We start from the raw sequence: 120,487 nt of genomic DNA on the forward strand, positions 1-120,487 counted from the left end.
CTGTTGGTTTCAAATTTGCCAATTCCTGAAAGGAATCATGGTTATATTTTTTCATCAATAGAATGAAACGGTTCGATGGTGGCTAATGTTAGTTTTTGGACTTAGTTGAAGTTAAAGGCGCAGGGGGCTTGGTTTTTTTTCTTCTTTCTTTCCCTGCCCCGCTTTGTAAAAGAACATGAGAAAATCTGTTTGGGCAATAAAGGAAATCAAGTATTTAATTCATACGAGCCGAGAGGCGAAAAGCCATCCGTCAAACGATGACACAGGAATTCTGTCGGCCATTCTTCGACGAAAATTTGTACTTTCACAGGATCAGTTTTTGTGTGTCGTCACCTAGGCGAAAAATCGGACGGGAAAGGTCGTACAAACGTATCGCCGGAGGCAGTCCTCCAGGTGTCCTTTGTGAGCGGAAGGGATGGGCGGAATGGAAGAAGGAGGTGGTGATGGCTGGGACACTCATGAGGAGAGGGGACGCCCAGGACAATAGTGTCCTCCGAGGGGTGATCCATCATAGTGGACATCTAAATAGAAGATAGTGACTGGAGGAAACGATTGGTCCTTCCCCTTCTACCGGCTGGATTTGGTGGGGGTCTTGGCTCCTCCCAGGTTTCAACCAGTAGCGCCCGTGATGTGAAAACATGATGACCATGAACGTTGGTATGTACCAATACGAGCCCTATCCGTACGATGAACAGCAGTGTCAATACGAGGAACAGGAATACCCGGGACGGCACATCTACTACCCGGACAGCTATCAGGATTACCAGGACCAAAAGCCGGATTATTACCAGACGCAGGACGTTAACATCATCAACGGCCTATCCTACACAAACCTAGACTACAACTATCAAAAGCCAGACGTTTACTCGGACCACAGGGTATTGCCGTCGCAAAGCGAATATTTGGACTATCACGGGCAGCAAGGGCACGAAATCGAATACCAGCAACACGAGATCCACTACGGACACCAGGTCAAAGAAGAGGAACAAGTCGTCCATCAACATCACTACGAACATCACCAGCAACAGGCCAGGTTGCATCCTCAGCAACCAACTGTGCCCACCTACAAATGGATGCAAGTCAAGAGGAATGTTCCAAAACCGGCAGGTAAGTACATACAATCACACTTAATTATAATTAATTTGTTTTTAATCATAAAACAGTTTATGAATGGGAATTATATTTTTAATATCTATGATGTAAAGAAAACTCAGCGTGTTAACTTATAACCTCACGATTTCTGCATTATTTGATAATGCTTTTAAACGACTTGATAAATTATCTATTAGAGTAATATTCGGCTTACCTGATATATAGAATATCATTTATTTTACACATCATAACACTTCTAATTAAGTTACTTTATAAAGAGGATCGTCAGAAGGATTTTAATGGAATGGCAAAACGGCCAGTTTAATTATAGTTTTTTTTTTTTTCGGTCAATCTAACAGTTCTAAAATGTTGCCGGAATGTAGCCGAGGATTTTTTAAACAATTGGTCAACTTCCTCATTGCCCGTTTACGAGTTATTCCCGATTTTTGGGCAAAAAAGTGGTGTTTAGTGCTCATGGAAAAAAACCTATCAACTCTCCCGATTTTCAAGAATGCATAAATTTTGAACCGTCATATTTTCGCAAATTTTACGCTCTTCGACTTTTGTTCCGAGGACTTTCAAAAAGTGAACAGGAAAGCGACAATTCTTAGTTTTTCTTACTTCGACTTTTTGGGATGCGGAATGCTTCAGCTGTCGATAACCGCTTGTTTACCTCATCCTGCATATTCAATTTTTCCTTCCCATTTCACAGGTGTGTATTGAAACGATAGGTTTATGTATGGTAAAATCGGGAGAGATAGTGATCGGTTTTTTTTCCATGAGCACGTAAAAAACCACATTTTTTGCCAAAAAATCGCGAATAAATCAAAAATGGTAGAGAAGTCGGGCAACGTGGATGCTGACCAATTGAAAACTTGTTAAAATTTCTTATCAAAATTAGTTTTCGTAAAAGGTGCCAAAATTAAAATCTTCCCAAATTTTTGAATTTACTGACGACTAGGAAAAAACATAAAAAATCCAACTTGTTCAGCGTAAAATTTTCTAAAAAATGAGACCTAGCGCAGGTCTGTGAATTAAAAGGTTGAGAAAGTATGCATTCGATCAATCTAAAAATAACAGTACTAAAAATTTGCCAGAATGCGGCCGAGAATTATTTAAACAATTGATCAAAAAATAAAACTTTATTGTCAAAAATACTTGTTCAAAACGTAGTATTTTTAATGTCTGTAAGTGTAACGAAAACGTTTTTAGATTTTTGCTTTCCAAAAATTGATTCGTGATTTTATAGACAAATTTTTTTAACAAAAGTAGTCACATATAACAGACCTAAAATGTTGCCAGAATGTGGCCGAGAATTATTTAAACAATTGATCAAAAAATAAAACTTTATTGTCAAAAATACTTGTTCCAAACGTAGTATTTTTAATGTTGGTAAGTGTAACGAAAACGTTTTTAGATTTTTGCTTTCCAAAAATTGATCCGTGATTTTATAGACAAATTTTTTAAACAAAAGTAGTCGCATATTACATATTACTCACACAATGAAAGTATATTGCCGTGTTTAACAGTTTTAAAGAAATAATTGTTACTTGTTGTTTGAGCAAGAAGGATTTTATCATATCGGGTTAGTTCCGACATCTTAATATCTTAATTGACGGAAAGATGAATTGTATGCAACGTGGCAAGATTACAGATAATAGAAGACAATTTTCTTACCAACCATAAAAATTTTATCGAAATTGATTGAGGTAATTTTTCACTCTGGGAATAAAAACTTGCGGTAAAGATTTATATCGTAATAAACTATCACTTGAAAACCTCCTGAAATATTTTCGTGACATTGCAATGATGTTAATAAGATGAGAGATATTCAGGTAGGGTTGTTCATAAAAAATTAATGCGGCCCGCTTAGACTCGCGTGTTTAGGCGTAGAACCGCCGGTAAAAGTCGTGAAATGGTTTGATTACCACGTTTGTAGGCTGGGTAGGATAAAGTTACGAGTGGGCTATTATTTTTATCTTCTTTATATTTCTTTTGACTACCTAATTTTAACTCTGTAGGACAATTTTCTTCAAATCTTTATTATGCTAGGTCTCAATAAAAATTATGAGAGGAATCAAATATTTGGTGACACGATCTGCATGTCTGCAAATAGATTTTTGTCACTTACACACAGGTTAACATTTGGTTAACTTTTCTTCACCAACCATCAAAGTAAGAATAGTCATAAAAAAATTACCGGCCCCTATAAATTCACTTTAATGCCTTCTTAGTTTGTACAATATTTTCAAATTTAAATTCTATTTTTGTTTCGTTTTTTTTTGTATGCTTATAAGATACACATGAATTAAAAATCTTAGAAACAACAGGTGAAGTGGCTATAAGCAACTGAGCAAACTTGGGAGCCAAAGGATGACAGAAATTACAAAAAATACCATAATTAAGTACATATTGTATTTGTAAAATGTGGAGAAAAAATTTAAACAAAAAACCTACTATATAACAATGTCTAGAAAAGTTTACATTTCATAAATAAATATTTGAGTAGATACAAATTAACTTTTACAGTTTCTCACTGAAGTTAGTCAAAAGCCGAAACGGGTTTGAGTAACTTCTGCCCCACGAAAAATAGTATTTAGGGTCTTTATAGTAGACCAATCTTTTTCAACCTGTTAATGGGAGTTAACATTAAAATTTAATTGTTTATCATAGTGTACATTCAAGTAAATAATAGTACTACTGTTTTTGCGGTATTGAAACTGAATTTCCAACCGAAACAAAATTTTGTAATCTTGTGGAAATTCGGTTCAAATCGATAGTCTCATCCTCCGTGATGAACAAAACAATGCGATGTCATCAGCATACATCCCAATTTGACAGTCAAGTCTAAGGGGAACTTTTATGAAATTATTCAGAAATCGTGAGATGCGGTCTGGTGTGATGTAGTTTTCAGAAAAACATTTTCTTTATCGTGCCAACGGCTCTTTTCACCTCAAAGAAACCGACGCCTTATACAAAAATGTCTTTTCTATACCGAATTCCTTCCCCACCCCTAAAAATACAACGTATATAAACATAAAACAGCAAAATCTCACTAGCACTCTCAACACGACACGCAAGAATGGCACAATTACAAAAGACAAACACTTTTAGTGGGTAGAAATACTTTGATTGAATATAAAAAAAATATATTTTGCATTGTATAAATTCACTTTTCCACATCCTAAATGTATTTGTTAAATGTAAACAATGTTTGTATATCCCAGGCCCTGAAGATGATCTCAATAAAGATCGAAACGTTGGCACGATAAAGAAAATGTTTTTCTGAAACCTACAACACACCAGACCGCATCTCACGATTTCTGAATAATTATCGATTAACGGTCACTAACCACCACATATTTTTATGAAATTGTTTAGCAAGTTGGGCAGAATGGAATCTTACAAAATGTGAATTGATAAAAATCTGGTTGTTTTCTTTCATTAAGATTTAGATGAGAAGAAGAGATGGGGAAAGGGAGATAGATAGAAAGATAGTTAAATAGAGAGGAAGGGAGAGTAGAGAGAGAGAGAGAGAGAGAGAGAGAGAGAGAGAGAGAGAGAGAGATTTCAATTAAACCTATGCATGTAGAACATCACAACATAAATTTTTTTTACAAACCATTGTTTTATTTAACAAATAAATAATTAATAGATTAAGTAAAAAGTGAGAACTCTGGGAAAGTCAAACAAGTTATCAAACCCAATAAGAATTAAATTAATACACTTATAAACTTATAATGTATTTAAAATCGTCCGGTGTACAGAGACTAGTATGGGGGATGGTCCATCGGGGTGCTGAAGCTGAGCCAAAGAGTCCTATTACATAGACAATAAAGTAAAGATTTGTATCCCACAAGAACTCCAAACATAATTTTCATTTTTCCACCAATCATGCAATTCAAAATAATACACAATTAGCAGGTTCTTATAAAATGTAGGTTTTTCGAAACCTTGCGGCTTCTTCACCGGAGGGCTGGTGGTTCCAGAAATGACTTATGAAGAAGAAAATGGTGGTTTTCGTTTACTACAGGTTTATTTTTTGCTTAACAAATCAAAAAAATAGAAAACTGATTAAATGAGGAGAGAGAACAGCGAGAAAACCAAACTGTAAAGAGAGACAATAATAATTTGCTTTCATCGAGCTATGACAGTAGTAATAATAATAATAAAGTTTATTAAACATTACATAACATTTAATGAAAAAAATATAAATAAACGATACGGAATGGTAATTCCGTCTGCTGGAAGATGGCCTTAGCATATGCATTCATCAATATGTAATATCTATGCATACATTACCCATACAAGCATAGGCACGAGAGAACGAAAAAAAATTAAGAAAAAGCTTTTTAAAAACAAATAAATGAATTATAATATAAAGCAGTGGTACAATGAAAACGTGTAAAACTATAACTCTTAAACATTAAATTCATGAATCAGATCTTTTATGTAAAGTCAAGCTGATCTAGTGTACTCCACAAGTGTACCCCAGTTGGATCCATCTGGCAAATTTATAAAATCCTGTCTTGAAAACTCACTGCGTCAGATGAATAACCTTCTGTATTTAGAAAGGATAGGGCAAATCGCAAAAAAGTGAAAAGTGTTTTTCTTAGCTTTCTGATTTCAGAAACAATCTTCCCGTCTCTTCCAGGGTTTACAGCTCAGGTGTAGTTCTCCCCTTTGTTTTACAAGCAATCCAATCGTACTTGTTTTCACATTTTCCTTATTTTTACCCACAAAGCTTGTCCACTTCACACTTGGGTTAATCTGCTATGACAATAGTTACAGTCTATTTACAATCCGTTGTACGGAAGTTAGAATCGAGAAATGACCCAATGGGCTGTTAAGAATGGCGGGATATGCCCGAAACAAACAAAATAATGAATAGACCTTATACCATAGACTGCTTGGTTTTCTATTTTCCATCAACTGTCAAATAAGAATAACAGGTCCATATAAATTTACGATCTCCAAGAAACCACTATGGAAATATTGGGCAATGACTCATGAGACCCTAAGACTACAGTGTAGGAGTATCGCAAATCATAACAATTGATATATGTATGAGTTACATTATTTAAAAAACTCCGGCTGTTTTAGTTCATGAAAATGTTTCACTCACCATGGCTTCCCAACAACAAACACAAAACTAACACTAAAATTAAAAATTTAATGTAACTTTTGATGACCGTTAAATTATAATTGTGATGTATCGTTGTGTGATGGGAATATCGGTCGATGTTTGTTGGGTAAAGAAAACGACTTAGAATCCTGGTCGAAGTTTCGATTTAAATCTATCTATCTATCGCCTTTCTCTATTACTCTTTTTGTAAATAAATTTTTACGCTTAGGTTTTCGAAGTTGACTCTTTTCCAGAAGCCGAATGCTTTCTCATGAATCGATTATTTAAATGATTTAAATTATGTGCCAACAACCATCGACCGATATTCCCATCACACAACGACACAAACATCACAATTAAAAATTTAAATTCATTACGAAAGGAATTTAAATTTTAGATAAAGGGAGAGAGTGAGAGAGAGAGAGAGAGAGAGAGAGAGAGAGAGAGAGAGAGAGAAAGAAAGAGAAGAGGAAAGAGAAAATGAAGAATGTAGAGAGAGAGAGAGAGAGAGAGAATAGAAAAAAGAAAAGAGAGATAAACTCTCTCCAACTTTTCTTAACGTCGCTTCTCTCTCCCTTTCTTTTCTTGTTTCATTTCCCCTTTATCTTCTCTTTCTGATTCTCTTTCACTCTTTCACTTTCCTTTCTTCATGCGATGTGAAAGCATTCGGCTTCTGGAAAAGAGTCAACCACGAAAACCTAAGCGTGAAAATTTATTTACAAAAAGAGTGATAGAGAAAGGCGATAGATAGATATAGAGGGGGAGGGAGAGAGAGAGATAGAATATGAACATGTAATAGGAGGCATACTAAAAATAAAAAACGTTGAATTACCCAGAAACAAAAAACTCGATTTCTTATTGATCCTTTTTTAATCCTAACTTGAAATTTATTTCTAGTCTTACAATTTCGGTCGTCAATTAAAGATTAACATGTTAATAGCCGTTCTGATTGTACTTTTACGGTACGATATGGGCCGATGTGCGTTTGGGCAAATATAAAAAACAAAATCATCGATCCGACAATCAATCATTACAAACGCGAATCTTTTCAGTACACAGCCGAGTCCATAGAAAGGGCAGGATTAACTCCAGAGATGAATTGTTTTTGTTGTTTTGGCTTCAATCAACCTACGGGCGTTTATCAGCACGTAAGGGACTTATCTAGCGCCTGCATATTGGGAACTTCCAAATTACACCGAACGATATCCGGATGATTTTTCCATCGTGTATAAATGTTTAATTTTCTCCTCGCTATCACAACGGGCCCGGTCCTGTCGAATTTTTTTTCGGCTCGCTGGTGGCTGGCGGAAATTTACATAGATTATCTGTTTCAGCCCTGAACATTCGACAAAGCGATTGATTTCAATATTCATATTTAATTTTTTTAAACAGGAAAACCGGCGAACGAGGTCAAATCATATAGACCAATATCGCTACTACCAACAGTGTCTAAACTCTTCGAAAAGTTATTATTAAAACGAATAAAACACATCGTTCAAAAAAAGAAAATCATTCCTGACCACCAATTTGGATTCCGAACAAGACACTCAACAATATACCAAATTCACCGAGTAACGGACGTAATAGGAAAATCTCTCGAAGAAAAACAAATTTGTTCTTCAACTTCAATTCTTTGTTCAAAATCTTCCTTGATGTCTCACAAACTTTTGACAAGGTCTGGCACGAAGGACTCATCAATAAACTAAAAGGTATGCTACCAAAGCAGTATGTTGATATTATCAGTTCCTACCTAACTGACAGACTGTTTAGAGTCAAACAAGAAGATCAATATTCAAAATTAAAAACAATAAATGCAGGAGTGCCACAAGGTAGCATATTAGGTCTACTGCTTTACTTGTTATACACCAGTGATTTTCCGAAAATAGATGGAGTAAAAATTGCAACGTTTGCAGATGACACAGCGGTGATATCACTAGGACCGACTATCACCCACTCAACCAAAATCCTCCAAAATGCATGTAATAAGATAAACGAATGGACGAAAAAAATGGAAAATCAAGCTAAATCAACATAAATCAGTTCATCTAATCGTTACAAAAAAAAAGGTGGACCATGTTCTGTCGCTCACAATCGATGGAACTACTATACCGTACAGCAATACAGCTAAATATCTGGGAATGACCATAGATGCCAATCTGAGATGGAAAGAACACATGAAGACAAAAAGGACAGAAATAGGTTTAAGGTATAGACAACTATACTGGTTGATAGGACGTGGCTCCAATCTTGCAATACAAAAATAAAATATTATTATATAAACAAGTCATAAAGCCAATGTGGACATATGGTATTCAACTATGGGGTTGTACCGAACACAGCAATATCAAAATCATACAAACACTCCAAAATAAAATCTTACGTAAAATGGTCAATGCACCTTGGTACATAAGGAACAAGGACTTAAATAGGGATCTTAAGATCCCTGAAGTCACGGCGGAAATACAGAGATTTGCCGCCAAAGACCAGGCTCACCTCAGCCAGCACGAGAATGTGGAAGCGACCAAACTCTTACATCACCGAAACATGGTCAGAAGAATAAAAAGAACAAAGCCATATGAACTTGTGTAGTTAAAAGTGAATAGTGAATAGTGAAATGTAAATATTATTTTATTTATTCTATAATATTATTGTAAAATTAATGGTTGGTCTAATAAGACCAGATTTTATAAATAAATTTAATTTAAAAAAAAATAATTTTTTAAAAGAGCAAAATAATAAAGTAAGAAGAATGATAACATAACAATATATTTAAAATTTAGCTAAGGAAATAAGGGGAAAATATTTAACATTTATTAATTACAAAACAAATTAAATGGTATTTTTCTCAAAGACAAAATTTCTGCTTTTCGGTTTATATTTTTTATTATTTTACGTTAATATTATTTTCGAGCTGCGATGGTTAGCACGTCGGATCCAGATTTGCCAAGCTACCGGTTCTGGGTTCGAAGCCCTGCTTAGCTTCAGCTCATGCTTTTTAATCGAAATTCATATTTAAAAAAAATATTGTATAGTGCCTAGACGTCTGTCAGAAAATGACTCACTTTATATAATTTTATGAAAATCAAATAATTAAACTATGTTTTCTTTATCAATACAATATACATTTTATGAGTATTAAATTCATTACAGATCGTGGTCCGATTGACCAATTAATATTTTTCAATTAATTACTATTTATGAAAGGTATTGGCTGAGATAAAAAAGTCAGTGTCACGAGGGGGATTCGAACACACGATCTTCGGCTAAATACGCCGCTGCTGTACCACTTGAGCTATCGTGACTTCGATCACTCGGACACTAACTTCTCATCTCAACCTCACCTCTCGAATCCCGCTCGTGACACTGACTTTTTTATCTCAGCCAATACCTTTCATAAATATTAATTAATGAAAAATGTTAATTGGTCAATCGGACCACGAACTGTAATGGATTTAATAATTAAACTGAAGTATATCTTCATCTTGTCGCCGAGACTCAAATAGATTACACGAAATTTGAAAAATGGCAAAAAGAAGGGAAAATTCGAGAGGTTGAGATGGGAAGTTGTTGTCCGAGCTGATCGAAGTCACGATAGCTCAAGTGGTAGAATAGCGGCGTATTTAGCTGAAGGTCGTGGGTTCGAATCCCGCTCGTTACACTTACTTTTTTATCTCAGTCAATACCTTTCATAAATATTAATTAATTGAAAAATTGTTATTATTATTACGTGTTTTTACCAGAAGGATACCCAATTTTATCTTCCAAATAAATCTAAATAAATTTCTATTTTAAATATGATCGTTTTAAATTTAATAATTTTTCATAATAGAAATGGATGGGAATTTGATGGCGAACATGTTTGTTGACGCTTCCGACCTGAAGTCCAATATATTTTCCACAACACAAAAAAATATTACTTTCCTTTAATTTCTTCATTTTTATTTTATTTTTTTATCCACTAATGCACATTATTGACTAACCCTTTTTTTCTCAATAGATACATTTAGGCCGATGGATTTGTAGCTTTATTCCCATGAATCTTGTCAAATGGAAAATGATCAACCTTCAAAACTTAACAAATACGAGGTGTATGATGGATGTAGTCAGTTATAATTCATAACTATTAGAAGTTTAATAATTTATATAAAAACTGAATAAATAAAATAAATACTCTAGTTTTCGAGGTCCGCTAATATCTTTCAATTAATTAAGGGTTTTAATTGAGAAAAAAAGTCAGTGTCACAAGCGGGATTCGAACCCACGATGTTCGGCTAGATACGCCGCTGCTCTACCACTTGAGATATCGTGACCTCGTAACGTGAAATCGTAAATGGATTAATATTTAAAAAGTAAAAGAAGTATCACTTCACTAAACAGCTCCCCGAGGCCACTTCATAAGTCGCTGAGAATCCAATCCGATTACACATTTGAATGTGGCAAAAAGAGGAAAAATTCGAAAGGTTGTAGGTTGAGATAGGGAGTTGTCCGAGTGGATCGAAGTCACGATAGATAAAGTGGTAGAGCAGCGGCGTATCTAGCCGAAGGTCGTGGGTTCGAATCCCGCTCGTGACACTGACTTTTTTTATCTCAACTTAGACCCTTAATTAATTGAAAAATAAATACATTTTTCTTCGAACTTTCCTCATTCGAAAATCGGTATAGAAAGTATTTTTAGTTTTTGGATCAATTGAATTATCTTAATATAACGATTGTCGTTTTTGGTGGAAGCTTCTTGCCAATTTCTTTATGTCAACATACCCAAAATATTCGCAATAATTGCATATTATTGTAAATATACTAATTGCGCATTGTGCAATGTTTATTGGTGACATGGTACGGACATGGTACAAATTTAATTAAGCCTTTTAAGTCGGTAACAGTTAAAAAATATAAATGCACGGATTTTTTCGTGCACGGATACTCTGGATGGTTTGCAATGTCCACAAAATTACGGCTGCTGGCAAGTTGCATTTCTCTTCGTTGAACATACATCAACAAGCTTAGGATTTAAATCACTATAAGAGGGCAAAATGAAAATAAATTCAACCAAAAATCATCACGGATTTTTATAGCATACCAAAATATACTTTTTTGTCTGGATTCGAATGGTTAATTTTTTTCGCGCTGATTTTCGGTGTTGTGATTCATAAGACCTTAGAATTCAATTCGAATTCAATATTATTACAACTCTAGAAAAGCTTAATTTCTCTTCTTTGAGACAATATTAACAGCCTTTCGTTTTTATGTTATTGTAATTAAGAAAAATAAGACTAAAAGTAACCCAAACTCCCCAATTGTTTTATTTTATACCTCCAATTCTAAATTGCAGAGGCCCCATTTATGGGCAGTTTATTAGGTTCTAAAAGTTTCCTGTAGATTGAATTTCAGGGTTTTAACCTGTTTTGTAGTATTATTTTCAAGCCCTTAAATACGAGTTTTTAGCCCTACAAAAATAGACAATTTTTGGCTGGATCAGCCAGATACTGATTGATTTTTTCTCAAATGCACATTGTTCCATAAAAATTCAGCAACGCTCAGGATCGTATCCAATGCCCACAAGATTGCAACTGTTGGAAAGCTATATTTATCTTCGCTGAACCAATAGCAATAACTTGTTTATATGTCATTATAAGAGAGAAAATTGCGAATAAATTCAATGAAAACGTTTTATTTCAGAAGTCAGTTGTTCGTTTATTACTATTTTTGTGACTATCGAAAACGAGTGGAAAGTGACTTTTTCTTTACAAATTTTAATAAATAGGTGTTTTGGAGTTCAGAAAACGACTACCAACTTTATTTATTGCCAAAAAACATATTTTGGCCTACTCTGATCTAAGTTCGTCAAAATTCTATTTAGAAGCTAGCCGTGCCATAAATATAGTAGATAGTGAAATATATAATTTTTGTCCGAGTAAAGTAGCGAAGTAGATTAAAAGAAATACATATTACAACCTCTAGAAAGTTGAACTTAGTTGGAAAACCCTGAAAACACTGTAATCAAGGGGATGTGAATTGAATGTTCTGATATGTAAAAAATGTTATTCTTTTCGGAGTGAAGAATAAGCTGAAAAGGGATAGGTTTAAACTCTATTGCTCTAAAGTTAGGCTAATGATAGCAACATTACCATGTCATAGTTTGATTTACAGCAAACCTGGCGCAATGTTATGAGAAGCTTTAAGCCAATCAATACAGTTCCATTATATAATTCAGAATGCATAAATTCTAGCCGATGTGCCTATTGTTACCATTTTCCTCAGTGCCAAAGAGGTTTTAGATTGATTCGAACTCCTAGGTTTGCTCTGGAAACTTTAAGACATCTACACATCCTCATCTTTAAGTCTTGTCTGACCAATAGGCATGGATCTTGTGACTGTCGTTTTTATTAATCAGACGCGAACGTTCCTTCAGGGTATATTTTGTCCATTACTGTAGTCAGTATGTACTGCTTATATCCCTACCTATATTCTCATGTGAATGATGGTTCAAAAAATGAGGATTCAAACTCAACAGAACAAATTCTAAAAATATAACCTTCACCCTCCTTCGTTCGTCCTTCCACCTCCAATTTATTGTAACCTCAACCCGTTTATACACGTCATCCACCTGTAGACAAGCGACTGACCTGAAAGATCAGAACTGAAACGAACATACGAATTACTTGAAAGACTATTAGCCGACATATCTAACCTCTCTACAACAACAAAATTCTCATGTTCAACTCAATACTGAAACCATCAATATATGTTTCGCGGCAATAATTGACCTTATTAATTACTTCAATTAATTATTATTTTTATCTAAGGTCTTGGTTGAAATGAAAAAGTTAGTGTCACGTGCTGATTCGAACCCATAAAAAAGATCAATAATCATAGTGAACAACCAAGGAAGAAAAAATTAAGGCTGTTTTTTTTAGATTTTTATTTGGGTTAAGTTAAGCTTAAAACTTAGCATTGTTCATCTTTTTTCTGTAGTTAGTGTAGTTTTTTGTATTTTGGCCAATTTTTCTCCTCAGATGAACTCGATCAACTTTCTGAATTTTAGTTTTATCTAATTAAAGAAAAAAGACAATATCGCTAGAAAGTGTATCAAACGAAGGGGATTTTATGAAATTTGTCCAGCTCTACCGTCAATTTTTTCATGAGGTTGTAAATTATTTATTTATATCTACTAATTTTAAATTCAACAGTTGAAAAAAATTAATTGAAAGTTCGAACGTTTAAAGGAAATTTAACTCTCTTTTCATGGCGTTTTTTGGATTTCACCTAAAAATGAATAGTTCTGGAGTTACGAGTTTAAGAAAAAAAAACATAAAATATTAAATATCTGCGAAAGGGTTGAGAATCAGACCATTGTTCATTTTAACTTTTTTGCACTTAAGGTGTAGAACCATGTGAAGAAATTTGTCGTACGTGTAGTGAATCACCCTATATGCAACAGGTTAACATACATTGTGCATACTGGTCTGACCGAATAATTCAACGAGTTATTAAGAAATATTGAATTAATATCGCATGTAAAACAGTAGATGCTCATTGAGCACACTTCTCAAAGTACAGTGACTCACATATTTGTTCACATCAGTAAACAATTTTCTATTATCTAGTTTGCAAATCCCGTATTTTTTAATCCAGACAACAGCAATAATCTTTATTTATGTTTATACCTTTGAATTGAGCCAGTTTATTACGAGTCTTCATGTGAACAGTTTTGTGACTGGGGTTACTTCATTGCAAATTTCGCAAAATCATTCAATAATTCGTCTCAAATTTGTTATCAGGTATCATCAATTTAGTTATTTTTCTTACATATTGAAAATATTTATTTTGGGGGACCGCGGTAGCCGAGTGGTTAGCATGAGAGACTCTCACGCCGCGGTCGTGGGTTCGATTCCCACCGTCGCCTCTGGCCCTTTTTTCCCGATAACCCCCAATTTGAACACACAAAGAATTCGTACCATGGCTAATATGCTAATATCATGATAATGATCATAAGGCCAATAAATAAAATTTAAAAAAATATTTATTTTCTTTAATGGTTATGATCTATTCCGTTTAATTACAGTATGAAGCCATTTTCAACATTTTTGAAAGATCAAATAATAAAATCTCTACAAGAAGGACTTCCTTATCGTGAAATTTCAAAAAAATATAAATTGTTATTATTGGGTAATAACAAAACCTAAAAGATCTTCCGGAATTTACGATAGTTCTTTTAAAAAGGAGAGGAGTGGTCATAAAACGAAATTTTCTGAGGCCAAAAGGCGTTGTATCTACACTCCGTTCGATCAGGACAGGTTGACAATGCTGTCCGAATTCAGCGTAGGCCGCGTCATAATGAAAATACGGATGTCAGTGCGAATCAAACGGAGATGTTTACGTGAGGCCGGATTAAGAACGACGGGAAAAGTGAAGAAACCATACCTGACCAAACAGTGGCTTGCTGATCGTGGTTTTAATGTCATGGAATGGCCTCCACAGTCACCTAACCTTAATCCAAATGAGCACTTGTGGGGAAAACTAAAAAAATCTTTAGCCGATGCTGCAGGAGACGCTTCAAATTTCGATCAACTTTGGGAAAAAACACAAGCTTAATGTGACCTAATTGATCCAGAACAGTACAGAAATCTCGTGAGAAGTATGCTCAGAAGGACTGATGCAGTTTTGAAAGCCAAAGTAGGACATAAAAAATATTAAAGGACTTTCTATGACACAATCATATTATCGTTCGCACACGGTGATTTCTTTTATATTATTTTAATAATCATGATAAAGGAACAATTTAATTTTTTGGGTGTATTTTGTGTTAAGATAAAGAAAATTATTAAAAAAAACTACGTTTATTTGATGTCCTACAATTGTTTTGTAAAGTAAATAATGATATAACCAAATTTGCATTCAGCTGTGAACGAATCTATGAGTCACTTATTTTAAAAATGTTGAACCCATCGAAGTTAAGATAGCTCAAGTGATTAGAGCAGAGGCGTATTTAGCCGAAGATCACGGGTTCGAATCCCGCTCTTGGTACTAACTTTTTCATCTCATCCAAGACCTTAGGTAAAAAGAATAATTGACTGAAAGTAATATGGACATAGACATTGTGCAATAGAATTATGGGTTCAACCAAACCTTTCAATGCATCCAGACATATGACCATGTTGGTTCTATGTTTCCAACCGCAACATCAATGATATATGAAAGAAGCTGCAAGATTTCATCTACAAAAGGAACCACACTAACTACCAATCCCACTAAATCCTCACGTACAACTTTCCTTCCGATCGCTTCCCAACAAACCTCCTCGGCTTCTCAAAAAATAAAATCGACCTGTGCCGTGGGTCTCGATTATGCAAAATTCACTGATTTAAAAGCGCTATCACTAGATAGATTCTCTATTTGATTTATTGTATTTTTTATCAATGTGATATATGTAAATAATTGCACCTCATTAAATTCTCAAAATAATCATCAATTTTATTCTAACTAAGATACATTTAAGAAACCGTTTGAGATAACTACAGCCTCTGAACCTGTTCCTAAAACGAAACAAATATGACGACAGATTTTAGTTGGACTCCGGAAAGGACAAATGCAGGGCTCGTACAATTTCGCTCTGCGTTTCTCCCCTAGGCTGCCCATGAGGAATGAGCGGCCACGGGTCCTCATTAGTCCACAACGTCAACCGCGTACAAATCAATAGTTGGGCTTTGTGTTTGTTGTGCACAGTACACCTTCGTGTGCTTTCGCCTTTTAATGGGCCCGAATTAAAACGAAATCAGAAATTGGATCGTGTGAATGCGAGAGGGATAATTATAACTCACGGAATATTTTTTCATCTCTTTCAACAATTTTAAGACTTCAACTAAAAAGAAATATATGATTTACCCCCAAATTTCAATGTTCCACAGATAGATTGTTCACTTAAAAAAAAGTAAATAACTTGACATAATCAAACAAAACTTGAAGTAAAAAATCAATAAAAATGGAACATTATTGGCCAAATCTGGCTAAAAGTTTAGCCTGAAAAATTTCTAGAAACACGTATTATCTGACAAAAAAAAGTCAAAGAACGCCAGAGAGATGACAAAATTGTGGTTAGGACAAAGAAAAACAGTTTTGGTTTCAATGGCAAAATTTTTTCAGTTGGCGGAATTTTCCTTCCCGAGCTTGAAATGAATGCTTTTCACACCTGCTTTTATTCTTGTTGGTGTGCTACAGAACAAGGTCAGCATTTGGTTTTTTAAAAAGGATGTGGGATTTTCTATTTCTAATCAAACGTGCCTTATTATAACGTATGATTTATTATACATAGACATTAATAATACATACTAATATACATATGACGGTATAAAATAATCAATATGCCTACGGCATAATAAATGCCAATATGATTTCATTTTAAAAAAGTTAACAGTTAAGTGTAAATTAAAGGGACACAATAATTGGCATATTATTACTATTTGTATTATTAAACAATAGATAGGATAAGCCAACGTACAAATGCTATGAAAGTGGTTATGTACCAATTAATGAACAGATTTTAAAAAATATATATCAATTTACAGGATTTCACTAACATAATGAATGTACAACTTCTCGTTTCAACCTGTATTCCACCATGAAAACATGAATTGGTTTAATTATATATCTATTATAAGTAAATATAAAAGCCATTAAAAGAGAAGGAAAGAGAAGCAGAAAGTAAAAGAGAACGAGAAGGAAACTAGAGAGGGTGAAGGAAAATGAGAGGAAGGAAACAGATGTAAAGAGTGAGAAAGGAAAAAAGAGAGACACCAAAGAAAGTGAAGTAAGGGCGAACAAGAATGATAGGGGAAAAAGAAAGAGAGAGAGAGAGAGAGATAGATAGAGATAGATAGATAGATAGAGAGAGAGAGAGAGAGAGAGAGAGAGAGAGAGAGAGTGAGTGAGTAGACAATCTCCATATCTGCTAAGAAAATACTTCCAATTACTTACAAAACGCATAAGAAATGTATGGTAGAGGTAAAGGACAAAGTTTGAGTTTTTTGAGAGAGATAGTCGACAAAGAAAAAATGAACTGAAAGAAAGAAAGAGAGACAAAGAGAGAGTGAGGGAGAGCATGAAAGAAAGAAATAAAAAGAGAGAGTCGTTGTGTGTGTGTGTGTGTGTGAGAGAGAGAGAGAGTATAATAGTCAATAGCCTGAGAATACACCTACAAAAAAATTATATAAACGAGGAGAAATGGGCTGCTTACAGAGGTGCCAGACAGCAAACTCACGAAAACTGTCAATCACTTTGCTACAGTGAGACGAAATAAAATTCAGAGTAGAAAAGACTATACACTGAACAGAAAACGTTGCCATAACATGGGCATATTTACTTACACTATTTGTAAAAAAATATGTTAAGTGCATATTAGTAAAACAGGGAATAACTCGCACTCGCCAGACACACAGTTACAAACAGAGAGAGAAAGAGAGAGAGAGAGAGAGAGATAGAGAGAGAGAGAGAGAGAGAGAGAGAGAGAGAGAGAGAGAGAGAAAGCGAGGGTGAGAGATAGAATGTAGACTATGTACATTTCTGCGAATAAAATACTTCAAAAAAAGTACAATAAATATATGACAAAACACGAACTTTTGTGATTTTTTTGGGAGAGAGAGAGAGATAGAGAGAGGGATTGTGAAAGAGAGAGAGTGACATAGTGAAAGAGTGCGTGAGAGTGAGGGGGGAAGAGGGAGGAGTGAGAGAGACAAACAGACATACAGACAGACGGGCCGACAAACAGACAGAGAAAGACAGAATAAGAAACAGACGTTCCGCTATTTAAATAAAGAAATAACGAATAGATCTATATATTAGAATTTAAAAATCAGTCCGTCAGACTAAAACAGCTCGCTTAGACGAACCAGGATGACCAAAAGAATACAGTTTCGTTTTCGTTAACTGTTTTTCAACAAGTCCCATACCGTCAAATGAAATCCGGTGTTTATCGTCGGCAATTCTCGTGTCCAATTCAAACGCCACGCCGTTTGGTCACCCGAGACGGTACGGCCTAGGCGGAAAGCTAGGCAAATATTTGAGGGTGGGTTTCGTCCTACCCCAAACACACCTAACGTTTCGACAGATGACGCAATCATCATCTGTCCGGGGGTTGTTACAAGAGACCCTCGAGGGCCAACTCCTACATCTGCTCCCCCACCGCACTAATCTGAAAGGAGACATTCTTAATCCATTCACTTAAAAACCGAACGGATACATGATCGATCACGAGAGACTTGTCAGACTTTATTCTTATTATTTATAAAACGAGTGAGAAACTGCTTCCAATCTAACTGCTGACCACGTCGAAATATAAAACCGTGAAGTCGCAGCTAAAAGAGTGGTTACAATATAGTTAAACATACGTGAAGAAACATAAGAGTGATTAATCTTTGTAAATCGGAATGAGACTAATTGGAAAGTTGAATCTGTCATTAAATGAGTTATCAATAATTCCGCCTAGACTCACCGAACATAAAACAAAACTTTTTTTTTAGTTTTTTAAAAATTTTCATGGTATTCACTTATAATCCATAACTCGGAAAATAGATCAATTACCATATTTCACGAAATAGTTTTCTTTTGAATTTGTAAGAAAATAATAGAAAAAATTGTTTCAGACCTTATAGATCTATGGTTTACTAATAGATTTCCAGCTTTTTAAAATAATTAGATATCATTACTTATTTCATTTGTTCAAATATCATCTCTGGTGAAAAATGACCATATGTGGTCCGCATTTACTCGCAGGTGCTCTCAACTGATTCGTTCCGGGATGAAACATATGTCAGATCACATGGTTCCTCAAATTTAAAAAAAATTATAATTTTCTATTTAGAACATTAATAATGACTAAATTATAAATGAACGAATTGTATTTATCATTAGATATCGACATGGGTGTATAGTAAGGAAAAGACCTGCATTTTATAACTAAATAAAATAGATGGTCCGTGTGTTCACGCTGTTTCTCGGACGTACAAATTTCTGAGGACCAGCGTGAAAACACGGACCGTCAATTTTCTTTAGCTATAAAATGCAGGTCTTTTCCTTACGGACAATTAGGTTGTTATCACATGCTAAATATTGTATATTAAGTAATATGATGAGTACGATCGTCAGTGAAAAAATGCATTCAAATTTAAAATCTCTATCTAAATACTCTCTCTCTCCCTTTCTCTCTCTCTCTCCCTCTCACACACTCTCTCTCTCTCTCACTCTTTCTCTCTCTCTCCACTCTCTCCTCTCTCTCTCTCTCTCTCACTCTCAATAAATCTTAAAAGTTTGTATTATAGCTCTACCATAAATTTCTTATGCTTTCTGACGTAATTTGTTTGCAGATAAGTAGAACGTTTCTTCTTCCTCTCACTCTCACTCTCTCTCTCTCTTTCTTTTTCTTTCTCTCTCTCTCTCTCTCTTTCTCTCTCTATCTATCTTTCTATCTATCTATCTCTCTATCTCTCTTTTTTACACACACACACATACACATCTTTTTAAAATATCTTTTCACGCCTAGGTTTTCGAGGTTGACCCTTTTCCAGAAGCCGAATGCTTTCACGTTGTATACAGTCGAGAAATGGCTGGCAGTCACGGATGATTGAACGCCAGGCTTTTAAACCGTACAATCTTGATCCTTTCCCCCTGACGGGCTGACATGCTGTGGACATTACCGGAAGATTATCGGATTTCCATTTTTAACAAAATTTCAGCAGGATATAGGGAAGAGTGGATTGAAATTTAACTCGAACCCTCGCATACCCTAAACACTTCATTATGGTATCAATGTCCTGGGAGCGAATAACAAACTAATCAATTCCAATAGAGCTAATTTAATAAAAACTCTGACCCTTTTGAAAATTGGCAAGGCTCAAAGGAGAAGAACGGGACGTGGAAAACCAGGAGGGCACCCTCCATTAAATAAATTACACGGAGCGGATCCTCCTCCTCTTCAAACACGATTAACTTCGGAAACCCCTCGCTTAGCTTGACAATATCTGATCAAAAGCAATGTACTTCTTTTTATATTCAATCAGTAAAAACCTGTCTGGGCCATAGAGAAGTTTTTTTTTTGGACGAAATATGACTTTGACGACACAATATATTTATATAAAAACTTTTGTTGAGACAAACCACGTGACATCAAACGCTCACCATTGTTTAACGCCGTTCTTTGCTTTTTGCTTACCTTTTCGTTTCGTTTTCATTTCGATGGATTTCGAAAAATTGATAAGTGCGGTTTAGGAGCAGGCTCTTGGGACATACGAGATCCAATCTATCATCGGAGAGATGTCCAGCGTAAGCTGTGGTCGAGAATAGCTTTAGAAATGGAACTTCCAATATTTTTGTTTATTTCTTTCATTCCATTTGTATGTAAACTAAGAATTTTCGAGCAGCAACAAATCTTCTACANCTTGAGCTATCGTGACCTCGATCCACTCGGACATCAACTTCCTATCTCAACCCAATCTTAGGAGTTTTCCCTCCTTTTTGCCATTTTTCAAATGTGGTGTAATCGGATTGGATTCTCGACGACAAATGAAATAGCCATGGAGAACCTTAGTGAAGTGTACTTCATTTTAATCATTAATTCACTAATTTCGTGGTCCGCTTGACCAATTAATACATTACAATTAATTGGTCAAGCGGACCACGAAATTAGTGAATAAATGAATTTTTTCGTAGCTTGACTATCCTTGAATCTTAATTTATTTGTCGGTCAATCGCATTTCGGTAGTTTTTACTTGTTTATTTTTAAAACCTAATGTTCTATTCATTAATTTAAATATTCCTGCTTTAAATATTAAAGAGGCTGTTGTCCCTGTTGACTTTTTACATATTCTTAAACTTTTTCTACAATGAAAACAATAATTTCAATGTTATTTGACCTAAAACTAAAAACCAATATTCAAATTTATGAAGCTTTACATTGTCTATAATCAAAATGTCGTCTTTATTTGTTGTATTTTTGTTTTGATTGTTCGTTGCAAAGTATAGAGTTAACGTATCGGCCTTTCAAAGTTGGAATGGTCTCAATGGCCCTTGAATACATGTATACATTGCTCATCCAAAAACCAACCACCTTTGCATGAAAAAATGGATAACTTTGGAAACTCATATTTTCTCTGTCTTTTATAGGTCACAGAACTGCGCTAGATGTCATTTTTTAGAAAATTTTAAGCTGAACAAGATGGTTTTTTTAAAATGTTTTACGAGCTTCAAACATCAGTAAATTCAAAAATACGGGGTGTTAATTTTTTGCACTTTTTAAGAAAAATTCAAATGGAGCTCTGTAGCCAAGAAATCGTCCTGGAGCAGCGCCTTTCAACAATCGATGAGAAATTTGAATAAATTTTCAATTGGTCACTTCCACTTTGACCGATTTCTCAACCGTTTTCGAATTAATCCTTTTTTTAAAAAGATAGTTCCTACTCACAGTAAGTTGTTTTCCAACGATCCGGATTTCGAGCCCTTAGCTCATCATCAGGTTGAAGGATTTCTACAATCTGATGGTGAGCTAAGGGCTCGAAATCCGGATCGTTGGAAAACAACTTACTGTGAGTAGGAACTATCTTTTTTTAAAAAGAATTGAACACCGCACTCACTCCATCATTCATCACTTCTATGTTTTCGAATTATTCGCGATTTTTGGGCAAAAAATGTGGTTTTTTACGTACTCATGGAAAAAACCGATCATTCAGCCTCCTGATTTTGCTATACCTAAACCTATACCTAAGCCTTATGCCACAATACCTTCACATCGGGAAGGAAAAGTTGAATTTACGTGACGAGGTAAACAAGTGGTTTTCATGAGCAGTAGCATTCCGCAACCCAAAATGTCAAAGTAAGAATTGTAGCTGCCCTGTTCTTCTGAAAAAGTCCTCGGAACAAAAGTTGTAATGCGTCAAATATGGGAAAACAAGACGAATCTAATTTTTTAAAAATCGGGAGATAGAGTGGTCGGGTTTTTCCATGGGCACGTAAAAAAGACGTTTCCTTCCCAAAAACCGTGAACAACTCGAAAACGGTTGAGAAATTTGGTAAAGTGCAAGTTACCAGTGGAAAGCTTATTAAAATTTCTTTTCGATTGCTGCAGGGACGATTTACTGGTTCCACAGTCCAATTTGAAGTTTTCGTAAAACGTGCAAAAATTAACACGTTCCCAAATTTTTGAATTTACTGGTAAATGACTGAAGCTAGGAAAACATTTAAAAAGACATCTGGTACAGCGTAAAATTTTCTAAAAACTGAGTCTTAGCGCAGGTTTGTGACTTAAATACTTGAGAAAATATGCATTTACTAATTTGGTTATTTTTTCTTGCAAAAACCAGGTGGTCGGTTTTTATTTATTTTATTTATTTATTTTTGATGGGAAATGTATTTTTTCAATCAAGTATCAGTTTTCCAAAAATGTAAATTAAGTACTAATTCACATATACACATGACTTTTTCACTATTTTCTCCGATACCCTAGTTTCTGAGTCAGAGGGTGACATTTGTCCGAGGAGAACCGATTTGCTTTATACTGACATTTGTTTCCTTGCTACGGCCCATTAGGCCTGGCTTTTGCTTAGTGTAAATCAATGTAAATTTATGATTAAATTTAGGGACACGCTTAGCAAGATAATAATTTCAGGTCCTGATGAAAATGATTTAAAAAAATCCTCAGACCTAAGCACAACTTAACACATTTATGCTGTACTTATTACCGAATAAATATCATATTTTGTATTAAAGTATGATGATTCCAAAGAGCAGGGTGATATTATTGTTAACGTTCCCTTAGAAAATCCCGGAGGTTGAGCAAATGGCCGCCCCCCGGGGGCGATCCGGCCACCCTCCACCGCCTAGTCGCCATCCGCCACCCTCTCATGTCCCAGTTGGAGAGTTTTTTGGAAGAGCATCACCCATTAGCCTTAGGGGTGTTTCTCTTAGAGAAAAAAACTTCCCTTAGGCTTATTCCCCTTGATTAAGACTTCCTTCACGCTGCCAAGTTGATACATCCTATTCACCCTGTATATTGTTGTTTAGTTTCTAATATTAGAAATCCTTACTCGGTTAGCAGAATGTGCTGTGCGATCAGATTTCATTGTTTTTTTGTTCTTTCACCCCCTATTAACAGATCATATTCTATTTACAAATCCACTTACCATGACACGATATATGCATTATTAGTGCGTAAGTTAATTAACTTTTTTCAAGAGAGAATCAACACTTAATAATAACTTAATAATAATAATAAAGAAAACAGGCCCAAATTTACAACTCGTAACGACCTGTTTCCTTATGCTATGGGTACAAAAAGCAGGTGAACAGTGGGCAGAACAAATTTGCAAACCCCATCCCAACAGGAGAGAGAGAGAGAGAGAGAGAGAGAGAGAGAGAGAGAGAGAAAGAGAGAGAGAGAGAGAGAGAGAGCAAAAGCCATTAAAACAGAAGAAAAGAGAAATAAAAAGAAATCAGAAAAGAGAATGAAAAGAAACTAGGGAGATTGAAAGGAGGAAAACAGACAGAAAGAGTGAGAGAAAAAACAGAGAGAAATCAAAGAAAGTGAAGTAGAGCGAGCAAAAATGGGAGAGAGATAGAGAGTGAGAGAAAACAAAAGCCATTAAAAAGGAGAAAGGGGAAACAGAAAGAAACCAGAAACGGGAAAGTAAAAGATAATGAAAAGGAACTAGGGAGGATAAAGGAAAATGAAGGGAGTTAAACAGAGAGAAAGAGTGAGAAAGAAAACAGAGAAACAAAAAAAAGTGAAGTATAGCGAGCAAAAATGGGAGAGAGAGCAAGATATAGATAGAAAGATAGATGGAGATAGAGAGAGAGTGAGAGAGAGCAAAAGCTATTAAAAGTGAAGAAAAGGGAAACAGAAGGAAATCATAAACGAGAAAGTAAAAGAGAATGAAAAGGAACTAGAGAGGATAAAGGAAAATGAGGGGAGTTAAGCAGTGAGAAAGAGTGAGAAAGAAAACAGAGAGAAACCAAAGAAAGTGAAGTATAGCGAGCAAAATGGGAGAGAGAGAGCTACAAATAGATAAACAGATAGCGAGATAGTTAGATAGATAGATAGATAGAGAGAGAGAGAGAGAGAGAGCAAAAGCTATTAAAAAAGAAGAAAAGGGAAACAGAAGGAAACTAGAAACAAGAAAGTAAAAGAGAATGAAAAGGAACTAGAGAAATTAATGGAAAATTAAGGGAGTTAAACAGAGAGAAAGGGTGAGAAAAAACCCAGAGAGAAACCAAAGAAAGTGAAGTATAGCGAGGAAAAATGTGAGAGAGAGCAAGAGATCGATAGATAGATAGATAGATAGATAGATAGAGAGAGAGAGAGAGAGAGAGAGAGAGAGAGTGAGAGAGTGAGAGAGAGATAGCGAGAGGGGGCAGGGAGAGTGAGTGATATTCTGAGTTATACATACAAACAGTGATAGAGAAGGGGACAAGTAATGAGAGAAGTAGACAATATGTTTATTTTTCGTTATGAAACTGAAATGTCTCAACGGAATTTTAAAAAACGTGAGTTCAGCTTTTTTCAGTAACTAGATGGTATCCTTCGTCTTAAATGTAATTGATATTACAATCGTAAATACATCATTAACTTATTTTCAATCTGCTTAGAACAGGTCTTTAGAGTTTTTAGAGAAAACATATTTTTTATGTTAATTGGCTTTGAATTGATTTAAAAATATTGTATAAACCCATTATTCGATCATTTGCCAATGTTAATTCCCTTTGTAGACTCGCGGCCTTTAAAATTCATGCGTTTTTTTCTTTTCTCTCGGAAAATTTTTACCAGTACTCTAGGGCAATGTTTGTTCTTCTCAATTTAGCACACAAGAGTGAAAAGCCTTTTCATAGAAATCGAGACCGTCGAGCCTCTGGGAAAACGAAGCAGGTGGGGCTGCAGCTGGAGTGTGATCCATCACTCTCTGCTCCCGCTACTCCTTATCTACGGACCCCCGCCTCCGCTTCGCTTCGGACACCAAATTATTTTGATAGATCGCGCCGGATGTTTCGCCTATGAAAGTCGCAGGCCGGGGGCCGTGCAGAGGGTTCCAAGGGTGTTCCCAGGGTGAAAACCGCCCCCGACAAAAAAAATTCCTGCTTTCTAATTAACTCTGACCGATTGGTTCGCCAGTAGTTTTCTACCAGGGGAATCGGTTTTGTAAAGAGACCAGCTGTCATGTGTATATTCGTATATACATACACTGCATCTGAAGTCTGCTGTTCTCATCATTGAAAATTTTAATCTAAAACAATGTATTATTTTGCAGTATCTACTTACCCAACCCAACGCATTTTTTCATCCCGCTACTTTGGAACAAACACATTTTATTCTAAACGTTGTAGTTAATTACAACAATCGCCCAACTGTTTTAAGAAACGTTTTAGCCAATAAAACCAATACTGTATATATGTTAAGCAGATTGGTGAACAACTGGTGGGTGTAAATTTCTTTAACTAGACCAACATCCATAACAATTCTCTTTCCCTCAAGTCCTGACTTATCGAGGCGAAAAGTTATATTTTAAAAGCGTTATTTTTAGATCAATACGAATTAGTAATTAGGGCAGTATCGATCTTTTAACGACATCGATTTCTAGTGACTGTAGATATATACCTGTCGGCCACATGATACCTGTTGTACTGCCGTGTTTGCCGTGGTCTCGTGTCGTTTGGTGTCGTGAGAGCAGGGAGCCGGACATGAAAGCACAGCCTATAATGAACAACCGTATTGCGGTTAAAAACCAACAAACGTTGACCTCGTCCTAAAAGAAAAAAAAGAGGGTTTAATGCTATTGGTCATTTGATTCCTTTTTAACAATAGTCCAGCATTCTCATAAAGACTATGTAGACTCGGAGGGCGCATCCCGCCCCTTGGCTTTAGGTTCAAATAACCAATAAGATCAACGTAAAAAAATAAAAAAGATGCCTGCGCTATACAAGTCCCATTAATTCTCATTTTCATGATAGAATCCATTTTGTTTGTAACTTTGTGAAGGAATAATTTCTAAAAATGCAATGCACATAAATTTTCGTTTCAACATGTTTTAAATTTAGCGGTAGCATGAACATTCAATTAAAACAACCAACTATTAATACAAAATTACTTACATCAGACGTAAATTTCCAATGTTTTTCTTTTGCTCAAAATGTAGTAACATTGTAATCATTTACACGCTCTCTCTTTTTTTCTACCTTTAGTTTTTACTTTTTTCCCCTTTCCGTTTGTCATTTCTCATTCTCTTTTCCCTCCACCCTTCTTTGCCCATATTTTCATCACTTTCTGGTTTCTAGCTTTTTTTCAGTCTTCTTTTTACATTCATTATCTCTCTGTTTCGGTCTCTTTCTTTCTCACTCTCCCCTCTCTATTCCTCACTCTTGCTCCCTTTTATCTTCCCTTAATTCCCCCTCTCCATTTTTTACTCTTTTATTCTGGTTACTCTTTCTCTCTCTTTTCTGATTTCTCTCCCAGTTTTCAATTATTTTCTTTCTCGCGTTTTCCTTTTTTAAGTCTCTTTCTCTTCCTTTCTATTTTCCGCCGTTCTTTACACTTTCTTCTCTGTTTCTTCTTTCGTCGTCCCTATTTTTTCTGTCTCTTATTTTTTCCTTTATTTCATATATTATTCCGTAATTCTTCCTCTCTATCTTTTACTCAGTTTTTAAAGTTTCTTTTCCTCTCTATTTTCTAGTTTCTCTCTACCACTATCTTTTATTATCTTTCACTCTTTATTCCTTTTTAGGGCTCTTTCTATTTCTTTTCTATTTCCGTTCATTCGTTATATTCTATTCTGTTTTTTCTTCTCACTTCCTTTCTTTTTCTATCTTTATATCTTTATTTTACTCACTTAATCCTCTCTCATTACAACTCTCTCTCCCTCTCTCTCTCTCTCTCTCTCTATATATATATATATATATACATATATATACATATATATATATATATATATCTTTATCTCCATCTCTATCTGTCTATCTATCTATCTATCTATCTATCTCTCTTTACCTCTATCTATCTATCTGCCTATCTATCTATCTCTTGCTCTCTGTCCCATTTTTGCTCGCTGTACTTCACTTTGTTTTGTTTTTCCCTGTTTTCTTTCTCACTCTCTCTGACTGTCTGCCTCTCTCTTTCTCTCTCTCACTCTCCCTCTCACTTTCACTCTCCACCACACACTCATGATTTTTACGTAAAATAAAACTATTTTACGATATTGTATTTACATGTTTTAAATGAGTATGGTGGCATTAACAATACATAACTGTAAACGCCAACAGCTTCATTTGCACATTGTACATAAATAAATTTAATATAAATTAATTAAAACTAGAAGTGATTAAAAACTTGTGTTGAATTTTACGTTGCAAATTAACCTTTAGTTTTTGCTCAGTGACTACAATAGCAAATTGTATTGTTCCATATATTCCAGTTGACAAATATTAGGTGCCAACCACCAACGATTAAATGAAGTTTGAAATTTTCTGGTTGTAAATACGTGTATTTTGTTTTTAGTTGCGCTGAATTCGTGAATGGTTCAATTACTAAACTTCTAAAATAATTTTTTGAAGGTCGTGAGATGCGGTCTGGTGTGACGTAGTTTTAGAAAAATATTTTCTTTATCGTGCCAACTTTTCGATCTTTACTGAGATCATCTTCAGGGCTCAAAGTTTTATTTTTCCGTGTAGACGTGTAAACTAATAGTAACTTTAGATGGCTTTTATAAAATAGTAACTAAAGACGGCATCGGAGCTATTAATATCCGCCCCCGCCCAACATCGAATTGTATCGAATTGAAATAAAAATATGTAATTGTACCACCAATAGAAATTATAGTACATTGACTATTGCTCAAAATAAATAATCACTTTTTACTTTGTTAATTAACGACGGTTGTTTGTAACAAGCAATTTTCAAATGGGTAAAAGTGTCGTGACATGTTGGTCTGGCCCTCTGTGAGTAAAAGGCCGGTAATTCTGGGGCGAAGTCAATATCAAGATAAGTCCTCGTCACGGCATGGCATGGCGTCGTCGGCCTTCGTTGTACGTTTCGTTTGTCTTAACGTTATTAAAAAGCAGTTAAGAACGGGGTACGTTTGAACACACAAAAAGTAAAAAAATATAGATAAAAAATACAACACGTGGACCACTTGCTCCGTGATAGTGCCATTTGTCAAAATACGTCAAAACCCCATGATTTAGAGCCGGTCTACATTTTATTTTTACACGCTGGTCGATAAGCTTATTTTTAAAACGATTTTTATCTTAAAGGGGATCGCTTTCAGCCTGTACAAACTCGTTTTTAGCATGGGTTTTGCTAAATCTTTTTAGAAATAACTAATCCATTTTGAAAATCGGAGGATTCATATTCTAGTGCAGCTTATGTTGTTCTTACAATTTTTATTGTTTCATACTTCAGTCATTTCTTGAATTACCGGTTTCAGCATAAAATTCTAATGTGTGGATGTAATTTATTAACGCGAATGGTAGGATTTATTCCCAATTATCACGAGGAATATAGATTAGTGGGAATGGTAACCAGACTAACCAGATATTTTTCTTGTTCTGTTTTATGTGTATTTTTGTGTGAGTTATTTTATACACAATTGACGAGGCCCTAAAGTACAGATAGGTTAGCAATTGGAAAGAAAATAGGATCGGTTACCGTACTAATGGTTCTGATTATAACTTGGAAGGAGAAACAGGAAAAGAAATTAATATTAATCAATCGCGAAAAAGTTAAATAAATAAAAGCTAAGAAAGAAGGATGGTGATGTCGTGTAGTTCGCCCTTACAACTAACAAAAAATATAATTTTTTCACGACACGTTTGAGAAATATTTTAAAATGGTGTCAAAAGGGATTTTTGAGCGCATCCCGTCCTCTGGCTTTCGGTTGAAGTAGCCATTTTGATAAATGTACAAAAAAAATATAATAAAAATGCGCCTGTCTCGTACCAGTCTCATAATTAAACCTGACTGATTATTTGTTTCCCTTCAAAGCTTCAGAATTGCAGGTACTTTCCAATTTTATTTATTTTTTTATATTTTTTTATTTATTTAATTTTTTTTTGACGGGGGAAAAATCAACGGAAGCTTGACATTAACGATCACAAAACAAGCGTGATAAAATAACTATGACGGACATAATTATAAAATACGGCGAATAAATTTTAAGAAAAATTAAGATTTAATTACTCAAAATGGCACACAAGAAATTTGACTTTTTTAAAAAATATAAACTACAAAAATAAACAAGTTCCCCTCGAAAAAACAGTGTTACCTAAACGGTGTTGTAAAAGTTTTAATACCTCGCTTAATATTAATGATGCATTATAGTTTCAAAGATAATTTATTTTTTCTTGCTTTCATGTTTGAATAGTTAGTGTTACACGATCTAAATTTAAAATGAAAAGCGTATTCATTTTGATTTTTTTACTGTTTCTTACTGTCTTTTCTCTTTTTAAATAATACTAACTGCTAAATGTAATTATTTTTTATATTGTATTTATTAATTATACATATGTAATTATTCCTTTATTAAACTTTTTTCTACACGATCTAAATTTAAAATGAAAAGCGTATTCATTTTGATTTTTTTTACTGTTTATTACTGTCTTTTCTCTTTTTTTTTTTTTAAATAATACTAACTGCTAAATGTAATTATTTTTATATGTGTATTTATTAATTATACATATGTAATTATTCTCTTATTAAACTTTTTTCTATTAGGGATAAAGTAACATACATAATAATTGCCCAAAGAATAATTTTGGAAGCGGTTTGCACATTTATATTTTGTTTTCCTTTTTGAATTTTGATTTTAAAACTCCTTTGAATTTATTGAAAAGATATTAACTTTTTCTAATAAGAAGGTGAGGGACAGACGTGGTATAACTGATTTGAACGAAACTTTTTCGGGTGATCCTAAGTATAAAATTGTGAAGACATGGCTCCGTGCGTTCTTGCTAATGGAACCGAGAAAAAAATATTTGAGTTAATTCAAGTAATTTTGGTAAATATATTTTTTTAATTTGGTGAGCATTTGTTTTAAGGTTGTTATATGTATTTCATTTTTGTGTTATTTTTTAATCTAGGATAATAAAAGAATATACAGAATCATAATAAATAAAATTAGATGTAGTAAAAGTAATATAAATGGAAGGCGCTTCTTGTACCAAATGGTAAGCGAAAAAATCTTTCTTTTCTTTTAAGTAACCAATTCGGATTTTTAATTTTAAGCATCCTTTAAAGCCAATAAATGCTAATTTTTATGATTATTCGGATATCGTGAGATGCGCTCTAATTTTTATAAGAAACCAAAAATGTACATTTTTGGGCTGGGTAAGTCAGAGGCATTTTTTTCTGGGGTGTCCTGTTGTATCAATTAAAAATTTGTAACTCATCTGGATTTTATCCAAATTCAACGATATTACAACCTTTCAATTAATTAATCTTTTTATGTAAGGTTTTTGGTTGAAATGAAAAAGTTAGTGCCACCAGCGGGATTCGAACCCACGACCTTCAGCTAAATAAGCCGCTGCTCTACCACTCTACCTTGACTGCGATACTACTCGGCGTATTTAGCCGAAGGTCGTGGGTTCGAAATGAAAAAATTAGGGCCGCGAGCGGGATTCGAACCCACGACCTTCGGCTAAATACGCCGAGTAGTATGGCAGTCAGGATAGCTCAAGTGGTAGAACAGCGGCTTATTTAGCCGAAGGTCGTGGTTTCGAATCCCGCTCGCGGCCCTAACTTTTTCATTTCAACCAAAACCTTACATAAAAAAGATTAATAAACTAGAATACTCGAAAATACAGAGTGGTGCTTGGGTTGTGCTACATTTGTAAATTAAGATTAAGATTCACTATTTTTCGTGTTCCGCTTGACCAATTAATATCATTCAATTAATTAAGGTTTTAAGTTGAGATAGAAGAGATTAAGATTAAGGTTGAATATAACAGACATAATAAAAAAATATTAAAATATTTCACATATGTCGAACAATTATATTTAGTAAGCTCGTGGCACTAACTTTTTCATTTCAACCGATACCATACATAAAGATTAATTAATTGAAAGAAGTTATTTGGTCAATCGGTCCACGAAATATTATGGATTTAATATTTAGTAAGAATGAGGCATTTTGAAATTTGAGGAAGCCAATTCTCCGCTTTTTGCTATTTGTCGTTTTAATAATTTTATTTATTATATTGGAATATTTCCTTTTTTAGCCAATAAATATAGTTTACAAAAACCTATTTCGCGATAAATTTTATATAAAAGTGCAAGGGTTATGCTGGGATTCGAACCCAGAATTTTTATTATTATTATGTATTAAATATAGAACAGGAGTAGTCGGGTAGTTGGACGTTAAGTCTGAAAATAATTACTCACTATTTGATTAATAAATAAATATTTAGAATTACATATATATAATTTTAATAGTAGGATGTTTCAATTATACTGTATTATCCCTGAATTTGAATATTTTGGGTAAATATTTATTGTTTGTTTTTTTATATTTATGTAAAACTTTTCTATTGTTCTTTTTCCATCTGTGCGATTAGGGAACAATTTAAAAGGTCGGGGCAAAAGTCATGCGTCGTCCCGTGACTCCCGTTTGGGTGGCCATTATCACAGGTGCCGTGCTAACTCGATAAGAAGAAAAACCGAAGGGCAGAAACAGGAGCGTGTCTTATCCCCGATCCGTATCGGGTTCGTGCCGCCCGCAAAGTGGCCGCACTCGATTTTTATAAAGGCGGAACTTCGTATAATTGGTGTACAAACCGAGAAAACCGGCCGACGAGCGTAAAGGCCTAGGGTGGTCCGTCGACTCCGTCAATAAAGACGGTACAGATGTTGCCATGAGTCAGGCGGAAGGGTTGACAGAGTCATTAGAGAACAAATTGTCTGTAATTAAGAGCGGCTTAAGAGCAACCCTTGTCACGATTCCTTCGGCGTCAGTCTTCCCATCAAACTCATCTTCCACCCTCTTTCCCTAATAAAGTGCAATTTCCTTTTCTTTACACAAAACATCTTGTTCCTCTTAATTCCAACTTTATCTGTGATTGTTCTGTAAGTCTCGAGTATCCAAACGGTTTATACAATTATTATTGAATTATAGGCACTAAACGTGACGCAGTAGCTAAGTTATTAGGGTGTCCGGCATGTTAGGAGTTCTAGGTTCAAATCCCGGCATAGCCTTTAGAATTTTTTTTAAATTATTGGATAAAAGCATTTTAAAATGCTTTGACCCCTCGTCCGTGACGCCTAAAGGAAAGTCATACGTTAATCCTCTTCTATGCCAGGAGTACTTTATCCTTTTACTTATATCATTAAAACAAGTTTTAATTTTAAAAAGCCATGGTGACCAACATGGCAATTGATCCGTATTGGTCAGGCATCACTATACTGTGTCTACCTATTCTCACTGGTTTTACGTCTCACATACACCCGCTTCTTTTCTCCTGGCAGCTTCATCTTTTTACCGCTCATACGCGTTTTTGCTTCAATAGTAAACTGTTAAGAGAAAAGAAGCGTTTAGAGGTGAGATGCGAACCAGCGAGGAGAGACATCTTCATGACGTTTACACGATAATTGAAAACCCCAAAAAATTTGTCTAATTTCTATCTCGATGTATGAAACGTGTTTTATTCATTTACACATTTACTTACAAGCCTCTATGAACGTGGTATCATCCATTTTATTGAAACTTATTTGGTGATACTAAGTCTCAAAATAATATCTTTGGAAAAAAAATTAAGTAATTTATATATATTTTTAAAATCTTGCCTATACTGTGCATGTATTTCAAATATATTATATATCAGTCGGTTTGTTATTTTAAACTGGTTAAGAAAATAATATACAGTACTTTATTTAAAAAGTTACAAAAACTGGAAGAGGCTTCAAATAATGTAGGCCCAAAAAATTTTATTTTCCGTAAACTAGGTTCATTTTTATTCAAACCAATTCCGATTCGTTTTAAGGACCCGTTGGTCAGTGATTAGGAATGTTTATGACAAACAAAATATAGTAAATTGTAGGCTCGAGTATGCCGAGGCAATTTTTCTCTGGTGTCGTATTATTCGAATCAAAAATTTCATAATTTCTCTGGGTTTTATTATTATTAGACGTTATTAGAACCGTTGGATAATGGAATAGTAAACTTGCTGCAATAGTAAACTGACAGGAGAAAAAAGCGCATATAGTTGAGACGTAAACCAGCGAAGAGAGGCGGACCATTTAATGTGATCGGTGACGATCAATTGAAAACAATTTCATGTTGTTTACACGAAAATTGAAAGCCCCCAAAAAATTTGACTGATTTCTATCTCGATGCATAAAACGTTTTTCATTCATTTATTTATAATTTACTTATAAGCCCTCTCCCTATGAACATGGTATTATCCATTTTATTGAAACTTATTTGGTGATACTAGTTTCAAAATATTATCTTCGGATTAAAAAAGAGATTTTAAGTAATTTATATATATTTTTAAATATTGTTTTCTTCCTTTGTTGTGCATGTATTTCAAATATATTATATATCAGTCGGTTTGTTATTTTAAACTGGTTAAGAAAATAATAGACAATACTTTATTTAAAGAGTTACACAAACTGGAAGAAGCTTCAAATAATGTAGTATTTTTAGATGTAATATTTTTTTTATTTTTTTACAAATCAATTTGGGTTACATATCACATTGGGGTACAAATAAACTAGGTTCATTTTTATTCAAACCAATTCCGGTTTGTTTTAAGCACCCCTTAAAGCCAATGATTAGGAATGTTTATACAAACAAAATATAGTAATTTGTAGGCTCGAGTATACCGAGGCGTTTTTTTTCTCTGATGTCGTATTATTCGAATCAAATATTTCATAATTTCTCTGGATTTTATTATTATTATTTTTAGATGTTATTCGAACCGTTGGATAATGGAATAGTTCTTTTAGAATATATCAACTATATTTCGATTTTAAGCTACTTTTTATTATTTTGTTATTAATTATTAATCTGTTCCAATTTTTGATTACAGATTTTTATATGCTGCAATTAGATATAATTTCACATTAATATTACAATTTTTAAAATCTTCAACTAAACAATTATTTATTTTTTATGAAATTTAATTACGTATTTTATGCTATTACAGGTGATAACAACAAGGAAAAAATAAGTAAAAACTCCTCAAACTTTTAACTTTTTATCTCGTCAAAATTTATTTAAGGCCATTGTTTTGTAACTTCCTAAACCGTGAAAAAATTGCCTGCAGATCGGAGGAGTAATTTCAAGTTTATCAACATTTTTGAGGATTGGACGAAATTCGGATTCGAAAACAAAAAGAAAAAAAAATTTTTGACTAAAAATTTTTATTCAGAGGTTTTTTTGGGGTCCGATCAATCGATTTTAATATAATAATATTTTATATGAAAATATGTTAATGTAATAAAAGTATTACTATTAGGTACTGTTTTTCAATAGGCAGCTCGAGTTTGGTTGTAGAAGAAGTAAATTTATGCATTTTTTAAGCTTGAAACAAAATGAACATTGTTTTTTTTGTATATTATATAATAAAATGCAAACATTCTTTTATTTAGATATTTTTAACTTTAGCTTGTTGTTATTACAATTTTTTTCGAATATAACAAAAATGACGTTACATTTCAGACGACTTCACGGTTAAAAAGAATTTTACAGGGGTGTAGAAGTTAATAAACTATGCCTAATCGCACAAACTTTGCCTAGTAGATAAATTAACCAAAAATAGAAAATAAACTCTTAGAAGAGGTTTGTTCTCACCTACAATAACATAAAATGTGAACATTGTTAACATAGTTAAAAATAATAAATATTCTGATTTTCAACGATTGTAATAAGTCAAATTTGGGTGAAATCTAAAGGAGTTATGATTTTTAAATGGAAAGCAAAAAATTAATTAACCACTAGTTAATTCAATCCAGGTTGAAAATGTTTATTTTTTTAAGAATGAAATTGGTATTTATAGGTTTTATGGGGTTTTTAAAACAAATCCGTATTTTTTGTTTTGGTAACTTTTTTTTACCTAACCTCATTTAATACAAACATGTATATTATTGTCTTATTTTAGGCCAAAATACTAATCTACTAAATATATACACCCCTAGTAAACACATAAATAGGGACAACAAATACAGTGAAAAACTAAGTAACGTTGAATTTTTTTAAAGTTAAAGTTGGGTTTTACAACTTCTGTATTTTTGTACTTGTTTTTTCCTTTTGTCTGTGTCTAGAGTAGAAATTTTGCGTTTTTTCTATTTTTAAGTGTTTTGTTTCATTTTTCTTGCTTTTTGTGCTATTAAGTAAATATTGGGAAATAAAGTTTGCCTAGGTCAAAACGTTGAATTACTAGATTAACCTCATTCCCTTTTTTCGCAGTCACCACTTTTTTTCGTTTAGTATAAACTAAAAATAAAAGAAAAAGGGTTTACCACTCTAAAGCTTATAAAAGGAAGAAGTTGTAACGAATTTGCCAAGCTCTACTATGAATTTTTCCAACAAGGTTGAAATTTTTTTTACAAATTTTAAATTCAGAAGTTTTTTAAAGAATTATTTTTTGTTTTTTTTCAAAAATTAAATTGAAAGTACTAGAAGGGTGCTTCTTGAAAGAAATTTAACGCTTTTTCAAACTTTTTTGGATTTCCTCAAAAATTAGTAATTTTATTAATAAAAAAAAAATTCAAAAAAATGTCTATGCACATCAACATCAATTAATCCAAACTTCCTTGACTATTTTGACCAGAATGATACTGATCAGAGTTACAAAGTCAATCGCTTTCCTTGAAGTATTGAAATTTGTGATCCCATGTCCACATATTTCCTTTGTTAATATTCATTCAAATAATACAATAGGAGACAGCTTTCTAATAAAAAAAATGTAAAACACAAGTGCACTGAATATATACAGGGTGTCCCCTTACTTTTCTCATAAATTCCTATTAAGGAATGAAATGATCAAATAATATAGTTCGGTGAGATTTTTTCCTTTTTACATTTATATTCAGTTATTTTTTTTTTACATTCTACACATGTGTTCATGTGAAAACATTAATTCACAATGTCCCTCGGGAGGGGCGTTAATCTTCAATTACCGGGTGATTTCCAACGGAGGCGGTTGTGGTTTTCCATCACGCGAACCGGTATTTAACCGGCTCTTTTTCGCTCTAATCGACTCAATGAAACGAGCAACGATTTGCTTCGGACGGTTAATAATTTAATGAATTCCCGTTCAATTTTAACAACAGAGTATTATCCGGCTTGGCCGAGTTGAAAACGAACGACGAGTGATTCATGTTTTAAAAAGTTGATAGAGACGAGACTTAAACAGTTCAGATCTGATTGAAAGAATGAAGACAATTAGCATTTTGTAATTTTGAGCCTTTTGTGAGGGGAATTTCTAATTCAAGAAATAATAAAATAATCTTGGAAAATTTTTCGAAAAATAGGAAAGAGCAAGGTTATTCTGCTGGCTTACAGGTTATGACTTTGTGCAAGAGGACACATGCAATAAAGAACTAGGTTTTAAGTAACATATTCAGCCGAACTGTTTAAATTATAACCATGAGCTTTCTTTTATACTAGGAAAAGGTTTTGTGGATTTTGTTTTGCTGTCAAAATTTTTTTAAAATTTATTGTCGTGTATGTTTATTCTGATAATAATGTCATATTTTACATCACAAATCTAGTCATTAAGATGTTTTTAGGGTAAGCGGTTGTTTGATCTTATACACCTGTAGAACCACCTGGAAAAAACAATTTAGGAAATTGAGATCCTGATCCTTCTTCAGTTAAAGGATGTTCTCTACATTTTAAGATTGTGAGATGCGGTCTGGTGTGACGTAGGTTTCAGAAAAACATTTTACTTATCGTGCCAACGTTTCGATCTTTATTGAGATCATCTTCAGGGCCTGGGATTTATAAACATTGTTTAAATTTTAAAAATACATGTCGGAAGTTTTGGCTTTCCTTTCCCTAATTATCCCCGTCTATATAATCCTAATAGGATAATCAGGCCGAACCATAACCCCTTTTTTCCCATTGCCGGCTCCTCATATAAAAATGTATTTCTATCCCGACTTCCTTCCCCACCCCTTCAAAATCCAACGTATATAAACATGAAACATCAATATCTCACTGACACTCTCAACACGACATAGAAGAATGACACATCTACACAATGTTTATAAATCCCAAGCCCTGAAGATGATCTCAATAAAGATCGAAACGTAGGGACGACAAAGAAAATGTTTTTCTAAAACCTACGTCACACCAGACCGCATCTCACGATCTCCGAATAATCCTTAACTAACGGTCACTAAACACCACAGATTTGTAGTGTATATTAAATTTAAGTACAAATGATAGGTAGGAAATAAATTGTCCTCTCTACAATAGGCATTTATACTTGATACAGCTGATCAGCCTTAAATAATTAATTAGTGTTTGATTTAATCGGGGATGAGGCCACGAAGATTTAAAAAAATAACCAAGCTTGCTCTGTTTCGGCTGTCCATGACGCCTTCATCAGGAATCTATTTTAACAAAAACGATACAGTAACATTGAAAAAACTTACTTTGAAGCAAAATTAAATTTTTCAATTTCTGAATTTAAACAGCAGCATTGTCAGTGAATTTTGCTTTTTCCTAGCGAAACTAATAGGCATTTATTAAGTCATACGCGTTTAGGTCTAGCATAGACCATTTTCAGTGACTTTTTTAAATATAAAGTGGGTTTTTTAAATATAAAGTAGTTGACGGTTTACTACTACAGACTACTCGCCAAGTCCATAGTCGTCCAGTCATCTACTTCTGAACTTACAAGAATATAAATAACCGTCCAACCACTTTATATAAAAAAAGTCACTGAAGATGGTCTTTATTAGACCGAAACGCGTCTGACTCAATAAATTCCTATTGTGTAAAAAACAATTTATTTCCTACCCATCATTTTATTATGGAGTTCCACAAAATCAGGATGGACACCATCAAAAAATTTAAAATAAATAGAAATGTTTTCGGATCTTCCGACTTAAAGGGGTAAAACAGATAAATTTACACTAGCCATATTTCAAGGGATCGCATTCTACAAAGTGTACGGAAAATTTACTAAATCCCTTAGTGGGTGATTAAAAATGTAGATGAGACCCCTCCATCCCCGCAGAAAAAAATAAACATCCCCAGCTAATTTCTTGATAAATTGAAATCCCCAACGATATAAAACCTCCTCCCATTCCCCGTCTTACTAAACACCCCAACCAATTTGGAAAACGGTGAGACGTAGAAAGGGAAAACAGAAGGCGGTTTGTCTCCAGGGCGGATTTCTTTTTCCCCATCCTCTTCAGAATAGAATAGTAATTAACTAACGGTCACTAAACACCACACATTTCTATATTTTAACTTTTCCATCGTGTTTATTGCGTCAAAGAGGTTTTTATTTTAACCCAGGCTGCTTTTGAACGACAAGGAATTTATAAAGGTTTCGATTTATACCATTATCACGGATCACCGGTTAGTGAATTAGTGAGAAAGTGTGAAAGGCCAGAGTGTCAAAGAATCTCATATGATACTTTCCTTATGACATTTTAATCAGTCCAGGATTACTGGATTGATTAAGCTAAAAGCGGTCCTTGTTAGCGCGAATGGGTGAAAAAAACCTCCTCGTCCTTTTATATCTTAATTGACATCAGGTGTATTGAAAAGTAGGGAGGTATCTCCTGAGAGATAGGCCCGGTAAACATGTCATCTTGTTGCTTTCATCTGGGAGCCGAAACGTTATCTGACCGGCCGGCCGAAAGCTTACCTGAGCACAAACACGGCCCTGCAAACATCGTAAGGAACAGTAAATCAAACCCGTACCAGGAAAATTGACATCCGTTCAAAACCCACTCGTTCTGTTTGTGAAGAACGATTTATTAAGATAAAATGACGTTTTGAAGTTCGAACCTTTGGAGATTTCGTAATTGCTGTGCACACACAGGGTCTCTTTATGCCGATTGTATTGTTTTTATTTTTTTTTACCCTAAAAAACATCTGTTTAAACAGTCCTTATCGTACTGTTGTTTGTCCGATGGCGCCTTTGTTCAAGTTCCACTTCAAGTGGTACATCCATTAAAACTTCTTTGTTCCGAAATATGAAACTGACATTCCTTACAACTGCTAATGACATATCACACCGTTACGTCCAAATTGTCCAAAACACTTCCTTGTCCTTCATTTACACAATTAACGGCCGTATCCCACAGGTTAAGCGTACTCTTAACTTTTCTCTACAAAATTTACACGGATAATCAACCCCCTCACACTAATACATTGAAATTGTAATAAAAACCTTATTCTGGGACTTAATGTCTTCTTGATTAATTACTTTTGAATACAACGATCCAAACCTCATAAGGCTACACAAAGATTCTTTATGCATACACAATGAAAATACTGTGGAAGTTAAACTAAAAAGGGACAATTCAAAATCTTCGATGCTAAGTTGTAAGGGCAATAGACAATCAAAGAAACCGGACATAAGGATGGTGGATTATGGTGGATGGAGTGAGGAAAGGAAGGTTGGAAGCACTGAGCTCAAGAACGACTAAGCGCACAGGTTCTAAGTTTAGGAGGATAAAGGTCAGAAAGGAGAGTTTAACGGGAGTGCACAGAGGATGAGTGAGATAATAAATAACATAGGTAACTTCACATTAAATTCACTAATTTCGTGGTCCGCTTGACCAATTAATATATTACAATTAAGGTTTTTTAGTTGAGATAAAATAGTCAATGGCACGAGTGGACAAAAAGGAGGGAAAATTCAAAAGGTGGGGTTGAGATGAGAAGTTAGTGTCCGAGTGGATTGAGGTCACGATAGCTCAAGTGATAGAGCAGCGGCGTATCTAGCCGAAGATCGTGGGTTCGAATCCCGCTCGTGCCATTGACTTTTTTATCTCAACTAAAAAATATTAATGCCTTAGAGACTTACTGTAATAAATGGAATCTTTCGGTCAACCTAAACAAATCCAAAATTATGGTTTTTCGTAGGGGAGGCAGGCTTGCGGCTAATGAACGCTGGTATTTTAAGAGCTCTCGCATTGAAACAGTCAGTGAGTATAAATATTTGGGCCGAATTCTCACCCCAAAACTTTCACTCAATGGTCATCTCAAGCGAAAAACTCATATTGCAAAATATGCATTGAATTCAATTTGGGCTAAATTCACTTCCAATAATCTTGTCCCGGTGTGCAGCAAATACAAGCTGTTGTTGGCTGTTTGCCGCTCGATTGTGTCCTATGTTTCCCAGGCTTGGGGTTTCCAGCGCTATGAAACAATTGAATCCCTACAACGCTATTTTATCCGTAAAATTTATCACCTCCCTTCTTTCACGCCTAACCACATGATCTACCTCGAGACCTCAGCTGAACTTTTGTTTCAATTTACATTACAGTTACATACTTCCTATGTCTGCAGGGTTCTAAACCTTTCTAACTACCGCCTTCCTAAGAATACAGCGCTGGAAATCATAAGGTCCAAAATATCATGGTTCTCTTCCTGGAATAACGTGGCTCAACAATTTCAGCTGAATGACAATTTTTCCCTGGACAATTTCAAAGAGTGGCCACTTTTACACTCAAAATTAATTAACAATATCCGATCCGCACTTCTCACAGAATGAAATGTCTCCTTCATGCTCAAAATTCTTCTAGGTTTTTGCTGTATAAGGACCTTAATATCAGTCAACCTTTCTTGAACATAGCGCAAAATTCTAAAATTCCGTCCATTCCGCTAGCTCGCTGGTTTTTCAAAATTAGGTGCGAGTTACTGTACCTCAAGTATAACCCCACAAGAGTCAATAGTTCCGATAGGTGCTCTCTCTGCAACAGGCAGGCTCGAGAAGATTGTTTTCATTTTCTAGCAGAATGCCCAGTTTTAGCGGAATTCCGAGCACGGCATATAGGCTTGCCCAAGTTGACGAGAGAGCACCTAATCTCTTTATTAAATAACCCCGAGTCTTTAAATCTGGTAAAGTTTGCGATGGAAGCCTGGAACTTCAGGAAAATGCTTGTTTTTTATTTCAATTATTAAATGTTTACTGTATATATCAGAGACACCCTGGTTATTTATATGTGCATAAATAGATATGTTGTTATTTTAGTTTATTTAGATAGTTTTTTTTCTCTTTCTTTTGTTTATTCCTTAAGAAGAAATGTGTTTCTTGTTTATTAAAAATTTATAGTCCGACTCCGGCAGACGGTTGATAACCATTGCCGTTATGTGCTTTTTGGTTATGTACAATTTTTTTTCTTTTACTCTCTTTTGTTTATCTAATAAAGTACTTTTTCATTCATTCATCCAACTAAAAAACCTTAATTAATTGTAACATAGGTAACTAACAGTTTACGCGTACTTAAGGGGAAAAGGTGACTGTCTCGATGGAAATGATGGAGGATAGAAATCTTGGAGTTAAATGGCTTACAGGATAAGATCTGTATGAAATTCCCAAAGTTCTTGACTATAAAAAAGAAATAGGGCGATTGCTTAACTGTGAACAGAAGATAGAAGGTAGTAATAGACGAGTGTACTGGATCCAAGCACAATGCCTTGGGATTTTTCTACGTTCGATTAAGCATATTTTCAGTTTTATATTTGCCGATGGCACATCGATATTCACCTCCGACAGGTACTCACAAGAGAGGACTATATACCGGTCACATCTGAGAAAATATCTACATTGGGTATATTCAATGATGACACCATTTGTAGGTTATGCAATGAGGTGGAAGAAACAGCCACCCATATTATCTTTGAATACGAATGAACCCCTCATTTAAGATATAACCTTGGATAAAAAGAGAGCCCAGGAAAAGGAATGATAGTCAATGACATACTACTCGTAAGAAGGATCGACTCAACTGCACTGAATTAAGGAAAGAACAATAAGCTAGAAGATTAGTGCTTGGGGAACAAAAAATCCCTACTTTCAAGTATCCACAGTCACCATTAAGTTACAAAATCATATATAAACACTCGGATCTTGACTGCGTCAGTTGAGAATCAAGGTTACCTCCTGTACGTCAACAAACGTACGTAGAATGCCCTTGTCACAGTGATTATTAGGTCAATATTGGATTGGACATTTTACAAGTCAGATATGGGAAAGCCGTTCATTTTCTTCTTTTATTCGCTCAATATACATCCCTTGGCCATCCGTAAGAATTTAAGTTCTGCTGCTTGGATTCTCCTCTCACTGTTAGCATTCGACTACTCACTTCTCACGACTCAATTCCTAATTTCTTTTCTGTTGGAAGAATTGGAAATTTCCTTCAGTTTCTTTTCGTTCTTTTTCCCCATGAGCTCGGTGAATGGTGCTACGTATTCCTGGAACCGTCCAAATTTTTGTGGGGACTTCATTGTCCTGCTCTTCAGTTCAGGTCGTAATGGTTGTTCCACTGTGGTATCTATTATGATTTTTGACCTATTACATACTTATTTTGTCCATTATTTTAGTTTTTCTGGAGATCTTCGAATCTTATACCTTGTATAACTGGTTGAGAGTGAAAAGCGGCAACCTGTAAATCTTTTGTTCTTTTTATAGCAACTTGATAGTCCGTAAACAGAAGCCTATTGAAATTCGATCCATTTTGTTATAGGTTTGTTGGTTCATAATGCTATCGACGGAATATGTCGTCGATGCAGATGTTAAAAAGAACAGGCCATAAACAACATCCTTGTCGAACACCGCGATAATTTCTCAAGGCTCAGACAATTTTTGACAATATTAATGATTATTCGTTCTTGTCATTTAACTCCTTTATCCTCTGTATGGGATATCATCTATGATGTATGTTGATCCATAATAGACATGACTATAGTTATGGGCATAAGGAAACGTTCCAATTTGAACAGATTCAATTACTTTTAACACGAAGTTTTTTTTTTGTGATTAATCTAGCGTATATTTTTTATTCAATGGGTCTCATTTCTGAAACAGTTGACGAATATCTGACACCAAAATTAACATTTTTGTCAATCCGCTATTGAAACCATTTGACACGCATGTGAATTCAGGCACGCTCACCTTACTGATACGTATAAACGACCATTTTGTCTGAATAAGCGTGAAATGTGATTTAACTTTACGGCAAACGTAAATTCCACTGGAAAAATTTTCCTAATGAAAATTACCTTAATGCATCAATTTTTTTTTCTTTCCGATGTACCTGGCCCAAAGCATTATTATAAACTGTATATAATAACTGTTTAACGTTGTATCTATTTTGTTTTGTGAAGTCCTTTTAAAGTTGAATGAAACTTGCAGCTCAGACTAGATCTGACACATTTATACTTTGGTAGAGACAAACCTAAAATCCAAATCTTCTATCATTATTTAATGACTTAATGACTTCTCTGAAGAAAAAAACAGTTCCGTGGATCAATGGGATTTGTATTTAATATGTTACGCCGGAACAGTTCACGGTTGCCTATCTGATCTAACGCCAATCCAGGCCGACTCGGGAGTTCCTGTCCAGACTGGAATTAATTCAAGCTCGGCACAGCGCCTACACGTTTATAAAACAGAACCCGTTAACCAGGAAAAAACTTATTCTCAATGATATCTCATTTGCATATTTAAGAAAAAATCAGCAATCGATATCAAAAATAAATGATTATTCAGAAATCGTGAGATGCGGTCTGGTGTGATGTAGGTTTCAGAAAAATATTTTCTTTATCATGCCAACGTTTTGATTTTTATTTAGATCATCTTCAGGGCCTGGGATTTACAAACATTGTTTAAATTTAACAAAAACATGTAGGATGTGTAAAAAAGTGAATTTATACAATGCAAAAAAAATATTTTTTTATTTATCATGCCAACGTTTCGATTGTTATTTAGATTATTTTCAGGGCCTGGGATTTACAAACCTTTTTTTAAATTTAACAAAAACATGTAGGATGTGTAAAAAAGTGTATTTATACAATGCAAAAAAAATATTTTTTTTATTTATCATGCCAACGTTTCGATTGTTATTTAGATTATTTTCAGGGCCTGGGATTTACAAACCTTTTTTTAAATTTAACAAAAACATGTAGGATAAGTAAAAAAGTGAATTTATACAATGCAAAAACAAAATATTTTTTTATTTATCATGCCAATTTCGATTTTTATTTAGATCATTTTCAGGGCCTGGGATTTACAAACCTTTTTTCAAATTTAACAAAAACATGTAGGATGTGTAACAAAGTGAATTTATACAATGCAAAAAAAATATTTTTTTCTTTATCATGCCAACGTTTCGATTTTTATTTAGATCATTTTCAGGGCCTGGGATTTACAAACCTTTTTTTTAAATTTAACAAAAACATGTAGGATGTGTAAAAAAGTGAATTTATACAATGCAAAAAAATATTTTTTTCTTTATCATGCCAACGTTTCGATTTTTATTTAGATCATTTTCAGGGCCTGGGATTTACAAACCTTTTTTTAAATTTAACAAAAACATGTAGGATAAGTAAAAAAGTGAATTTATACAATGCAAAAAAAATATTTTTTTATTTATCATGCCAACGTTTCGATTTTTATTTAGATCATTTTCAGGGCCTGGGATTTACAAACCTTTTTTTAAATTTAACAAAAACATGTAGGATGTGTAAAAAAGTGAATTTATACAATGCAAAAAAATATTTTTTTTAATATTCAATCAAAGTATTTCTACTCACTCAAAGTGTTTGTGAGTCACTAATCACCATACATTTCTACATCAAAATTAAATTTGATATACACTACATGATTAGGCTTACATCTTTCAGTTTGGACCAGAATAATACATTGTGATTAATGATGTAGCTGGCCTTTTCCGATCAACCTCATCTAAGATGGATTCTACGGTTTCTGTTTTTCAGTACTTTGTCTGTGTGTTATTTCGAACATTTGTCTCGATACATACTGGAGATTTGGGAAATGTGGGATTTCCAGGATAGGATCTGATCAAGGATGATCCCAAGGTTTTTGACAAGTGGATAAAAAGAGAGTTCTTTTTTAATGCAGAGTGGAGGAATAAGAGTAAGGATTGGACAAGTTAATGGGACCCAAACACTATAACCTGGGATTTATTGATGTTGAGAGAGACTCTGCTAACGGCCCAGGAGCTGATGGCATTTACGTCCTCTTGGATTCGTTCGGATGAGGTTTAAAGGTCATGAGGTCAAAGGAGAGATAGATTTGTAAGCCATCCGCGTAGAAGAGATAAATGCAATATTTAAGGATATTGAGAACCTAATTAATACAACAACAAAAAAGGAAGCAAATGTGGAGCCTTGAAGAACACGAGAAATGATCGTAGGGGAAAGGAAGTGGTCTTGCTTGGGTTGTAGGCTACTTGCGAATGGAAGGAATGAAACCATCGAGGAACGCTGTAATAGAAGGAAAGGAAATTGTGTTTAGAAATAAGAATAGAATGGTTTATGGTGTCAAGTGTCAAAGGCTTTACAAAAATACAATAGTAACTTTACCTTGAACCATAGCCATCAAAACAAGACAAGAGCTCTTACGAATGTTGCCAGGTTGGAAAGGAATTAATTTTGCATAGACTCGGACAGTATGAGTTCCATAAGCAGATCGAGAAATTTCACCCAAACGCAATGTGTGATTATCTACTAGCGGAAATCATTAACGCCATATGCTGGGAAAGCCTTCAACTGGAAATGTGGACGGGTTAAATTGATATATGCATTTTTGAAAGAATGTGATATTGATGTGTGATACTGTGATATAGACTTTAATGTCGTACGGTAATTATGATAATTATTTATTATATGTAAAACTATTTATTTCCTGTTCTGTGTTCCTTGTTTTAACATTTGTATTAACTAATTCACTTATTATATAATATATAAGTGTACTATCGCCGTATGATTAAAGCAAAGCAATATAATAATATATAAATTAAAAAAATAGCTGAATACGTTGAGAAGCCAGATTAAAGAGAAACAAGCTATTTCATTTCCTAAAATAACTAATTTGAAAAACTAGACAAAGAGCCAGCATAAAATAAATATATGAAAAAGTACAACTTAATTTTTCATACGTCAACGTTTCTAATAAAACAATTTAAAAAAATACTCGTTGTTCCCCACATAAAAGACCATCCTGGGAAAGGTGATAACAAATGGTTTTTCAGGTATAAACAGACTGATAAGAACACCAGGTGAAATTAATAAGGGCCGAAAGAAAACGCATAAAATGATGCATTAGTGGTGAAGAGGAAATCCTTGTTTATAATTGTGGACGGGCAAGCGGTGAGTAATGCCCATTTGACACGCCATTCCCTCGGCTGGTTAAACCCTCGGATCGTCTAAATCCGGTTAATTACGCCCGATTACCACCCGAAACACTCAATTTAGCCGAAAAGAAATATATGCGATAATATTAGATTTAAGAGATTCAAGATAAGAATATTACATTCAATTATTTAAAAAAAAACATGTGTATTATTTGTATATATTACATCCCGTCAAAAATCTAACGATGAAAAATGGACCAAGTTCCAGACACACGCCAAAAAAAAATTAGCCTATCAATGTAACGATATGTACACTATGGTCAAGTACATTCTTTTTTAGTCCATAACCTAAAAGGACTCAAAAGAAAAGATAAAGTTCCAGGCACCCTCCCTCTCCTCGTGAGGACATATGGTTCTGATGTTGTCATGTTCATTCAGAAACTGGCCAAATACGAAGCAATGCAAACGAAAAATATTGCTCATACAAATAGGGGTGAGGTTGGCCAGATATCACAACTTCGATAGGCTGATTTTTTTGGGACGGTGTCTGGAACTTTTATCTTTTCTTTTGAGTTCTTTCATGTTACGGACTAAAAAAACAACGGATTGACCACAGTGTAGATATCATTACATTAAGCTAATTTTTAGAGGCTGGAACTTGGCCCTTTTGTAACCGGTAGGTTTTTTTGGGATTATCATACTTTTTTGTTCCCTTGGTTTTTGTATAAGACCTGCCTTTGCACTAAATATCACATTTCTACTTATACGGGAAGTGCCTTATAACTTTGATCATGAGACCACACCCTCTCCCTGGCACTAATTGAAAATTGAAATGTTTGACAAGAAAATTGCGATTTTCAGATTCTTACCTTTACTTATAATATAAGACCAAAAGTTATGCCAAATTTTCAGATTACTTCTTTACTTTCGATATAAAACCTACCATTTTACCGAATTTTAGATTTCTAGCTAAAATGACAAAATGACGACACATGGCAGCTTGCAGCAACTTGGTCAGCGCACTGCTGTTTGCGCAAATATGCTTTAAAATTTCTGATATAAAATTTTTTGTTGGTGTGTGATGAAACTCACTTTTCATTTGAACCCTTTAATTACTTAAGGAGCACCTTATAATTTTGATGGTGACCTCTCTTTCCTAAAGCGGCACTAATTTTTAGAAAGTTGCGATTTTCAGATACTTAACATTACTTATAATATAAGACTTACAGTTATGCCAAATATCACATTTTTACTTCAAAGGGAAGTGTCTTATAACATTGATGATGGGACTACACCCTCTCCCCTAATGCGGCACTAGTTGAAAATTGAAATTTTTGAAAAGAAAATTGTGATTTTCAGATTCTTACCTTTACTTATAATATAAAACTAATAGGTATGATAAATATCAAATTTTTATTTATCCGAGAAGCGCTTTATAATTTTGATGGTGAGACTACACCCGCTCAACCCAAAAGCGGCGCTAATTTTGAGAAAATTGCGATTTTCAGATTATTTCTTTCCTTTCGATATAAAACCTACCATTTTACAAAATGGCACTCTCAACACGTCACGCAAGAATGGCACAATTAAACAGAAGACAAACACTTTGAGCCCTGAAGATGATCTCAATAAAAGATCGAAACGTTGGCACGATAAAGAAAATGTTTTTCTGAAACCTACATCACACCCGACCGCATCTAACGATTTCTGAATAATTATTTTACATAATTTTAGTTTCCTAGCTATTCGGGAAGCACCTTATAATTTTGATGGTGAGACTACACCCTCTCAACCCAAAAGCGGCGCTAATTTTGAGAAAATTGCGATTTTCAAATTCTTGCTTTTACTTATAATATAAGATGTACCATTTTACCGAATATTAGTTTCATAGTTATTTGGAAAGTACCTTATAATTTTGGTGATCAGAGAGTCAATCGAATGCAAATTTTGAAATTCTCCCTGTCGAAAAGGATTAATATTAAGTGTTAAAATTTTTACGATATCATAAGAGGCCTAAGCTAAATTTATGTTTCAAATTTTGAAAGCCAATCTTAAGAGGAAGCAATTATATGAAGATGAGAAAAACCGGGTGAATTGGTCGCTTAAAGACGACACATGGCAGCTTGCAGCAACTTGGTCAGCGCACTGCCGTTTGCCCAAATATACTTTAAAATTTCTCATATAAAATTTTTTGTTGGTGTGTGATGAAACTCGCTCTTCATTTGAACCCTTTAATTACTTAATCAACCTGGTTCTATTTTACTCAGATTACAGTCAAAAACTTTTAAAAGGTTTATTTTTTGAATAGATGAAGTCGAATTAAACAATTTTGGGCATGAACAAAACGAGTTGGTTTATCTTATTTATTAATAACTTAGAAAGTAAACGACTGGAATTGGTACCAATTTAAATATTCAACCTCCCATAAACTTAAAAATTTTATGTTTTTCTTCATAGATTTTTTTGCTTAAGTGTATATTAGTTAATAATTTATAATATGCTGAATGAATATGTGCTAGAATGTGAGTGAGGGAGGGAGAGAGAGAGAGAGAGGAGAGAAAGAGAGAGATTGAGAGAAAGAAGAGAAAAAACTGAAGAAGCTGAAGAAGGGGAAAAGTTAAGGAGTCGCGCCTTCACTTGTACGATCCATCAATTTCCACCGAGTGTTTCCAAGGCGATTCATCAAAACTGCTACAAAATGAAAGCCAGTCGAGAATTGACATGTTTTGATGCCATTCAACCCGTTAGTGTTAACACACTCTCATTAGTGAGAAAATATTTCTTGGTTCGAGTACGGCCGAGCGGTCTCGCTGCTCCCGTCTCCTCGGTCCCACCCTAATTGGCCGTTCCCTTCCAGTCTCGGCTCATGAATAATGGAATCCGGCCGAACGTGTCCTATGATGAATGACGCCGTTCTGTTGATCCTCCGGCCCTTTCTAACACGGCTACCGGACACGTAAAAACCATTACCAAATCTCGTTTTTTTTATCACTGCATACTCAGTAAAAGTGGTGTCAACTAAGGATAACCAACCAGATGTGCTGGAAATAGTCGGAGATTTAAACTATAAAGAAAAAAAACATACAAGAAAGAATTTTACAAACTAAACTGCTGGTACATCTCTCCCCAGATTCCTAGAGGAAATTTCACAAGAATTTTCAACTTGTGATTGAGGGACATGTGAGCTGGGAATTCTTATACTAAGACAATGATAACCGATTTATTTGCTTATTTAAAGTCGAGTTTGCATATACATTATATATACAAAAACCAGGGCAGGCAGTGTACCACCGCCTAAGGTTACTCGATAAAGTCATTCCATATCACCACGCATGCAGATTTAACTTAAACACATTCATTCTTAAATTCATTCTTTTTTATTTACAAATCACTCACTCGATGTGCCTCCAACATCTTTTACACTAACTAGTCTGATTGAAAGTCCATAGAGAACTGGATATTTCGCCATCGACGCTGTAATACTAGAAATTCAATCTTATAAACATATTCTCACAAAACAGTTGACATAAAATGATTCTGTTACAAAACTTGTTACTTTTAAAATAATAAGACCTGTAATAAAAAATCTACATATACAGAAATACCCCAGTTTCCTTCATGCTGCCATGCTCGAGCATAATTTTTGTATAGGATGGCATTCAACCCACATTCTATACGAAGCCAAGGGATGACATCCTTCAATTAAGTTAAATTTTCTTTAAGAAGGCACCCTTCTAGAACAGTTTATTTTATTTTCGGTAAAAAAACACTAAATCTTTCAAAAATGCCAAATTTAGGCAGACTTCATAAAATTTTTCGTTTATTACGCTTTTCTTTAATTACATCGTACCAAACTGCAGAGATTTTAAGCTAAATGGGAAATGAGTAAATGGAAATTTTGTATCGGCGTGAAAACAGGGGAGTGGTTTGTTATTCGAGTAATTCAACTTTTTCTCCAGAGCAAAATTTATTTTCCAACTTTAACTTATGTATCTACCTGAAATTTATAAATTACTGAGTATGTACAAAGAATTAAGCTTTAAGGCCCTCAGCAGACCAACAGCGCAGCAGTCCATGGCCATCAGAAGGACAGGTACCGAATACACAGTTAAAACGTTTATATGATGCCGATATGCATAGGGACACTGACTGTATTATCCGTACCGCCGTCTAAGGTTACTAGGACTACAAATAAAGTAATTTCAGCCAACAACGTATGCAGGTTAAATTCATTCTTTTTTATTTACAAACTCAAGCAGGATAATGTACTCGGTATTCCTCCATCATCTTTTACGCTTAGAAACAACTACATATACAGTATCTAGTCTGATTGAGAGTCCATAGGGTACTAGATCTTCAGTCATCGACGCTCTTATACTAGATATTCACTCTTATAAATATATTATCACAAAACTGTTGATATATAATGATTATATTACCAAATTTATTACCAAACCAAAAATTGTTATTTTTACAATAATAGGACCTGCAATAAAAAAAAATTCTATAAGTACAGAAATACCCTAGTTTCCTCCAAAACTAGAAACGAGGGAGGCAAAGATTTGCTGCCATGCTCGAGCACAATTCTTGTATAGAATGGCATTCTTACCCGCTCTCTATACGAGACCAAGGGTAACATCCTTCACTTAAGAGATTATAAAATTAACTACAATAAAAAAATTTATATAAAAATAACCAAAGATTCATTGCCGTATTCGAGCATAATTTCAATATCGAGTGTCATTCTTACTCACTCTATGTAGAGAGCCTAGAAATGGGGCTTTTAATTAAGTGGGAGGCATTGAACAACCTTACTTTGCAAGTCAGTCACAAACAGGCTTTGACCCAAAAGTAAGTGTTCGTGTTTCAACCGCTTCTGGTCGATACTAGTCAGGCTAGGATGACAGTTTTGCTACGGTTAGACTCACCTGGAGCAACATATATGTTTAGTAAAGATGGTCCGTCCCGGCTTTGGCGTATTATCCGAAAGTTTGTTGTCCTCCCGTAGTTTTCTTAGGCCCTCCAAATCAGCGTATCGGTGTTTCAAATAAAAGCACTCGATAAAATACATCAATATTTGGAATTATTACGTAACATGGTCAATGCACCTTGGTACATAAGGAACAAGGACTTACATAGGGATCTGAAGATCCCTAAAGTCACGGCGGAAATACAAAGATTTCCCGCCAAACACCAGGCTCGCCTCAGCCAGCACGAGAATGTGGAAGCGACCAAACTCTTACATAACCGAAACATGGTCAGAAGATTAAAAAGAACAAAGCCATATGAACTTGTGTAGTTAAAAGTGAATAATGAATAGTGAAATGTAAATCTTATTGTACCAATGTGTTTATAAGAATGTAAACATTTATTTATTCTATAATATTATTGTAAAATTAATGGTTAGTCTAATAAGACAGTTTTAATAAATAAAGTTAATATAAAAAAAAAATTGTTATTGGTGGATTTTGTTCTTGTCATCGCAGGGTTTTGTATTTAGAATAAAGCTCGAGCTCGTGCCTGTAATTTATTTCTACTATCATAAAAAAATGTTACTTTTTTGCCATATCTACCACAATTTATAAATTCCTGAGTATGTGCAGAGAATTAAGGCCCACAGCAGACCAACAGCTCATCCAGAAGCACCAAAGGGAGAATATTAAATACTCAGTTTAAACATCTATAAAGGCCATATCCCCCAAAGAAGAACCTAGAGATCTCTAGCTACCCCAATACGACGAGCAGGCTCCCTCATTTCTAGTGGCGGCATGTAAGAGAACTTAAAATTAAAGTGCCTATTTATTATTTTAGATTTTCAGGTAGTTTTGTGGAATGAAAATCAGGTTACTTCGGACAATCGCTTAGATTGCTGAGTGGTGATAGAGGGTGGTTGTTTTGCCATTAGAAGACATTTAGTTATTTCATCGAAATCGGTCATCCCACGCGAGTTGCGTCCGGTTGTCAGTTTTGCCACCTAGAGTACCAAGATAAGGAAAGATAATTATTAAGAAATTAGGGAAAGCCGATGGAACCTCATCGACCACTTGTAAGGACTTTGTTTTTCGTTGGATTTTACGGGGATTAAATCTGAACAACTTTCCTTGATTTCTTCTTGACATAGAACTGCCGTTCTGATAACAAATTATCACAATTCCCTCTAGAAAACGCCCAGTTTTTCGTATTTTACTAGGGACACGTCATGTTTTTGACTTGCCCTGTAAGCATTATCTCATCTAATATGGTGAATATGGAATCATCGAGAATCCGTCTTTCAGGGATAAAAACGCATTCAGGGTAACGTGCACACAAGAAAGGCATTAGTTTCATTAGTTCTTTTCTACATAGTTCTTCGTTTTTGTCATCAAATATATCGATTTATAATTTTAGCAAGTTGATTTTGAACATGGACGAATATTGCAAATATGTGGACAATTTTGCTGTATTATTAACATACTGTTGAATATAATTTTACTTTAAAATTTAATTTAAGCTGGTGATGTGCTGATAAAATTGAAATAAAGTCGTAATGAACAAAAACCGGCCGATTAAATCAACCTCGATTACAGTTTTTAATTAGAAAATTGAAAACGATAACCCTGGCTAATTAAAACCGCCGACAGAAGCAAAAAATGCATCGACTGTCAACCGGTTTCGTGTTCACCGGTTGGGGAATCGTGTTCACCGCAAATCCTCCCGTTTTAAAAGCTTTTGATAAAAATCCACCCGAATGCAACCGAGGCAAATGACAAACAACCGGTTGCATATCGCACCGACGGCGAATCGATATGCATTCGGCTGTCATTGGAAGGCCTATAAATACAGTCCCGGTCATGTTGTTACGATTCGTGAATTTTCCGTATTTTCTGTGTCACATGTAAAAATATAATAAAGCCTCTCGGGACGTGTAAAATATCAGTGCTTATATTTAATAAACGCCAGTTAGCACGACTCGGTGTACATATGAAATCCACACTCACACAACGATTATCAATTTTATCTCTTAAAATTCAATATTGACAATATTTGATGAGATAAAACTTACAAGCCAAAGTTCAAAAATTTACGCGCCATCAGAAAACTATAAAAAATATTCTTTAAATTCACTAATTTCGTGGTCCGCTTGACCAATTAAATCATTACAATTAATTAAGGTTTTTAGTGAGATGAAAAAAATGGCAAAAGGAAGGAAAACTCACAAGTTGGAGTTGAGATGGGGAGTTGATGTCCGAGTGGATCGAGGTCACGACAGCTCAGGTGGTAGAGCAGCGGCGTATCTAGCCGAAGGTCGTCGGTTCGAATCCCCCTCATGCCATTAACTTTTTTTCATCTCAACTAAAAACCTTAATTAATTGTATAAAAAATATATTATTCTGGAGGAAATTGTGACAATTTGTTATCATAAACTCACTATTATGTCAATAAGAAATTATAGGAAGTTTTTCATTATTCACATTGAAATACACAGTGGTCCAGCATAATCCCGAAAAAATTGGGCTAAATTGCATCCTAAATAAAGTAAAATTATTTTAAATTATTAATTAAGTAAAACCAATCGTACAGTTCTATCCCAATCTGATCGGACGTTTACGTGTGTTTTTTTTTTTTAAGATTTAACGCTTACAAAGTGGAGTGAACTGCGCGATCCGTCACACTTAATTGAAGGTGGTCATTTCTTGGCTCCGTATAGAGAGCGAGTAAGAATGCCACCCGATATTAAAATTATGCTCGAGTACCGCAGCGAATCTTTGGTTATTTTTATACATATATTTTTTTATTGTAGTTAATTTTATAATCTCTTAGTTGAAGGATGTTATCCCTTGGTCTCGTATAGAGAGCGGGTAAGAATGCCATTCTATACAAGAATTGTGCTCGAGCATGGCAGCAAATCTTTGCCTCCCTCGTTTCTAGTTTTGGAGGAAACTAGGGTATTTCTGTCCTTATAGGTTTTTTTTTATTGCAGGTCCTATTATTGTAAATATAACAATTTTTGGTTTGGTAATAAGTTTGGTAATAGAATCATTATATATCAACAGATTTGTGATAATATATTTATAAGAGTGAATATCTAGTATAAGAGCGTCGATGACTGAAGATCTAGTACCCTATGGACTCTCAATCAGACTAGTTACTGTTTATGTAGTTGTTTCTAAGCGTAAAAGATGATGGAGGAATACCGAGTACATTATCCTGCTTGAGTTTGTAAATAAAAAAGAATGAATTTAACCTGCATACGTTGTGGTCTGAAATTACTTTATTTGTAGTCCTAGTAACCTTAGACGGCGGTACGGATAATACAGTCAGTGTCCCTTTGCATATCGGCATCATATAAACGTTTTAACTGCGTATTCGGTACCTGTCCCTCTGATGGCCATGGATTGCTGCGCTGTTGGTCTGCTGTGGGCCTTAAAGCTTAATTCACTGTACATACTCAGGAATTTATAAATTTCAGGTAGATACATAAGTTAAAGTTGGAAAATAAATTTTGCTCTGGACAAAAAGTTGAATTACTCGAATAACAAACCACTCCCCTGTTTTTACGCCGATACAAAATTTCCATTTACTCATTTCCCATTTAGCATAAAATCTCTGCAGTTTGGTACGATATAATTAAAGAAAAGCGTATTAAACGAAAAAGTTTATGAAATAGGCCTAAATTTCGCATTTTTGAAAGATTTAGTGTTTTTTACCGAAAATAAAATAAACTGTTCTAGAAGGGTGCCTTCTTAAAGAAAATTTAACGCACTTTTCATTGCATTTTATGGTCTGGTCTATTCACGCAAAAATGAATAGTTCTAGAGCTATGACTAGATTTTTTTTAAATTGTTAGTGGAAGAAATATAAAATGTAGAGAGCGTTGAGAATCAGATCATGGTTTGTAGAAACCTTTTTGTTGCATTTGAGGTGTAAAAGCACCTGACCAACTTTGTCGCCCTGTTTATGTCTGATTTATGGTCCGTTTATTTCTAATTTGAGATTTAAAGGCTACGTGGGGTATTATTTTCCTAAGCAAAAAACGTTTTCCACATGATTATTACTTTCTATTATGATCAAATTGCAACTTTCACCCATTCAAACAGCAATTAAGAAGATACCAAGTTTTATTCCCCGTTATTTATCTTCTTTAAATTGAAGGTAGACGTGTTTCTGATATTTTATAATCTAATTACTCGTGTCCCCTTGAAAAGATCTGTTGAAAAGATTGTTAAATTATACATATTTTTTTAAGGAAAAATATCGGACCTTAGGAGATGACTATAGAAGAAATTGAAAAAATGGAGATCCTCCTGGAGGGATGTGCAGATTCTCCTGGAATCTGGTGAGCAACCGTGGGGCGTTCCCGGGACAAAGTAGTCCACTTGGATTGGCTCCGTTCCCATCCCCACCCGAATGGGTAAACAAACCGTCCCCCTTTCCCTTGAAAATCCCTTTTACCAAATCCCTTCACCGTGTTGCGCAGTTTTGGGTCTGTTCTATACGTTATAAGTGACCGATTTTGGCTCCGTTCCCACCTCGCTTGTTTTCTACCGGTATGAATGTCGAAACGGTGTGACTAATTGTCAATTTGGCAGGCAAAAATTTCCAGCCAATTGAATTTTTTTTCTTCATTTTCTTGACAAAAGAAAATTCTTTGTCTCATTGTTTTTACCAATAAATATTTGTTTATGTATTGTTTTAAATTGGCAATCACAATTAACACACTTAATCCTTAATACAAAATAAAGAGAAAGGATTTTTCAATGTTTACTTTTTACGGAATTTAAAATGTTTATTCAGTCTCATTTGAATTCCGAAGCAACAAACTGTTTAGTTTTCACCTTTATTTTCTTAATTTCAATTTTCTAAACTTAAAAATGCCACTTAGTGCTGAGGAGGTTGCGCGTGGTGTGGCTCTTATTTATGATGGACGTTGCATCAAGTATGCGGCTATTGCCATCGGAGTTCCCTACGAAACTCTGCGAGACGCAGTTAGACGTTTTCGAGAATCTGGGTTCTACCATATAAGGCCCGGTTCTGGATGCCCTAGGTAACAGAACCACTGGATGACCGTTTTTTAACTTTGAGAATTTTGCGAAACCAGCACTTTACTGTTGTTCAAGGGATTCATCAGCTAGCTCCAAGAAGTTTGATGTGTCCAAATTTCTTAACAAATTGCTCGAAAAAGATTACATCAGTATGGATTGATGCCTTTTCGCCCCGTAAGACGACCAGAATTGACCAGAACCGAGTTGCTCGGCTTCCATTTGCTCGAGGATACAGCTGTTGGTCTTTCGACGATTGGTATGCTGTACTTTTTTCAGATGAGAGTAGATTTTGTCTACGATCTCCAGATGGGCGTGAAAGAGTGTGGCGAAATGAAAGGTACGAAGCTTGTAATTTTTCTCAGAGTCAACCTTTTCAACGTAGCTCAGTGATAGTGTAGAGAGTCGCAGAGAGTTAGTTGTTGTTGGTGGAGGATCTTTGCCATTCGCTATGTGGATAAAATTTTGGAAGATCATGCTTTCCTATCCTCGATGAAATCAGCGACAAAACTATTCTAATGCACCGTCCTCATGTCGCTCGCATAGTACAAACGAACCTTCAACCGCATAACATCAGGATCTTAGCCTGGCCAGCCCCATCGAACATTTATGGGATAACCTCAAAAGACGAATAAAAGCATGACCATCACTTCCACGATCTTGATAGGATTCTTCGTGCAGAATGAGCTAACCTCCATCAAAGGAACATTTCCAAACTGGTAGAAAGTATGCCGAGGCGACTTCGAGATGTAATTAAGGCAAGAACAGGAAATATGCTATATTGAAATGTTAATTAAAAATCTAATTAAAATATTTCAAACATTTCTTGAACAACTTTCAACAACATTGGCGCTATAAAAAATACGTGTTTAGTTTTTTTAGCCAACTTTCAAATTTTGAAACGTTGAAATGCATTTTTCAAACTTTTTGCCATAACTTTTCCATTTTTTACCAATTTAAAATCCGATTGCACCATTGTTTTCAGCATAAAAATCCTTTAAAATGGTAAGTCAGGATCTATAGGATCGTTTTGAAATTTTTAAGTTGAACTAGGCCTGATGTACCCTGTAAAAAGTTTATCCAAAAAAAGGTGAAAATTATCTATAGCGTCATTGATTCAAGAGAAATTCAGCCGGGCCATCTAAAAAGTACACCTGTATAATATATCTGAGATACACGAGAGATACAGCCAGATAGTATCAGATTATGACGAGAGGCCGAGATAATGTTTAGCAATAAAAACAAATTTTATAAATTTCTGCACTTTTAACAATGCAAATTATCCGCGAAATTCTTAAGCCTTTACGAACAAGATCGATCTATCATTCTTACCGGGTAACAAGACAATTCTTCTTAGAATAACTTGTGTTAAAAATTTTCATAATAATAATTAATTACAATACGATAAAAAGTCAATGGCAGGAGCGGGATTCGAACCCACGATCTTCGGCTAGATACGCCGCTGCTCTACCACTTCGTAGGCCGTAATGATTCCAATGAGGTAACTCAACCTGATCTAAAATAGCCCTTATTACATGACAATAAAATTAGCAATAAAAAAACATAAAACATATAGAAAATAGTATAACAACAAAACTATTAACAACCGAGAACTTTGTACTTCTCTATACGAACCTTTTTAATAATTCACTAGTTTTCGTGGACCGCTTGACCAATTAATATCTTTCATTTAATTAAGGTTTTTAGTTGAGACGAAAAAGTTAATGTCACGAGCGGGATTCGAACCCACGACCTTCGGCTAGATACGCCGCTACTCTACCACCTGAGCTATCGTGGCTTCAGCCGTTAGAAGTCACGATAGCTCAGGTGGTAGAGTAGTGGCGTATCTAGCCGAAGATCGGGGTTCGAATCCCGCTCGTGACACTGACTTTTTTAACTTAACTAAAAACCTTAATTAATTGAAACATATTAATTGGCCAAGCGGACCACGAAATTAGTGAATTTAATAATTAATAAACTACACACTTAATTTAACATGTGCAATAGTAGGAAGAAAAAGGTTTATTTCTATTAAAACCGTAAATAAAACAGTTAAATAATGGACATAAGCAAATTTTAAACCATACAGTATATATGTATTTATTATATCTATATGCTCTCAAAGAAAAACAAACCGGACACCGGATGTATTTTGTTGTTTTGGTCGGCCTATCCTAGCTTCGTTTCGACCATATGTTGAACCGCGACCAATATTGTTGCTTTCTTCGTCATTACCTAGAGCGCTTTGTCAAACTTAAAGTTTTTTATTATATCCCAAAGTTTGTTGAGTATGTACATGGAATGGTATTTTAGGAGCTGAACCGGTTCAGAGTTCTTTCTTATTCATGTTTATTTAAAAATCTGAAAATTCATACAAGTAACTTTCCAATCAGCTTTTTTGTCAACATAACACAGTTAAAGTGTCAAAAGTCAAAATTGGTGTTATAATACTTCGCTAAAACTAACGTAAAAAAACAATGAACAGTAATTAACCTGCGCTGCTAGAAACCGACAAGGTGTAAAGTGAATCCTCCACATACGCCATTTAAATAAATACTTTTACATAGGCCAGATGGTTACAATCTTAAAAATGGAATTTAACTGGTCAGCCACAGGGGTATTTGATGCGAAAATTCGACGGCCTCCACTTACGCTAATAAATTCATTCACACAGTGGTATTTGATAGGCTAGTGCCTCAACTTCCGCCATCACATAACATAAAGTTTCTAAATAACAAACTTAACTTCTTGAGGTTAAGGTTAAAAGGAGTCGACCTTTCATGACCTTGCGCACCACTACAAATATTGATCTATTGTAAAATCTTCAATTGTTTAGTAGTATCTTCATTAAGCTTGAGACTTTATACCAGACCTCCAAGTGCATTGCGTGTATTGTTCAGGCCTTGGCTTTTCTTCAAAAGTAGGAATTTCTGCTTGAATTGGCCTTCGCATCAATAGTGGACATGTTTAGCATTTTCTTCTTCTTCCTGGAAATATCTACACTGGTTTGCTTTATTCTCATACAAGTCACATGTCTCCGGAGTCTGTAGCATCCAATCAGCAGTCCTACTAGCATTCAAGTCTTAACACTTCCTAGCATTAGTTTGCATAGTTGCTTTCATTATGCAACACCAGATCAAGCGGGGTTCATCATGTTTTCCATTTTATGGCCGAAATTTCAGTTCTCTTTGAGTTTCGTCTAAGAAACCTTGGTACACGGGCCTATTCTCATTATTTCCATTCTTAGCATCAGTAAGTTCATCTTTTTCACCAACTTCTTCAGAGCCTAGATGCAATCCCAAATGGTCGATCGATATGGTTTTTTGTAACTCCTTCAAAATAAGTCATCTCTGAAGGGCTTGGATTATTTACAAGTAAATGTTCTCAATATGCGTGCCATGATGATTCAGAAATGTAACTGGTAAAGATAAAATCTGGCTGTATCTCTTGGTTAGGCGGACCATTATGTTTACAACATATATATTGTTATAATATACATAGTTATAAAGCTTTCAGTCGTTTTTAATGTAAGAATTTATGATTATTTGGAGATCGTGAGATGCGGTCTGGTGTGACGTAGGTTTCAGAAAAACATTTTCTTTATCGTGCCAACGTTTCGATCTTTATTGAGATCATCTTCAGGGCTCAAAGAGTTTGTTTGCTGTATACATGTGTCGTTATTGTGTGTCGTGCTGAGAGTGCCCAATAATGACACATGTACACAGAAAACAAACACTTTGAGCCCTGAAGATGATCTCAATAAAGATCGAAACGTTGGCACGATAAAGAAAATGTTTTTCTAAAACGTACGTCATACCAGACCACATCTGACGATCTCTAAATAATCATTAACTAACGGTCACTAAACACCACACGTAAGATTTTGTTTTTTTCATGTATTGTAGCAAATCACTCATGTGCTGGATCATTTTATTGGTGGCTTTTCCCACAATTTATCGATTGACGTCAAACAGAAAGGCTAGAAAGCTGATCAATCCTACAATCTTTTTCTTGTGAAACGTTTTAACTCGATAAAATTGACAGAACACAGGCCCATAAGAAGATCCTGTTAACAATGTCTTCAACACATGTCCAAAACAAACCAATTTAGGATGGAATTCAATCTGACCGGGACTCGCAGCCATTTTAACGACCCTCGATTTATCCCTCTTTGAATTCCGAGGGGTTGTTCGGATGTCTTTGTCAAAGCTCTCCCCTTTTGTAGAGGGTCGGAGGCCATGTTTGACAGTTAAAAACTAAAATTAAAAAAACAGAAAAAAACTTTCAACACAGTTTTAGACTGATAAAAATATTACGGTTATTATGTAGTATAGTATAATATGGTAAGATCTTTAGAGAAGTAATATGTATAGTTTTTCAAAAGCGGAAATTTATCTTTTCCTAGATATCAATTATCGAAGATATTTACAAATAATTTATATTAATCATACAATTGGTAACACATTTTAACTTTGTTCGATTCCGAAGCGTGCTGAAACCTTTTTCGCCTGTTAAAAGTTCCTAAACTTTTATTCTACAACGCGATCCGTTCGTTTTTACGACGCAGTTTAATAATATTCAAAAATGGAAAGAATTTAGGCAAGGGAATAAAAGAATGGGATAAAAAACGAATAAAGAAAGAAAAGATTAAGTAAACGCGTGATAACGAACCGGCCGCTACCTGGGTGAAACTTTTAACAACTTTTGCTCAAAACGTCGGCCCCTTACGCATACGCTTAACACGCGATAAAAATTAACAAATCCTCACTGGTTGATAAATAACGTCAATGTACTTTTGTTGGTTTTTTTCAAACAACATCGTATGCCAGAAGATTCTAAGAATAAATATCGGTTTTGTCTGGCCCCGGAGGCATGTTCAACATTCTTATAATTAAGAGCGTTATGACCCCGCATAGGGTTGACAGACCAATAACGGCCTGATTGCGGGTGACAGTACAATGACAATTAGCAAGGAGGCCATGTATCATTGTCAGCCAGGCAGCAAGCCTTATTTCCAACCCCGGCCCCCTCACAGCCGCTACAGCAGCGCTTAGGCCCGATGGCTTTTGTTTTGCTGTTCGTAGACTTGTCTTCCAGAGAGATGGACTATTAAGCAAAGAAAAAAAGGGAAGAGCATGAAAGAATATTGCTTTTTAATTTAAAAAATCTTGTAAATTTAGGTCCCGAACGACCTCTTTTACAATTAACGAGAAAATTCTTCGATCATTATTTTAAATCACTTCGTAATATGAAAATAATTATTACACATTTATAATTATACAAAAAGCTAATAAAACTTCAACGTCTTTTCAAAAATATCATTATACAATATTCCAGCTTCTATTTCGGTATTTATTATATTTAGAATCAGAAAAATGAAACAGCTTAAAGCTATATTGAAATTTGACCTAAACATTTCTAGTACTAGCATAGAACCCATATAAATGCTTAATACACTTTCCTAAAATATTATATTAATCATAAACATAATTCTTTGCCATAAATATTATAATAAAAGTAACATCGGTTTATCATCTTCTGCTAACATAAATGGTGATTTTTCTATGTCATTTTTAAAACTTGATATCATTTTATTTTATGTGTACAGATAAATTATTTTAAAGTTTCAAATTTTTAAAAATGAATCATTTGTAGTAAGATTTTGTTTATCATTTTGGTAATGTTTGTACTGTTGTATTGCAATTTGTAATATTATTACTCCGTGTTTGCTATGTTATTTTGAATTGGGATTTTATTGAGTATCATCAGAAAAAGAATGAATGAGTGCGGTTGTACTTAATGTCGCAGACGAGAGAGAGAAAAGAGAGAAGAGAGAGAGAGAGATTGATAGGTAGATAGAGGAATAGAAATAGATAGATGGATAGATAGATAGAGAAAAAGAGATATAGAGAGAAAGAGAGAGAGAGAGAAAATACTGACATGAAGAGTATAAAAAAATAAATGAATAAGAACAGGAAAGTGAAAGACAGTTAAGGATTAACCATTAATATAAAAATTCCCAGAGTGAGAAAGATAATCTAACAGTAGAAAGATATTTACATTGTGTTTCTTCTTTTAACGTCATTCTTTGCTATACTAGAAGAAATCCAAACTCCTGATATATTTTATAAACAGAAAAAAAGTTATATACGGAAATACAGTCTGTTAGAGGAGACAGAGAGACGACAACAACAACACACGGGGCGTCGGTGGCCGCAAAGGTTTAGGCGTTGACACGGCGCTCATCACTGTAAGGTAAAGGTCCCGGGTTCGAATCCAACGGTCCTTCATTCGAACTCGACATACTTACAAATGGGCTTTTTGTACCGGCACCTCGAGGGTTGATTAAAAAAAGTCATGATTTTTTATTGAGATCTCTCCATCTTTTCATTTCTTTCTCACTCTCTCTCTCTCTTACACTCTCTCTCTTTCGCTCTCTCTCTCTCCCCCTCTCCCCTCTCCACTCTCTCTATCTATCTGTCATCTATTTATCTATACGTCCCTTTCTCTTTTCTCATCTCTCGTTTCTTATTCTCTCATTTCTCATCCTTTCTTCTCACTTTTCACTTCTCCCTTCTTTCTAATAACTTTTTTCCGCTTTCAATTTTCTACTTTACTCTTCTTCTCTCGCTATTTCTTTCTTTTTCTGTTTCTCTTTCTTACTCTCTTTTCCTCTGTGCACTCTTATTCTTTCTCTATTTCTTTCGTTTTCTGCCTCTCACTTTTCTCTCTTCTCTCTCTCTCGCTCTCTCTTTCTCTTTCACTCTCTCTCTCTCTCTTTCTCTCTCTCTCTCTCTCTCTTTCACTCCCTCTCTCACTCTCTTTCACTCCTTCTCTCCTTCCCTTTCTCTCACACACTCTTCCCCTCTTCCTCTCTCTCTCTCTCTCTCTCGCTCTCTCTTTCTCTTTCACTCTCTCTCTCTCTTTCACTCTCTCTCCTCTCGCTCTCTCTTTCTCTTTCACTCTCTCTCTCTCTCTTTCACTCTCTCTCCTCTCTCTCTCTCTCTCTCTCTCTTTTCCTCTCTTCCTCTCTCTCTTCGCTGATATTCAGCCTTCATGGGGACGTTTTTTGAGTTGCATCCGATGTTTTAATCGTTATGAGATCTTATTTATCGATGACGATTGCAAACAAAAAATGTGATTTATATGTGTATATTTATATGTTTTGTTTTTTCGTTTCTCGTTTTGTGTGAAAATCATAGAGAAAACCTTGAGTTGTTTTGATCCAATTGGGTGAATATTAAGGGATGAACATATTAATGCTTTTTTAACAATACTACAGAACTGTAAACATTGTAAACCATCAGGAACGATAAAATATAGAATACTATAAAAAAAATTTTAATAGTATTAAGCGTATTAATTTCTGAATCCTCACGAATACGATCGTGCGAATTTTCGTTCACAAAATGTATTCTTAATAGAAATGAATAGGTATAAGAATAAATTCGACCAACATTTGAAGCGAAAAACTTCCCAATAAAACACAGTATTCTTTATTCTGAAACTCGGGTGATACCGTGTGGGATAGCCTCGCGACAAATGGGAAATGTTGAGTTATCGCTGAATCACCCGGGCCCAATGGGGAAAGTGAATCTGACAGATCGGTCCGTGACTGTGTTTACAGAGGCCGGATCGCTTCTCCTAGATTAAGATGTCAATTGTACAAAATGATGTATGACGATTTGTAAATTCTTCCCTCTTCGAGGGAACAAAGCGTGTTAATTCCTTCGACATAGCCTGGTTGGAAAAATGGTAGTTATCTGGTTAACTAGTACATACTGACAAAGTACAACAAAATTAAAAGAACAAAATATTATGTGCTATTTTTGTAAATTATTCTTTGATGCAATTCTTTGTCACTCTTTTGATTTTACATTGAAAATTCCTATGTTATGTCTAAGCTTACATGTTTTTGTTACATTACGTTTGAACTTATTGTTTTTTGTCTGTTCCAGCTCCAAAACCTGCACCGACGATGGACTATAACGGTATGAATTACGGAGGAGCTGGTCTCCTTTTGGGCGGTTCAAACGGGGGCGGAAACAGCGCCCTGCTCAACAATACGGGCAGAACGAACTTCACCAACAAGCAGCTCACCGAGCTGGAGAAGGAGTTCCACTTCAACAAGTACCTCACGCGGGCGCGAAGGATAGAGATAGCCTCGGCCCTCCAGCTGAACGAGACCCAGGTGAAGATCTGGTTCCAGAACAGGAGGATGAAGCAGAAGAAGAGGATGAAGGAGGGCCTCGTCCTACACGACGGACCCGGCGGGACTTCGGCCAATTCGCCCCTCGAGCAACACGACGACAGCAGGGAGGCGCTGTGAAACGCGAACTATCCGACAGAGATGAACAACGGACTGTAGATTTGACATGTGCAAAATCAATTTTGGTCAACAGGTTTCGTAAAATTAAAAGTGGTTAATACAATTTAATAAATAAAAATTCCTAAACTTCTATACATTCCAATTTTATCTTAAACCAGTGAATGAATGTACTATCTTTTAGTCAGTACTTTTTTTTTTTGGGGGGGGGGTTATGATTTTTTCAAAGTCATAAAATGGGTGTCAACAAAAACAAGATAAACACTGGACTGAGGAAAGAAATTAACTTAAATATATTTTAAGTCTCAATGCTTCTTCAAGACCTCTAATTTCTGCAATCAAACCTTAAATAATCAAACTTTCTTAATAAAAGCTCTGTATCTTACTTAAAGAGCTTTAAACCAATAATTTCTTCTTTTTTTTAATGTAAAAATTATACAGTTGTAGCTAATTGACCTGGTTAAGAAAGAAGTCCCCTTGCTTGGATTTAATTTTAAAAGTCCACCCCTCAAACCTTCTTAAATTTTCAAAGAAAAATCCTTCATTTTGAAAATCTCTCGCCCTTCCTGTCCGGAAACAGACATGATTACAAGATTTTTTCTTTATTTACTCAACTTCCAATAAATTGTACCTTCCTATTTTTTTTCCTCAAAACTTGTTCTACTAACTTAAACTAATGATAAATTTAAAATGGCGAAAATCGGTCTTTAAAAAAATAATTTAATGAATAATTAGATAAAATATATTCTACATTATATATGTTAATGATTTTATTTCTTCCGTTTTGATGTTTTATTTCATCAATGGGCTGAAAAAAACAATAGAAAATATAGTTGGTAAAAAAAGTATTGGCACAGATCGTTGTAGTACAGGTAGAAGACAAGTTAAAAACCTGCTAGACATACGGTCGACATACTATTCATAACAACATAAAAATATTTTACAAAGCCCTTCTACCTCTTATATGGCTAAAAAATCAAAATTTTACAGGATTCGATTGTATGATCTTTTCTTCTTTAGTAACTATTAACCACTAAGATCTCCAAATTCTTCATGTTACTGTTCTAGTCAAATCTCGATACTTCAAATCCCACTCAAAATTATCTCTTCATTTCAACTTCATTTTACATCAGTAAGGATTTATTGATCGATCACAAGTGTGTTTAATTCTATAAGTGGATCAGGATGCAGTCCAATAAACATAACTTTCATAAATTTGTATGGCGTATATATTTCGTTTTCTTCACAAGGTTCTGTATTATTGCAGGTCCAATTTGATCCCAATCTTGTGAAAAGAAAATTTTAATTTCATTTTTTGTGGTAATTTATTTTATTCAATAATTACTCCTACCAAGCCATATATCTTAAGTGCATCCAATAAGAAAATTAACTCTCGGTCTCTTTTCTCTTTCTTTCTATTTCGGTCTCTTTCGTCATTAATTATCATTCATTCATCAGCATCTATTCTTTTGGTTTGTCTGTGGTGTGCATCTGATGTTGTAAGATAAGCGTGTATTCAAGTCCACTGTACAAATATTTCGTCATTATACTATTCCGGCATGCTTCTCAAGACTAGGAACCTCGTACCTGTATGATTCTATATTTGGCCATGTCGCTTATGAAATGTTGCTTCTCCAATGTACATTTGTGATCGTCAGAGTCAAAAAAACATAAAATTTGCTTTCGTATGAGCAAATAACGTTTTTTTCCAAAATTCTTTTGCAAACTCTTGTCCTCACTAATGAACGGCTTTTAACTTTCGAACCCCTAGGCATGGTAATTAAAATTGTGAATTGCATTTTTTACGACTAAAACGCTTAAATTTGTAAAGGATTTGTGGTAATCTCTGATGCAATTTTTAAAGATCAGTTTTTCTCTCTGAAGGAACATCTTACCCACTGAGCGTTTTTCATTAAGAACTGAGCCAGTCTTTTCAAAATTTGTACAATTTTTCTAACTGTTCTGAAACTCATATCTAACCGATTTGACTAATCCTTGACCGATCGCGAAAATAAACAATGTTCTTTGGTTTTTGCCATTTTTGCCACATCTGAAGTTCTGAAAGAAGTAAGACTATTCATTATTATTTACATATTTATAGACAATTTCGTAATATTTAACCAGAAGAATTAATTTGTTTGTATCTGTTTGAAAACATTTTCGGCTGTGGCAACCATTTTCTGTTTATATTGAACCAACTTTAAATTGCGATCACAGGCTTCTTTAAAATACTTATAAAAAAAACGGCGTGCCAATACTTTTCTGATCCATTTTCTCTTATTTCTAAGGTAGTTTTTGGAGCAGAATATACATAAAAGACGATTCTTCACAAATTATAAGGGATAGAGTTTCAAGTTCATCAAGACCAAATACACCATAATAGTTCATTCCGTTTTCAAAAAAAATTTTTTTTGAAAGATTCTAAAGCTCGTTATCTCCTAAAAGTAGTTTCATTCTATGCAAATAAGGATATAGTTTTTTGTAAAAAATATTTATTTTTTTCGAAAAATAGTCACTATCTCATAATATTTTTTCTTTTTTTATAATACAGCTGGCAAAAAATTCTTTTTGTCTAATACTGAACCGTTATTTAAAAATATTTAAACGTCATTTCTTTAAATAATGTATCAGGCGAATTAGTATTATCTCGTAGTAATGAAAAATTAACAAACTCAAATTTATTCTCAGGTTGAATATGAGCTGTGTCGCTCCATTTCCTTTGCTTGTAAACTAATCTCCATCCTTGGGGGTTTCCTCGCACAATCGACTTGAGAATAAGAAAAATGTCCCATATCTTTATTCCAGTAATATGTACAGTAGGGCCCGGGCGGATTGCGTGAACCATGAAGGATATGCAAATAAACCATTGGGTCAGGAACACTTCGTTATCTCGAGAGTCGATATCCAACCCGGGGGACCCGGCTTGTTAAACCGCCCGTCACGGTCGTTGACTGACAAGTTAATAAAATCCGCATTAACACCAGTTTTGGGGGGGGGGGTAATTTTTCCAATTGTGAAATTTCAAAATTGCCCGAAAATCTTTCAACTTCCACTGGCCGAAATCGTCAAATCATTTGGAGTTTTGTTCAGAAAATTTCCTCTAGTCCAATTTCCGCAGTTATAACAATTAATCTTTTTCAAAACTTCGAAAAATTAAAAAAAATCGTATTATCTCTCTGATCATAGTCTATTTAAGCTTTAAGAGACGGGTGCATATATTTTAAAATACATTGACGCCATCTGCGTACTACCAATTAGTATATTTTATATATATTATAAATATTGTGTATTTATTACCACTTATATTTTTTGTTTGTTTTATTTTTGGCATGATGAATGACACGATTTTTATTCCAAAAGATAAGGGCATACCGGAGGTGAACCATGCTGTAAAATATTATTTGTGTATTTATTTATTGACTATTTCTTTTAAAATTGCTGCCCTTTATAACAACAATTGTAATTTAAAATGAAACTATAATACAGTCTATAATTCTCTTGTATAGAGGAAATTGTAAATAATTTCACCATGTTCCTATATGTAATAAGTTGAGATTTCTCCTTATAATCGATTTACGTAAAAGCTTCACAAAAGAAAAATAAATATGTATTCGCTAAAGCAGATTGTATCGGATATATATGTGTCATATATATATTGCTATACATAGTAAACATCCTCTTTGGAGGGGGAAAAATTGTATCGTCGTGTGATTCGAAAAATAAAAACATATATAATATCAAAAACTAACTTTTTTTACCCCGTCTTTTATTCTAATTTATATAATTAACTTTTCTTTATATTTCCAGGTGTGAAACATTTGACAAAACTGTGATGAATTATGTGGTGTGTAATTGGTGATATTGCAGGGTTTTTAATCAAAAGTGCCTATCAACACGATCAAAGGCAGCCTAGAAGTCAATAAAGAAACAATATACTATTTTTACAATTTAAAGGGAAATTATTAATATTCTTTAAGGTGTCGAATATCCTTTCCTATAGCCTGCCTACTTAAAGACTTCAAAAATCTTCATTGGTGCATTATTTATGAACGAAATAATTCGGTAGTCACTGGTATCACTATCTTCCTGGGTGGATAAAAAATTATTGATCTAACGAAATAGGAAAGAACTTCACTTATAAAATTGCAAAAGGATAATAATTTTTCAAAAAAAAAATCAAGAGAAAATTTGTCCAGTACGTAGCTAATTCCATCAGGGCCAGGAGCTTTATTATTCTTGAGACCAGAGGTAACTTTTAAAAATTATTTTAAGGTAAAAGACTCATAAAGATATACTTGTGCATGGATAATCCCTAATCCGTACGAGTCCCCACTCGCTCCTTTCCCAAAAATCTAATCAGCCGCCCAGTAGCTTTTGACCAGCACTTCGCAAATATCTATTTTTCTTGTACTCTGGCCAACTTTCTAGTCCAAAATTTTGCCTTTTTGTTTGGTTCAACATACATTTTCGACGATTCTTCGCTCTCTTAGCAGTTTGGAGTCTGGATCGGAAAACTACACATGGAAGGTTTTCCTTCTTGGGCCAACCGGTCTGGACCAACTTGCAGGTACTTTCGATTTTGTTCTTCGCGAAAAGGTAAGATGTTTCATTTCCTTTTCCTTATTTTTATTTATTTTTTTTTTGTTCTTCGCATTTTCAAAAGTAATTTTTATGATTATTTGAAGATGGTGAGATGTGGTCTGATGTGACGTAGGTTTTTGAAAAATATTTTCCTTATCGTGCCAACTTTTTGATCGTTATTGCAATCATCTTCAGAGCCTGGGATTTATAAACATTGTTTAAATTTTACAAATACATGTAGGATGTGAAAAAAAATATAAAAAAAAAATAAAAAAATCAAAGTATTTGTATTCACTCAGTGTTTGTTTTCTGCATTATTAGTCACTTTTATTTCATATCTCTTTTATTTCTTAAATAGATTCTTTTCATTTTTCCCTTTTTTATGTGCAAACAAGATTATTATTAAGATTATTAAAAGATTAAGATTAAGATTAAGATTATTAAAAAGTCTTTCAATTAATTAAGGTTTTTGTTGACATGAAAAAGTCAATGTCACGAGCGGGATTCGAACCCACGACCTTCGGCTAGATACGCCGCTGCTCTACCACTTGAGCTATTGTGACCTCGATCCACTCGGACACCAACTTCCCATCTCAAGCCCACCTTTTGAATTTTCCCTCCTTTTTGCCATTTTTCAAATGTCGTGTAATCGGATTGGATTCTCGGCGACAATTGAAATGGCCACGGAGAGCTTTAGTGAAGGTGTACTTCATTTTAACTTATTAAATTGACTAGTTTTCGTGGTCCGCTTGGCCAATTAATATGTTTCAATTAATTCAGGTTTTTAGTTAAGTTAAAAAAGTCGTTTCCCGAAAAAAGTGTTCGTATCCCGCTCGTGACATTGACTTTTTCATCTCAACTAAAAACCTTAATTAATTGAAAGATATTAATTTGTCAAGCGGACCACGAAAACTAGTGAATTATTAAAAAGGTTCGTATAGAGAAATACAAAGTTCTCAGTTGTTAATGGTTTTGTTGTTATACTGTTTTCTATATGTTTTTTATTGCTAATTTTAGTGTCATGTAATAAGGGCTATTTTAGATCAGGTTGCGTTACCTCATTGGAATCATTACTACCACTCTTGTTTGTCAAGAGGGTAGGAAACCATTTTTTTAAAATTTATTCGAATTTTTAAAGCTCTTAATGCACGTTTTTATATTAGAAAAAATATAAAAATTTTATGGTTCTCCCCCTGGAATGTTTTGGCTCGAAAACCATTTAAGTACAATGAAAGATTATTGCAATTACACATGCTTAAGTTTGTTGTACGGTCATGTACAATAAAAGAATCCAGGTAAACGATGCTAATACCGCGAAAACCAGTAAACAGAAAAACAGCCACCGTTTTGTACTTAGTTCCGAGGCAAAGTCAGTTTTTGTCGCAGGCCCTAGTATGAATAAAGGCCCCCAGGTAGGCGAGAGACAGAGAATTGCCCACAAATATTTACCATCATCTTCTCCCTTTCATTGATATTTACGACTACCTGGGAGTCGTAGGGAGGAGGAGCTGTCACACGGTGTACGGGCCGCAACCTGCTCGAACCCCGGGGGAACATCTCCGGAAACGTCAGACGAGGCCTCCCGGTGGGACCTGTGCCACCTGACTGACAAGTCGACCTTCTTTAAAAGAAAAAAAAATGTATTTCCCATACTAAAAGCCCGACTTGTGTGTTCACTTCGCGTTAAAACGGAACTTATAATATTTCCAAGAAATTTTATTTATCGTTGGTGATATAAATAAGCCGAACGTGACAGAAAGAGTATTTGGTCTTATAAGAGCAGTTGAGTTTTCAAAATGGCAATAATTACAAAATATTATGTTATTAAAAAAGCATTTTATCTACAAGCAATCAGATATATCCTGAACCTGAAATATGACAGTTGTATATATAACAAGTTTTCGCAACTCAAATTTCTCAAAATTAAAGATTTAATCGATTAAAAATTTTTTAAGTTTTTAAAATTCTAAAAGTTCAAAAACCAAAACTATCGTTGCGTGTAGTTAAGCAAAAACCAAAACTTTTAATAGGTCATTCTCAGTAAAAGGTGCAATAAAGTTTTCGAGAATCCCTAACACATAAAACGATGTACAAATATCAAAGATTTCCAGAATCGTCTTAAAAATCATCTGTTATCTAGTTATGATTGATGTCTCAAATTTAACTTCTTTTGTTGTTTTGGTTTTTTCTTTATATTACTGTTTAGTGAGTAAAGTTTTATTTGTAGATTTATATTGGTGTTTTACAATTCATTGTTTGTACTGCATTGTATTGAAAATTATGTGTAGAGATTAGTGACCGTTAATCGATAGTTATTCAGATATCGTGAGATGCGGTCACAGAGGGCACTCTCAACACGACACGCAAGGATGTTCAATTACACACTTTAAGCCCTGAAGATGATCTCAATAAAGATCGAAACGTTGGCACGATAAAGAAAATGTTTTTCTAAAACCTACGTCGCACCAGGCCGCATCTCACGATATCTGAATAACTATTGAAAATTATATTTCTTCACTTATTTTATTAGTAATGTGCCTTTTGACTGCTCAATTATTATGTAAATTGAGATATCTATTTCAACGAGCAAATTTAAGTTAAGTTCAACGTATAACAAATAGATGGAACATATTGACCACTAAAATAAAGTTATTCGACGTAATTAATGTTTAATAAATTAGAAGTAAGTTAAACTTAGAAACTATTGTATTTCACATTAGATGTAAGAACGTCCTTGAGACCAAATCTTGTGTGCTCTCTCTCTCTCTCTCTCTCCCCCCCCTCTCTCNCTCTCTCTCTCTCTCTCTCTCTCTCTCTCTCTCTCTCTCTCTCTCTCTCTCACTCACTCCCATAAGCCATGCCATATGTCCTAGAGTGAAAAGGCTGAAAACCGAGTTTGGTTTTTCTGCTTGCTTAATAACACCATGATATTTCTAGTCTCAGTGTGAATAAAGAGGATGCTTGCGCTTGATCGTTGAAGATTCTTGTACACGTAGTTTTTCTGTATGATGGGGAATTGGACATGTTAATATTACATGACCTGGGTTCCGTATTATCTAGAATAGAGATTTTTCCTAGGCAAGATAGAGTTAATTGTGATTAAACCTGAGGAAACAGAATTGTATCAAAGCTTAGAATTATGGTCACTGTGTAGTACCAAGGCTTTTCGGGATTTGGGTATTTTTCTATATGTTATCTTGCGTAAAATTTACTTTTAGTTGTTTGGAGTTTTTGAATAGCTATGTTTTGAGGTGTGTCTTCATGGACATTTAGCTACTATGGAGTCTAGAAGAAGAATGATATTTTGCTAGTAAGTCTGGTGATGTACAGGGTATGTGGTGTGACTTGACCCATACTTTAGTTTTCTTTTTCGTAAGTTTGTCTATTATGTCTAATATTCTACCGGCCCTACATTCACTCTTATAAGTACTTTCACTGTCAATATACACGAAAGGAAACACAAAACAAGATATCTACCACTAGTACATACTATATTTAAAAAACCCTGTTTCCTTCAAAAAATTGAAACAGGGATGACCGAAGATTCGCTACCAGTTCAAGCACAATTCTCATATCGGGTGGCATTACTACTCATTCTCTATATGAAGCCAAGGCATAATGTTATAGTGTTGTCTAAGTAACTTTTCCTTACAATGAAAGTGTTCCTTCATAAAGACACCCTAAAGCCAGAAACACACTTACCCGATGCCACGCCATGCGACGCTACCCGATGCTACCCGACGCAAATCCAAACTCAGATTTTCCATAAGGTTGCATTACCCACGTGCACATCTACCCGATGCTATGCCACGCTGACCTACCCGACGCTCTGCGATCCCAACTGTCCAGATTTTCGTCGGGTCTACTTTTTCTTATGACAAGACTAACGCGACCTAGTAGTTTACGTAGTCCTAAAGGGATGGGAAGAAGAATGAGAAAAACCGAAAAAAGAGCATTCCGAAGGCGTTCTTTACATTTAACCGCTGTTTAAACGCAGACATCACCATCAGTTACAAGAGGGCGGCAAAAACTAAACGTATTTGCGTCGTTTTGGTTTAACCACTGACCCAGGAATTAAGCCGGGAACACACTTACCAGATGCAACGCTATGCGACGCTATCCGACGCAAATCCAAACGCAGATTTTCCATAAGGTTGCATTACCCACGTGCACATCTACCCGACGCTCTGCGATCTCCGCTGTCCAGATTTTCGTCGGCTCGCATCGAGTAGAGTCGAAGATAAAAGAACCGGACACTCATATTTTTTTCAAACTACATGTATTATTGCCGTTATATTAATTACAACACACTTACTTTAATATAAACCAAATTAAACGAGATCAAGAATTCATTGGTTTTTATTTAAAAAATTAATTTTAATGGTTTGGTAGAAAATTGATCAAAACACCGGAATACCATTTTTTGATATAATGATTTAACTAACAATTTATTACACGGTTTTGCTCATAAAATTTAACTAACGATTTATTTCATGGTTTCGTTCATACAATTACTTCATTTTCGTCGAGTAGCGTCAGAACAGGACACTCATATTTTTTGTTGTTTATTTCAAACTATGTATATGTGATTTTGTCGTTATATTAATTACAACATTCTTATTGTAATATAAACCATATTAACCGAGATCAAAAATTCATTTGTTTTTATTAAAAAAAATAATTTTAATGGTTTGGTAGAAAATTGATCAAAACACCGGAATACCATTTTTTGATATAATGATTTAACTAACAATTTATTACACGGTTTTGCTCATAAAATTTAACTAACGATTTATTTCATGGTTTCGTTCATACAATTACTTCATTTTCGTCGAGTACCGTCAGAACAGGACACTCATATTTTTGTAGTTTTTTTCAAACGTGTGGTGATTAGTGACCGTTAATCGATAATTATTCGGAAATCGTGAGATGCGGTCTGGTGTGATGAAGGTTTCAGATAAACATTTTCTTTATCGTGCCAACGTTTCGATCTTTATTGAGATCATCTTCAGGGTATGGGATTTACAAACATTGTTTACATTTAACAAATACATTTAGGATGTGGAAAAGTGACTTTTCTCACGATTTTTGAATATTTATTTCAAACTATTTATATGTAATTTTGTCGTTATATTTATTACAAGATTCTTATTGTAATACAAACCAAATTAAACGAGATCAAAAATTCACTAGTTTTTTTTTTTTTTTAATTAACTTTAATGGTTTGGTAGAAGGGCTGTGTACTGTACCGTGGCGTGTGCTTGACGTCGCGTAGATGTGCACACCCTACCAAAACGTGACAACGCGTCGGGTAGAATCGGGTAGCGTCTCATAGCGTTTACATGGGGTAAGTGTGTTCCCGGCTTTAGTTATGCTGGAGGGCCAAAGAGTCTTGGTTCAATATCTCATACATCTACCATAAAGAACCATGGAACAGGAAAAGGCTGTCGTGTAATTCGTCGCTAAGCTTCCTGTCAAACATTTTTCTTACTAAAATATTTTTTATAACGCACATACTAAGGGTTCAACTGTTCATGTAATTGTATCAAACTTAATGATTTGGATCAGTATATATATAATGTTTAAACTGACTTTCCATAGAGGAGGGTATTTCATATTTTTAATAATTCTCCAACGGGTACTCGAGTGAGAAGGCTGAGAGAGGACACATCTTGGAAATTGTTAAGGACGTCCGTCAGAAAATAAGTTGGAACCGGGAGGACGGTGACTTTGATCGATCATCCGCCACTGGCATCTCTCAATCGGGGCCAAATAGGCCTTTTTACATTTCCATAGACACTTCCTACGGCAGTCGAGCAAACAATGGGCCTTTTTTTCGACATTTTTCCTTTCGATTTGAGAAACTTCGGCCAAAATCGGTTGACATCTGTTTGTATTAAGTATAAAATGGGTCTTGTCACTTATTGTATCGTTCAGCTTACAGAAGGTGGACGATTTCATTGTTCAACTGTGAATGACCTAGTTGAAACGGTAGAATTGGAAAACTCTGTTCAATAATTAATTCAGATTAGACAGACACTTAAATATGTTTGCCTATTTACAAACGAAGCAAAGCTAAATAAAGCGGGCCCAATTATTCGATGCCACTTCATCTTAAGTTTGTTTGAGGCAATCGAATCTATCTATCAAATAACACAGGATAAATTCATCCATGGTTTAAAAAACCTAAATAATTTTGGTTTATTAATTAATTTCATGATATAACAATTGTCTGGTAAGAATAAAGATAAAAAGTTAATAGAAATCGATCAGTTAATAAAAATTCTGGCGACTAGATAATCAGAAAGATAAACTATCAGTGATAATGTACGTCCTCGATGCTGTTCTCTCCACCCAGTTTTGCTTATCTGTTTCGTAAAACTGCAACTGAATTTTTCAAAACTTAATTAAAATATTATTAATATCTCTTTATGCACTGACAAAACAGTTGGTTAACCTAATTTATATTTTATCCAAATTTGTGGTGTTTAGTGTCCGTTGGTTAATGATTATACGGAGATCGTGAGATGCGGTCTGGTGTGACGTAGGTTTTAAAAAAACATTTCTTTATCGTGCCAACGTTTCGATCTTTATTGAGATCATCTTCAGGGCTCAAAGTGTTTGTTTTCCGTGTACATGTGTCATTATTGTCTGTCGTGTTGAGAGTGCCAGTGGGTGTGTTTTATATTGATAGATAGATAGATATATACTTTATTTACAAAATGAAAAAATTTAAAGTTAAAAATAAAAAACACAGTATTATTATGGCATGGTAGTGCATTACTATCCCAAGAATATGCATAATTATATAATTATGAGAAAAGGAGAATTTAAAATATCAACTTCAGAGGTTACAATTATTTACAGGATTTTCAAATTACAAGGTTGAATTGCGATAAACTTTGAAAATAATAAAAATGACACTTCAAAGAACAAAAGGATTCTAACTTACATAGGGTCCCCCACAGGCCAACAGAATTCGCATTTAGAAGCCCACAAACTAGAAATTATATGTATTAAGACAAACAGAACAAAATAAAAAATAAATAAAAAAATAAAAAAGACAGCAAAAAAGAAAAAAGAAACACAATAAGACGAACAGAATATTAATTCCCTACATTCCAATGTATTCATATCTGTAAAACCAGGCTTTCCAAGCAAAATCAACAAGACCCCGGCAATCGGAGCCGTTCAGAAGGGCTATGAGCTCTTCCCTCGTCAGAAAACCCTTACCCACATACAGATACCTCAATTCGTTCAGGACCGAGCATCTAGCGAGAAAATGAAATGCATCCTCACCATCACCTGAGTTGCATAGAGAGCACACTGCAGTGGCAGGAGTACTCCCAACCCAAGACCTGAAATTCAGGAACAACAACTCCCCTCGAATTTTAAACCACCAGCGAAAAAAGAGAACGGAACATCATTTGCTGGAGCAGAAAAAACATTGCAAGGAGTTAGGGAATGATTCAACTCCTTGTAGAGTTGGAATCTATTTGAGTCCACGGCACGAGAAAAACAACTCTCTCGATGACGAGCCCCCATAATATGAAGAAGATTGGAAAACATTTCAGACCACGCTGCAAAATTATCCAAAGAGAACCGAGCCACATTATACCTCTCCGCAAGAGAATTCCAGGATCTGAACCAGGATATGTTACCCTTAATAACTTCAAGTGATGAAATTTTTGCCAGGCGAGAATCAGGAGCTTGAAGCGATTTCAAAATAAACTTAAAATGTAACCTTAAAGAATAAACAAACAACAGTTCCATGCCAGTCTCAATATACAACATATAATTAGGAGTTGATGATGGCAGGGCAAACAACTTACGAACAAAAAAAACGGTGAACTTTTTCTATCTCTTCATATTCGCGATAGCCCCAAACTTGACCTGCATAGCAAAGAATTGCTCGACAAACGGCTGTGAAAATTTGATATTTATTTTTTATTGGTACAAGGTCGTTTGAAATTAGGCCAGACCAAACCTTATTTATAGCCAGTTTCGCTGCCAGGGCTTTCTTGTTTACATGTTTGACCATCGACAGTTTTGGGGTAAGCGTTACTCCCCTACACAATACTCGCTCACCACTTCAATTCTCCTATTCCGCAACACCCATCTCTCATTCTTCCCTAACCTTCCACCCGCACGAAAAACCACAATCTTTGACTTGTCAAGGTTCACCGTCAGGCTCCATTGATCAAAATCCTCTAGCTCCTCTAGCTTTTTAATATTTCCTTGCAGGGCAACCGGCGAATCCGCAATCAAAACAATGTCGTCGGCGTACAAGAGAATTTTAATGACAACACTCCCTATACGAATGCCAAACTCCAGTGCCGACGGAAGGTCATCCAGAAATAGAGCAAACAGAATTGGACTAAGGATACATCCCTGCCTGACCCCCATACCAACATCGAAGAAGTCGGACACACCATCTCTGCCTCTTACTGCAGATGCAGCCGATTCAAAAAGTGACTTGAGGACACAAATAATCTTAGTTGAAAACTTTGCATTTAGTAGTTTGAAAATAAGCGCTCTTCTATCGACTCTGTCAAATGCGGCCTTAAGATCAACGAAGAAACAATACACTTTACGGCCCTTATTAGTCGCTAAATTAATTATATTTATTAGTGTGGACAAGTTGTCAGCCGTAGAATATCCTTTCCTGAACCCCATCTGGCATTCACTCAGTAGCTCGTTTGACTGTACATGGGCCTGAATTCTCCGCAGTAAAAGTGATGAAAAGATTTTGGCCACCGAATCTATACAAGAAATTCCCCTATAGTTGGCAACCTCATCACGGTGTTTTATATTATTACTTTGCTGTGATTGAAAAAATAATGCCCACATTCAACTATTTAGATTTAGAATAGTCCATGCGATATCCTATTTTCTAGGAAAAAAGCAATATTGTTCAGCGATATTTCTGAACGTTATGGAAGTATTTGACCTCCGATCTCATCCTAAAATCCTTCCTCTCATATCGCAGGTTTAAAGTGAGAATCGGCTACATCGAGCCAATTATCATAGCGTTTCTCAAGGGAATGTCCTAGAACCAATCTACCCTACATACCCACACATTCGAACACCAAAATCACAATTCTTCCAACTCCCAGACCCTATCCAAGCAACAAAGCAATCCATCGACATCTGGACCTTATTACCTACTAGTGCAATCAATGGTGGATCAAGTTAAACGAACAACAAAGCCAAAAACTACTACGTTTACGCTCAGACGTCAGACGTGCCCAACAGTGGATATAATTAACAAGACAATCCTTCCATCTAACCAGCCAGAGATAGATAACATACTAGACGTAAAACCCAAAAAGTCAACAAAAGATTCATGGGCAACTCATATATCTACTTAGACAGAAAACTACAATAATCATACACTTATGGACTGTGGGCTCGACCTATCCACAACAAATCATGGTTGTAAACAACAAGCCTGTTAGTAGAACCATCATGTACACAAAGGAATTCAAGAAAAGGAAGATCACATTCAACGAAACAAAATCCTAGCAAATGACATTCGCGGCATCACCTCTCCTCCAATATACTGCAACTCAATTCCTCACTCGCAACCAACATCATTCGCTATTTGGGCAAGACAACAGTTTGAACCACAGTCAATTTAAAATAATAGCATTGGACAGACGAGAAAAACAATTCAAAAGTTCACTTGACAACAGATCGAAATTCACTGCAAACTAAAAGCCTTATCTCATTTCCCATCTCAATTCAGTCAATTCACTAAAATTCTTAAAACCTCTCTACTTTCATCCAACCTTACAATCCACACAAACCTTCAAACTTTGCCTTCAAAATCAAAGTTGTATGACAGACGCCTCCATAAAACCCTAGACTCTCATCCCGAACTATTTCCGACATGTCGTTCCCGAGTACTCGTCGTCACAAGACTAGAGGATCTTTAGCGTCCGCACCTGGCCTATTCGGCCTAATCGGACGTTTTGATTCTTAAGATGAGAGCCGACGCACCTACGCATACGACGGAAGAGTGAACCGCCGCAGCATTGGTGTAGAGGCGTCCCAGCCCTTAAGGGCCAAGAACAACCTCGCTCTCCGCTTGTCCACTCCGAATGTTCGGGCCTGCATTGTGCATCGGGTCGTATGCCGCGCGCAAAGGGCTAACAAACCGAAATACATCAGCCTGTTCTCCCGCGCACTCCCTAGATAGAGAAGGCCACTCTATCTCCCTGAGTATAGGAGCTTCCCTAGCGTAGGAACTACCCGATCCGCCTCGGCCGCGGTTTTGTTTTGAGTGGAATTGTTAACCACCCCCTAGATGAGCACCGCCTACAGTAAAATTTCCTGTCAAGCTCAGCCTACACCTGCTGTGCGCATTCGAGGGACGCCATAGGCTCAGCCTAGGTTCGCCTTCGCTTCCCCAAGGGTACCACGCCGGTCATACGCACAACAATGCAAAGCATACTCGAGTCAGAGAAACCGATTCACTACCCGTTTCCGTCCGCTTACTCCCGCATTCGAGGGACTATTCAGCATAATCATCGCCTCCTCAACGCCTATACGCTGTCGTCCGATCCACCGTATCCCGTGAAGCCTGGTGTAATAACGCTGGCCATACGCAGGAAGGTCGCAGATAGAAGACAGCCTCTGCCTAAGTTCCCGCCAGGGGCGTCACCACGCACCACCACGAAATCATTCCCAGTGTAACTAGGGCTGATTTTGGAACTTTTCAGTTACCCCGTGGTACAGATGGCCATACACCCTCCCCCGTCTATGCAGACAGGATCTGGTGCACTGGCCCTCGCGTGACTCNTCTCTCTCTCTCTCTCTCTCTCTCTCTCTATCTATCTATCTATCTATCTATCTATCTATCTATCTATCTATCTATCTATCTATCTATCTATCTCGCAGGCTATAGAGGAAATCTCAAAAAGTTGGCTTTTGTCGAAAAGACTGGAGTAAATAAAATGTTATATAATGTACGTTTTAGTTTACTGATTGCTGATTTCAGCTAAAATCTGCACACGTAGTACAGGAATCGAACCTATGATTTCTTGCATTCTGCCACCACCGTTTTGAAATTTAAAATAGATTACCGGAATACTAGGAGAAACAGTTCTTTCGGATTTTGGCATTCTGCGGTCAGAATTCGATCACATAACCTCCAAATAATCCAGCCACACCTGTCTAAAATCTTCGAACTATTTCCCAAGCTTCCTACTTTGTATTTATTATCCACATTGATCTTCAAATCCCATATATCCTCGAAATCTTAAAAGTCGATATAGACGCCTCCATAAAACCCTGGACCTTCACCCCAACTTTTCCAAAAGTTAAGACTAATTTTGCCTTGGTATATGGTGAATTTCCAAGAGTTATAAGAAAAAATGGCACCATTTAATGTTTGCATGCCTGAGGGTAAGTATTAAAATTTACGTCAGGAGGGTTCTTTCCCCTGTATACATATAGAAGAAACTTATACCGCATATGCAAGTTCAAACGTATAAATTGTTCTATATTAACAGTAAAATAAAGAGAAAAATTCGGCAGAGAAAAGAAGCTCACCAAAAAACAGATTCATGTTTCAACATGAGACCAAGTCTGCCAGGGGCTTAAATAAAATAGTGCAAAACCACCAGGGCCCCGTTAACATTTTTGATCACGCAACCTTCTTCAAACCAAAAGAGTTCATTACACAGCATTACAAAAGATTAAGAAGCAATTTGTTTCTCAGAGCGAAAGAATTAATCCGAACTCCTTTTGTACATGGAGTCTTGAAGGAAACTTGGCCCGTTCCGTTCCGCTTCGACATACAAGCTCGATTGTAGCTCTAATTTGATGTAAAAACCGGTCACGCCACGTCGGATATAATTTGAAAAACGTAATGAGAACAAAGTACCTATTAAACTGATTCAATTACAACTATCGTATTAGCTCATTAAACTTTAATCAAAGCTGGAATTATACCAACATCGTGACTCCTTTATAAAATTTAGATCTTACGTGAACGATTGTACTGATCTACATAATTAAAGTGAAATGAAACTTCAATAAAAGTATTTCATAAAAAGTTGGGTTTAACGAATAATTTAGGATTAAAAATGCGACTGGGGGACTTTAAAAGAGCATTTAGATTTTTATCATCACATCGGATTAATTGGTTTGCTTACTATTAACATTCCGCAATAAACATACAATAAAACTTATATTACATATACAATACACCATGGATGTTTTTAAGCTTTCCGTGAAGCCCACTGTTCACTTATCTCGATTCTTGGATACAAATGGGTCAATCTTTAAGTCGTTTAAAGTCTAAGCCGTCAAAATTTGCATGTTTATAGTAAATATTTTTCAGTAATGTTAAAAATCGTTGATTGTATGCTTGCCACCATGCCAAGTGTGCATATGTGATGCGTTGATTAATTGTGACAATAGACTTCCCAGTGGAATTGGACCAAGTCACTCAGCGAAAATTGTGTGATCGTTCGCTCATTTTTTAGATTTTGATTTTTAGATTCCATTGGATGAGAGGGTCCACGAGGAGAAAGTTGGCAAAGCAAATATGGCCGAACACACAGCGCGAGGGAGAGAGAGGGCTCTGCTCTGGTACTGATAATAATGATGGATCACTAGAAACTTCCCTCTCGACACCCCTAATAATATTATGCTTGTATTTCTGCCGTGGAGGGAGGACTGGTGAGAAGGCCTCCCTCTGAAACCCCTTCTACCTTGACATATATTTTTTTGACGAGTTATTAGAACCGCCCCAGCCGCCTCCCCTGGGAAATGGAAAAGTTAGATGAGGGTTGGAACTAAGTAGTTGTATACACACTTTCACACATGGTGGGATCGACCTGGGTCCTTGATTAATGGCCCTTTACTTTTAAATTTTTTTCTCCTCCGATCCGACGGTAATTTACCCTTCAGAAATAATTAGCCCAATAGTTTAAATAATTTGGGCAAATAAACGTTCAAGGAAAAACTTGTACTTAATACACTGACAGGCAAAAAGTTCCAAATTATTTTTTTTTCATTTTCTAGATAAAAGACAATCCTGCCATTAATTTGTTTCATTGTTTTTATCAATAAACATTTTTTAATGCTATGTTTTAAATTGGGAATAACAATTAGAGGTAAACACCCATAATCCTTAATCCAAAACAAGGATAAAGGATTTTTCAATGTTTACTTTTTACAAAATTTAAAATGGTTATTCAGACTCATTCTGAAGCAATAAACTGTCTAGATTATTTGGAGGTCGTGAGATGCGGTCTGGTATGACGTAGGTTTTAGAAAAACATTTTTTTTATCGTGCCAACGTTTCGATCTTTATTGAGATCATCTTCAGGGCATGAGATTTATAAACATTGTTTAAATTTTACAAATACATGTAGGATGTGAAAAAAATGAATTTATACAATACTATAAAATTTTAGATTAAAAAAATGAATTTATACAATGCTAGAAAATTTTTTGATTGAATCAAAGTATTTCTACTCACTCAAAGTGTTTTTTTTCCGTGTAAATGTGTCATTCTTGTCTGTCGTGTTGAGAGTGCTCGTGACATATTGATGTTTTATGTTTATATACGTTGGATTTTGAAGGGGTGGGGAAGGAAGTCCGGATAGAAAGACATTTTTATATTTGGAGTCGGCTTCTTTGAGGTAAAAAGAGCCGACAATAGGAAAAAATGGGTAATGGTTCGTCCTGATTATCTTTTCAGGATTATATAGACGGGGATAATAAGGGAAAGGAAAGCCAAATTGTTGAAGAATTAGACTATGTAGAAATGTTTGATGTGTGGAATGTGATGATTGTTTTATATTATTCAGAAATCGTGAGATGTGTGGAATGTAATGTAATGATATATGTATGTTATCTATATTGAATTTGATTAATGATATTGGCGTAGCTGCGATTGGGTTTACATGTATTTGTTCTGTAATTGATGCTGTGTTTATCTCTGTTGATATAAACCATTTTTAAGAAATAACGTTTATGTTTGTTTTGTTCTGTATGTAATATTTTTGGATTTTTGAAGTCGAAATTGTGTTGGTGTTCAAAATGGTGGGTAGCGAGTGCTGTACGATTTTGCTTTGGTTTTTTGCAATCATAGATATGTTGCTTTACTCCCTTGTCCAGATATTGGGATGTAAGACCGATGTAAGTTGCCGGACAGTTTAAACAGTTGATCTTGTAGATTACGTCAGATTTATTTGTTATTGGTGTGGGATCTTTAATTTTGGAAAAAAGTGTTTGGATTGTTTTATAATTTTTGAAAGCTATTTTGAAGTTATCGGACGAGAGAAATGTGTTTATTTTATGTGATAGGCCTTGAATAAATGGCATGGAAATGTATGCTTGTTTGTTTGTATTTGATAAACTTAATGTAGTATTATTAGTAATAGTGGATGGTGTTAGTGTTGAGTTGTAATTGTTGATTATTCTGTTAATTATGTCTTTAGGGTAGAGATTGTTATGGAGGATCTGTTTGTATATGTTTATGTTCTTGTGGTGAAATGATTCATGGCTTAGGGTAATCATTCTGTGAAGTAACCCTTTGGCCGTGTTTATTATTGTATGAAGGGGATGGTGAGATGTAAAGTTGAGGTAGCGATCTGTGTTTCTTGGTTTTTGATACCAATCTGTGATTAAGGTACCATCTGGTTGTTTTATTACGAGTGTATCTAAAAATGGTATTTTTTGTTGTTTTCGATTTCATGTGTAAATTGTAGGCGTGGGTGAAAGCTATTAGATGTATCTAATGTAGTTTGAATTTGATCTGGGGGAATTGCTGTCAATATATCATCTACGTATTTAGTGAGGAAGGGTAATGTGAAAGGAAGTTGTGGTATGACTGTATTAAATAGATGTGTCAAAATTATGTCTGCCAATTTCGGGCCTAGGTTGCTACCCATGGCTATACCAAAAAGTTGTTTGTAAAAGTGATTGTCGTATGTAAAATATCCATTAACACAGCAGTGTCGGATCATTGTTACGAACGTGTTCTTTGATAAAGTTGTGTGTGGTGTTATGTTGGACCATTTATCTTTAATAATGTTCAGTGTTGTGTCTATTGGTATGTTGGTAAACAATGATGAAACATCTAGGGATATGAGAGAGTAGTGTGAGGGAATATGGATATTATTAATTTTGTTAATGAAATGAATCATTTACATTATATGTGTTATCTGTGATGTTGTTGAGTATGTTGGTTAGGTATTTTGTCATGTTATATGTGGGTGAGTTTACAAATGAAATTATGGGTCTTAGAGAGGGTGTTCGGGTTTATGTGTTTTTACAGATCCATATAGTTTCGGTGTTGGTGAGTTGTTTTGAATTGATTTGTAGGTGTATATGTCGATTTGTTTTCGTTTAAGTGTTTCTTGGAGAATTTTGTTTGTCTGTTTGATGAGAGTAGGAGTAGGGTCTGATTTGATTATGCTGTATGTGTTTGTGTCTGTGATTATTTTGTTAATTTTTCCCTGTACTCTTTTTTACTGATTGCTACTGTTTGTTTGTTCTTATAAGAAGAACGAATGAGTATGTCAGGATCACCTACATCACACCAGACCGCATCTCACGATTTCTGAATAATTATCGATTAACGGTCACTAATCACCACACATTGTTTTATATGTTGTATTATATGTTTTATGTGATGATGATATATGTATGTTATCGATATTGAAAACACCACACAAACTGTCTAGATTTCATCTTTGATTTCTTAATTTCAATTTTGAAACTTAAAAACGCCACTTAGTGCTGAAGAGGTTGCGCGTGGAGTGGTTGTTATTAATGATGGACGTTCCATCAGGTATGCGGATATTGCCATCGGAGTTCGATACGAAACACTCCAAGACGCAGTTAGACGTTTTCGAGAATCTAGGTACTACCATAGAAGGCCCGGTTCTGGACGCCCTAGGGTAACAGAACCACTGGATGACCGTTGTTTGACTTTGAGAATTGTGCGAAACCGGCACCCTATTGTCGTTCAAGCGATTCATAACTCAATAAGTTCGAAGTGACCAAATTGCTCGAAGAAGATTAAATCAGTATGGACTGATGGCTTTTCGCTCATAAGAGGACCAGAACACAGAATTGCACGGCTCCCATTTGCACCAGAACACAGCCATTGGTCTTTGGACGATTGGTCTGCTGTACTTTTTACAGATGAGAGTAGATTTGCTCTATGATGGGCGTGAAAGAATACGGAAAACGCGAAATAAAAGGTACGAAGCTTGTACCAGAGCCAACCTTTTCAACATAGCTCGGTGATGGTGTGGGCGGGAATTTCAATAGAGACGCACAGAGTTGGCTGTTGTTCGTGGTGGGTCTTTGACTGCCACTCGCTATGTGGATAAAATTTTAGAACATCATGCGTTGTCTATCTTCGATTAAATCAGTGACAATCCTATTCTAATGCACGATAATGCCCGTCCACATGTCGCTCGCATAGTACAAACGTACCTTCAACCACATAACATCAGGATCTTAGCCTGACCAGTGTTGGGCAAAAATTAGTCATGTCTAATGATTAATGACTGATCACTCAGACCGTTAGTCATGATTGGTAGTAAGTGACTAATTTAGTCATTAGTCGCCATATGTGATTGATGGGTAAATTAGTCATGACTAGTAATTAAATACGAGGCATGACTAATTTAGTCACTATATAGTTAGTCATGACTAAATTTCGATAAATCATGTTCAAATGGGTGCTCAAAAAATGAAAAATACACAACTTCATCCCTTTTCAAAAATTTTCTAACAGAAATTTATTTCAACAAAACGAAAATCCTTCAACACCTTATTTAACAAAAATCAATCTTCCAATTATAAGTAAAACTCCGTCGTTACGAAAAGCCAAAAAATAATGATAATGATAATAATAACAATAAAATAAAAAAATCCTAGAAAAGCTACGCTTTGAAAAGTAAATATGTTTACATAACCGATCAATGGAAAAAATATTTCTTTGAATTAAAATGTATTCCACTTAAAAGGAGAGATTTCTACATTATTTGGAAAATACACCATCAAGAGGTCTTGATTGTAATAAAATAGACACGTAGAATAATTATGTATCTTTGGTTTTCGTTTATGATAACACTTTTTGAAGGTTGGCCTTGAGCACGACTCATCTCAAAATTTTTATCCGGAGTCGGTTGGGAATTTTGGTAAGTTGGTCATTGTAGCCAGAGTTGGGCAAAATCAAACTAATTCAATCATGATTTAAAAAATTTTAATAATTAATTCAATCATGAGGTATGACTCATCATATAATGATCATGTAATGATTAATTTACTCATGACCAATTCAATCATGATTAAACTTCAATAAAAATTCTTAATCATGATTGAATTAGTTTGATTTTGCCCAACTCTGAGCCTGACAAGCCCGTTCACCAGACTTAAAACCCAGCGAACATTTATAAGGTAACCTCAAAAGACGATTAGCACTTTCATCACGTCCTGATACACTCCACGATCTTGAAAGTACTATTCGTGAAGAATGGGCTAACCCTCCAGCAAAAAGACATTTCCAGACTGGTATAAAGTATGCCGGGGCGTATTCGAGATGTAATTAAGCCAAGAGGAGGAAATACACGATATTGAAATGTTGGCAAACAAAACAACAAAGGAAAGCCAAATTGTTGAATGAAAAACAATCATTACATTCCACACATCAAATATTTCTACATAGTCTAATTCTTCAACAATTTAGCTTTCCTTTCCCTAATTAACCCTGTTTATTAATCCTGAAAGGATAATCAGGCCGAACCATTACCCATTTTTCCCATTGTCGGCTCCTTTCACCTCAAAGAAGCCGACTACTCATATAAAAATTCCTGTCTACCCCGACTTCCTTCCCCACCCCTTCAAAATCCAACGTATATAAACAAAAAACATCAATATCTCACTGGCACCCTCAACACGACAGACAAGAATGAAACATCTACACGGAAAACAAACACTTTGAGTGAGTACAAATACTTTGATTAAATCTAAAATTTCAAGCATTGTATAAATTCATTTTTTTCACATCCCACATATATTTGTACAATTTAAACAATGCTTGTAAATCCCAGGCCCTGAAGATGATCTCAATAAAGATCGAAACGTTGGCACGATAAAGAAAATGTTTTTCTAAAACCTACGTCACTCCAGACCGCATCTCACGATCTCCAAATAATTATCAACTAACGGTCACTAAACACCACACATTACCCGAAGTGTTCATAAGTTAATAAAATCGGTATTGTGAGATTTCTTCTTGGGGAACATCAAAACATGATTGTTTTGATAATTTTACTCTTCTAACAAACCTCTAAACACAAACCGATATTGAGGATAGGCAGGCCAAAATGATCAAAAATGGCTAAACTACAACATTGATTGAGTTGTAATTGGAACGAAATAATATGTGTTCGTTTTATTGGTGACTTTGTGGAAAAAAAGAACGTGAGTATTAAAGGTTGGAAGGTCACATTAAATGCCCATCAGGACTGCCAGCCCCACTCGTGAATATTGTTATTAACATGTCATTAGCGGAGCAGGTCTCGTGAGTGCGTTCCCTTCGCCCTTCCTACATCGCGAGGGCTACTTGATAAAATAGTAATAATTGAAAAGAGAGGGTTACCTGGGGGAAGGGGTGACGTGAGATAAGAGGGCGCAGATGCTATCGGCCCGCGGGACATGCGAGCCTCTGTCAACCCCCAACTTTCATATCCGACCGCTCTTGTTTTTTCCCCTTTTTCTTTTTCTGCTTTTCTCTCTTCTTCTAGAGGCGGTAGGTGAAGTTTTTCTGGAAATGGAATGTCTCTTAGAGGTCCCTTCCACTTACGGCCCATTCATCAACATCAGCTTTCAGCGGACACAATGCTGCCCAGCTCCCCGTCCCGTCCGGGCTCACCGTTTTCCCTCCTCCGGAGTGGATCGCTTTTTCGGACGTTGACGTGTTCATTTCGGCCGACGTGAAGATTGGTTCTCCTGGACCCGGGGGAACGTTATTTCCGCTGCTACATACAAGGAAAGCCGAGCGAGGCATGAAAGAAATCCGGTTCAATTATTGATTTTCTCATACGAACCCCTGTTATTACTTTTCTCCGTCTTTTTACAACAGGTCCGCGAGTGCTTAAACGAGATGTTTATAGCAAATACGCATTCTTAAGACATACGCGCTAGAAGCACTTTGTGTTAGTCAAAAGCCATAATGAAATGAATAGCACTACAACAGTCATCCAATTCCATTAAGCACTATATTCCATAGAATAATAATTTAACTACATAATTCTAACGATAAGCTCACTGCTTAATAAAACCAATTTGATTTTTGTCCTATTTTCCTGCAAAATTCGCACATTAATTTCCCAGCAGCTTCATTTTCTTTTATCCCTTTTTAAGGACTCTTTGTCAAAAAAAATATTGATGAATTATTGTAAAAAAAAATAAAATAAAATACGAATTGAAAAACGATTTTGGTAGTGCAGAATGCGCCTGAAAGACTGAAAAATAGCTTTTATTGACTAATCTAATTGATGGCCGATGGTGGTACACAATATTCCGCCATGTGCCCTCTCACGGTTCACATTTACGCCAATAAATACATTCACTCTAATCGTACGTTAAGTAACAAAAGTAATAACAGAACAAACACACGATTATACATAAAAATATTTTAAAATTTTCCCGTTTCTTTCTGGAAAGTTGAAAAGTGTGTGGTTGGTTAAATAAATCTTCAAATTAGGAAAAATAAAATAAAACTTCCTCTTAGGAGTATGCATTGTATTTATAAAAATACTTCATATATAAATTAAATGAAGTATGAAATATATTCCCAACATACATTAGAAGACACAAAAGTATCTGTATTATTATACAAATAAAAACACTGTTTCCTCCAAGAATCCGCGGCCTTTAGATATTTATTTTTGGTTATTGTGATTAAATAATTATAATGTTTTTAAATATATTAGTTTATTATAACATCGTATTTTGGTATTGTTTATGTTTTACATGTTTTTGTGTAATGTATTTTTATTGTTTTATTTTATTTAATTAATTAATTTATTTATTTTTATTTTTGTAAAACGTATATACATATTTGTAATTGGGACTTTTCCCATGAAATAAATCAATAACANAAAATATTGTTTTCTGCAATTAATTGGAGATCGTGAGGTGCGGTCTGGTGTGACATAGGTTTTAGAAAAACGTTTTCTTCAATCCTTTTTTAAAAAGATAGTTCCTACTCACAGTAAGTTGTTTTCCAAGGATCCGGATTTCGGGCCTTTAGCTTCTTCAACCTGATGATGAGCTAAGGGCTCGAAATCCGGAACGTTGGAAAACAACTTACTGTGAGTAGGAACTATCTTTTTAAAAAGGATTGAACACCGCACTCACTCCATCATTCATCATTTCTATAAACATTTTCTTTATCGTGCCAACGTTTCGATCTTTGTGTGGTGATTAGTGACCGTTAATCGATATTTATTTAGAGAGTCTCGACACGACACGCAAGAATGGCACAATTACACAGAAGACAAACACTTTGAGCCCTGAAGATGATCTCAATAAAGGTCGAAACGTTGGCACGATAAAGAAAATGTTTTTCTGAAACCTACATCACACCAGACCGCATCTCACGATTTCTAAATAAAAAAAAATAAAATAAAAAAGTTTCGATCTTTATTGAGATCATCTTCAGTGTCTGGGATTTATAAATATTGTTTAAATTATACAAATACAAATAGAATGTGAAAAAAACACATTAATCACAGATTGGTATCAAAAACCAAGAAACACAGATCGTTACCTGAACTTTACATCACACATACAATCCTCTTCATACAAAAATAAACACGGCCAAAAGGCTATATCACAGAATTATTACCCTAAGCCATAAATCATTTTACCACAAGAACATAAAGATATACAAACATACCCTACATAACGATCACTACCCTAAGCACACAATCAACAGAATAATCAACAACACAACTCAATACTAACACCATCTGCTATTACTAATAATACGACATCAAATCTATCAAATACGGACAAACCAATATACGTATCCATGCCGTCCATCACGGCCTATCACATAAATTAAACATATTTCTCTCTTCTGATAACTTTAAAACCGCTTTTAAAAACTAGAAAACAATTCACACACTTTTTTCCAAAATTAAAGATCCCACACCAGTTACAAATAAGTCTGACGTAATTAAAAAATCAATTGTTTAAATTGTCCACGTACATCGCAATTACATCCCAATCAACATATCTATGACTGCAAAAAACGCAAACAAAATCCTACAGCACTGGCCATTTTGAACACCAACACAATTTCGACATCAACAATCCAAAAATATTACACACAGAACAAAACAAACATAAACGTAACTTTTTAGAAATGATTTACATCAACAGAGATAAACGCAGCATCAATTACAGAACGGACACATGTAAACTCAGTCGCAGCTATGCTAATATCATTAATCAAATTCACATACATATCTCATCATCACATCACACAAATCATATAAAACAGTCATTACACTCCTCACATTAAATATTTTTACGTAGTCTAATTCTTCTACAATTTGACTTTGCTTTCCCTAATTAACCCTGTCTATATAATCCTGAAAGGATAATCAGGCCATTACCCATTTTTCCCCATTCTCTTTTCACCTCAAAAAAGCCGACTCCTTATACAAAAATGTCTTTCTATACCGACTTCCTTCCCCACCCCCTTCAAAATCCAACGTATATAAACATAAAACATCAATATCTCACTGGCACCCTCAACCTCAACACGACGCACAATCTACACAGAAAACAAACACTTTGATTCAGTCTAAAATTTCTAACATTGTATAAATTCATTTTTTTCACGTCCTATATGTATTTGTATAATTTAAATAATGTTCATAAATTCCCCTGAAGATGATCTCAATAAAGATCGAAACGTTGGAACGATAAAGAAAATGTTTTTCCAAACCTACGTCACACCAGACTGCATCTCACGATCTCCAAATAATTATTAACTAACTGTCACTAAACACCAGACATATAAATATATTCCAGTAAAACAGAATTAAGGAGGGGCGCCCCTTCGACATTAGTCGGAACATACAAGAGAATCGATTCTTTCGATCATTTTAATCGATTTGTCGTTTAAAGTCTAAAACCTAAACTTGGCTTCGTCCTTTTTAGAGTGTCGAGCCGTCGACCGAATGCGTATCGACAATTGAAGTCGTGTATGCTACAAACTCATCATCCTCATACAAAACAAACGCATTAAAGTCAAATTTAAAGTAAGTAAAAAGCTTGAAATTTAATTAAATCTCAGCCTAGTGGTGGATTGCTTCCAATTGCTCAAATCCACGAGTCAATACGTCCTTGAAAACGGCACGTTCACTTTAGTTTCTAAAATGAGAAATATTTTTAAATCCTTAATTTTCTGTTTAATCCTATAAAATAAATTTGATTTAATCAAGGCCAGACCTTTAAATGTTAATTATTGCGCAATATTTTTAATAACGTTTTATTTATAATTAACTTGTATTAACTGGAATTTTTCTTCTTTTTTTAAGAGAGAGTAAAGATGGAAGAATATGTAAGGGAGCCATGCCCATGGCGTATCGTAGATGACTGCGGAGGAGCTTTCACGATGGGTGCTATCGGCGGTGCAGTCTTCCAGTCGATAAAAGGATTCAGAAATGCGCCAAGCGGCTTGAACAGAAGGCTTGTCGTAAGTATGCTGATCATGTCAACGTCTGTTTACAAAGGGAAATATGGATATCCTAAATGGATCATCACTGATTGCAAATAGCAGTGATTGATTTGATGAGAAGATCACCAGAAACAGTCTTGTAACAATGCACTAGTGAATTTTAAATATTTAAGAAAATTACTTATAATTTGGTTGTTTTTGTGTTGTTATAGGGTAGCATGGCAGCTGTTAAACAAAGGTCACCAATGATTGCCGGAAGTTTTGCTGTCTGGGGCGGTCTCTTTTCGACCATAGATTGCACATTAGTACATTTTAGGCAGAAAGAAGACCCTTGGAATTCAATAATAAGCGCGGCAGCTACAGGAGGTATTTTAGCGGCCAGGAACGGCGTACCTGCCATGGCCGGCAGTGCTTTAATTGGCGGCGTTCTTTTAGCTCTTATCGAAGGTGTTGGCATCCTATTCACTCGAATGCAGGCCGATCATTTTAGGCAGGAACAGCACTTCGTAGACCCTTCGCAGTTAGGACGCCCCAACGGCCAATCGATGTACAATTGACATCGTACAAGTGTTCGTCTATGTGTCCTCTTGTAGATATTTTTTCCTTTTTTATTTAAACTTGCAAAGGACATAAAAAGAGGTGATCTCTCAGATTCAACACATAGTTCGTGAAAACTGTGTTTTTTGATTATTTCAAAATTCTGTATATATATATTATAGAAACAGAGCAGTACTATCGCACCGCAAATGTTGTTGATTCAGCTTAGTACGCCTGAACAGTTGGACACCCTCAAGGCTATCCGAGAGTTTTCACCACCCCATATAGCTCTGGTACCGCGATGGTGTCCAAACGAGGATGGAAACTATAAGACCAAAATTTCTTATGTGGTGGGTTTCACCTCAGCCTGTTTATGTTAACAAAACGAGTCAACTGTGGTTTCAAACATTGTTACAAGTATCTTAAGACATTGTTTGTTTTGTTATTAAAATATATTTGACCGCCTGTAGTAATTTTTTGTCTCACATTCCTTTTTATATTTTTATATTTTAATACCATTTTAAATTATTTAATGACGTTTTCTCTTGAGCAATATTACTGTCATATATTGGGTGTTGCAGACAAGGGGTCAAACCACTTTAGAACACCTTATACATTATTATTAAATTAAAATAATTAAAATTTATGCACTTTGCTGAAAATCTTGAAGAACCAATAGCATGGTAAATCAAGTCGAATGCCCTAACCACTCGGCAACTGTGGTCCCTAGAAGCAGTACAAAAAGTTAATTGTGCGAAAATTTCAATTTACATACATGGATAAAAACTAACCAAAGACAAGTAAAAATAAAAATCTGTATAAACATTTAATTTTTTTTAGTGTAGACCTCCATTTATGTAGTCAAAATAGTAGGTTCAGCTTTTTTGTAATGTTAGCAAAAATATGCAACCTTTGTGCCAAATTCCAGAAAAAACATTTTATTATAACATTACTAAGCTTGTAGAAATATTAAGAATTATTACAGTTTTACCTTATACAATACAAATTATACTGGCAGTGTATTTATTAGCGTGAATGTGTAGTGTAGAGGGCTGATGGCAGAATATTGAGTACCCTATTTCCCTCAATTAGATTAGTTATATAATATGTGTGGAGGAACATCAAGTAATCCATCACCCAAACTGAGTGAACAATATATAAATATGAAAGATTAAGTGGATTTGGATTTAGGAACTGATTGTGGGGAGCTGAAATGGCCTCGCTGAGATAGCCCCTGGAGCCTTATTGATGGGACTGATAAGACCATGTTCTGACATATTAAACACTAACAAGGAGGTTAAAAGGCTAGTTGTCGTAACAGAAGAACATCTACTTTGACATCCAGTCAGCACTGATGGCTATTACCACATCAGTGGTAAAGTCCAGTCGTTTTGGATTACATTAAGGCTTTGTAAGACAGGGCAAACCAAAAAATTACCTTTGTCTGGATACCAGAGCACAGGGCAGGACAACAAAGAGGCCCATAAATTGGCCAAGGAAAGTTTGATAAGGACACCTTTTGGCCCTGAACCCTTTCATGGAATACCAAACTGTCAAAAACGGATCCATCAGAAAATGAATTAAAAATAAGTCCTCCGTTCAATGAAATGTAGGCCAGGACAGGCGTGTGAAAAATATCAACAAAGGACCATCGCAGAAACTACCAGCAGAACTATTAAATCTAGGACATATTAAAACTAGAATAATAGTTAACTGCTGATTTCAGAGGCATGTGCATAGACTTGGAGGGGTAGAAACAAGTATGTACAAATATTGTCAGAAAAAAGAGAAGAGACAGCACATCAACCTCTGTTGGTGCGAAGGTTTATGTAGGCTAAGATTCCTACTGCTAAGAAAAAGCCCAGGTCTGAAGGATATACATGGAATCCTTGAAAAAACTTTGGAATCTGGTAAAAAGCCTTAAGCTTAATGAGGAACTTAGACAACAATAGAAATGGCAAATAGACCAATTTTGGTCATGGTGCAGAGTTCATAAAGAGGCTGACTCCTTTATTAATCTAATCTGATCCCAGACTGTCAAAACATTCTGTAGGAGTGACGCCATTTTATTGCAATTACACAAAAGCGGAAATTTCCAACAGAATGCAAGTAGTGATATGTTCAGCTCTGTACATGCCTATATATTCAGGCAGAGTTGAGCTTATATAGGTCAGTAATCAATACAAACCTGAAGATGGTTCAAATCATCCGACAGACCAAATTAATGTGAAACTACATTTATCTGTACAAAAATTTAAACGAACAAACATTAATGAGCCAACAGAAGCAAATTACTCCTAGTTGAATTGTTTGTTTATGGGCAGCTATTGTCATCTGCCTTCATCTCATAACAATCTACCAGTCTTGTTGCTAGTTGTTGATAACCTAATTGTAGAGCTAAACAAATTTGGATATCTCATCATAAATTATGCCTAGTAATAATAATAATAAAAAAAATCAAATAAGATTTAACTCTCAAAATGCAGTGCTGACAAGCTAGTAGAAAGTGTGGTGTCAACATAGAGGTTTGGGAATAACCCGAACAAAACAACTTAATACCATTCGCAAAGAGAAGCCTAATATAAAAGCACCCTCTTTAATAAACAAAAATATAATTTCTCCAGTAAAACAAAGTTTCTTGGAATAACACTGGGCAAAGGTAATAACGAGTTTGGGCCAAAGATAATGTAGTAAAGCATAGGGTATAAATTCAAAATGGCTTTCTGGTTATATACAGAGGTTAGGCCTCTGGTCACACATGGAGCCCTAGTATTACAGCCAAAAACTTGGAAAATAATACACGAAATCAATTTTCAAGTTTGGCATATCTTAACTTTATATTAAAAAAGTATACTTGCCCAAATTCAGATGTGGGTGCCAGGACGCGAAGAGATTGAAGGCAACAAACAGGCTGACAATTTAGTAGAAGTGAAATAGACAGAGGAAGAAATGGCCACAAACTAAATGAAACAATCAAAGTTTCTCGACATCTCAACCAAGAAAATAAAAATGTCCAATTACGGAAAATAATAGGCCTTTATACAAGCCATGGTTTATTTAATTACCACCTTAACAAAAAATGTAAAAACCGAGAAACCTACGAACTTTATCTTGAAAAATCAGACATCAGAACATGCTGTGACTGCAAACGGTTATACTAATGAGATTTTGAAGAAATATCAAACATGCTTAGGCACAAAATTTAGTCAATACTAGACAATTGTTCTGCCTTTTTCGCTGTGTTGGTCTGTACGAACTTTAGTATTTTGCCATGTCCAGTGTTGGGTCTGATTTTTTTAATTTTGTTTATATAGTTTTTGAATTCTAAACAACATGGTAATAACCAAATGACAGATTTATCCCCAAACAAAGAAATTTCAGCAAACTTAAATATATTAGACTATCACTGCAGAAAAATAGGCCCTGTTTGACTTTATGGCTGGGGGCAGGAATCTCACATCTGTGTATTTTTTTTTTTTTTCTTTTTGTCTTTTTTTATCCAATAAACAATGTAATATAAATAAAAAATGAGCAGAGTCAGCGCCTTAAAACATAAAAACAAAATTCTTGAATGTCTTGCAGTTCTTTCATGTGCTAAATGCAGATAATTATGTAAAGAGAGCCAGCAAAGATGATCACTGTTTTCCAACCTTTAAATAAGCCAACAACTATTACCGTAGGGAAATAAAAGTACTAATAAATCTACATCCTAAGGCTTAAGAGAATAAATGTACAAGTTTAAGAACAAAGATTAAAATGTTATAAATTATAGACAAAACAGATGGACTTTTTACATTTGTTTATTTATTTTTGCTTCAAATACCATCAAACAAAATTTAATCGTGCAATGCAAACAACATAGAAAATAGGAGCGAATCGAAGACAGTGGCTATGGCGGACACGACATAAAACTATGAGATTTTAGGTTACATTTAATATTACACTGGGACATAAGTAAGTACAGGTTGTGTAAAATAACTGTTTTGGGTTAGAACATGCAGATTTTATGGACATTTGAATCATGTACGCCATATAGCAAAAAATAATATGTGAAATTTCCTCATGGGGATGTGTTTGGTTTGTATCCGATCTTTTTGGCCTGTCAAATATGGGAACTGATGACTGAAAGCGATGAGATGCGGAAATCCTTGAAATCCAAAATATCTAGGATAAGTAGGCCAAACAGAAATTACCAAAATGTTTTCATTTCTGTTTAAAATGTAAAATATCAACAAAAAAGAGTTGCCAAATGTATACAATTTATTGTTATTGTATGTTAGGTGGAGAATAATACTTATTTTGTGAGGACAGTAGAGTGATGAACCTGCAATTTGGTTGTTACCAATTATTTTGGCCTGCCTATAGAGTGGGTTGTTGGTCTGACAGATGTAGTAGTTTGGCATTTCACAATCTTCAGTGTTGAATCTGGTAGATGAAGTGACCAAAATTATTGTTAATGACCAAATTATTAAACATCACAAGTTATGCGCACAGTGGGCAATGTTTGCATCTTACCCACAGCAGGAGGGCATGGAATGGGTGTGACCTATCCTCAGCCTTGTCAAAATTATTTTATCCGACTTCCCTAAGTTATCCACTTCTCATCATTCTTGGTACACTACATCACATGGTATTGGCACATTGTTTTCGACAATCTCTTAGCATGTTGCACACCTCTAATTGTTCACTCACCATCACAAGTTAACCGCACAGTGGGCAATGTTTGCACCTTACTCCCCCAGGAGAGAATGGATTGGGTGTGACCTATCCTTAGCCTTATCACTTTCCATAGTTCTCTACTCAACATCGTTATAAGTACTCTCCTAGCATGTGCACTCCTCTAATTGGTATCTAACAGTCACAACATATTAATACAGTGAGCAATATTTGCACCTCCCCCAATAGATGATATATGTAAAATTGGTGTGACCTACCCTCAACCTTGTCAATACTCACTTCACGTTTGTGATATTCTCTGAATATGTTGCACAACTTTAATAGGTTATTCACTGTCACAAGAATACACACTGGGCACTTGCTCTTTCTCCCACCAACATATAGGCATGAGATGGGTGTGACCTATCCTCAACCTTGTCAGTATTATTTTATCCTGTTTCCCCAAGTTCTCCACAAACCAAGAACTCAACATTTCTCTGTATACTTTGTTAATTTCATTACAGTGGGCCAACCATTCGTAAAAGATAGTATTTTTTTAATTTCATAACCTCAGTCCTGGTCCAAGAAAAATTAAAAAATTAATAAGTTTGTTAAACTTGAGAGGACACTTGAAGTATTTTAAAAACAACTATTTATTTGACCAATTTTTATAGTTATTATTTTGTTTCAGACTGTAATGAGCAGAAAATTGTATAATTCTTAGTTATCATAAATTACTTGCATAATTATACAATCAATCATTTCCACTAATATATTTGTATTAAAAAAATATGCCCATATTACATTGTTAAGAATAAATGTAAAATTAGTCAAATAAGCGTGCATTAGACTAATCTATAAATAGCCAATGCTCTAATATGAATAGGGGTCAAAATGTGGTTTAAAATTAGAAGGAATTCCACACAGTATGGCAGACTACACAGCCACACACAGATCGCCAACACCAAAAGCATTGTCCAAAGTCTGGATCATCCTTCTTTTTTATATAGCCTACCAAGCGAGACAGAATCGATCCCAGTGAACAACATTCCAAACAAATAGACTATTTTAAGCTATTGTCTTTCGCTAATTCTTCATACGAACGCCTAGTATTTTCAGATCGACATAGCTGAACCCAACACGAACATCCTGCAAATACCAACAAGTTGGAGAGGAACAATAGCCATAGCCAGTTCTTCACACTCTCAAACTGGGTAATGCTAACAATAAAATAAATTTAAAAATAATAAATACTTGCTTTTTGCATCATGAAAAAGTATTTCTCTTTTAAAATTGATTGAGCTTTGCATGGAAATAACCATTTGAAAAGTCTAATTTTATGTATTTGCATATTAATATTAAAAGCATTTTATAATAATGAAAGTATTGTGAAATGCTACGTATCAGGGAATTTCCAGAGACGTAGTTGTTCTATAAATACTTTTCTTCTTGGATCAAATAGAGCAAAGTCATGTTGCAACTTCCCACTTGTCATTACCTACTTTATTTCAAGCAAATAGTGTACGTTCATTTATGAATTTATAACAAAACAAAAGTATTTACCAGCTTCTCTTTGTTAATAATATTAGAAACGACTTATAAAATATTTATCTTTCACATTCTGAAGTTTATTTAAGTAAATGTAGTGGGAAAATAAATTTAATATTTATGATTATTCAGAAATCGTGAGATGCGGTCTGGTGTGATGTAGGTTTCAGAAAAACATTTTCTTATCGTGCTAACGTTTCGGTCTTTATTGAGATCACCTTCAGGGCTCAAAGTCTTTGTTTTCTGCGTAATTGTGCCATTCTTGCTTGTCGTGTTGTGAGGGCGCACACGCCCATGCAAGAATCGCACAATTACACAGAAAACAAAGACTTTGAGCCCTGAAGATGATAATACTTCTTAAGACAGGGATTGAGTTAATTGAACTGAACTAAGTAACTAGAAAAAGTACAATAAGCTGGAGTGCTTGGGGAATACAAAAACCTCGCTTCCTACTATTCCATTAACATCATCATCTCCTTTCCTAACAACTACATCTTCCGCTACTTGAAACTTTACATTTACAAACAACTAACTTAGACCTCATATTTGACTCAAAAGAAAAGTACTGAAGAAAAGGTGTCAACTACTCAAAGACTTCTTGACAACAGATACCTTGACAATAAACTCTAATTGCAAAATAAACACATCATTCCTGCAACCAATCTGTACGTAAGGAATCGAGTCCAACCAGTGTTCCAACCTTTAAAAAATCCATTATCTCCATTCCAAAATCTTTAACCTTTGCCCATGATCTCTGCTTCATATCTAACCTAACAATTGACACAGACCTTCTGATCCCATTTGTCCCCAAAACTCCAAGCAGTTGATACAATCACCTTTATAAAAGCATCCCCCTTTATCCTAACCCTGTTTCATCCTGAACCTCTCCCAACAATAATTAAGACACCTAAAGCATCAATAGATTTGAGTTCACACAATGACAATTCAAATATAGCTTTAATGGTTTTAATAATAAACTGACTCAAATGTCAACATTGTCTTCTGGATCTCTGTTTATACACTCAGCAATTGAAAATCATGATTATTTCAAATAAGGTTAAATATCAACTTTCAATATTAACATTTTAATATTAAAAATCAAGGATATGACCAATGAAAAGGTAGCACTCACTCGTTAAGCTTTAGAGGAATGTAACCCCTTCATGAGGACTTTGAAACAATTATTAACTATTTACAAGGTTAGGTGATTTTGTTCACTGTAAATTTAAGTGTTAAATTTCATTATCATTACAATAGGTTTCAAGATGTAAATAGGTATACCCCTTATGATTATTTTCCCTATGAAACTAAACATGTTCCTGTTACTGTAGAAAAGTAGACTCAGAATCAATTAAAGAAATTACAAAGATTGGCATGTGCTTAACATTAAGGGTAGTGCACTTTTTGAGGTTTCAAAATAAAGAAGGGTCAATTTCACAACAAATCTTTTAGGTTGCAGTGGAAGGAAAGATGACCCCCAAAGAAGAAAAAACACTTTCTTCAGTGCCTCTTTGCACATTTCTCTTTGTGTGAAAATTACCTTAGTAAAGTGGCCACCAACATGGACAGTCATAAAAGTGTCTCTCCTTTCACTTGACAGAGTTGGTATCTTTCTTTGCCAATCTCTTTAAGTAGTAGTTAAGAGGGCAGTGACTGGGTCTATTATAATTGCCCTCAAATCCAGCCTACTGAGAGAGATTCCTTCGCCTTACTTTTTGAGAAATTTACGGATGCCTGGTGGTTTTGTTCAGTTTGTGAATTTTTCTTTCTCAAGCCATTTTATAGCTCCAACTTTAGCGCAATGACTAGTGTGCCTTGGTGTGGTTCCAGCCCCATGGGTAAGAGGGCTGCTTTTTTATTCTAGTTGGTCAGCTTGTTCATTTCCTTCTATACCTTCATTTCTTGAAATCCATGTCAAGTTAAAGTTAAGAGTAGGTATTGATCTATAGTGAAATTTCCATTACTGTTTATTGCTTTTCATTAAGCTTATGACTGTTTATCAGGTCACACAGCTTCATCAGATGCTCCCATGTGTATCCTTGGTGTTTCCTCTCCCATGAGTAAGTGAGCATAGTTCTTCGCACCAACGGAATACATGTTATGTTGTTTCCTTTGGTTTCTTCATTTCCTTCTATACCTACATGTGCTGGAACCCAACTCAAGGTTGTTGTATTCTCCTAAGGACAATTTAGGCAGGTTCAGGCTAAAAGCATATGCATTTTATAACTGCCTAATTGTCTGAAATTATATACGTGGATTTGTACTCCTTTTATTTTCTTGTTTATCAACTCCTGCATTCATTACTAAGAATATAGTTGGAACCAGTTCAAGAGGTGCTAGGCTGTAATCAGCCTCTTTACCCATACACTTATCCCCTTTGATCAATCAGTTTGAGTAAACCAGAAAGGAGTGTCACTTCAGGACATGACTTGGCTATCCAAAGAAATCGGCTATCCATGACTACTTGGTCTATCTGTATCTGTCAAAGTTATAGATTACTTTCCAGAATTTTGTGTTTTATTTCTTTGGATCTCAGGAGTCTTTTTGCACTCTCAAAAGTCACCTTTTACACATGGATGTGTAAAGGTGAGAGGTCGAGCGTAGTTTCCGTCATATAATTGTAAATTAGTACTTATGGTTTTAAAGTCATAAAGAACGGGTTGTATTGCTCAACAGCTTAGCAACTTAAACTGAGTGTTTTCTTTTCACTTGACCTTTCAAGATAAAATTAGAAAACATGATGCATATTTTTATTTTAATCAGTAATTTAAAGTGTTGTTTTTCAAGTACAGTTTGACGTCTGTACTTAGTTACCTAATGAAAGTTGCCTTTTAATACCAGGTAGCCAATTATCTGGATTGTCAAGCAATGGTTCGGGTTTATCCGAACTACATTCTACTCCCTCTCCTCCGAGCAATGAATCGGTGACTTGGGTTACAGAACCATTACCAAAGACTCAGCCAGGTAGTTCGTCAATTTTTTTTTTAAATTAATTAATTTCTTTGTTTAAATTTTGTACATGTAAAGAATATTCACTGTTGCAACTGTATTTATTTGATAAAGTTTTTCCATTGCAGATATTAGTCCTGTGAAGATGAGTAACCCTGGTGCTGTCGGAGATGCTCCAGCTTCAGACATAACAGATGCGATTGGCCAACACAGTTCATTATTTGACGTTGATGAATTAGAATCCTCGTCGGAAAATTCTATGTTCGCTCAGCCTAGTACAACATTTTCATTTAGCGATCATTCAAGTACAGAGGAAATTATCGAAACCACTAACGTCCTAAGGAAAGAATCGAGTGGCAAGTTAACTGAGGCAACTGAGACACTGAGCCCAAGTGAAGAACTTGATACTGAAAACTCGGAAGAAAGCTTCACTCCAACTGAGCCGTTTGTTTCTGAAATTAAAGAGCAGCAGGAGCCAGAAGGTATTTACTGCATGTTCCCTCCACCGCCGCCTTCCATCAACTTCATCACCGAATCACCTCTTAAAATGTTCAAGCAATTCACATCAACAGAAAATTCAGACGAATTGAAACCAATCCTTTCCGAGCCATCATACACTTTGATTGTTTGTCCAAAATTACCTGTTGACAACTCGAGTGACAAAAGCTTGGCTCAGACAGTTTCAACACAAACAATCAAATTCAATGGGCCTGATAATTCTGAAAGTGAATATATCAACTCGGATTGTAGCAATCAGTCGACGACTGCTAGTTCTCTTATATCAGAAAAGGTATCATCAAATTGTGCGACAACAAAGCAATCATCTTGCTTTGAAACGAAACCATCCACTCCGTCAGTGAACACAAAGTCATCGAAGACTTTTGAATTTGAACAAGGATTAACAAGTTCTGAGAATAGTGAGAATGAAGCTATTCTTGAAGGTTTAACAAATCAAAATAAAACAAAAGAACAGCCCCAATCAACTTGTCTTCCTGAGAATACTAATGACAACAACACATATGAAAAAGCCATTCATAATTCTTTGAATGAGGTTTGTACAAATCGCTTATCTAACAAATTGAACTAATTATATAAGCTAATTTACACCCCGCGTATCAATATATGTTAATTTACAGGCATTGAACACCGTTTTTAGTGATGGAGCGATAAAAGTTGGCAACCTGGCTAACCGAATCATTGAAAATCTGAAAGAGGCCTCTGGGAGCAAAGACCAACTTGCTGAGATGCTGCAGAAGAACGAGGAATTGAAAGTGTTTGTTGGAAAATTAATTCAGCTTCTTGAAGAGAAGACCAATCTTTGCTCCAATCTCGAAAAACAAAATCTTGCTTTAAGTCATCAGGTAAGTTTACAAAAATTAAAATAAAATAATACTAATTACAAAATAAAACAGTGGGCAATGTTTGCACCTCCTCCCACCAGGCTATATGTGTGAGAAGAGTGTGATCTATCCTCAACCATGTCAATATTATGTTTCCCTAAGTTATCCACTTCACATAGTACTCAGTACTCTCAGAGTATGTTGCATTCTTCTAATAACTGTCTCACAAGTTATGCAAATAGTGGGCATGCTTGCACCTTCTCCGACTAGGAGATATGCATGAGATGGCTGTGACCTAGCCATAACCTTTTCAATATTTTTTTATACCACTTCCCAAATTCCCCACTGCATATCGTTCTCGGAATCTCTCTGAGTAAGTTGCACTTCTCTAATAGGTTTCTCACCATCACAAGAGATCCACATAGTGGGCAACTTTGCACCTTACCTCCACAACGAGATGCCATGAGTGAGATGAGTGCAACCTATCCTTAACCTTGTCAATATTATTTTATACGAGTACCCCCAGTTTTCCATTTCACATCATTTTCAGTGCTTTCTGAGTATGTCACATTCCTCTAATAGAAATAAATAAGAAAATTCCTCTAATAAAGAATAAGAAAATCATTATTTTGTATTTTTTCCATAACAGGCTTCTTCTCTGAAGGATGTAATCAATATTACAAAGGATCTTCTGAGCATAAGAAATATGGAGGTTGAACACCTTCACACTGATCTCAACTCAATGGAGATGATGATCAAAGACGAGCGTACCAGGCATAATCTTTCTGTGCAGCGTCTACAAGAAGCTATGAAGTAATGTTTTAACGCTTTCAATTTTTTCAACATACTGTTTACAGGTGTCCTTTCAGGTTAAATGAACAGCTCAAAAAGGAGTACTTGCTTCAAATGGACCTATTCACAAAGCTGAAAGGGAAGTACACAGAGAAAATACTCGATCTCTCTGACAACAATCGCCAGTTCAATGATTTCATCAAAAGCCAGAATTTACAATTCGTTCCGAAAGAACGAACAAAAATGGTCGAAGCGATTGTGAACGAGTCTGATAAAAAATAAACACTGATGTATGATGTACAATATTGTTTTTTGCTTTTTTAATTTGTGTATATGTAATCAGTTTTTTAAATACACAATTTTTACATGTCAGATTCTGAATCTGTACCAGTTTTGGTGTCCACGTCTGTCTAATCTAGCCAAAAAAAATTCTTTCGGACAATAAACAGTTTTGCAAAAATAAAGGTCCACTCACCTGACTTTACATATTTCACTCTGTCATTTTGACTTGCTCTTTTATGCATATCTGTACTTCTTATATCTTTTTGGGATACATCTTTAACTGGAGGGCTCAGGTTAGCTCATGAAAAAAAGAACCAGGTTATCTCCTTTTATCATATCACAGAGATTATACCTTTAGTTCTTCCTGCCTGAATTTTAACCTGTACAATGATAGAACTTTATGATAAGACAAAAATGTATTCTGAATCATCTGGAGCTTCTTGAAGTGTTCCAGACTGAGAACAAATTAATCAGGCATATGCTAGAGCATCAGCAGTTTTGTCTGATGCTGACTTGCACTTTTCCTGTAATTGTCTTTGATGTTGATTTGTCGATGTCGTCTTGAAAAATTTCTTTTTAAAAGACCCCAGCCAGCTAAACGTACTAAAAGAGAACTACCAGGAAGTACCATTGCCCCCAGCCAATAATTACGATTGGGTTCACGGCTGCAAGCAGCTCACTGTCAATCTACAGAATTTGAGAAAACTATTGGTGTTCGGGCGAGTCTCCGTCACCGAAGCGCCCGATCTGCGACGTTCACTGTACCCCTCTATCTACAACCCACATCTTCTGGAAGTCAACCAATCATAACACACTTTCCTTCTTTTTCCTCAAAAACCCATCCCTTCCAGCATTTTTGTGCTCTCTAGTCTCTTCTACGCCAGCTCTCGGAGCGAGCACACCTTTATCGCCCTATCTCCCCAAAGTGTTGCGCCATAGTAATTCACCTCCGTGTAAGATCGCCGTCTTTTAAAGTTTCCTCGCCACGCGAATCCCCACGGATTCCCCTTCAAATCGCCATACGATCTTCACCTCCCGACCGCACGATCCCCAAACCTATCATTGCCATTTTCCCTTAATATCTCACCTCCCTTATCATCTATCATCATTATAATCCCACGAACGAATCATCCATCATTATCTCCCGAAGACTCCCATCATCTCTCTGGCTACTACCTGGATTGCATCGTTTTATTCTCATCACCACTGGATTTCATCATCAACGACGCTGCAGGTCGGTGCACTGCCTAATCAACGCTGAACAACGCACGATCTCACTGGCTACTACCTGGATTGCATCGTCTCATTCTCATCACCACTGGATTTCATCATCCATCATCATCATCAACGACGCTGCAGGCCGGTGCACTGCCTAATCAACGCTGAACAACGCACGATATCGCATTCAGGAGACATTCACCGCTTCCGGTCTTCGTCGCCTTCAGAGGGATTCTCCTTTAGACCGTCATTGCCTTCAGATCTCCAATACGCTCATCGGCCATCTTTAAGCCATAGAACTTTCATTAAACAGTGAGTCTTCAAGTACTCCTTTCTTTCATTATTCATTTAATTCATCCTAGACTAACATCTCCTATTCAATCGGTAATCTTCCATTCCCGTTGGTGCCGAAACAATCTTCTTATTAACATTAATTAAGATTTTTAGTTGAGATAAAAAAAGTCAATGTCACGAGTGGGATTCGAACCCACGACTTTCGGCTAGATACGCCGCTGCTCTACCACTTGAGCTATCTTGTAAGCCATCTCCAGCCTCGATCCACTCGGACATCAACTCTCAACCCCACCTTTTGAATTTTCCCTCCTTTTTGCCATTTTTCAAATGTGAAATCGAATTGGATTCTCGGCGACAAATAAAATGGCCACGGAGAGCTTTAGTGAAGTATACTTCATTTTAATTCACTAATTTCGTGGTCCTCTTTTATTTCAACTAAAAACCTTAATTAATTGTAATATATTAATTGGCCAAGCGGACCACGAAATTAGTGAATTTAACTTCTTATTAACTCCTATCTCCGGCGGTGTTCGCCGTCATCATTTTGCATTTGGCTGCTGGTGAACAATTGGTGTGCTGCAGTTTGAGACTGTTAATTTAATTCACTTCTGATAGGGAAAGGAAATATGTAGTTGAGTCGGGAGATCGTATTACCAAATTTAACAGAATCTCACCACTTTTGTCACACTGGGCCGTTCTAAGCGTAGTTTTTAACATTGAACTGTTAATAAAGTCAGAGCTTTTGAGGTTTTTAAAACCAGATCAATGGTTTTCTCAGGCTTGGAGTATTTTTATTATTTTACTATTTGACAATACGTGCAATACTGACAAGGTTGCATAAACGAAAAGAGAAATTGACGGCAAAAAAGGGAAAAGGCATTTCGAAATAAGGCACCAATCAACTTTTAACATTATATTTATAAATTTTCATCCTTAACTTTAATTACAACTTCTCATTTCAATTCAATGAGCTAATTTTACATAATTACAAGGCCATTACAACTGACCAAATGAATTGTTTTGTACAATTCTCTAACATGCTGTTTGCATTCAGAAGGTACAAATTGAATTGTTCTTTTTTTAAATAAATTATTAATAGGATAAATCAAATTATTAAATACAAGAGATAGTTATATATTTATATTATTGCACAAAGGCTTTGAAGAGAAATTTGTCAATTTGTACCGACTGCATCGTACAACATAACAATATGAGATCCTAATGTGGCAGTTAACAAAATGAACAATCAACAGACCGTTAACAATTACTATACCTTTAATAACTATTTACAACATTGACCTTACAGTTCAATTAGTGCTCTTTTATTTATTTTTTAGTAACAAAACATTTATTATCGCCTGTAACGATATGTTTTCAATACATATTTCCTGTTTTAAAACAACTATTTACAAATTTACATTATTTTCTTTGTATATCTTCTATCGAACAACACTTATAACAATGAGGATTCCTTCAACAAGAAGGAAATGATTATTAACTAAAGAAATATGATTTGCATGCTGTAACTGAATTCTGTAATTATTAAATTTAAAAAAATATTTTTTCAATTTCAAAACAAACAAATGAAGTAAATATGTAAAAAATCAAATGTAGAGTTTTAAAATTGAGTTTATTAACAATAGTAATTAATTGGTCCCTGATAAAAAATTCTGCAAACCGATAATGTTTATGGAATTAATAAAAATAACTCAACACGAGCCATCTTTAAGCCCATATTATATACCCTGAGAGCTTTTCTAACGGAACAACTAAATGACAAAATTGTGTATTGCTTTAAAAAATAAAATAAAATACAATAATATAAAAATAAATAAAAAATCCTTTGCGCAGGATTAAAAATGTTGAGTATACCTTTCCAGTGATCCCAAGTCATGCTGGTCACTTTTTCCAAGTAGAAATTTCTAAATACAGAGATTTTACAGATCTAATGATATTGTTGAAACAAAAATGATCTATCTAAGTACATAATTCATCACCCTTATTTTATATTTAAAGAAAGTCAAGTATGTTTAAAATTATTAACACAACTTCGCTAATATGAAACTACATTGCAATTGACATTATTTTCCATAATTCTCAGGATAAAAAGGGATTTCTTGTTCATATTTTTATTGTCTAATCTGTTGCTAATTTTAACATACAATGAAATATTTTATTTGCCTTGCTTCAATCATTTAATTTTACAGTTTTCCAAAACTTTTACTGAAAATATTACTCTATAGACTTGGTCTCCATTTTGCTAAACCGTCATACAAATTAAACTCCCATTTGCATTATTTACAATTGCATTATTTACCTGTCCATAATGATAAATATACTTTTAATTTTTTTTTTTTTTTGGTTTTGTTTGATTAGAGATAATTCACAGTATATTGGACTGTTTTTCAATTTGTGTCTATGGCCTAGGTTGATTTAAAAGGAAAGATAGCATATAATGCATATCATCTTGTTCAAAAGGAATCTAGGACTCTCCAGCAGAAACGACAGGATGACATCTTGGAAGGAATGCTCTATTTCCACACTGAAATAAAACACACAAATAAATAATGCCTTCAAGGCGATCTTGATTGTCTCCAATCAACTAGAAACATTTTTGAAAGATAAAACCAGCACAAGGATATCCCAACCAGTGTAATTGAAATAATCAAGCTACATATTTTTTAAATGTGTGGTTAATCGATAATTATTCAGAAATCGTGAGATGCGGTCTGGTGTGAAATAGGTATCAGAAAAACATTTTATTTATTGGGCCAACGTTTCGATCTTTATTGAGATCATCTTCAGGGCTCAAAGTGTTTGTCTTCTGTGTAATTGTACCATTCTTGCGTGTCGTGTTGAGAGTGTCCACAGGCACTTTGAGCTCTGAAGATGATCTCAATAAAGATCGAAATGTTGTCACGATAAAGTAAATATTTTTCTAAAACCTACGTCACACCAGATCGCATCTCACGATCTCCGAATAAAGTCTTAAAATAAAGACCTGTAAATTGATGGAAATTTTAAAGTAATGAATTGGTGAAATTTCTGTTTATACATTTACGTTTTAGTCGTCAATCAAGTTGCTTCTTTCAATTAATTATTCTTTCTATGTAAGGTCTTGGTGGAGATAAATAAGTTAGGTTCACGAGCGGGATTTGAACCCACGACCTTCGGCTAAATACGCCGCTTCTCTACCACTTGAGCTATCGTAACTTCGATCCAGGCGGACACCAACTCACAATTACACAGAAGACAAACATTTTGTGCACTGAAGATGATCTCAATAAAGATCGAAACGTTGGCACGATAAAGAATACCTACATCACACCAAACCGCATCTCACGATTTCTGAATAATTATATTTTTAAAATTTTTGCTGTCTATTGTAACCACGGTTCGGAAGTTCATGTTTCTACATTTTTTTCAATTTCAAAACAGTTTTTAGATGTCAAGATATTTTTAAATAATTTGAAACTATATTCATTTCATATATTTTAGGGCAAATGCATATTCACTCACTGCCACATAGTTAGTGACGTTGGGTTCAAATCCTGGTCTAGTCCATTTAATTTTAATAGAGATTGATTTGAAAAAATACTATAAATTGACCCCTTGACAAACATTGACCATTGATTTATCTGTAAAAATAATATAATATGTTATACAGGTGCACGAAAATGTTAATGAATCAATAATGAAAATATTGTTGTACGAGAATTTTAGTTTTTGTACTTACCTAAAATTAATTTATTACAAGACTTTTATTTGTTTTTATATATTTGTGAAATTTCAACTACTATTACTACTATTTTCCTTTTTATTTAACCTAAACTTCCATTCTTTAATAAAAACATAAATATTTTAAAAAGTTTAAAGTAGATAAAAAAGCTAACCTGAAGTAAGGCCACATCATATCACATTTTGCCCAGGAATGGGTGTTTGCCTGTGATCATAAAAGAATTTCCATTTTACCAGTTTTTCTAACTATTCTGATCTGCCCCGGCTGCACTTCAGGTAGGCCGGTACACTTGAATGTGACCGTGACGGTCTGTTGGCCGAAATTTGCTTCAAACCTACAAAAAGGTCCAGTGTAATGAGTCCAGTCCAACACAAAAATTGATTTCATCCATGATAGGCATACTCTGTGCTAATGTTGACTTGTGGCGGTTTGCCAACAGCGTTTTGTATCACGAGGAACAATTTTGTTACTATTTCAATCACGTGTCCTGTTTGGAAGACGAAATCACCTTTTTTGATCCCCAGCTCGCTCTGGAACAGACAGCCAGGGGCCATCCCACTTTCACTACTGGAGTCACAGCTTGGGCTACCCTACAAAAACCAACTGATCTACCACTATCTACAAAGGGTTTAAGACAAGTAGTTACAGGAATTAAAATAATACTTGTACTTTTATGTACAGTTAAGAAACTAAGGAAGTGCACTTTTTATTTTGTTGCTAAAAGATAACTTTTAAATTACATATACATTTACAAAAATGTTACTTTACACATAACTTACTGCTCTGACATGAAAAACTGCAACATCATCCAAATAAGGAGATAAAGAGAGCCTGTAGATTTCTGTAGCAGGCACCCTGTATTTAATTTGCAGTGTTCTTTGATCAAGGATCAACATGGCACTAGTAGACAAGACAAAAAGAATAGGAGCAAACTGAAATTAAACAATATTAATTTTTTTCTTAAAGTTAAGTAAGAACAGTTTCCTTGCCTTGCCACTCGATCTAGTAATCTTGTTGATTATATCGGCAAAAACAACATACTGGTCATTTGTTTCTATGCAGATCTTCTTCCACTGGATGTTCTGCCTCAGTCTTACATAATCACCCAAAAAAGGATGTGAAACGCTGAAGAAACAAATTCAAAAATTTTAAGCTTGACAAAATGATTAGAAGAATTGATAAAAAATTACGTCCTACCTCCTTGGATAAGAACTTTTCCGTTCTTTAAATATAAGGCTGGCAGTGACTTTCTCCCTCATTCGATTTCTAGATGTTTGGTCAAATTTTGATCTATATTTGTGACACTAAAAGTAAAAAATATTTTGATTAAAAATGGGAATACATTTTTAAATAATTATTTTTCCCATAAACCCTCATGGCTAAGGCACAAAAGATGCTGAAATGACGATGAACCTATTGATTGGTCGTTTTTGATCATTTTGGTCTAACTCAATGATGATGAACTTCTGTCAGACAAAAATGACTGGAAACAACCAAGTTGCAAGAATCAGTATGCAACCAACAAAGCACCAAGATACCAATTTTTCTATGAATATTTATACTTTTTCATTTTATTGATGGACCCTTTTGTAGTTGTACGAACTGGAGAGTCTCAACATAACAGTTGGTTGATGTCTGGGTCCCAGATGCATAGTTCTGGAGGGTAATGAAAAGGTGCTTAAAGCCTGGACCTCCCAACCTCCAGACCTAACTACCACAATCCTCTGATGTTAAAAATGCTATGAAAACACCATTAGAAGAAAGAAATTGGCAGTGTTGGAGGCCATTACAGCAGAGAAGCTCTTGTGTATCAAGGGCATGGCCAATAGGTGGTTCTTGGAATTTTTTAATGTTTAAGGGTTATATGCTATAGTTTGGTGAGTAAAGGTTGGCTTTTGTCAACATTTATTTTTTCATAACCTTTTCAGCTAATTTTTAGGTTGAGTAAGTATAGGAGTAAGAGAATGAGATCTTTATTGCAAGATAGAAAAGCAGTATCATCAGGCAATTGTATCAGATTAGGTAGGCCAGCCTTATCAGATTAGCAGTCATGGATGTTTCCTGGCTGACCTGAAAGAAGCTGTCCGTCAGAGGATGGGGAAGAAGGTTAATAGAAGGGTGCTTTTGAATCAACTCAGATGCCACACCGTATCAAAGACTTGAGCCACATCAAAGAAAGCTCCTGAGCGGTTTTTACGGAAACCAAACTTGTAGCAGAGTTGAGTTTCAGCTCAAAAAAGGGAGGGTCTACAAGAACTCCAAGTTCTTAATGNTAATAAATTGTTAGTTAAATCATTATATCAACAAATGGCATTCCGGTGTTTTGATCAATTTTCTACCAAACCATTAAAATTAATTTTTTTTAAATCAAAACTAATGAATTTTTGATCTCGTTTAATTTGGTTTATATTAAAGTAAGTATGTTGTAATTAATATAACGGCAATAATACATGTAGTTTGAAAAAAATATGAGTGTCCGGTTCTTTTATCTTCGACTGTACTCGATGCGAGCCGACGAAAATCTGGACAGTGGAGATCGCAGAGCGTCGGGTAGGTTAGCGTGGCATAGCATCGGGTAGATGTGCACGTGGGTAATGCAACCTTATGGAAAATCTGAGTTTGGATTTGCGTCGGGTAGCGTCGCATAGCGTTGCATCTGGTAAGTGTGTTCCCGGCTTAATTCCTGGGTCAGTGGTTAAACCAAAACGACGCAAATACGTTTAGTTTTTGCCGCCATCTTGTAACTGATGGTGATGTCTGCGTTTAAACAGCGGTTAAATGTAAAGAACGCCTTCGGAATGCTCTTTTTTCGGTTTTTCTCATTCTTCTTCCCATCCCTTTAGGACTACGTAAACTACTAGGTCGCGTTAGTCTTGTCATAAGAAAAAGTAGACCCGACGAAAATCTGGACAGTTGGGATCGCAGAGCGTCGGGTAGATGTGCACGTGGGTAATGCAACCTTATGGAAAATCTGAGTTTGGATTTGCGTCGGGTAGTATCGGGTAGCGTCGCATGGCGTGGCATCGGGTAAGTGTGTTTCTGGCTTTAAGGTCGTCTTTATGAAGGAAAACTTTCATTGTAAGGAAAAGTTACTTAGACAACACTATAACGTTATGCCTTGTCTTCATATAGAGAATGAGTAGTAATGCCACCCGATATGAGAATTGTGCTTGAACTGGTAGCGAATCTTTGGTCATCCCTGTTTCAATTTTTTGAAGGAAACAGGGTTTTTTAAATATAGTATGTACTAGTGGTATATATCTTGTTTTGTGTTTCCTTTCGTGTATATTGACAGTGAAAGTACTTATAAGAGTGAATGTAGGGCCGGTAGAATATTGATACCACCATTGACCCTCAATTAGGTTAGTTATGTTGCGTTAAGAGTAATGGAGGAATAATGAGTACTTGAGTGAATGGTATGTAAATAGGAAAGAATCTATTTAAGAGTGTGAGTAGGCTCTAGGCTAAAAAACCTCATGCTGTAAAATGACCTTGCTGTTGACAACCCTTGGAAGCTAACTTTGGCGGTGGGACAGAAGACCCAGGTTTGAACCTGGACTGTTGAAACACCAGCCCAGTTCTGTATACATGTACAGAGTTGAGCTCATATCAAACAATCAATCAAATAAATAATTGTTTGGTACAATACATGCTAATAATAATATACCCTCCATCTATGGTGCAATCTCCTCAGCAGTAAGCTCGTTTCTGCTAGGCGGCTCTGACATGGAGGCCAGTCTCTGTTAATTGGTGATTCATTAATACTATTCAATTCCTGGGCTAAATAAAGAAGAAAATGTTTCCTCTGTGGACAAAAAGAGTGTATAAATATATCGACAAGGGTCGACAAATTCAGTAGCATACCTTCCATTTAATAAACTGTCTTTGAATTACACGGACTGCCCAGTCCACTAATTTCCTCCTTTTGAGTATTCTATATTCCTCCCTGGCCTGGAAAACAAAAAGTTGTTAAAACTTTATAAAGTACAAGAGCTCGTAAGCAGCTGTTTTAAATTTCTAAATATTACTTACAACTTTATATAGACACCATAAATGCCTTCGTCCATCGTAAGGAATTCCGAATCTGCATTCCTTTCATGCAACATGCATATTTATTTTCATAACAATAGTTCTAACATGCTTTTTTTAACAATAAAAAATTCTATAGTAGTTATCAAAATATTGAAATAGTTTACCCTCCAACTCCTCCAGGCGGATGCTATGATTATTTGACTGTGTTTTTTCTTCAAGAATATCCTCCTCTCTCTATAGCCTCTCCAAGTCTTCTGCATCAAGACGGCTAAATCTTCTAAACGTTCTCTTCTAAATTCTTCAAGTTCGAATACCTAAACATACAAATTGTATCAAAGGAAATAAGTAAATGCACAATTGAAACCTACGGATCTTGGACTTCTAATGAATATTTTCGTTCTCCCAAATGAAAATTCACCGCTTGGGATTGGGAGGTCTCTTAGAAGGTAAGAGACTCCCTCGACTGGCACTCCTTGCCAATTGGGCCATGTGTGTAGCGACAGCATTTTGTACCTTGCAAGAAACCCTGTGTAGGTCTGCCTGTGGCAAAATCCACATCTTCTGACTCGAACCGTTTCAATAAGCCTATAACATTTGTAATGCTATTGTTGAAAATTCAAAATTAAATATCAAACAAAAATACTTACCCTAGATATCTAACTTGATGTTGTACTAGACCCATTTCAAATATTCGTGGCTGTTTGAGCTCATTAGGCTTGATACAGCGAATGTAATGTGGGTTTTTTGCTACTAAATTTCTCACCAGACCTCCCAGGGAAACCTTAAACTGGGAGCCAACTGTGGGCGGACGTTTTGAAGGAGCTCGTTTTGGATTTCCTGAAAAATACTTTCTTTTCTTGCCCGTCTGTAAATTATATTAACGCAATTGTGACAAACCTTCAGGAAATAAAGATTTGAGCATGGGATGCTCACTTCGGTGCATTGTTTGAGAAAGTTCTCTTGAAACGTGATCGGTATTTTTTTCAATAAACCCTTTCACATTGTATGTAACAGTTCCTGCAAAATGTTTTAACCTAAAAAAAATGCCAATACATTTTTGTATTAAAATAATTTCACAAATAGGAATTTTATAAATAATAATATAATTTTATTTATTTGTTTTGAATGGTATGGTGTTCTCAAGAGCAGCAAAGTACTGGTGTTAGTTAATAAATTGAGAATTGAAAAATGAAAGCTTAATCAAGTCTGTAAAGTTGTGAGTAACAAGGGCAAAGTTGGGTTTTGGGCCTAGGACCAGCTATAAGATCCAGAATGTATTTATTGGGTTCATTATCCATTTATATACCAATTTCTTTTGGACCATTAGACTCCTATCTAGCGATCAATTTTGCCGAGTCCATCAGGAACTGATTTCTCACGTTATGTATACAATATGGCAGGGGTTCCTCAGGGAAACATACTTGGCCCATTTTTATTTTCAATATACACTGCAGATATTCCTAAACAAGTTAACATTTCAACACATAAATTCGCTGATGAGTGATTCTGACATGTAATTCGCACCCCTTCATAAACACTCAACAATTACAACACTGAATGAATTAACAGTATGTTTCACAAAGTGGAGAATGAAAATAAACCTCATGATAGGGTACAGATAAATTTTACTCTATGTAAAAATATCTGTCCTCCACTAAGTAAGGAACCCCATATATAAAATTTCATTAAGTAAGACAGTAACTTTCAACCTTAACAGAAAATCCTCCAAGACAATTGAAGTAAAAGTTGTCCTGAGACTTTCACAGTACGAATGAGTGCTGTCACTGGGCAACTTCTCTTACAAGAGACTCAAATGACAAATTCAATATGGATATGAAAATATTTATATTAATAAGCAATTCTATATTTTCCTCAGTGAAGATGGCGCAATGCTGAAATGTGTTTGAATAACAAAATATATATATATATATATATATATATATATATATATATAAAATACGAGAGTAAATGACCCTGTGCCAGTTCTACAAAAGTTCTATATTTTTCTACAAAAGGATTAGACTCACCTAAAGCAGTTTGGTGGTAGGCTGTTATCAGAATGGTGCCTTCTAGGTGTAGAATGTCCGCAAAGATTAAGCACTCTGTTCAGCAGTACTTCCTCACACCCTTCAGCCCCGTTACAACCTTCTTCAATAATTTTTGCACTGATCTCATCCAATAGGCACAAAATACCATGATTGTTCTAGAAAATAATGGGCTTTAAATTAATCCACGTTTAAATTAAAAACTTAAAAGTTTAATAGTAATTTTAGCACCTTTTCTATAATATCACAGACAGCAGTATTACAAACGAAATCGACAGGACACCAGTCTATCCCTTCTCGAAGATATTCTTCTTGTTCCTGTTTCAGAGTACTTTCAGTTATGACAGCGTGGAGCTTTTCATTGCAAAAATTGATAATAAACTGTTCGAAACCGTTATATTCAAGTATTTCAAATCCATATACGTCCAGGATTCCTAACACTTTTCTTTTTCCGCATTTTTTAACCTGAAATTTTTTAAAATATTTATATAAAATATTGCACAGTGTATTTTGTTTTATATTATTCTTTATTTTATATTATTATATTTTACCTTTGTCGCTTGATTTAAACGGTTGACAAGCCATGTGAAAGTCCTTGAATAGAGGGCTTTACACAGAGAATCTCTATTTTGTGTAGCCTGTTTGGCCGATAGCTCTGTTATAAGCATTTCCTGGTTGGAAGAGAAGAAGGCAGACCTTGTGGTCAAAGAGGTCTGCAGGTCGCTTACGTCCGTACCGAGAAGTTCACAAACTTCGAACACTTCTGCAAGGCGAATATGTAAAAATTAGGGCTAAAACTTCATCGATATATCCAACCTACCATATTCATTATTTATTGTGCATCCTTCAGTCCCATCGATATTGTTTGTTGGAATAAAAATAACATTTCCTAACTTTAAGACACTTGCGATGATTTTTAAAACATTTAACACCTCTTCTTGAGTTAGGCCACAGGTCTCCAAAGACCTCTAAAAATCAAAAATATCGTTTTTTTTACTTTATTCTATTTTTATTCATACTTGTATCTATAATTAGCATATGAAAACAATACCTTTGTCACTGAAAAATCTTTTTTGTCATCTAGCGTTTCCATATGCAGTGTTCGACTGCTTTTGAGGAAAGAATAATTATCGACATTCCTTTGAAGTTTAAGACACTCTAAAAATGAAATTTTACTACTTGAGAAAAAATATCAGTGATTTTACCAGAAGAAGAATACGAAAGAGCGCTTACTGAGCAAATGAATATCAGCACCTGTTATAAGTTGATAAAAAATATGAAAATTTCTATCGCCTGATAGTTGGGTGGTTATTCTAGACTGAAAAATAGACAAGGTTGGTTTTTGATATTTCTGGAAAAAGGAAATAGCCTTTTTTTACTGAAATTTTACCTTTTCTAAAAGGTCTGATGCGTTAAATAAAATATAAACATTTATTAGAACAATTTAAACGTTAATAAAATTTATTTTAATTACGGATATTTACAATTAGTTATTGTAGCTCCTAATGGATCCCCTTTATAATCGAACTCAAGCTCAAGGTACAACCCCTGCAAAAATAAGACGTTAAACGACCACTTAAAATATATTTTAAAAAACTTACAAATCTGGACGAATTGTCATTCCGTGCAGTCTTTGCGTTTCCAAAGGCTGTATAAAAAATAAATAAACGATTAAATAAATTTCTAATCAATTTTACAGAAGATTAACTTCTGAAAATCAGTTCAACATGATACATTTTTTCTCAGAGAAACAAAATGTAATATTTTTCCAACAACGTTATGTATTACAAACTTTCGTCGAGATTTTGGCGTTGGAACTTTCAAACCGTTTGAAATTTGCTGAACACCGTTTCTGGTAGTGAACTTTGCATATTTAATAAACTGTACCGCTTTAGAGGCGCAACGTTTCCTTTCTGCAGTGTGAATTGTTAAATTATCGCCTTGTCGAAATGTCTGGCACAGGGCCGTAATTGGTCTCGGGGAGCGACTTGTGCTTAAAAAGTTTCCAGGTTGTGCGTAACTTGAAAGTGTATTTTTAAATTTAAAAGCCCGGCCTTTATTGATCGGAATCTTTTAGGATTTTTAAAAAAAAATTAACTTGCTTAACTTAAATGCTGAACATGACACAGATGGCATGAGGTAACAGACTGAAAGAAAGTTTTAAGAAAGGTTTTTAGATTTACCTTCAAGTATGGGCGAGATGTGAGCGATCCGCTCGCGTATAGGGTCGCGAACCATAGTGCAGCGCTGTGCTGACAGAAACTGCAGAACCAGCTTTGTCGATTCAGTTTTTCCGGAACCGCTTTCACCGGAAACGACGACGCACTGGTCCTCGTTCCTATCCCGGAGCCAGCGGAACGCGGATCCGGCGACCGCGAAACTGAAAAAAAAGAAAAATTGACAAAAAGCATAACCACAGGTTAAACAGACTAAAATGATCGTAAACGTCCACGAATTGCAAGTCCGTCGCCCTGCAAATCTCTTGTGGAATAGCAGCAATTAAAAAATTGCAATGCTGGGGAAAGTAATTTTGAAATTTTAACTTGCTTAACTTAAATGCTGAACAAGACGATGGCATGGTATAACAGTCGGACGAAATTTACTTCTCTCCCCTACATTGTCATTTTTTAAGTCTGTCTTTTTCTTTTCTCTTCCTCGCTCTCTCAGTCGCTTTTTCTGTCTGCATGTCTCAAAAGAGAGAGAGAGAGAGAGAGAGAGAGAGAGAGAGAGAGAGAGAGAGAGAGAGAGAGAGAGAAGAAAGGCAGTCAAAAAGCTAAAGAGAGCGAGGGAAAAAAGAATGAGGAAAAGGAAGGACAAAGAGAAAGGCAGAGGGGAGAAGCAGAAATAGAGAGAGAGCGAGAGAAAGAGGAAAAAATAGGGATAGAGAAACAGAAATAGAAAGAGAAATGTCGCTATACAGACAGAGAATCACAACAATTTAGAAAAATAAACTAGCTGATTAAACATTAGAAAGTTAGAAGAGGGAAATACTCGGAATTACGATAGATATACTAAATAAATAATATTAAATATATAATTATTTAGAGATCGTAATATGCGGTCTTGTTTGATGTAGGTTTAGAAAAAAAATTTCTTTACTGAGCCAACGTTTCAATCTTTATTGAGATCATTTTCAGGGCCTGGGATTTACAAATATTGTTTACATTAATCCATTTATGTTTCAGTGGTCAATTGACCATGTTACTTATTCAATTAATTATTCTTTCTATGTAAGATCTAGGGTGAGATAAATGGTAATAATAAATAAAATAAATGGCGATGGTAAATACGTCGCTGCACTACAACTTAAACTATCGTGACTTCGATCCTCTCTTTATTTCAACCAAGACCTTACATAACATCAATGGATTAATATTTAATAAGAAAAAAAAAGATAAGAAGTATCACTTCACTAACAGCTCCCCGTGGCCACTTCATAAGTCGCCGAGAATCGAATCGTGATTACACGACATTTGAAAATGGCAAAAAGAGGTAAAATTCGAACGGTTGTAGGTTGAGATGGAGAGTTGGTGTCCGAGAGGATCGAAGTCATGAAAGTTCAAGTGGCAGCGTATTTAGCCGAAGGTCGTGGGTTCGAATCCCGCTTAGACCTTACATAAAAAGAATAATGAACTGGAAGAATTATTTACATTATACAACTATATGTAACATGTGAATATGAATTTGTACAATGATATTCACAAAGTAGAAATTTTGAGTTTAAACATGATTCTACACAGAAAATGTTTAATTAAAGTATTTGTACTCACTCAAAGTGTGTGTTTTCTGTGTAGAACCTTGGTAAAACCTAAAATTTCTAGGTGGTGTACATCATTGTATAAATTCATTTTCACATGTTACATGTATTTGAATAATGTAAACAATATTTGTAAATCCCAGGCCCTGAAGATGATCTAAATAAAGATCGAAACGTTGGCACAATATAGAAAATGTTTTTCTGAAGCTACACCACACAAGACAGCATCTCACGATCTCCAAATAATCATTAATTAACGGTCACTAAATACTACACATTAAGTACATATTTTACTAAAAAAACCACACACACATCGTGAGGCGAACTTTCCACATTATTTATATAATATCCAGTATCTTTAAATACTCACATGTGCGGAGGTAATTGGAACGGTCCTCTTGTCCTGTACTCGTGAACCAGTTCTGGAGTGTAAATGGCGAGCTTTTTATACGGGTTGACAGAAACGAGAACGTTACCGATGTAAGTCTGAAATCAAAAGAAATTGTTTTATTTATTCAGGATGATGATGGATCATAACCGATCAACAGACTCTACAAGTTAGAGTTGTCGTCAGAAACACATAGGTCATCCTCAGGGTTCTTTATTTATAAAATGTACTGTAAATATTTTCTTTTTTTTCAATGATATTACGTGGAAGTTTTTAATGATGTATTAGGACAGAAAAGGTATAAACAGAGGATAAACGAAACAGAAAGAAATCAGAGGAAAGAGAAAACTGAGAAGAATAAAGAGGGAAAGGTACAGAAAGATATAATGAGAGAGAGAAAGACAGAATGGAAAAGAAAGACCGAAGGGAGAAGGTAGCTAGATAGACAGATACATAGATAGATAGATAAATAGGTAGGTAGATAGAGAGAGAGTGAGTGAGAGTGAGTGAGAGAGAGAGAGAGAGAGAGAGAGAGAGAGAGAGAGAGAGAGAGAGTCATAAAATACATAATACATTCACATAGCAGTAATGCAATATCACTCGTCATATAAATCATAACCTCTGTGTTAGCTAGGCTAAACCAGCAACACACCCCGGTCTTGCAAAAGTGTAGGTACTATACAACTTATATAACTTATATATATATATATATATATATATATA

General features: G+C 35.1%; 4 protein-coding genes across 11 annotated transcripts in view; 3 read left to right on the plus strand and 1 right to left on the minus strand.

The window, feature by feature from the left end:
• Window positions 1-601: 601 nt before the first annotated feature.
• On the plus strand, window positions 602-65,286 carry LOC106661642 (homeobox protein Hox-A1). The gene is made up of 2 exons (XM_014385177.2): window positions 602-1,107; window positions 64,501-65,286. The coding sequence occupies exons 1-2, from the start codon at window positions 639-641 to the stop codon at window positions 64,869-64,871; spliced, it is 840 nt and encodes a 279-aa protein (XP_014240663.1). The 5' UTR covers window positions 602-638; the 3' UTR covers window positions 64,872-65,286.
• A 26,361-nt stretch (window positions 65,287-91,647) lies between these two features.
• On the plus strand, window positions 91,648-93,193 carry LOC106661594 (mitochondrial import inner membrane translocase subunit Tim17-B-like). Its single transcript, XM_014385107.2, has 3 exons — window positions 91,648-91,768; window positions 92,048-92,205; window positions 92,400-93,193. Exons 2-3 carry the CDS (start codon window positions 92,059-92,061, stop codon window positions 92,742-92,744), a joined length of 492 nt encoding a protein of 163 aa, XP_014240593.1. The 5' UTR covers window positions 91,648-91,768; window positions 92,048-92,058; the 3' UTR covers window positions 92,745-93,193.
• Window positions 93,194-96,502: 3,309 nt separating this feature from the next.
• Window positions 96,503-104,312, plus strand: LOC106661539 (sporulation-specific protein 15-like). 4 transcript variants are annotated; one of them, XM_014385012.2, is made up of 7 exons: window positions 96,503-96,678; window positions 98,500-98,594; window positions 101,770-101,892; window positions 102,006-102,928; window positions 103,014-103,238; window positions 103,867-104,030; window positions 104,075-104,312. In XM_014385012.2, the coding sequence occupies exons 4-7, from the start codon at window positions 102,023-102,025 to the stop codon at window positions 104,289-104,291; spliced, it is 1,512 nt and encodes a 503-aa protein (XP_014240498.1). In that variant the 5' UTR covers window positions 96,503-96,678; window positions 98,500-98,594; window positions 101,770-101,892; window positions 102,006-102,022; the 3' UTR covers window positions 104,292-104,312. The 4 variants fall into 4 exon arrangements, with proteins under 4 accessions (XP_014240498.1, XP_014240502.1, XP_014240500.1 ...); XM_014385016.2 differs by having other exon boundaries at window positions 96,506-96,678; window positions 104,087-104,312; XM_014385014.2 differs by lacking the exon at window positions 101,770-101,892 and having other exon boundaries at window positions 96,516-96,678.
• A 3,085-nt stretch (window positions 104,313-107,397) lies between these two features.
• LOC106661447 (unconventional myosin-Ia) overlaps window positions 107,398-120,487 on the minus strand; it is a 177,274-nt gene continuing 164,184 nt past the window's right edge. The window contains exons 4-28 of one of the 5 annotated variants that reach the window (XM_024227508.1): window positions 119,747-119,862; window positions 117,803-117,999; window positions 117,221-117,267; window positions 117,104-117,167; window positions 117,010-117,023; window positions 116,853-116,937; window positions 116,671-116,777; window positions 116,440-116,587; window positions 116,171-116,382; window positions 115,851-116,084; window positions 115,602-115,777; window positions 114,472-114,608; window positions 114,222-114,411; window positions 113,943-114,159; window positions 113,739-113,888; window positions 113,575-113,634; window positions 113,407-113,493; window positions 113,210-113,347; window positions 110,740-110,846; window positions 110,532-110,667; window positions 110,322-110,474; window positions 109,945-110,132; window positions 109,697-109,876; window positions 109,323-109,441; window positions 107,398-108,345 (exon numbers count right to left, since the gene is read on the minus strand). In XM_024227508.1, coding sequence (XP_024083276.1) covers window positions 109,753-109,876; window positions 109,945-110,132; window positions 110,322-110,474; window positions 110,532-110,667; window positions 110,740-110,846; window positions 113,210-113,347; window positions 113,407-113,493; window positions 113,575-113,634; window positions 113,739-113,888; window positions 113,943-114,159; window positions 114,222-114,411; window positions 114,472-114,608; window positions 115,602-115,777; window positions 115,851-116,084; window positions 116,171-116,382; window positions 116,440-116,587; window positions 116,671-116,777; window positions 116,853-116,937; window positions 117,010-117,023; window positions 117,104-117,167; window positions 117,221-117,267; window positions 117,803-117,999; window positions 119,747-119,862 — 3,087 coding nt within the window. In that variant the 3' untranslated portion in view covers window positions 107,398-108,345; window positions 109,323-109,441; window positions 109,697-109,752. The remainder of the gene's footprint in view (window positions 108,346-109,322; window positions 109,442-109,696; window positions 109,877-109,944; window positions 110,133-110,321; window positions 110,475-110,531; window positions 110,668-110,739; window positions 110,847-113,209; window positions 113,348-113,406; window positions 113,494-113,574; window positions 113,635-113,738; window positions 113,889-113,942; window positions 114,160-114,221; window positions 114,412-114,471; window positions 114,609-115,601; window positions 115,778-115,850; window positions 116,085-116,170; window positions 116,383-116,439; window positions 116,588-116,670; window positions 116,778-116,852; window positions 116,938-117,009; window positions 117,024-117,103; window positions 117,168-117,220; window positions 117,268-117,802; window positions 118,000-119,746; window positions 119,863-120,487) is intronic. The other 4 variants (XM_024227510.1, XM_014384840.2, XM_024227511.1 and 1 more) reach the window with 4 other exon arrangements.

The sequence above is a fragment of the Cimex lectularius genome, unplaced genomic scaffold, assembly GCF_000648675.2.
Source record: "Cimex lectularius strain Harlan isolate CLEC.00 unplaced genomic scaffold, Clec_2.1 scaffold166, whole genome shotgun sequence".
Lineage (NCBI taxonomy): Eukaryota > Metazoa > Arthropoda > Insecta > Hemiptera > Cimicidae > Cimex > Cimex lectularius.

Excerpts from the sequence above, each read along its gene's own strand:
- LOC106661594 (XM_014385107.2), top strand. The coding sequence starts at position 92,059 with ATGGAAGAATATGTAAGGGAGCCATGCCCATGGCGTATCGTAGATGAC. Across the intron at positions 92,206-92,399 it reads GCTTGAACAGAAGGCTTGTC|GGTAGCATGGCAGCTGTTAA; the intron begins GTAAGTATGCTG and ends GTGTTGTTATAG.
- LOC106661539 (XM_014385012.2), top strand. The coding sequence starts at position 102,023 with ATGAGTAACCCTGGTGCTGTCGGAGATGCTCCAGCTTCAGACATAACA. Across the intron at positions 102,929-103,013 it reads TTCATAATTCTTTGAATGAG|GCATTGAACACCGTTTTTAG; the intron begins GTTTGTACAAAT and ends GTTAATTTACAG. Across the intron at positions 104,031-104,074 it reads CGTCTACAAGAAGCTATGAA|GTGTCCTTTCAGGTTAAATG; the intron begins GTAATGTTTTAA and ends TACTGTTTACAG.
- LOC106661642 (XM_014385177.2), top strand. The coding sequence starts at position 639 with ATGATGACCATGAACGTTGGTATGTACCAATACGAGCCCTATCCGTAC. Across the intron at positions 1,108-64,500 it reads GAATGTTCCAAAACCGGCAG|CTCCAAAACCTGCACCGACG; the intron begins GTAAGTACATAC and ends TGTCTGTTCCAG.